At 44.8% G+C, this 143,600-nt stretch overlaps 7 protein-coding genes and 2 non-coding genes across 13 annotated transcripts; 3 read left to right on the top strand and 6 right to left on the bottom strand.

Moving 5' to 3' along the window:
• Positions 1 to 34,788: 34,788 nt before the first annotated feature.
• Positions 34,789 to 40,582, top strand: LOC142564243 (uncharacterized). Its single transcript, XM_075675163.1, has 2 exons — positions 34,789 to 35,009; positions 40,256 to 40,582. The coding sequence occupies exons 1-2, from the start codon at positions 34,835 to 34,837 to the stop codon at positions 40,471 to 40,473; spliced, it is 393 nt and encodes a 130-aa protein (XP_075531278.1). The 5' UTR covers positions 34,789 to 34,834; the 3' UTR covers positions 40,474 to 40,582.
• A 3,430-nt stretch (positions 40,583 to 44,012) lies between these two features.
• Unc-76 (fasciculation and elongation protein Unc-76) lies at positions 44,013 to 95,730 on the bottom strand. Of its 3 annotated transcripts, none has more exons than XM_075674961.1 (10): positions 95,582 to 95,730; positions 88,363 to 88,424; positions 86,046 to 86,459; positions 62,034 to 62,142; positions 60,423 to 60,581; positions 58,041 to 58,146; positions 56,129 to 56,367; positions 55,764 to 55,839; positions 51,960 to 52,025; positions 44,013 to 51,365 (listed from the first exon to the last, which is right to left on the bottom strand). In XM_075674961.1, the coding sequence occupies exons 3-10, from the start codon at positions 86,393 to 86,395 to the stop codon at positions 51,349 to 51,351; spliced, it is 1,122 nt and encodes a 373-aa protein (XP_075531076.1). In that variant the 5' UTR covers positions 86,396 to 86,459; positions 88,363 to 88,424; positions 95,582 to 95,730; the 3' UTR covers positions 44,013 to 51,348. The 3 variants fall into 3 exon arrangements, with proteins under 3 accessions (XP_075531076.1, XP_075531075.1, XP_075531074.1); XM_075674960.1 differs by lacking the exon at positions 95,582 to 95,730 and adding an exon at positions 88,662 to 89,025 and having other exon boundaries at positions 60,453 to 60,581; XM_075674959.1 differs by lacking the exon at positions 95,582 to 95,730 and adding an exon at positions 88,662 to 89,023.
• A 2,733-nt stretch (positions 95,731 to 98,463) lies between these two features.
• TRNAT-AGU (transfer RNA threonine (anticodon AGU)) lies at positions 98,464 to 98,537 on the bottom strand. Its single transcript has one exon. It is a non-coding gene; the product is annotated as a tRNA-Thr (tRNA).
• A 1,666-nt stretch (positions 98,538 to 100,203) lies between these two features.
• TRNAT-AGU (transfer RNA threonine (anticodon AGU)) lies at positions 100,204 to 100,277 on the bottom strand. The gene has a single exon. It is a non-coding gene; the product is annotated as a tRNA-Thr (tRNA).
• A 1,090-nt stretch (positions 100,278 to 101,367) lies between these two features.
• Naa80 (N-alpha-acetyltransferase 80) lies at positions 101,368 to 104,760 on the top strand. 2 transcript variants are annotated; one of them, XM_075674964.1, is made up of 5 exons: positions 101,368 to 101,584; positions 102,408 to 102,553; positions 103,029 to 103,104; positions 103,435 to 103,525; positions 104,462 to 104,760. In XM_075674964.1, the coding sequence occupies exons 1-5, from the start codon at positions 101,493 to 101,495 to the stop codon at positions 104,681 to 104,683; spliced, it is 627 nt and encodes a 208-aa protein (XP_075531079.1). In that variant the 5' UTR covers positions 101,368 to 101,492; the 3' UTR covers positions 104,684 to 104,760. The 2 variants fall into 2 exon arrangements, with proteins under 2 accessions (XP_075531079.1, XP_075531082.1); XM_075674967.1 differs by lacking the exon at positions 103,435 to 103,525.
• A 5,352-nt stretch (positions 104,761 to 110,112) lies between these two features.
• Positions 110,113 to 115,065, bottom strand: LOC142564108 (putative glutathione-specific gamma-glutamylcyclotransferase 2). The gene is made up of 4 exons (XM_075674963.1): positions 114,763 to 115,065; positions 114,471 to 114,512; positions 114,253 to 114,348; positions 110,113 to 111,568 (listed from the first exon to the last, which is right to left on the bottom strand). Exons 1-4 carry the CDS (start codon positions 114,895 to 114,897, stop codon positions 111,200 to 111,202), a joined length of 642 nt encoding a protein of 213 aa, XP_075531078.1. The 5' UTR covers positions 114,898 to 115,065; the 3' UTR covers positions 110,113 to 111,199.
• A 166-nt stretch (positions 115,066 to 115,231) lies between these two features.
• Positions 115,232 to 123,865, top strand: LOC142564107 (transcription elongation factor, mitochondrial-like). The gene is made up of 5 exons (XM_075674962.1): positions 115,232 to 115,395; positions 119,485 to 119,805; positions 120,324 to 120,470; positions 121,513 to 121,671; positions 123,496 to 123,865. Exons 1-5 carry the CDS (start codon positions 115,306 to 115,308, stop codon positions 123,718 to 123,720), a joined length of 942 nt encoding a protein of 313 aa, XP_075531077.1. The 5' UTR covers positions 115,232 to 115,305; the 3' UTR covers positions 123,721 to 123,865.
• On the bottom strand, positions 117,324 to 135,270 carry LOC142564110 (U11/U12 small nuclear ribonucleoprotein 25 kDa protein-like). Of its 2 annotated transcripts, XM_075674969.1 has the most exons (5): positions 135,159 to 135,270; positions 133,455 to 133,670; positions 132,052 to 132,250; positions 127,798 to 127,996; positions 117,324 to 120,830 (listed from the first exon to the last, which is right to left on the bottom strand). In XM_075674969.1, the coding sequence occupies exons 2-4, from the start codon at positions 133,595 to 133,597 to the stop codon at positions 127,832 to 127,834; spliced, it is 507 nt and encodes a 168-aa protein (XP_075531084.1). In that variant the 5' UTR covers positions 133,598 to 133,670; positions 135,159 to 135,270; the 3' UTR covers positions 117,324 to 120,830; positions 127,798 to 127,831. The 2 variants fall into 2 exon arrangements, with proteins under 2 accessions (XP_075531084.1, XP_075531083.1); XM_075674968.1 differs by lacking the exon at positions 117,324 to 120,830 and having other exon boundaries at positions 127,755 to 127,996.
• A 2,198-nt stretch (positions 135,271 to 137,468) lies between these two features.
• Positions 137,469 to 140,292, bottom strand: LOC142564607 (uncharacterized). The gene has a single exon (XM_075675664.1). The coding sequence runs from the start codon at positions 139,837 to 139,839 to the stop codon at positions 137,632 to 137,634; it is 2,208 nt and encodes a 735-aa protein (XP_075531779.1). The 5' UTR covers positions 139,840 to 140,292; the 3' UTR covers positions 137,469 to 137,631.
• Positions 140,293 to 143,600: the final 3,308 nt, after the last annotated feature.

Here is a 143,600-nt window from a genome sequence, read left to right as displayed (position 1 = left end):
TTCGCAGACTTCCATGAACTTAAGTGAAAAGCAGCATATGTAGGAATTCCTTGTCCACCCTCTCCCTTTAAGGCACAGCCCACCCCAGCCACTGACTCTCAAGCCAACGGTCAAACAAAGCCGGAACTCAAGTCCCCGCCAATGCAGCCGCCACCGCAAGAGGCAGCGACAAGTGGCGTTGGCGAAGCCAAGCCTGAAGCCGAAGTCACAGCCGGGGCCGAAGTCAAGCCGGACAAAATTCAAGCGTCATCGACGCAATCCGAAACCGAGATTCCCAGGATACTCAGGGTCATACCGAAGCCAATGCGACCCGAAGGCGACGGCACTCTAGCAGATGAAATTTCAGCCCACATCCATGACCCCACCTACAAATCTCCAGAAGACAAACTCAAGCCTGGTACTTCTAAAGAAGTGGAAAAGACTGCGCCTGACGACACTGCGCGAAGCCCTGCGGGCCAGAAGCCTTCGACAGCCGAAGGTGGAAGCCAAGCCAAGCCCAGTACTCCTAAAGACATCGAGCCGAAATCTGGATCTGGTGGCACGTCGGTCCCTACTACAGCAGCAGACGGCGGACCGCAAGCCATACCGGGCTCCTCAAAGGACGTCCCTGATTCTAAGGTAGCCACACCTAAGGCGGCCACGGAGCCTCGAGGAACACCAGTACAAGGAGCTAGAACGCCACTCCAAAAACCGGTCGTCGAGGAGGTCATCGGTCCAGCGGCGTCACAGGCGCAAGTTCTGTCGGCAGCACCTCTACCAGATGCGCGGGCCAAAGAAGAGTCAGCGGTTGAGCAGCCTAGGTCTCTGACTCCGCCATCGGCGACAGCTCGGACTTTCCTGGACGTGGTCCTGGAACACTTCAAACAGCTCACTCCGGAGACGATACGGAGGCTGGTACCAACCGAAGTCATCGACCTTCTCAACAGAGACGACTTGGAGATTTGTTGGTAGGCGGAAAATTGCGCCTCAAGGCTGACGCCTAATTTAGACATTATATTGGTTTTCGCTAACAAAGCATGCCGGAACGGGTGTAATGCAGTTTTACTATTACCAGCTCCGGTAACACGGCAGTGCTGCTAGTTTTAGTAATACTAATCCTGCTAAACTAGGAATGCTACGAACTGCTGCTGCACTCCTGTATGCTTTACTATACTACAATATGTAATGATTAGTCTTTCATGTAGACTAATATGTATAAAAGGCTAATGAAGTACTACATTCGCGGATGGATATCTCTGGCAGCGAAGTGTAAGCTGAAGAACAGAAAACATAAGCATCTTATTTACCACAGGGCATATATTAAGATTAGACAAAGTAAGTAAATTTGGCTTTGGTTGTCGCTTTTCGATTTGACAAATGAGAAATAGCCGGGCGTAGCCAGCTAGCGGATTGAGTGACTGCTCCTAGAAACCGAAAGCATGGTCAAACTCCGCCGGAATACTTAGCGCGGTAACACGTGTGCGTAAGCTGCAACCATGCGTAGTTTTCATTTCCACAGCAAAATGTCCGCGATTTAACACACACACACACGCACACGCACATCCTGAAGGGGCAGCGCAATATGACGAAGACAGAAGGCATGGAACACACAGGACAGCCCTGCCATCTGTCTTCGTCATATGGCGCTGCCCCTTCAAGATGTTTAACCAGTACCAACTCGCCCAAATGTCGATCCTTACATATACATACACAGTTGTGCTAAAGCGTTAGTAGGGCAACATGACGTTGCATTATCGCCCCTACCACTAGGGGCTTATCCTGCTACTAGGCTTCGCGTGCGCTTGTCACTGAGTGATTCAAACGCGCATGTGCCGTTTCACGCGCGGCCGTACACGCTGGCGGCACAGGGGCAACAGCATCAAAGCGGTGGATTTTCTGTTTCCGAAACGCTGTCGGCGGCTCCCTAAAGCATGCCCGCGCTGCGCGCAGCGAGATCCCCGCGTTCGTCGCCTCCCTGGTGTGGCTGCACGCGGACTACCCCGGCCGGTCGGCGTACGCCCGGGAGCTCATGGGATGCGTCCGCTTCAGCCGGATGTCCGCCGACCAGCTCATCCACTGCTTCTTCCCGCCGCTGAGACCCGAGGTGGTTGAAATACCGGAGGTCAAGCAGCTGCTGCTGGCCGGATGCTGGTACGGAGCGAGACATTCCATTTATTCATGTTTATCGACCTATGTGTTTATGTGTTTATTAATTTATGTATTTATTGACCTATGTGTTTATGTGTTTATTAATTTATGTATTAACAACGAACACCTAAGGCTAAGTACACGAGCGTCTTTTTGCCCCATCGAAATGCGGCCGCTGAAGCCGGGAGTCGCACCCGTGACCTCACGTTCAACAGCACAGCCTCATAGCCACTGCGCCACAGATTGATGACCATGTGATGCTTAAGGCATTCGGTTAACACTTAACAAGTTACAAAATGAATGCCAGAGGAAGGGAAGCGCAGTAGTAGAGGAGGGTAGAGAATCAGGTGGCAGGATTTATTTAGGAAACTTGCAGGCACGGGTTGGGGTCAGCTGGCGTAAGGCAGGGGATGACTGGAGATCGCTGGGACAGACCTTTCATATTGCGTTGAATATAAAATAGGCTGGTGAAGATTATTATTATGATGATGACGACGGTGCTGGGCGGTTTCGTTTACCCACCGTTTCCTTCGCAGTTACCTGTGCGCCAGCTGGCAGCACTGCTGCCACCTGTTCCCGCAGTACGCAGTCCGTCCGCGAAAGTACAGCGGACGCCACATGTGCCACTTGTGGGTGAGTGGCGCTCGCGTTTCAGGTACACTGGACGCACGCACATGATGCCTCCGAATCGCAGTAGCATTGCGAGAAGAATTAGGGGGAAATGGGAAGCTCGGGAAACATATAAAGATCCGAGGCTTCTGAGGGAGCTTCAGTTCGGGAGCTCCAATCTGAATACATGGGAGCGGAGAAATTGTTTTTTTTTTTCGTGCCAACCACTGCAGCAAATTTGAGGAGGTTTCTTGCATTTCAACGAATAAGTTAAAATCTAGTGCCCATTGGAAGCAAAATTTTGGTTTAGGCCAGCCATTTTTTTCTCTGAAAACGAAACTATAAAGCTTGCAACACTGTAGCTGATCAGTGAAGCAGGATGTCCCGATTCTGTGAACTGAACTGAATATGTTTTTTAAAGCTCACAAATTTGATGTATTGTAAATGTCTCTCAATTACAACACTAAACTTTGAGTAGCACTTTTGCAACACTCTTGTAAGCAACAACGAATTCACGTAATATATAAATTGATACACCAAATTTGTCCGCTTTAGATTCTCTAACGGATTCAGTTTGCAGAACTGAGAAATCTATCTTCGGTGAAGAGTCACGGATTTTTGAGCTTCGTGTTTCTATTTTTTATAACCTACAAATTTTTGGAAATTCAATCAGTGCCTAAATCAAACTTCCTACAGTCACTATAATTTAACTTTCTTTCTTAAGTGCAAGCAATTTCATCTAAAACACGTAAAACGCACAAACACTCTCACTAGACAACTGCTTGACCGATTTCAATAAAATTTCTTGTATTTGAGAAATGAAGTTACGTGTTGTGGGAACATTACAAAGCGTAATCTTTATTCAGGAGATCGAATTCGTTGTAAAAATTGTCGAAAATCAGCAAGTTTTAAAAACATGAAGCACGAAGTTCACAAGTCCGCAACTCTGCACCGTAGTAATTAACAACTTACTTGAAATTGTTACAATGCTTACGTCGGTTTCGCAAAGCCTCAGCTCACAAACTTGTGGTGTTGAAACTTGTTCCTTTCAGCACCTATATAGCACATGGCCAATCTTTCTTTTCCAATGTTTCTTCTTTCTGTTTTTATTTATTTCCATTGTGTACACACATCAGTACTACCCGTTGACTACCCAGCATCGCACACAAACAATGTTGCTTATGCGGGCTGGATTTGTAACTACGACATGATTGGATGTAAATAAAGATTATTATTATTATTATCATCATCATCAAAGTCATTCGCTCCTCTTGAGGTACTTTCGCGAGCTTATGCAGTGGGTGCCTCACCGGTCCATCGACCCGCCGTGGTTGCTCAGTGGCTATGGTGTTGGGCTGCTGAGCACGAGGTCGCGGGATCGAATCCCGGCCACGGCGGCCGCATTTCGATGGGGGCGAAATGCGAAAACACCCGTGTGCTTAGATTTATGTGCACGTTAAAGAACCCCAGGTGGTCAAAATTTCCGGAGTCCTCCACTACGGCGTGCCTCATAATCAGAAAGTGGTTTTGGCACGTAAAACCCCAAATATTATTATATTATCACCGGTCCATCAGAAGAACACTTAGGAGAACACACACAATTAGCTTACACTGACGAAGCCTTATTTCCGAACTATATTTTCGCAGAATAAATAGAAAAGGAACGTCAAAATCTGATTTCCTGAATTTGCGCCCAAAGTTCTGTAGGCCCGTGCCTCAGTGCGACTTCAATATTTTCAAATCGCTTCGAATTTCGTATTTGCGCCTCGTTGGCTAGTTCTCGACACTTGCTAAATTCACTCTTTGGCTCCTTTAGAACGAAATGCAATGTAATTTATCTTAAGCGATATGAAAATTAACAAGGTGCGATCAGACTGTCAGTACTCATGACGTCACAGCTGCCTGGCGCGGTAACTTGAAGGTGGTGACACCACACGTCTTCCGTTGTTGCTCAGTTTCTGGATTACCAGGCCTTCTACCGCAGTTAGAGTGAAACTTTTTGTTTTGTAGAAAGCTATTGTACTATTACAGCTTATATTAATTTTCTCTTTAGTGAATTTATTTATAATCACTGCTTTGTGCCATTCCACGATGCGGTGTCTTTTGCCTTCCGGCGCACGCACAAGTCCACCAGTCGTATATTTTCGAGCGATGCATATTACATCAATTTTATCCGTTTTAGACTTATCATTAGGCGCAGTTTACAGAATTATGCTATCGTTTTTTTTTTACTGCCCAGTTACAGTGTTGGAAACTTGACACGTGAGTCCCCCTCCCCCCGTCCTCTTCTTCTTTAAGTTTTGCAATTTTGAAGCAGTCTTATCAAAACACTTGTGGCGGAAATTGAAAATCAACTAATTTGCATTCACTATGTTCAAACGCTTCCCTTTAATACAATGAGCCTCACCGAAATCGGCGCAGCGGACGCCGAACAAATGAATCTCTCTCTTCCCATACATTTAGATAGGAGCTGCTGAGCTTAAGTTCCCGCTCGACGTCACAAAGGAGCACACTATGAGAAGCGCCGTAGTGAGGAGGCTACAGAATAACTTCAACCACCTGTGTTTCTTTAATGTGCAGGTAAATCGAAACACACGAATGTTTTCTTTACTCATCTCACTTACTGAATGCATAGAGGGGGAGATTTATCATTACGAAAAAGTGGCGCAGAGGACGTCAGCCTTTCAGCACAGTGTAGATTGTTGCGTTTAAGCCTAAGGAGCTGGCAGTCAGTGCTGCTGTAGCATTTTCTTTTTGCGTGCTGTTATTTTTTTTTGTTCGCTCTACAAGCTTGCGGCTGCGTTCCCAACGCACTATATTCCACGTGCATGTAAGGAAGGCGTGCGTGCGATAAGTGCCGATCGAGACTATGCGTGTGTGTCCCTTCCCCCCCCCCTACCCAGCAACTGCCCGAGCCGAGGGAGACGGAGGACGAGGTGCGCGTCCAGCTGGACATCCTGCGGGAGACGTACCTGCAGCGCAGGAGGTGCCACTGCGCCGACAGCCACGACGGCCTGTCGCCTGAAGGGCGGCTCTACGGCATCACCCGGACGCTGGTGCAGAGGCGACGCTACATCGACCTGCACTGCTACAAGCCGGTGAGTAGAAGGTGATTTGGCTGAGATCGATTGATTGATCGATTGATTGATCGATTGATCGATTGATTGATCGATTGATCGATTGATTGATTGATTGATTGATTGATCGATTGATTGATTGATCGATTGATCGATCGATTGATCGATCGATTGATTGATCGATCGATCGATTGATCGATCGATTGATTGATCGATTGATCGATTGATTGATTGATTGATTGATTGATTGATTGATTGATTGATTGAGCAGTACTGAAAGCTGGGCTGGCTGGTATGTGTTCATCTCTGGTGTAATGGTGCCAGAGAAATTAAGTCAAGGCGGAAGATGTGTTCACGTTATGCCAATTTCTAAACGGAAACAAAAGAGGTGTCCTCACGTTGCCTGGGTTTTTGATCTTCGTTTCCATTTTGCGGCGCTATTACACCAGAAAGAGCCTGCCTTCTTTTTCCAGATTGGCCCTAGATTTACGCGCTTTCTCAACATTAAATCGCGTGGCTCGATAGCATTAATTGATTTATCGGTCTATCAATTTATTGACTGATCAGCTCAATCATTCATTCATAAATTCATCGATTGTGGATTATTTTACGAAAGTCATGCCTCATCCATGACAAAAACTGAGTGCATCCATAAATTGAAGCCATCCGATTGGAAAGATGAGTTGACATACGTAAACACGCTGGCTGTCGACGTTCTGTCGAGAGGCAATGAGTCAGTGTGTCAATGTGTCAATGTCAGTGCAAGTTCGTCGGTGTGTTAGTGTGTCAGTGACGACCTAATGCCAGCAGCCATGAATCGTATTTCATCTTTTATGCACACTCCGTAACCTTTGGGTGTACGCTGCGGTATCCGGGTACCAACTAATTAATGTGAAAACTTTATTCCCCACAGAGTCTCAATAGTCGTTAAACTATACTGACAGAAGCAACACTAATTGTCACAGACGTACGTTCACGATGTCTCGAAGATGCCGATCCGTAGACATCACTTCTCGGCACCCCATGCATGCAACAGCACCATAGCTCCACCTTTTCCCCTTATCATCATCATGAGCCTGTATCATCGTCAACCTTTTATGTCCACTTCAGGACGATATCCACTTCCAGCGACCTTTATTTACCCCTGTTTTGCGCTAGCTGATCTCAAGTTGCACCTCCGAATTTCCTCATTTCAACACCGCGTCTAATTTTATGCCACCCTTATCCTGCGCTTCCCGTCCCTTAGCACCGATTCTGTATCTCTAGTGGCCGACCAGTTAGCTGCCCTACGCATTACAGGGCCTCCCCAGCTCCATTCTCAGAATATCGGCTACTACCTTTTGCTATCTAATCCACAACGCTCTTTTTAGGTCTCTTAACGTTACGCCTAACAATTAACGCTTAACGTTACGCTTAAATTCCCCTAGGTAATCCCCAAGGATCTCTACTATTGTGGAGTCCGCGTAGGAATTTTAAGCGAATAGCTTCCTAGGCCTCACCATAATCACATCTGAACTGTTCTGAACCCATGTGAGCCCCTCTCAAGAACACCGGGGAAACTATGCACCCCTTTTTTATTTTACAGCCCATAGGTGATGCAGAAGAGTACGCATTTGGTCTGGTTGCTTCATGATTACGAGCAGTAAACAGCGCTAAACAGGACAAAGAGAGGGAATTGGTTGGTTCATTATCACGAGCAGTAAGCAGCGATAAACACCAGGACAAAGAGAGGGACACAGACAACAGCACTGACGCTAAATAACAGGACAAACAGAGGAACACAAACAACAGTGCTGTTGTCTGTGTCGTCCCTCTCTTTGTCCTGTTATCTGTGTTGTCCTGTTGTTCTTTCGCTCTCCCCCATAGAAGTCGAGAGAGGAGGTGCTTTGTTCCCACAATGTAGATGCCTGTATAGACCCCACGTTTGGTGCGCATAATGCGTGCGTGTTTTTCGGTAATAAAACCCGTGCACGTGCGCGCAAACCCTTACGCGAGCACCGCGTTTTGTTGACCGAGTGGTGTGCGAGTGCGCTTGTTCGTCTGGCTGCGCGTTCGCATGGCCAGGACCCCGAGGAAGCGTCGCGGGGCAACGAGGTGGTGCAGCGGTCGTTCGGCAAAAGGCGCTATTCGGTGCAGAAGCGGCTCGAGTGGACAGAGGGCGTCTGGCGACAGGTCGGCTTCAGCGGCCGCCTGCGCGCACCCGACGGGGAGCCCGTCGTCGCGCTGCTCGGGGGCTGCGAGCCGGACAAGCCCGACAGAGTCTCCGCCGGTGAGCCAACAGAGGCACACCCGTGCCTCTCTCTACAGCGAGCGGTCGTGTTTTGTGCAGGCTTGTATTTTTGTTGTTTCTTCTAAAGCGAAGCTTTATTTGCCTCTTCGCGCCATTTCCTGGGTTCTGGCTGCTGTGTTATCGAACATACAACTCGGGGTCAGTGGGTAGACACGCCACTGGGTCCCAATTAGTCAACCTGAGCTGCAGGGTATCTGGAACTGGCTTTTTCTGATTTTGTTTTATGTAAAGGGCTCCTTATCAAATTTGTAAGTGCTCTGTCTGTGCCCATCCCCTCTACAGTGTTGTGAAGCCTTGAGGGTACAATATATAAATAAATAAACTGGGCATGCGCCACTAGATATGTGACCGACTAGTCCAAACGGGCCACAGGACACAGGATAGGTGGAGTTTCGCATATACCACCAGGTATGTGTCCATATTAGGCACCTTGAGACACTGGGTATGTGAAGCTAGGCATGTGCCATTGGATATGCGAGCACTATTCGCCAATACCGCGCCCGCGCCCCTCGGATGGAGATGTGCCACAGGGCAGGTGGATCAGCAGAAGCGGAGGCGATTAGTGAAGAAATCGGCAACAGAAAGCAGCCGAGTGTGGAGAAAGAGACAAATGGAACAAAGAGGAGCAAGCGTTGACCGATCGAAATTTAGCTGCATAGAAGTGAAGTGGGGGCAGTTTAGTAAACGCCGAAGAAAGATTCGCTTGTCATCGATTCGCACATATGCGCGTGATATGCCGATTATATTGTCAGACCTCTAACTTTGCGGCATGTTTTGTTTGATTGTGGTGAAAGTTGAGGAGAGGGGGGGGGGGGTTAGCTTAGTATAGCGGCAACAGGACAACCGAATGCTATTCTTGTTCTTCTTGTTTTCTTTCTTCTTGTTCTTGTTGTTCCTTTTGTTGTCGTTTCACGTGTTCTCTTTGCTTTATTATGAACATCGGCCAACCAGCACAGTTCTCTTCACTGATAGCACTATCATAAACTTCTGGTTGCGACATCCCTGTGTCATAAACCAATATCCTTCTTGTCATTGTCTTGTTCTTACTTCTCTAAGATTTCTTACCAACTGGTCCGAAGAAATCTGTTGCTGCTTCAAAACCTGTCCCTGCAAACACATGTGTGCGTGCGTGCGCAAAGCATAAAAAAATCCGTAAAGCGTGCTTCCTGTCGCAAACCCGCCTTCTGCGGGAAAGCCTTACTTCCACCCTTTCACAAGCAACAGATAACCTACATGTTGTAAGTTCGCGTGCGATCGAGGACGTCACCTTAAGGTAAGGGTGAATGACACTTTCGGTAATAGACAAGTTAAACATTAGCGCTTTATATGAAACATAAATGCATCAGCCACTAACTCACGGCATCATCGCAAAACCTGGTACCACAACGCACATGCGAACGTTCAACTTATAGCACATTACAAAGGGTGCAAAGTTAGATGGAGAGTTCAACGCACCAACACTCTGCGTACATCCCTGCTGAAAAAAAGAACCTTATTCCCCATTACTCCTATATAACACCATATCACGTATGAGGAAACTTCTATGGTGATCCTATATGTATGGTGATCCTATATGTATGGTGATCCTATATGTTGGTGATCCTATATGTATTGGGCATGAGAGTTCTGGGGCATATGTTTGTCAATAGGAAATGTATGCCTTGAGCCAAGATTTCGACAAGGGAACCTGAGGAGAAACGTTTTACTGTTGAAACGCTGTCTCTAGGCTGAGGCTTCCTTTGTTCTAAAACTGTTAATCACTTCTACTGGCACGTTAGTATCCCAGTGTTGTAAAATGGCCATATAATAGGCAGTAAGGCCATATTTCATTGAAGGTAATGTCTCCCAAACCTATGCGGAAAGGTACGCGCCTTTCTTTTTCTTTTTGCTCTTCGCTGACAACTTGAGCGCATCGTGTTGAACGCTATCCCTTTATTCCTTTTCTCTTTCATCGCTTTCAGGGTTATGCATGGCGCGCCTCTATCCGAAGAAGTCGCCCTTCTTCAAGCGTTTCGGCATCCTGCCCCGCCCTCTGTACCACGTGAAGGCCGTGTGCTTCAACAGGACCATCTACGTGGTCGGTGAGTACCCGACTTGGATCACAATAAACACAGACGTGCATTTGCTGACACCCACCGCATTCACTCGATGACTGTGACGTTCTGCTCTATGTGACAAACGGCTCTCTCGGCGATCTGCGTCAACTGAACCGAACTTTCCCAGGAATATTATTTCCCTAATCAGTCCAATAAATAGATTTCAGCCATCGATTCCGTTTTTTCTTACCTCACCGATCAATCAATCGAGGAATCATATTTAATATACACTACATACGCCTTAAAAATTAAATTATGGGATTTTACGTGCCAAAACCATTTTCTGATTATGAGGCACGCCGTAGTGGAGGGCTCCGGAAATTTTGACCACACCTAAATCTAAGTACGCGGATGTTTTCGTATTTCTCCCCCATCGAAATGCGGCCGCCGTGGCCAGGATTCGGTCCCGCGACCTCGTGCTTAGCAGCCCAACACCATAGCCACTGAGCAACCACGGCGGGTTACATACGTCTTCTAGGGCTAAAAGCTGTCGTGAGCAGCTTGACCGTATCAACAGTGTCACCACAGCGTCATCACAAGTTGTCAGCACCAGTGTGATCGGCATCACTATCGGCGGCCTAATTTGAGTCCGCTACGTGCAAAAAAGCCCCACCCATGCAGATATGCTCAATTATCCTTGTCATGCGTCACCCGACTCCGTCCTACGTGCCTGCAAGCTTCATAACTTCACCGCCCTCCTCCCTCCCCCCCCCAGCGCACAACCTTCTGCTGTTCTTGATGGCGCCTTCGCTTCCTTCGCCGCCGGCTATGCCCTCTACGATTTAAAGTCCTATCATTCCTCTTTATCACAACTATGATGTCATCTGCCCGTGTTTATTCTCTAATCCTTCTTGCCGACTTTTTTGCGTCTCTTAACGGTATACTTATCATTTCCCGTTCCATCGCTTGTTGCGCTGTCCTTATCAAGTTTCCACGCATGCACGCACGCATAAATGAACTAATTAATTAAATTTCACAAAGATTACAACGAAACTTATGATGAGATGCTCGTCAGGCAATTAACCTGTCCAAACTCCTATATACGTATACAGGGGCAATGGGCAAGCAAACACACAGAAACGCAAGAACAGAGCTAAAATATAGTAAGTATTGAGTTATAGCACAGTAGATAACTGTTAAAGTAGATGTTACGCAGTTTGGTCATACGTAAACGCCAGCGCAGCAATCACGAAGGGATAAGTGCAAGCGCTGTATAAACGGTTACAAAGTTCGCATATGCAGCTCCAGGGAAACCACACATAGTCAGGGCAACATTTGTTTGCTTCGGTATCTACAACCTCACGAAATCAAGACACTGGGGAAAAAAACCGCGTAAGGATCATCGTCGAAGTGAAGCAAAACAGCGGCCCGGTAAAGACCTGCTGACATATGCTGCGGGGGGCACTTATTGATTAGTTCTGTTGACTAAATTCCACGAGGCTTGCGGTTGCTGGGACGTTGCACTGCCCACAGGATCAGCCTACGCTACAAACTACACTAAAACCATCGCGACTACGCAGTTGTGAAGTGGTATCAGGACCTGCCCACGAAGCCACCGTGTACGATTACGCCGATCGCATCAGTCCAGTTTATGCAGGCCACACAGATGTTCGCGCGCATAGTGGCGGAAGAGCGAAATAAAGCTCATTTTTTGTTGTTAGTGTTGGCATTCATTGTGCACTTCTTCATCATCTGTACATTATCATCATCATGTGTGTGTGCCCCTCTTCTTCATCGTGCGGGTAGTCGCATCATCATAGTGGAATGGGCCGAGGGTCCTTCGCTGCGTCTCTCAGGCGCCATAAAAATTGGCCCTTAACTGTGACGTCACAAGTGGTGGAGGTGTTCGGTAGAGACAACGCTGAACGAATTATACACAAAACGCAGTTGGCAACACAATACAACGCGCGGACAAATCGCACAGTTTACACGGTTCCTAAACACACCGAATCCGGACAACAATGCGCCATCTCGAAAACCGCAGGGGAGTTGGAAGGGAAGCGCCGTCATGCCTGAATGATTGATTGTGCGTCAACGCGTTCATACAACGACGACGAGGACGCCGACGCTGAAAAGAGCCTTTCAACGCGTTAAAAAAAATCGAGCTGCACCATTTCGCAGACTCTCCAATGCCGGAACCCGGCCAGAACCGCGGGCTCGGGAAGCGGAAGTGGTGACGTACACACATACACACGCGTTGAGCGCGCCTTATTATGTGCATAATGCATGATTCCTGGACGTCGGACCTGGCGCGCAATGCGATTTGAGACCACCGAGTCGCCGGTAGAAATCATTTGAATGTTTAACAAAGTGTAGCGAACAACAACACTGTAGCGAACTGTAACAAACGGCCTTAAAAACAAACAAAAAAATGCCTCCGAGAGATTTCCCAACGGGTTTCACCAAGTATCTCGCTTTATTTAGAGGGCAAGAAATGCAATAGGGAAGTGTATCAAGTCCCGTAAACATATCACAGATTCCACAATTCACAGGCGTGTGTTTTTCTCTCACAAAATTTTGTACAAAAATGATATTGCGCCTATCCTTGCTTTGTTGCTCGAATATTTTAGCAAGATCGCGTTTTATGGTCCAGATCGTTCAATGTGGCACTTAGAAATGTTACTTGCCTGGTCTTTAAGAAAAAAAAAATGCCAAGTTGCCTTCGTCTCTGCCTTCCGGATGCAGCCCCGAGGGATTAGTGGAAGCCGATCTCGTATGCCAGGCTTCGTGGTATTTCGTAGAACGAAAGTCACATAGCCGCTATCTTTTAAACATCGCATACTGCGAAGGGGAGGCAAACAAACACAAGCTTGAAAAATACAAGCAGAAGGTTGAAAAATACAAATACCAGATTGACACAAAAGATAAACATAGAACTTGACGAAACGCTATTATGCATTAGCATGCATCCAGTACTTCACTTTATTAACAAAAGCTTCGTGATTGCTCTCGGAAGTGATTTCAGCTGTCACTTTGTTCCAATGGCAGATGGCAAGGAATGGTGGTGACTGATACACAAGTTTAGTATGTTGCCTGGGCCGAAAGGGTCGCTCCTCGTGAGGGGCCATCCTAGGACTCGGGCCTGCCAGATAACTGAGCAGAATCTCAATAAAGTTGTTACCACCACCTAGTATGAGCGAACTTTGGCTCACAATAAAAGGGTGATCTAATCGGGGAAATACGCCAAGGGCCAGTTTGATATGGGCTTCAGTGAATGCCGAAGGATTATGATACAGTCGTTGAAAGTGAGATAGCAACGTGACAAGTACTTTGGTAACAAGTCGTTCCATGTCAAAGCAGAAGATCACTGTCGGCAAATTTTGGGGTGCACTTACAATTCCATTGAGTCCTGACAGCGCGACACAACGCGGACGCAAGGACAGACGAAGACATATTCGCATTTTCTTATTGAAAAACCAGGTACGTAATTGCGCCAAATGGAAAATGATCCGGCCCAGAAAATTCGATTTTACTGCAAAATTCGGGTAAAAAGAAAGCAGTGTTAGGAATTTTTTTCCTTTAGTTTCTTTAAAAAAACGCAGGTCACTGTATGCATCGTTGCACGTAGTGTTAAAAACATGGTTCCCATGACCTACTTCCGACCCGACCAGTACGCAAGAGCAGGACCTCAGTGGTTTTGTTACCGTTAATCTGAGCGAGCCGTCGCTGAGGGTAGCTTCGCAAGGGTGCGACGCGCGCACCATCTGTGTACCTCCTTCGGTGAACACGCAGTTTCTCGGTACGCTTTTTTTTATTATTATGCTTGTTTTGGTTGTCGCTCACTGCTGTGAACTTTGTCGCAAGCAGGACGCGAGATCTGGTTATTACTTATTCAGCACGCTAAATTCAGCGCCTTTTCTAGCCGACGTTTCTTTCTACTGAAGGAAAGTGAAGAGGAGAAGGGGCGGGGGAGGGGGGGTTGATGTGATAGCGCTCAAGCGGTCTATTTCACGGAAACGTCTCAGGAGTGCTCGCGGCCCTTTGTTTAAATCTGTGAGACGGCCAAGGCGTTAATATTTGAAAAAAGGAGCTGACAGCGCAGATTTCAATGTGCGTCGCTGTCCGGGAGACGCGGTGCTATGCAGCGAAAACTACAGTTCCCTCTGAAGGAGCGGGTAAGCCGGCTTCCACCGACACGAGTAAAATGAAGTCCCTGCGTTAGAACAGTGCCCCCCGAAGCACCAAAACCCTAGAAAATGACGACATACGCAATGGAGAGAGAGTAGCGTCAGATGACGACGTTCGTAGAGAATGGCATACTGGACCCAGTAGCTATAATTGTAATTATTTATTTCTCTCAGGGCAGTATGGTAGAGGAGGCGAAAAATAAAAGCGACAATCCGCTTCTCGCAAACTATGACCGGGCAGTGGATGGCGGGGCAACACAGACACCCACGAAATAATATTTCTACAGAAATTTTTGACGAAGATTGTGAATGCAAGTTAATAGCGAAACGCTTTTTTTAGATAGCTATTCGCCTTAGTACAAGGATGATGCGCTTGAAAACGTTTATTTGTTGTACTGAGAATATTTATGCACCGTTTGTCATTACGTAATTCCGCAGAGAACAGAACCGTCAACCGGCACGTGTCTAGTTTAACTGCAGGTGGCCACAAATATAAGCCGATTCTTCACGTGTGGGTTATCTCCAGCGGCTTTGGTTATCTCCAGCGGTTATCTCCAGAGCGCCGCCGGCTTTGGAGGGCGACTGCCATCCTCCTCTCTCACCACCAGAGCCCTCTCCCGCAGCCACCACAGGGAAAAAGGGCGTCATAATAAGAAGAGGGGGTGTCCTTCCCGAGCTCTCCGCCATATCACGCGCACCTTCAGAGAGACAGCTACTGATCTGAATTTTTACCCGACTACTCACTCCCCCACCCCCTGTAACATCATCTCTCAAAGACCCAAGAGCCTTAGTGCGGCAGCACCTGCGTGTCTCGAAGAGCTACTTGTATCGGCGGTCAAATTCCGACCACCACCGACCACGACCAGAAAAAAATAAAGAAAAGAAAAGAAGAGGCGAAAGAGTCAATAAAGAAAGGTATAAAGAAAGGAAAACACATGGGTGAACGCAGGCGTATTCAATGCAAACAAGCAGCGTGGGTGATGCATTCGATGAGGCATATCAGATGCGCACTGAGAAATAAGGAAGAACAGAACAATTCAGATGGCATGATATCATATGCACTGTAGATATGGAGGCGAGCGATGGCGAAAGCACTGCTTTACTTGGAATGCCGTATTTATTTATTTGTTTATTTGTTTATTTATTTGAATACCTTCAGGGCCCATATGGCATTACAGAAGGGAGTGGGAACATTAAATACAAAATATCAGGTCACATGTTCTTCAAGTGCATAGTTAAGATCATTGGGGTCCGTGATGGATACAATAGAGGTGGCGAAGTGGCTTCAATCATTACAAGTTTGAGGAATGAAAGAATGAATGTGGTGGGTTAGTATGACAACGCGGAACAAACACTTTATCAAGATGGTCGATATGAGATTGTACGAATGAAGAATGAGAAAATAACTCTTGCTTAAGACGCGGGTTGTAGTAATAAATTTTATGAAAGAAGGCGCAACGTGCAATGTTTCTACGAGAAGGCGGCGATGGAAGCCGTAACGCTGCTTTCATAGATGAAACGCTTGAAAGATTGCAGTAGTTAGAGAAAATTAAACGTGCGCTACGATTCTGTACAGCTTCAAGGTGACTGGCAAGACTTTCACTAAATGGATTCCACGCACCTGGTACATATTCTAGCTTGGAACGAACGAAAGTTTTATAAAAGACGAGTTCAAGAGAAGAAGGGGGCGATTGAAATGTAGTACCCAAGCATGCGGTTACATTATTAACAACACAGTTAATGTGTGGTTGCCAAAAACAAGTTAGAGTTAACGGGAACTCCTAAGTATCTGTAAGCACTCACTTCCTCTAAAACGGAACAATTAATATTATACTTGCAATGATGGAAAGTTTACGAAATATTCTCGTTACTTTGCACTTCGTGGTACACCAACCATAAATACTGTTAAGGTCAGGCTGTAGCAGTTATGTGCCAGTACCAGAAGAAACGATGTGATATACGACACAGTAGTCTGCAGATAGCCTAATCGAAGAGTTATTATAACCAGGTAAATTGTTTACATAACTTATATAAAGAAGGGGCCCAGGGACAGAACCTTGGGGCACTCCTGAACAGACAGGACAGAGAGAAGAATTGTAACCATTAACAGTTACAAAGTGCTGTCGGTTAAACAAGACGTTTTTATCGTAGAAGTGCGGTAGAGTCAAAATGTGGTTTATTGAGCTTAAGATAAAGTATTTCATGGTAGACAAGGTAGAAAGCTTTAGAAAAATCTAGGAATCCACATTAAATATAAATGCCCAAGTCTAGGGCTAATAATAGTCCATCAGTAAATGACATTAATTGCGTTTCACAGCAGAATGTCTTCCGGAAGCCATGCTGACACAACGTGAAATAAGAAATAGCTTCAAGAAAGTCAACCCGATAAGAATCAATTACATGTTCAAAGATCTTACAAGGGACACTGGTTAGAGATATTGGTCTATAATTTAGCGCAAATTGAGTGTCACCACATTTAAACAAAGCACCTCCTTGCCCACCTTCCAAACAAAAAAACAAAACAACACAATTCAAAGTCTAAGCGAAAAGTTCTTTACAAGAAAATGGACGAGTAAACAACCGTACTTTTCAGCAATTTTGCATTTACACCATTGACTCCACATGATAACGAAACATTTAAATTGTTAATGAGGCTAACGACACCATCGTAGGTGCGGTTCGCGCTTGAAAAGGCGAGTATGAAGAACACAAGAGCGTTTCGTTGGGTCCTCCTCCTTCGTCTATTCGTCTATACCCGTTACAATGTCGCACCAGCAAGGCCGAACGTCAACACGCTGAAATTAAGAACTCGAAAAAATAAAAATTAGGAACGCTTTTACTGCGTAAAAAAGGCGCGCAGCTCGGTATTACTCATCTCTGGAAGGCTGCAATGTCGGCTGCAATGGGCCCCTTTCGTATCCATGGAAGTTGGTATACAATGCTTTGACGGCCATAATTCGTCAGAAGATTGCACACTGCAGCTTCCAAAGTCCCTACAAGCACTATTGTTCATTGACCCCACGTTCTTGGCCTCACCTTAGTCCTATAATTGCTTTCATAACTTTTGAATGAGGTAACATTGTACAGGCCAAACTTGTCTGTTAGTGTCATAGATGGTTCATTGTTGAACTGCGGCGTGCACAAAACACGGAGGACACATGCGGAGTTAAAAAGGAAGCACTGGCACCAACTTACAGCGTAACTTACAGTCGTAAGTTCGTGACGCAGATTGGTTTCGGAGGCAGAGTAAAAAAAGCGCGGGTAGGGTAATCGTCATACACGATGCCGCATAGGCCGTATATAGAGGGCCGTATATAAGTACCGTATATAGGCGGCCGTATACAGAGGGTCGTATATAGGCGGCCGTATACATAGAGGGCCCTATACACGATGCCGTATATAGAGGGCCGCATACAGGCGGCCGCATACATAGAGGACCGTATGTAGGCGGGCGTATACATAGATATACATATATGGCGGCCGTATACATGATGCCCTTATAGAGGGCCGCATATAGGCGGCCCTCTATAAGCGTATACATAGAGGGCCGTAGACGCGGTGCCGTATATAGGCGAACGTATATAGCGGACTGTACCCGCCACCGTCGCTCAGTGGCCGTGATGTCCTGCTGCTAGCCCAGGGTCACGGGTTCGATTCCTGGCCCAGGCTTCCGCAATCCAATGGAGGCGAAATGCAAGAAGGCTCGTGCACTTAGGTTACATGTTAAAGAACTCCAAGTGGTCGAAATTCATCCGAAACCACCCCCACGACGACGTTTCTCATCGCCAGCGTGTTCTGTGACGCTAAACAGTCTAATTTGATTTTATATTCTCCTTCTGGCCCTCCGTCAATGGCTGGCATGACGCCATGCCTTCGTTATCGCCTGTATTGACGAGTCGCTGCGACAGCTGACTAGAAATTAATAGAATCGACAGAAAAGAATAATTGAAAAGAAGCCATGCTATAAAATAAAGCGGGAAATTGTGCGAATAGTAATGCAGTGCTTTCACCTTGGCGATTGTACAACATATGTTTGTTAATTACAACGTTTTGTATATATTCAGTTATCTAAATGCGTATTTACAAGTGTATACTTGTGGATGTGCGTGGGTGCACACGTATGTATATTTCTGTATTTGTATGACTATTTAGGTCAGTGTGCAGATAAGGGCATGTTTCATGAATCAGTACTGTGGACAACACTTTTTGGATTGTCACTATTGCCGGCTACTGGCCCGTTGGCCTCCGTCAAGCTGCATGCTTACAGTTTTCTTGCCAAAGGGAGCCTTCAGCGCTGGTTTTGTATGCATTGTGAATGAAATGGAAATTTGAATTTACGCTATATATATGTCCTCGCTCAGATATATACGTTACCACTGGCGCTTTATTACGCTTCCTATTCCACCGCAGGTGGTCTGGACCTCCGCCAGGCAGCACTCAGGGTGAAGCAGCCGTCCAAGTGCTGCTTCGCCCTGGATCTGTCCACCATGCAGTGGAGGAGGTGAGGAAGACGAAAAGCTGAGCACGTGACTTCAGTGGAATCTTTATCTCGGGCCCAACTCCGACACGGCCTGTTCAAATGCATGTAAAACGCAAGAAAATCTTTTTTCTGGGATAACCCCTGGACAGATTTAAATCAAATTTGTTGCATTTGAGAGAGAATGCTAAATTATAGTGACTGTTGGAAGTGGGATATCGATTTAGGGCATGAATATTGTTGCGATAATTTTCAAAAATGCGGAATCTTGAAAGAAATAGAAGAACGAAGTTTGCAAATTCGTAGCTCTGCATCAAGAACAGATATCGTTGTTCTGTGAACGGCATCCATTATATCATTCAAAGCGGACAAATTCGATATGTCATTTTACATCTTACGCGAATTTGTTATGTTGTTTACAAGGGTTCTGCAAAAGCTGTATTTCCATATTACACAATTTTTTGAGGTGCATGTGTAACATATCAATTTTCTCGGCTTTAGATGTTCTATTAGATGGAATTAACAGAATTGCATTATCATTTTCCGTTGCCGAGTTTCGCTTTTGAAACTTTTCGAGTTTTGCCAATTTTTAATAGGAACTTTGCAACCTGAATCACAATTTCGAAACCCACAGCCACTACATTTTAAGTTTTTTTTTTTTAAATACAACAAACCTCATCAAATTTGGTGCAGTGGTTGTCGAGAAAAACGAATTCTCCTTTTACATGCATTTAGATAGGAGCACCCGAGCTAAAGCTTCCGCTTAAGCGTCAAGATTCAGCTAGAGAAGCGCGCGCTTTTGAAGACGCTGGAGCAGTATTATATGACAACGTTTACTGTTTCATATCTCATCCTTTTTTTTTCCTTCATCAATGGCAGGCAGGAAGCCACGCCTACGTGATCACCGGCATCGGCCACGCGGACGTAATACAGCCCCAGCGCGATATCAGAGGGAGCTCATTTTCGCGGGAATCCACCAGATGGTGGGAGATTCGCGACAGAGAAAATTGGCATGCATCCAAAAGTTGCTCCACCTTGAGGATTTGCACAGAACCTATTTTGTCGATCCATGGCCCGATCTCTGAGGCCACGACTGGTTATTGACGAAGCGCTTCCTTCTGTACATTATCTTGCCCTACCATATGACAGCCAAATTATGGGAGTCACGAATTGGCACGTCGTGAGTCCGTATCAATGCTTACTAACGGTGTAAATGTGCTCCAAATGCCCTTAATTATTGTGTTGTTTAAACTTGATAGAAACCGTTCAAATGTAAGCAAGAAATGCTGCCATAATTCGGGTACATTGATGTTACACATGGAACCTGTACTTGGAGTTGCGGTTTTGCAAACACCAGGTGGGGTGGCAACTTCGCTGTACCTTTTCAAAAAACAACAACGCTGAAATATAATTTTTGCTGCACAATGTTGTGCGATGAATTGAACAATTAAATAAGCAACAAAAAAACAAATCTATAATGGCATATTAAACTTGGCCTCATACTTTACATTGTTCTAAACACTGCAAAGAACAAGCAATCCGGTCTCTCACTGCAAACAAACGAAGAGGCTCCGAAAGCCCCAACTTGCTTTCGAAAGTAGCAGCGTCGCTCCTCACTGATGTCGCTCTTCAACCCAATACAAAAACAACACTCAAATACAATGCTGAAAGCTTTACCCACGGATCCGCGCTGAGGCAGACGGGAAGCGCATGAGATGCCGTGAATATCTGAGAGGGCGTCAAACATCCACATGAGAAGGCACTGTGTAGCAGCCGTTCGTACCTTTTTCGTTTAAACTTCCTGTTGCTTCCTAATCAAGTAATCGCTTTCAAAGACGCATGAAACGCTGTACGGCAGTCCTACAGAAAAAAAAACACGCGTCTCTCTTATTCATTTAAACCACTACTGTACCAGCGAAGCCAAGTCATTCAGGTTTAATTGCCTGCAATAGCTATCGCGAAGCACGGTATTTGTTCGCTTCATCCTGCTCCGCGTGGCGTGACCGGAGTCGGCCTTCTCGTCTTTCAAAATTTGATGCGGCAGAAGTCGTCATGGGGTTCGTTTCCCACTCCCCATCACTACGAGCTGCATTGCTTAAACTTTCATATGGCAGGGTGGACGCTGTTAGCGTATCCCGTTGTGCCGCTCCATGCCGGTCTAACTCGCTCGAGGCTACAGTTATACCAGCTAACTAAACTGTCCACTTTAAGAAGTCAAGAACTTAAGCTGTGTTTTTTTTTTATTTATGCTGTCTTGCTTTACACTCTCAAGGAAAAACTCTCTCACTTTACACTTGTTGCCGCTTTATACCGTGCTAACTCGCTCTAGGCAACAGTTATGCCAGCTAACTAAGCTGTCCACTTCACGAAGTCAAGGAATTAAGCTGCGGCTGTTCTTTCTTCTGTTATCTTGTTTTATACCCTCAAGGAAAAACAGTGCGCTTACATGCTAAGACAAATGAACAAATTCTGCGTAAGTGAACAAGGAAGAGGCAGCTTTCACTCAAGACAGAAGTGCCGCTCCTTCTAACTGTCGCACAATGCTACAAATGCGTCCATTTAGGTTAGAGCGACTGGAGGAAGTCGAGCATGTTGGTAAGGGTTTGTTATATTGTCGCGATATAAGCGCACTTCAACATTTGTAAACGGTATAATTCTATTCAGACATAAGAACGGAGAAGTGCGCCTTGTGGTAGAGGCGTGGAACATCATTAACAGCAGCAAGAACGCACGTGCGTAAATGCCAACCCTCGATGCTTAAATATGTGCAAGTAGATGTGTTTAAATAGGTATCCCTGAACTTTTTCAGCGAGTTCCCGCACGTGTCTACATTTGAGGAGTTGGCTCTGCCTTGTTTTGAGCATACTGAAATAACTGCAGTTTACAGATATTTTGATGCGGAAGCAATGAGCGAAAAAGCCGGCGTCTGTAGCGGCGAAACGGCGCCTAAATTCTCATTGGCTGCGACACGACGTCACGTGGGCTTATCGATGGAGCGTTGCGGCGGAGCAGACTGGGCGAAAGGGTGCACCTGCTGCCTTGGTAATCGCTATAAATGAATCAACGTATAAGAATATCTGAGAACACCTAAGCACTTCTTATTAGTTGTGAATTCGAAAGCATTAATGTCTAATTGAACGCCGCTGAGTGGCCCTTCAAGTTACGAACTGCTCGTGGGCAAACGAGCGCGTTGAGATGTGTGGCCAACGCCTACCAGATAGCACAAGGATACCTGCCGTGGTTGCTTAGTGGCTGTGGTGTTGGGCTGCTAAGCGTGAGGTCGCGGGATCCAATCCCGGCCACGGCGGCCGCATATAAAAGTGGAAGGACTGCGAAAACACTCGTGTACTTAGATTTAGGTGCACATTCATTAAGGAATCCCAGGTGGTCCAGATTATTCCGGAGCCCTCCACTTCCGCGTGTCTCATAATCAGATTGTCGTTCTGGCAAGTGAAACCCCATAATTTCATTTTTAATAACACAAGCCCGGAGCACTTCGATCCGTGACGTCATGTTATCTTGCCTGACTACCACAGAATCTAATGGAGACACTCCCGATTAAGCCGCGGCAATTTTGACGTCACCACTTTCGTCATGCTGGGAATTTCGGCAATGGGAATTTTGGTCCATGTAGCATGATGTCATAAAGCAAAGTGCACAGACCTGCTATCTAAGTTTTGAAAAACCAAGTTGCGCATTCAAAAAAGAGAACCACAGGAAAAGGCGACGGTTTCGCCTTTTCCAGTGGTTGTCTTTTTTGAAACTTGGTTCTTCAAAGCAATGTACCAAATAGCCCAGCAAGAAGTTCTTCTAAACTGCCTGCTATCTATATGGGGCGCTGATTTAAACCACTGGGTAGGATACTCGGCTTCTGAGCGTGGGGCCGTGGGTTCCAAACTCCCTCCCACAACGTTTTTACAGCGAAACTGTTAAGGGCTAGTTCCCCCAGGATCGTGTCCGTGTGTAGACACGAAGCTCCCCATACGTGGGCCGAACCCGAAGATAGTGCAATGCCGGGCCGACCCGCGGCGGAGGTGAAGCAGGCGTTAAGCACTCGCCATACGTGCGCCGATCCCAAAGATAGTGCAATTCCGGGCTGACCCGCGGTGGAGGTGCAGTTCCCCATCAAGGGGCCCATGTACAGAGCTTCGCTGGTCATCTTTCTTCACGGAGTGGAAGGGCACTGAGTTCTTCTCAAATTTATTATTTCTTTTATATATTAGTTACTTTATTGCGATTACCGAGGCGAAGTTAGAACACTGGCGAGAGCTTGCGCGGACAAGGAACGCGCGGAGAAGGCAGGCTTCCGAGAGAGAGGGTAACAGCTGCTCTTGCACAACACCTGCTGCCGCGCCAGGTGCTGCGTGAGGGGAGAGGGCATCGCCGCGACGCCACGTCACCCTTGCTCTCGGAAGCCGGCGTTATCCACGCGTTCCTTGCCCACACGAGCTCTCGCCTGCGTTGTAACTTACCCTCGGTAATCGCTGTAAAGAAATTAATTTACAAAAAAACAATATATCCGAAAGGAAAAGCATTGGCGGTAAGAAGTTTCGAATCTACGACCTCACACTCAGAAGCCGAGTGTCTCACCCACTGGGCTAAACCAGCGCTTGGTCAAGCGTCTCCACACGCTCGCCTGCCCGCGAGGAGTTCATAACTCAAAGGACCGCTCAGTGGCGCTCAATTGGACATTAATGCTTTCCCCTTCACAACTCATAAGGACTACGTACTCAGGTATCCTCGAATTCTTTGTCTTCGTTTTCACCAGTACTCGACTTTTCAGTTGATAGTTGGCTTTTATGTTGCACTTGTCTCATTTGGGCCCTTCGACGCCGATACAAATGTGATGATGCAAGGGGGGGGGCGGGTCTCACGAAACCAAGTGGCAGGCCGCGTTCGACGCCGAACGCCATTATAGCTGCGGAAAGCACGCGCTGTCACGCGAGAGCTTTTTTAACGCATATCTTTTTTAAGGCTAACGGAACTTTCAATTGTCCGTGACATACAGCACAAGTCTATTTACTGAGCTCAGAGCGGGGGGGGGGGGGAGGTTAGTCTGTTTATGTCCAACTAGTGGACATGTCCATTTCGTCTGCAGCTGAAGTGCTGATTGGCTGGCGCCCATCTCATACTCATGCATACCCCAGCACAGTCAATCTGAACTGCAGAAGCAGACGAAGTGGACATGTCTACTTGGTGGACACTTACAGAATACCGCCCCTGGATTACTCGACGAGGTGGGCATTACTTCAAGATGTATAATAGAATGATTAGCAATTCTTTGCCGATAAGCTTTTACAGCGATCGAAGCTGTATATCGCTAGCCGATTAATCCGCCCGTCTGTCGCCTGTACGCTGAAAACTCCTCCGGCGCAACCTCATGCGCATGCGCGACAAAAATGAGATAGGCGCGCGATTGGCTGCGCCAGTAGTGACGTCGTTACTCTCCATCGCAGCCGAACGCGCGCGCAGTAGTTGCTCTCCGGCTCTGAAATGGATAGGCCACGGGTCATACGTGCTCCTGCGGAGCAGGCAGCTTTCAATGAGCAACGCCACGAACAAAACCGGGAACGAGCTCGCATACGCCGTGCCGATGCTGCAGCCCGGGCACACGAACAGGCTCGTGCAGCCGAGCGCAAGTAGCAGCTGCGTACGAGGATCTGGCAGCCTCCCAGGCCGTCGTTTAATTAACCGTCGGGATTAAACAAGTGACAAACACCGGGGCTGCACGTTTCGGCGTCGCTGTTTAACCATCTATACGGAGTGCTTGGGAGGTGATTTTTTTTCTTATCCGTTTTAAGGCTCTGGTGGGGGCTAAATGACCACAAGTATACTTTAAAGCACACGAGCGTGCTTTGTTCTGAATTAAATAATTTACACAATCATCACATAACTGGATCGTAAGACAATTCTCTTGGCTTTCTAAGTGAACATTTAACTTTAACTAAAGGTAATCCAACAGGTTTAGTTATATATAAAGATTGTCCCACATAACTTGAGCCAAAGAATGAAAGGCACTCAGTACGAGAGTTGAACCGAATGCATAATGTTGACACTGGCCTAGAGTTACTCAGGCTATTTTTTTTATTTTTCCCTTAACTAACAGATTAGTTATGCTTAACTAATAAACGTTTAATGTATTGGCTGCAGAACCCAAGTGTGATACGCAAAGTTGTAGAGCACCTTGATAAACCTCTCAATAAATATGCAAGTCATATAATAAATAATAAATACAGATATCCACACGATATATCTCACGTGGCCCTTTCTTACGCGTTCCAAAGAAAGACCGCGAAAAATGATAAAAATAGCACGCGACGGGGCGCTTGCGCCCTGTTATTTGTGCTTCTCTCAAGCGTGCGATGAATGAACAAGGTCAGCAGCGCTCGGCCAGCAGCATGCATTTGCAGCGTCATGCGATAAGAGCCGCATGCCCAGATACGTACACCAGGCATGACGCCCTGTCGCGAGCCAGTCTCGCGGCAGCCGACCTTGTTCATCCATCGCACGCTTGAGAGCAGCAAAATAACAGTGTGCAAGCGCCCTGTCGCGTGCTATTTTTTTTTTCATATTTCGCGGTCTTTCTTTGGAACGCGGAAAAAAGGACCACATGAGATATGTCGTGTTGGAAACAATTTATTGAGAGGTTTCCCAAGGTGCTCTACAACTTTGCGTATCACACTTGGTGTCTACAGCCAATACTTAAAAAGTTGATTAATTAAACCAAACTAATCCGTTAGGTAAAGGGAAAATAAAAAAAATAGCCTGAGTAACTCTAGGCCAGTGCCAACATTATGCATGCCGTTCAACTCGCGTATGGAGTGTCTTTCATTTTTAAAACTTTGGCTCAAGTTATGCGGGACAACGTGTACAGCAGGCAATGGTCTCAGTGCCTGCATTCGCAAATAAAAAGAAATAGTACATCTAGGTATGCGTTATGTAATTGAATGTAATACTAAGCCTCATACTTTTATGGTGCAAAATAATACTTAAATATTACACGGAATGCGTTACAGATATCGGCCTATATATGCAGCGGCGCAGGCAAGAGGTCAATTTTCAGACGAACGAGGAGTTGTGCAATAAAGAGGGAAAAGAATAAGAGACAGCAGAGCGTATGGAGAGAGAAAAAGTAAGGAGGTATTGTTTAACTACATTGTTTAGGGCACATATTTCAATTTACCAAGCGGTCTTAAATAGTAAAACCTCGTGGTTATGCACAGGCTGGCTGACATGTCCCAGGGCCGGCTGTTCCATGTCCTGGTAGAGTACCAGGGTAAAATATACGCCATCGGTGGGTTGGGCGACCGCAACAGGTGAGTTCACGTCACCCCATAAGGCTAATCACGTGACCTATGAGGTAGATAGCCTCACAAGGTCCATGTAAGCCTTAACGACACCCTCACAAAGTGAAGCGTTGGTAGAGGCGGCAGTGGCACACATTATTCTTCACAAGTAGGAATGAAAATTAGTTGCCAGATCAGCATCGCGTTGTTGTGGTTCGTTATACTTCGTGGCACGTCAGTTCGTCGCGCTAAAGGTCAAATATGTGCCATTTGTTCACATCGTCTAACCTTTCTGCATTATTGCAAATAGTTTCTTATTCTGCGTTCTCGTACGCAAGCAGAATGAGCCATAAGTAATAAAATAAATGTGCTTGGTGGTATATTCTTTCCGAAAACACTATCCGTAAATGAATTCAGTTACGTCCTTGTGCTTCAACGGCAGATTCCAATTATCTCTTTTCTTAGAATAGGAAAATAGACAGATGTGTATGTACATACATGTTATCAAAGAGGCTGACGTGTATACACATAGATGTTTCGTTTCTTGCACTTGTGCGCAAGTTCCTGTCTGATCTTTTTCAACACCCACATTTTGGTCAAGTTCTTTTTTTGTGAAGTTACTTTTCAACTGATGTTAGAATTTTTCGTTTCTGTAGCTATCATAAGGCGTTATCTTTCCTGTATATATAGAATAAGCTTGTGCTTTGTTTCTTCTACAATTTACTAACATCGCGCTGTTTGAAAATTAACAGACAGACAGACGGACAGACAGACACAGACAGACAGACAGACAGACAGACAGAGACAGACAGACAGAGACAGACAGATTATATGTCGAGATGTCATGACGCAGAAAGTGTACGCGTGAGGGTGGCACGTCGCGACTCTTTGGCACTCCCTACAGTTCACTAGGTCGTCTGCTACGCCGCTACTTATTGCGCGGCCCGATGGACAGAAATATAGATGACCAAAAATTAACACGACAATAAGCCAGCCATTCTGAAATAAACCGCAGAGCGCTGTCGTCTGCCGAGTGCTACGATCCGTCTGGTGGCCGGTGGAGGATGTTGAGCGGACGGCTGTGCTGCTCTCGCATGGCGTCAGCCTCCGTGATCCTGGGGTCATGTCGCCTGGTGCTTGCGGGTGGCGCCATGCGTCCTGTCAAGGACGACGGAAGCGCGTACCTCGTCGACGACGTGGTCGCGCTGAAGTTGCCGCAGCTCACGTAAGAGCCGCCTAAAGAATATTTTCAGCACGCACAGTCGCCCACATAAGTTTACAGGACACGGGAGTCGCGAAAAACCTGATTTCCCGCGAAACCTCTGCACACCGTCTCGAATTCAAGGTTTCGTTGTGTAGTAATAGGTTGCGTCCAAATTCATGGCCCCAGTGAAGGCTGCCTCAGGGTACAGAAAGCGATCTCGAAGGCCGTGCTTTTGCTAACAGCATGCGCCGGAAGCAATTGCTGCGCCGGAAACACGTCATAGACGATATATTTTGAACATAATCTGTTATTTTTGCAGTCTATATAAAGCATTAAATTCGAAGCGCTATGGTGTGAGAGAATACTGATATAACCTATCTGAATTCATTTGTCTGCGTTTATAGAATGCTCTTATATCTTTATAGAAAGATCTTATATCTTATATCGAAACTCTAAGAAAGACACAAGCCACGGAGTGCCCCTTTAATAATTTGCTTTAATAACTTCTTACGAGCGTGTTTCGGTTTCTGTTCCCATGAGGGTGTATGTGCTGTGATGTCAGAACATAGAAGGTAGTCATGTGGGAACAGACCATCGCGACGTTTTGGCACACGCTCCAGCCAACTCGGTCGTCTGCTATGCTGCTACGTGTTGCGTGGACCGACGTAGCAACATTACAGACTCGTGAGTGAGCAGAAGCAAGTACTGAAACGTCGTAATGTGTTGCTACCACGTGACCACTTTTTGTGTCATGACGTCACGACATTGCACCCTTTGGAAACAAAACCAAAACTGCCTTGCAGGAAGCTATTGTCAATTAGTGAGGGCGTTCTGAGGCTTGGCAGCGTTTCTTCTAGGACTTATAGGTCCAGCACATGTATTTAAAGCAAGAAAATAAGAACCTAGACATGCTGCATCATACTCAAAACATGGCGCTTCTAGTGATACTGAGAGTTGGCCCCTGTGCACGCATTCCCGAGACCACAGCAGGCAACGCTGTGGCGGACCAACGCGATGTGCATCGCAAAGTTTTGTGAAGATGGAGCTGTCCACTATGAGGTTTTGATGGAGAGAAGATAAAACAAGATAGGCAAAATGACTCCAGTATATGTGGTAAAACCTCATTGGCTCAATCCGGGTGAATAACTATTTGTCGCCGTCTCGTTTCAAAGGCGATGCCAATAGATATCATCATCATCGAGTTCACTGCCACCATAGTAAAGTTCAGATTCAGAGAAATCGTTGAGGAATCAAACAGTGTAGTAATTAATTAGAAATTTTTCGTCAGTGACATAATGTGTGCATTCCGCTTACATTTTATAGTGATTACAAGTATATCGACACTCCAGGCGCACCTTTGTCGTCGGCGTCGCCTAGATGTTCCGTATAAAGTCCAAGGGCGATAACATCGTCGCCGCGTGCTGTATGCTCTGTGAGTGAGTGAAAGCGCGCGAAGGGAGCCGATGATCGCAGCTCAATCTGGCGCCCGCAAGGGAGGAAAGCTGAGAGGAAGCGCACCGTCTTCCGTCACGCGAAAGGCCGTGGAGGGATGAGAGGGAGGGGGCGGCGTCGTTCTCCGGCAGCAACTGCGTATTTCGCGACCGCGCGCCCCTTTTGAGCCGAACCGACGATCGCGGCTCAATCTCGCGCCCGCAACGGACAGCAGCGAGGAGGCAGGGCAGGAGGGAGGGGTACTTTCCGTACTTCACATGGCCGCGCGCGTCCTATTTTGAAAGCGATGTGACGACAGCTCATACCTTTGTGCGGGCTGTGTTCTCGACGCTCAGTTTGCCTTGAAGCCATAGACAGCACGAAGGTCACTTCGCTCGCTGCTGCTGCCGCGCTTCCTCAGGCCAGCGTTTTGACAGCGAGTGTTCGCGGTCATCGAGTGCGATAGGTTTTTGTTTGACTATGCGCGTTGACACCGTGCTTGTTAATTTACTAGTTAGTAAGCGAATGTTTCCAAGTTTATATGGCCGATAAAAACTACTATCTCTACTACGTATGGCTGTCTGTAATTTGCTATTGCAATCGGTGCTTCTCCTTTCGGGCGAAACTGCGGCGTTTTGTCCCACAACTTCGTTCATAGATAATTAATTCTATTTCAATGATATTGTGATACTATACACGTTATACCGTACTCAGTGTCTCAATATTTCAGTGTATATACGTGCATGTGAAAAACAGAGAAGGTGACACCACATCAAGCCCAAATGAACAGCAAAACATATGGTGAATTTCGTGCAGCGAGAAACAAACAACAAAATCATAAGAGCAAATATACTGTTCCTTCCATCATATAAACAATAATAATGTTGCATATAAGAGTGAGAAAAACGAAGACCGGTGAAGGTGTTTGCGGCCCCAAGTTTGGAAAAGAGGAAGCGGACGACGTCGAGATCTTCAACCAGCTGGCCGCTCTTGAGCTCACCTTCGCGACCTAAAATAAATGGACCCTTTCAGCCATAATGGTGGTAAACGGTCTCCTTCACCCCGTACCAATAAGAATGCCTACATCTGAGCTGGAAGAAAAATTATTGCATAATAATTAGTGCATCACCTCTCTCAAGATGAAAAAAAAATACGAAAAAAATCCGCGCGACATCATTTTCGAGTTTCACCTACATTTAAATAGGAATTGTAAAAGTTGATTGATTGATTGATTTATTTATTGATTGATTGATTGATTGATTCGGTTTAACGTCCCAAAGCAAGGCTAAGGCTATGAGGGACGCCTGTAGCGGAGGTCTCAGAATTAGGTTAACAACCTGGGACTCTTTAATGTCCACCTGCATTGCTTAATCCGCAAGCGTGCTTGCATTTCCCCCCATTCCAAATGCGGCAGCCGCTGCCGGCAGTCGAACATCTTGCTCGGCAACGGGACGCCACAGCCTGCCCTGAGCCACCGCGGCGGGTGTAAAAGTCGAAATATACTTTTAGCAGGCATTCGGGGAAAACGTTCACTGCAGTAGGGATGCGCAAATATTCGAAGCATTCGAATAACGAATCGAATAGCGTCCCACTCGATTAGGGTATTCGAATAGAATATGTTTTCGAATAATTCAGAACGTCAACTCTGCGCAATTAAACGTAGAATTGGAGCAAGAAAGTACGATAAGTTTAATCCCCGCGGGCATATCATACGCACAAAGCATGAAAACTCACGTCTCATTCGAATATAGGTCGACCATGTTTGTTTTTTTAATTTTAACCAAAATGAGCTTAATCGACCAATATTCGTGAACGAAGCTAGCAAAAGTACCGAGCTAACGGAGCTCCACCGTGGCACCTCCCGTAAAGACACCCCGAAAGGTATATTCAGGCTAGCTTTATAGGCGTGCCGCATATCCAACGCACTCCACGGCACCGAGGATGACGTCGCTTGGGGCGCCGAGGACGCCTGCGAGGCATTCGGCGAGAATGACTTCTCTAGCAGTTCCTACGAGGATGGAGCTTGTGGCATCGACCAGCGAAATTTAGTAGCCGAGCTTACGGTAAATGAAGCCGTGTCATGTTAAAATCTTGCTGTTTTTTTTTTGTCAAAAAAGATATGGGTCGACCTATATTCGATTTTTTTTTAATTTCTCGGCGTGCTCAATATGTAGGGGTCGACCACCTATATTCGTGTTGTACCTCTCTTCGAGTAAAATGAGGTTCGTCGATCAGGGAGCCAGAATTTACAAGCTAAACAGCAATAGTTGGCGCTCATAATAATAATAATATTTGGGGTTTTACGTGCCAAAACCACTTTCTGATTATGAGGCACGCCGTAGTGGAGGACTCCGGAAATTTTGACCACCTGGGGTTCTTTAACGTGCACCTAAATCTAAGCACACAGGTGTTTTTCGCATTTCGCCCCCATCGAAATGCGGCCGCCGTGGCCGGGATTCTTGGCGCTCATCGAAGAGTCCTGTGTAAGCTCAGTAACTGTTCGTTTGTTCCTAATGGCCCATTTGTGCTTCCAAAGAAGAACACTTAATAGCGCGCAATGTAATGACAGAAACCTGCCAACACTGTAAGTACTAGTTCGTGAACATCGTCTTTTATCACTTGTGAAAACAGCTGCTCATTATTCGATAAGGATTCGATATTAGCCCCTTCAGTCACGGCGTCCCCATTTGTGGACGCGACCTATTTTCGCCATTTCGGGCAAGGAATTGAGCACGAACATTAAGCTTAGGATAAACTGAACATTCTGCTAACCTAAATTGATTCCATTTTACTTCTGAATTATATGTATCGTTACAGGGTACCGCTTTGGTGACGGTACTACAGTATTTTACGTGACGTTTGACGTAGAGCACGTCGGTAGCAACCTCGAAATATTTTTTTTTCTTTTTGAAATACTTGCCGCCAATAAACGAGAAGAAAGGGGGTTAATCGAGAGGCCCATTTTCATTAGTCATATCATAAGAAGCCAACAAACACTGACACCAAGGACAACACAGGGGAAATTACTTGTGCTTAATAAATGAAATAAAGAAACGATAAATCAATGGAAATTAAAGTGGATGAAGAAAACAACTTGCCGCAGGTGGGAAGCGAACCCACAACCTTCGCATGGCCAATAAGCCAATAAGTCATTTATGCATGTAATTCGAGCAGGTGATTGATTTTTTTTTTTTGTGGAGAAACGTAGCACAACTGACTTTCTAATATCCAAACATTTAAATACTCTGCAATTACGATGACTCATCATAATGTGCCCAAAGAGTCGTTCTACCGCCTTGACTTGCTTTCAGTGGAGACTCAAGCACCCTGGAATAAGATTACGCACGTTTCACACATGTATCATAAATTAATCATACTTCGTACCTGAAGGGGTTAAATTCAATTCGATTTTGGAAATATTCTATTCGTATTCGATTCGGTCTCTAAAATTACTATTTGCACACCCTTACATTGCAGTTTGACACTGGGTGAGCTGGTGAGGATCCGCGGTAAAATGAGGGTATTTCGAAAAGAATAGTAAACGACGAGAAAGGAAAGACACCATGAGCGCTTCCCCCAACTAAAATTTATTTGAACAAAGCAAGTATTTATGAACGAGCAGTACTAACTTCGCCGTGAGCAAAATTACGTGAAAATCACACGCACGGGTGAAAGGCAGTAAAACAACCAAAACAGAGCGAATTCATAAATCAAGATTCATCGCATCTGATTCCGGTGAAATCGAAAACGATGCCCTGGTAGCTGTACTTGGAACTGTATTGCATTGGCCCTTAGTGTATAGTCTTGCGAAAGGGAAAAATAAACTAACGCCCACCACTTATAGCACCAGTCAGAGGGAAACCTTTTTTAAGCCTTGTGTCCTGCGAGAGCTCAGTGCTAATAATTGAGCGACTTCCGGGGTCGCCAAGGGATTCCGGATGGACGCACCGGATTAGCGAGGTTGCAGCTGAGGCTTCACACGGAGGCACGAGTGAAGTTTCAGTCGAGTCCCCGAACACTTCCTATCCACAGCCTTAGGAGTCAGCCTTTTCATAAGCCAGTGACAGCCACTCGCCTGCAACCAGCAGGGTGGAAATGGTAATTAATTTATACGCACTTGCGCGATACAATGGGAACGGCAGTATGCACCGTCTTGAATAAACTTGATATGTCGTGTGTCGTTGTTTCGTCAGGCGAACGCGTTGCTGTTCATACCGAGAGCATTCTATATAATTGCAAAACGTCCCGCAAAAGTAATTCTTTCAAGCTTCATAATTATAGTCAATCCATTTCGATTTATAGTATACCAGTAATGTCATGCCTCTTCGTGCAAGACAGTTCAAGGAATAAAATTGTGCTATTTGTCACAGGCAATTTGAAAAATACGAAAAACAGAAAGAAATAAAACGCCCCATAAAGCACTATGCATCACCAAAGCGTCGGGGTGGTAGAGGAAGAAACTACAATTCGGAGACGCTCTTCTTTTGGCGTGACACAAGAAATGAAGTCGAAAAAATATCTACAGTTCTGCTCTTTACTGTACAATCTGTGGAAGTTCGCTACTTGGTGTGTGTCTCGCGTCCTATGGCAACCCATAACACAGTCCTATGGCAGCGATGGCGACTGCAATTTCTTCATCTGAATGCGCAGAGCCATGCGAGCTTCTTCGCGTGCTCACACTCGTTGATACCTTTGCGCACCGACCATTCTTTTCTTAGTCAGAAATATTGGCACATCGATGCGTTTTCGTCGACTGACTACGCATGACTAGAGCGCGCTACATAGCACGACGTCAAAATCAGGGCTATATATATATATCAATCGAGAGTGTCGTCCGGATTAAGGAGCTCAGGTTCAGCATGTCGCGAAATCGCAACGACGAACTAGAAGAGATAAGGCCAGAAGGCAACAGAAAACAAGCTAGAAGGACCACACAGGACATGTACAGAGCTAATATCGCATTAACCATTGCAATTATATTGCACTTAGCTGCTGACGCAGTATTTCCTTCGGCGACGTATACGTTAACACGCAGCCTTGTTTTTTTTGTTTGTTTGTTGTTTTTTCATATACAAGAATTATCATGCATGTAACATGAGAACATCCCTGACGTCAGACAAAGCGTCACAAGACGTCGCTACGAGCGCTGTTGCTGACGTATCCGGAAAATCGGTATACCAATTACTGGTATAGTTCTGCGGTAAACCCGCATGGTGGAGAGAAGTAATAAAGGGAAAATTAGGCACCCACCCAATCCTAGCAACTGCTACAAAGGAAAGCCATGTGGGTTCTCTGTAAGAAAAGCCTCGGAGTTGAAGAAAAATGCGTTAATACTTCTACGGCAGAGCTAAACTTGTCTGCTTACAAAACCCGGTATATCAGATCTAGCCACATTACGCACGCTGCACATACAATGCTTGCTACAGTTAACTCTGGCGCAAGGTTCTGCGGGAGCCACAGGCTTGATAGTACAGCCAGCATGAAAAATGGTGGGTGAATAAGTGAGTTTGACTATAGATTTCGACCTTCTGACTTCAGTAGTTACAGCGGCAATGCAGATCAATCATTTTCAACAACATATTTTGTAACAAATGCAACAATTCGCAATGTTTATGTATGTGAGAAGAGACTTCTTGCCTTGCCACGAGAGAGAATTCAAGGGGCTTAACTTTTTATTAGTTACAACCACATGAAAAAAAAGAGACAGTGAAGTCGGAGGAAGAAGGAAAAATTTATGTTTGGCGATGCTCTGTCATAGTGACAAAGCATAGATGAAATCAACTGTTGTATTTAATTAAAATGCTTAAATCCTGAGGAAAAGGAAATGGAGTTGCTGTTCAAGAAAATGGCGATTGGTAGGAAATTTAGAAAGATAAAGCGTGCAATAAGCAACGGCCACGATATATGTATCGAGCAACAATAACGAAAATTAGACAAACCCGTCTACTGCTCCACATCTCCCGTAGTAGCTTAACGTTCGCAGTGCCGTAGTTCCCCCCAGTTATTCTTGTATGAAACAATGCGCTGCGTGGTCTGCATCACGCAGGCCCGAACACCTCGTCAGTGACCAACGCTTACCGAGGCTCCCATCGGCTCGGCTATCCTCCTCCATGACGGTGCTGGCCAACGGCAGTCTGCTAGTCGTAGGGGGCGCCACGTACGGCTCCACGGGCTTTCGCAGCCTCGACGACGTGCTCCTGCTCAAGCATCCTGGCGCTGACGTCACGTGGACCAAGCTGTGCCCGATGCCATTCCGGGTTCACTCGGCACTGTTAGTTGCCATCGGTGAGTGCAGGACGCAAATAAGTGCACAAATGGTGCTTCAGTCTTTACGTACGTTCACGACACCATTATAGCACTTCCTTTTTTCTCGTTTATAAGACGTTCGACAAAATGGCTTTTCTTTAATTATTACCCATCATAGAGTGTGAATGAGTAAACAGGGTGTGCATATATAACAGCTCGTTTAGGCTCAGCAAACGTGAAATACGACATTTCAGGCAATTAGCAGAATGTGCTACGCGTTTATGCTCGGCAAATGTGAAATACGACATTTCAGCCGATTAGCAGAATGTGCTACACTGTGAAATACCCAAGTTTGTAACCTTGTAACACACACACGCACTGTACATGCGTATTTACGCAGAGTTCAGAAACAGATGCATACACATCATTTTGCTGTGCTGAAACGCACGAAGAGAACGCAGCAGCTTGCCGAATCGAACGTGACTAATTTGTCGACGCGACAGTGCGGTGAGCAAAGAAGTTCGCTACTTGGTGTATGTCTCGCATTTCGCATTTATCGAAGGAGGTCTATTCTGAAATGCATCCCAACTTCACACATTCAACGATATATGCGCGTGCCCACAGAAAACGGAATAATTTTGAAGGTAATAACAGCGACACAAAAAAGAGAACATAAAACAATGAAGCACAGACTGAAAATTTAGAGGTTTTGTTGCCGAAATAGCAATAATAAAGAGGGAAAACCACAGTAAACGTTACGCGACTACAAGAACGATTGTCGCACTATAAAACATACATTTGCGAGCACCCATCTTCCGCTTTAACCAAAAAAAGAAATTGGTCGACCTGCGCATAATATAATCGGCGCGCAGAACTCTGCACATGTTTTATCTTTGTTTTTGCAACTTAATATTGCTCTCTTCCCAATAAACTCTCCGATTTTTTAGTCAGCCCCTTTGTAGTGTGTTATCTTTTCTTCTCTAGTCGTTTTTTTTAAAGCAAATCTTCCAAAGAAGTGTAGTCGCGACAACAGGGTTATTTCAGCGATAGCTGCAGTGTATATGAAATTTTACTAAAACGTCAAAGAGCAAATGTCTGCAAGGAGCGGAAAGAAAATTTCCAGTCGCGACCTTTACCACCATTAACCTACTCTTTCCATGATTTCTAGTAAGGTACGTGTTACGCAAGAGAGGACAACAAGCATTATCAGAAAAATAACAACGATCACGGGTAGTTGTGCGATTCTTGAGAAACGCCGGCAGTGCACAAAGGTAACAAAATAGCAATAACATGGTCTAGAAAGCACGGAAATAACCTGCAGGCAACGCTTGTGATTTTCTGCACCACGGATAACTCGAGTACAGCGCTGTTGTCTGCCGTCTGCATTGTAGAGAGCTTTATATGGGTTCTTTGTCGGCGTAGTAACACAGCACCCTTTCTCACTCACCTGCACATGCATGCACTATCTCTCTATGTCATGTGCCCTAAAGCGCACAAATATGACGTCTTACTTTGCGGCTTTACGCGACATCGTTTTCTACTTGAATTTACGACGAAGCCGAAACGAGGGTACGCTGGTGTGACGTCACGGTCTTTATCCGCCCATGAACGGCCAAGACGCGCGAACATATTTTGAAATTAGTGACGCAGCTCTGATGACGTACCGGCGCTTTGCTGTGCGCGCGACATTCAACAACTTTGGCTCTCATTTTCTCCGGTGGCAGCGAAGTTTTCCGCGACATAACTGAAAACAGCATTTTGAAAGAATACTGGGCCGTCCAAAAGCGACTCGCAGCGCGTGAATCGACGATTGGCTGACGAGGACAAGAGGGACAGACGGGACAGCCCGATAAGTTGCGTCTCGAGCGGCGACTGCACAACGCAGGCGTCCAGAAGGACGCGTCGTTCGGGAACGTGCAGGAGCGGCCAAGTGGCGACGACTCGCGGCGACCGAGGAAATCGCAGCAGCGGCGGCGGCGCTGCCGTCGCCTTCACCAGAAGCGGCGGAGGCACGGCGTGCGCGCCGTTCGACGTTCTTGGCCTACTCTTGTGAGGCGTGCGAACGATTGTCGCCGAATTTTTTAACCGTGACACTAAAGTGAGAAAGAAAGGTGGCTGAACTTCCGCTAACTTTTGCTGCAACGTCGCTAAAGTTGTCGTTAGAACTTTGGAGTAAATTTTAGGTGCCGTAGGCGCTTTGGAACACTGCAATATAATTTAACGTTGGCGTATGTCTAGGGTCCGTGCCGGGTGAGGAATAAACAACAAATTTGGCAGCAGTGTGCAGGTGGCTCTTACCTCGCTGGTATACTTGCATAACAACGGACGATGACAACGGAAATTCGGCGTTTGCACTCAGAGTTTCAGGTTACAAGTTCAGTACGAATCAAAGGAACACAGGTAATCTGGTCATTCTACCAAGCGAAGGGTACACTTAAGCGAAGGCACAATTAAGATCCACATAACAACTGCATATTGCGCAACATTTATTCCCTGAACGAACGCACGCATTCGCAGAGTAACCGCTAAGCCTCGATAAAGGAAGATCCGTGCACAAACGTGAACTGCCACCCCACGTGGCACACGCTTTTGTTAGGCGTGGAGAGCGCCGAGATTACCCACAACACCTGTTCTCGTTTCAAGATTGCACCCAACGTCAATGCAAAAAAGGGTCGCACAGCTATCATGCCATTTAGATGCTTAATGACACCTGTGTCAACGTTTATAAGAAAATCGATCTGTGTTTATGACTATATGCAAATGAGTGGTTCTTTCATTTTTGGCAACAGATTGTTGGTGTATCGGGCGTCTAGAATTTTGCGATAATCGAAAATACACGGTTAACATTAAATGCAAAGAAAATATTGACATTCTCAGTTTTTACGTGCCAGCACCCCCTATTGGCGCACGCCTTATTGGGAACATTGGATTAATTTCACCCACCTGACGTTCAACAATATGCATATACCTGAATATAACTGCGCGTGAGTTTTTTCTTTTCATCCCCACAGAGCGTTGAATGACTTACCTGGATTTGCCGAATCGAAGCCGCATTGACGATTGCTCAGGGCTGCATTCTAAATCAGTTGCAATTAATGGTAGACGACATATAGGACCGGTTCCGAAACATGCACACCAAAAATACGGCGGCGTTTATAAATGTTCCACGTATCATTTTCTTAAGTCACTTTGGTTCAGCAGAGCTGCGCTGTCCGTAAAGTACTTCTGGAACAGCCAGCGTAGCTCCCGAAAACATACCGTACACATACACTGCACCAACTTCCAACGATCTGAATTTATTTCTAGGATCGAAATATATAAGTACTGCTGAAAGAAAAAAAAAACACATACGAGAGACAAGGAGCACGAGTGCCAGGAAAGTGCAAAAAAGGGGGTTCTCGTTTTCGCTGCTACACACAGATACGGACAAAGCCTCATAGATATGGCGTAAAGTGACGTCATCGCTGGTGCCTCCTGACGACACCGGACAAAGCAGCCGAAGGCAATAGGCCCACACAAGGAATTTCGTGACGCCGGAGTATGCATATAGCCGGAGAGCATAGCGCGCATATGGAAAAGGCAACCAACCAGAACTTTTCCGCGGCGGGAATGATAAAAGACAATCGCGACAAATCGCGCAACGGCCACGCTTGTGGACGTCTTTATCGCCGCAGCAAGCACGTGAGAGATATGCTCGTAGCAGATGTCAGTGCTGGGATCACTGCTGCACGATGCCGAAAAAAAATGCGATGTCGTTCTTCGCGGTGCTTGCCCACGTCAATGAAACGGCCGCTGCTCATTGATTCCCCTGACCGGTGGCGAGCGGCATGCCGCAAAAGTACCCCCGAGAAGCATTGTGCCGGGCTTTAAAGGGCCCCTCACCAGGTTTGGCCATTTTGAGCTGACAAGCGCAGAGCATACATTGCGCGATAACGATCGTGTCTACAAACTATTACAACGCTATAAGCGCCGCGGAAAGATCTGAAATTTCAAACCGAACGCCGCTTTTCCTTCTCGCGGCAGCCGCACTCCAAGCCGGAGGATGACGTACTCGCGGCCTTGCGCCTACGTACTCGAGTCAGCAGTGTGACGTCGCTCGTGCTGACACGTGACTTCGAGAATTATTCAACGCACCATCTGTTATTTGTGTGATCTGTTGCTTGAATTGACAAATTGAAGTTTAGAGAAATAATAAAACACACAAACGGAATATCCGCGGCTTCTTTCTTCTTTTTTTTATTTACTTCGTACCGAAGCAAGCGAGATGTACTTCCGCTTCGTCTACTTGTTCCCACGTGCGTGCAGTCGCGTGCGCAGGCACCGAAACTATGCCATTTTCCACCGTGATCCAGCGCGTGATCATGCTCTGCGATCCGCTTGTGCTGCCTCAGTATTCGTGTAGCACTGACTTATGCTGCTAGTCAGGTGTCCGTGCACAGCGTGCAAAATCGTGCGCTGCGCGAAACGATAACAGCTCGCACGCACCGCCGCCAGCGGAAGTTCGCATCGCCGAAAAAAAAGCGAGTAGAAGAAAGAAGTGAAGGCGGGGTCCATCACGAATGTGTCACGCGATCCTCGAAGTCCGGCATGGGAGAACGCAGGGAAGGAATTTCGCTTGCGAAGACTAGACGGGGCGAGTGGAGAGGCAGTCTCGTTATGCAGGGGAGGTCGCCTGCTGAAATCATGGGTTCGGAGCGCTGAAATATATATATCTCGGCTATTAATGAGCCGACTTGAAAACTTTTTGCGGCAGGACGCTCCCTAGAAGAAACGTAACAACTTCCAGCGTATAACCAAAATTTGCCATGGGGCCTGGTGAGGGGCCCCTTAATTGTACCCACATCGCTCCACGGCATATAAAAGCGTTGCCGCATGCCAGTTCTCGTGGCGCTTTTTGCCGCCTGCGTTCTCCCGACAATACCACTTGCAACATCAGGAGCATACTGTCGAATGCCTTTATAACGAAGTGCTTATGCCTCCGCAATAATTCATTGCACAGATCACTTCGTTGTAGAAGTCGCGCAGCTCGCAGTATAACCGTAACAGAACTATTCCTTCGTTATACCGGTCATTTCGTTGTAGAGGCGCTCGACGGTACATATAGCGATGACGATAATTGTACGCACTCGCCAGCGAAATGCAACAATCACAGCTGCATCGTCGGCCCTCGTTCGCATAAACGAAACCTCGGCAGAACAGAAAGAAAGACAATCGAGTTGCACCACGTTGCTGGTTTGCGGCTTCCACGCGAGGCTGGAACATCGTGCACGTGCCCTCCCTTGCAGGCACGGACGCGTACGCCATAGGCGGCTGCACGGACCACCAGGACGGTGCCGGCACCCACGCGGACATGCTGGTCATGCGAGCAGGTTGCGCAGGGCACCACCACGAAGACCACGAGCTGTGCTGGGAGCCCTGGGGCACGCTGCCCGGCCGGTTGGTCGGCTTGGAAGCCGTGCTCTTCCGCGCCGAGGACGCCCGGCCCAGCGACCCGAGCGCCTGACGGCGGCCGGGAAGCGCATTACGGGGGCGGTGGCGTAATATTGCGCGCGCACGGCGCGAGATTCGTTCTTCGTATAGAAAAGGAAATATACGCATACATTTCAAGTTTCAGAAAAGTCGGAGCGTTGTCTTACGTTTCCCAACGAAGCACTGGGGGCTCCTCTGTACGCGAAAAGCACGAGTGTGCCGACGTTGGCCTTTGTAGACGAAAACAGCATTAAGGTATACTACAAAATTTGAGCAGACGTTCACATTACCAATGATGTATGCAAAATTGCGTTCAGCAATGGGCAATGTTATCGCTAATTTGTACACGTCGTTGAATTTAAAAAATAGATTTGTACAAGCTAGATGACGTTTTTTTATGACTTGCATATTCCAGGAAAACTAATTTCGAACGAAGTGCACTTTAGCATTAAAAATAAGAGTTGGGTTATAAGTACCTAATGTATTGACATGTGAAATATCTTGAAGGTATATGTCTTAAAGGGACATTAAGGGCAAATATGAAGTAAAGCTAAAGTAATAGTGGTCTAGGACATCTAAGGCGTCAATATTCTCGCGAACAGGGCTGTAATTGCAGGACACGATTAGCGACTCACCCGGCACATCCAATTACTAGCGCGATAACGAAGGCAATCCTCTTTATGATTGTCACTAGTGCTCATATACGTTTCGCTGTAAGTTTTCGAGGTTGGACAGGGCCACTGAAGAACCGCTGTCGGCTTGCTGGCGTTCTTTCAGAACTGGCCGCTACCGTTGCCTGTGTCCTTTTGAAGTAGCGCATGCAGTTGTCAAGCGTTATACAAAGGGACACAATTTTGAGCTCGGTTTCATGATTACTGGGCGCTGTGCAACGGTGAACGCTGTCATTGTGGGCTGACTCGACTGATGAGCCCGAGGATGGGTTCAATCCCAGCCGCGTCGGTCGCGTTTCGATGGTGGCGAAACGCAAGGCGCCTGTATACTGTGCGACGTCAGTGCACGTTAAAGAGGCCCGTGGTAGAAATTATTCCAGAGCCCTCCACTGACCCGTCCCTCATTACCAATGTGTTGCATTCGCCACTTATCCCACGTCACCAAGAAGTCGCGAGCTGTGTTTGACGATTTGAGGGGGCTGTGCAATTATTTTATGCCTAAATAATCTGTCTTAGTACTTGAGCAGAATCACCCTTTAAACGCAACTGGCGTTATCTCCGGCCGCAGCTACCATGCTGCACGCCTCCAGAAGCAGCTACTACCTATTATAGTGCTTTCAAATGCTGTCAAGTAGATAACCAAGGTGCGAAAAACCTCCCTACTTAATCAGAGCCGCAGCGCAGGTGGGACTTTAAACTTTAATTTTCAGTTCGCTTCAGTGCTTCCGAAGCAGCCGACAGGGCCGCTGTGTCCACGTGATCCCTCATGCGACGTCACGCCGACAGTGGCGCGAGCTTTTCCAGTGGTGGAGCTCGCCCCCAAAACATGCGCGCTGTACCGCCACACACTTCATAAATGTGAAACAGGGTGATTTAGTTGATGTCACTGAATGAAGTGGAGAACTTCTCTGTAATCTCATGCATCTGAAGTCAGACCAAAGGCTTAGGCAGGACTCATGCAGGTATTGTACTGGCAGGACAGAATCTTTATGGCACTCGTAATGAAAAGAGCATTGTATTGCATTACAACAGAAAAGAAGATGCTGCTTGTCCAGCTCTGATTTTTTAGAAAAAAAAATTCATTGACGTTACCCTTGGCAATGATGCGGGTGGTCGAAAGGTTTCGTTTTTTTTTTTTTCACTCTGCGCCGCCCGCGATTTCGCGTTTCAGTAATTTTGTGATCACTTAGTGTTGCGTTGTTTCTGCTGGCTCGTGAAACGCACACAAACTGCAAGTAGCAGAAAAGGCCACGTCCATGTGGTGTTACGGGATTCCCGATAGGATCATGTACACCTCTTGACCAATAGCAGCCGCAGCGGCAAATCCAACGCTCGTCTTGCGTTGGATTGCGCAGAAAACCACAGCGCCATCTGTAGGATGCCGTTTTACTAAAGAGGCGGCAATGGCGTATGCAACGTCACCACACTCTGCTTGAGGCGGGCTATTTGTATTGTGCTAGAAGTATGCAGACTCTTCAGATGCAATTTCCTCATAAACCGAGTCTTTTCTTGGCACGAAACAAGAGCTGCAAGGTTTTGGAAATGGTAATTTAACAGTCCACGTAGGCTTAGTATTTGCCTTTATAGTGTCCTTTAAGCATTTTGAGGTATTCTGTAACAATCGCTAAAATGAAAATAACAGATCCAGCGGTACAGTCGAACTTCGTTGTAATGAACAGGCTTATGCTTATGCGATAAAGACAGTTCAATGGATCAGGCATTCCGATACATGGCCAAACTCGCCAATATAGAACCCAATTAAGCTTTTGTGATGTATTTGATGCATATGCATTTGTTATCTACAGTGGAGAAAAAAAAACCAATCAAGAAACCCATTTAATTCATAACGAAACTATGGCTAATAATTTTTTACTGTGCCTTGCACTGTCTCTTAAAGAGTCACTTAGCATATGGCGCACAAGCGTAAATGGACGGCCGGAGTGCTACATATCCAATGTCCCATTTGTTATGGAGTTCTCTTGCACGAGTACTGGACAGTATGTTTTGAGTGTTCAATATGAAGAACAATTCTCTTTATCCAGGTTTGTTATATTCAGGCTAGACTGGTCAGTTTTGCTCTGTAGCCATAAGCAAAAAATTAAATTATCAGAAGACATGCTTACAGCTGCCAAGCCTTTGGTGCTACTTGGGCAACTTTCGAACAGGTGTCGCCAGACTAAAGTAGTTGAGACTTCAGGTCACATCAGAGCATGTCTCACACATTCAGTGATATTACAATGGTTCACTGTGTGATGAAAGCCTCTCATAAGGATCTCCAATTGATTGCGTCTTCCACCTGCAGACTCCATGCCTGCAAATATCATTCCACCATGCTCCCTTGTTCTCTGTACTCCTGCACTTCCCATTCTGTGAACTCTTAATAGGCCAGCAGTTTTCTGCCCACTGCATTACATGGCTTGTCCAACTCTATTTCTTTCCCATAACCTCAACTAAAATATGGGTTACTGCTACATAATGTCTAGTATACACCATTCCCTGTCCGTCTCTTAACCTTCAGCTTGTATAATTTCTAATCTATCACACATTTCATGGCCCCTAACAACTTCTCGAGCTTGTTCATTAACCTCCAAGTTTCTGCTTCGTATGCTAGTAATGGTAGAATGTAGTAATTGTACACTAGGATAGCTAAGCCGCTGGCAATGACTAGGTAATGCACAACTTATGCGCTACAACCCATCTTTAGTATTCTGCAAGTTTTCTTCTCATAATCAGGAGCTTGTGCAACTAATTGGTCTCAGTAAACATACCCTTGCAGATTGTAGAAGCTTACTGCATCTCACAAATTCCGATTAGCTTACCAGGCTATTACCTTAGTACTCCGCATCTTTATACGCATCTATACAGCAAATGAAAGGATAAAAAGTGAGACAATGCACATAGCTCAAGATAGAGTTGATCTTTTATTTATCTCTCAACACAAGAAACCACCTGCTCATACAAATACCTCCAAGGGCATCCAGGTCTTTTCCTAGTTCTCTAACCGTATGCGTAAGGTGGAAAACATTTCTCAGCATGACTCAATCACTTACTGCACTCGCTCTCAATGAACCACAGCCACCGCAGTTCGTGCAGCAGTGTAGGGCAATATATCGAGCAAGAGAACACGGCACCATAAACACAATGTAAGTTGCCAAAGTCCACAACTCCATGTTTAGCAACAGTGTGCAATCAATGATGGCACAACACAGAGCTACTCTGCAGTGCTAGAGCAGTGCAATTGGAACGAGCTGCAGGAACAAACCATGCATGGTTCATGTACTTGATACACTGTTACAAGTTTGTGACCCTCAAATGAGCTTTCAGTATACCGCTGACACGACCCAGCAGACGTGATATTCACAAGGAACAAAAGAAAGAAGATTCACTACTACTTCGCAAAGTCGAGTACTCTTCACAGTGGGTGCTGTACACACAGTTTCACGTGGTGCTAAGAAGGAAGAGGATTTGCAGAGCAATAAATAATGTACAAGTCATCTGTGCACACAGAGGTGTGCCGTCCAAGTTTCCCCTTCGCTTCTACACACAGTGCTGCCTAACTGTACAGCTTCCAGACCGTACCAAGTCTCGCAAAACATTCTATTACATTGATCTCAAAGTGTTTGACACACAAGAACCCAAACAATATTTTGGACACACACAAGGGCAGTCCTCTCTCCCAATCAAGGTAGGGCGAATTGCAACACCTGTACATTAAAAAATAAGAGCAAATGTTTGATAAACTAGCACTAGTGCAAACAGCTAATTCCTACAGTGTTGCCCCTTCATACCCAAATGGACTAGCTGGCTTGAGTCAACCACATGACACAGTTTCATGGTAATCAATGAGGGGCTTCAAAGCATCAGCAAAGAGGGAACACATACACCTACGACTACGTTTGGTTTCATTGCTGCCTATGAAGGTTTCTGTGGTGATCTGCACACCACATCATTTAAACGTCACCCTCTTGCTTTGTCTGCTGCAAACGGTGCTTGAGGATTGCACAAGCTAGCGCACGTCCAACGACTAACGGTTTGGGAGCTGAAATAATCCTGTCGCAGAACAGGAGTGCACTCAGAGCCGTTCACTCACTCACTCACGCAACGAATATTCATGACAAAGACTATTTTGGCAGCTGCACCAGAAGCATACGAAAATAACTTTAAAATAAAACCTGAGTCGGGCACACCCTTAAGTGCATCAAAAGACTGCGAAAAAGGGCACGACATTCGGGCAGCTGCAAGAGGTTAGAGAATACTTGCGACCTGCCAGTCATAAACGATGTGGAGAGCGATATTTGGCAACAAAATGATGAAGCAAACAATTTAGCCATTGAGCCTATTATGAAGCAGTTTTTTACACTGAAAAGCAAATATCACGCAACATCAACAATGAGCCCACTCATTGTGTTGCTCTGTTGCCTCTGTATGCAAATGCATCTCAGCACTGTATTCTATGCATTCAGCGTAGGAGTGAAACGCTTAGTTTTTTATGAACCCAACACCGCAGATCACCAAATACGAATGAGAATTGAATTCCCACACACGTCTAGACTTACAAGTTCTATTAGTTAGAGAAGTTGGGCTGGATGTAAAGACATGGGAAGTACAACATATAACACTGTATGCCATATAGCATTTGCATCTCATACAAACTTTTGTTATACTGTGTCAATATAAAAAAAAAAAACTTTCCCTATTGCAAGCTTTTATCAAGTGTGTAGCAAGAGCTCAACTAGACCGATGCATGTTTTATCATTTGATACAATTTCCCAATAAAGATAAAAAAGCCAGATCTAATAAAAGAGGTTCAGCCAATTTTGCTTTCACGTTGCCAGAGCAAATTTCCCTTACCATGATTCGTCAAACACTAAGCTGTACTCAGAAACAAAATAAGCACAGCAAATGTACCATACACATTTCCTTTCACAGATCATGGAACTGCAATGCCAGAAGACAAATAAGCACACACATTTATCTCAACATGCACATTACTAGATGCTTGTAACTGGTGAGAGTAGCGTTATGTACAAAAAACAGATATGCAAAACCATGTCACAAAACAACATACTTTTATGACATGCATGCGCAGTGTTGAGAACACCACTCACCTTGTGGACTTGGAGGAAGATCATGCCAACATCAACACACACTTCAAAAGGTTTCAAATAGGTACATTGCTAAGCAGACACTCTACAAGCGGTGAAAAAAAATGAACACTGATGGTACAACGAATCTATGGTTGCTAACAAAAAAAAACTTTCAGTCAAGGTGAACTGCTGAATAATGGCAGAATGTGCTCAAGAAATTCCCTAAGTGATTGCACATGGTACACGCTGTACAAGCTCATGTGCCGCGCGTTATAATCGCGTCGCCAGCTGAGCCAAAGCTTCACAAAAGGCGCCTTCGCCAACATGATCGCAAAGCTGCAACAGCAGGAGCGACTTGCTTGAATCGTGCGAAAGTAGTTCAGCGACATGTGTCTCTGCAGCCGACTCGGACTCGCAAAACAATCGTTTCCATCACTCTAGCAGGCAAAGCACACAGGAACCTTCAGTCAGTATGAATACAAAGGGTGCCAAGATCTTGGGTTCACTAAGAAACTATGGTTAATTATTAAGGGTGTGCTGACAGTCCTGGGCTGCAAGGTTTAGCTGCAGCAAGAACTAATTGTGGTGGTTGTTTTAAACATTCTTTTAAAAAATTAGGCCATCTTAGAGAGAGAGAATCCACTCAATCTTCAGTGACATAAGTAAAAAATAAAGAGCCTGTACAAACACTAATCTGTGAACATGACGTTTAATTGTACATCTGAAGTGCATTTGAATTTATGGAATTTTCAGCGCATACGTCATGCATGAAAATAAAGCAATATGCACAATTAATAGCATGTTGTATCGTGACCCAATTGCTACAATGTGCTCAAAAGGCACATCACACCAGTAGTCTATCAACTTGAGCTTGGCGCCTTCCATATTCAACCTGTAGTTGTATATTTCTTTTCTCTTTCTTTCATTCGCATGAACTTTGGCATGCCTTGTTTATCTGGTAAGCACAGTTCTGGGAGCGAACACTTGACAATGAATAGCAGAACACAAGAACATCGCAACATCCCCTCCCTGCTCCAATTCGCTCGCGTCATGAGACATGTTTGAATATACGGCCTTTACAAGAAAGACGCTAGGGGGGGGGGGGGAGTCATCATGCACAGCAGGCGAGATTAGAAAGATCAAGATATCTGGCATTGAAGTGGAGATGGTTGCTATCCACTTTGCCTAAGTTGGCTTCCTGAAGAAGCCTTTCTATGCAGAACATCGCCAGTAAAGCCAAAAAGTACAACTCTGTTTGTACCACTTCTACACGACATCCACAGGCTGTGTTATCACAAGCAAATTATAGTAAACGCTTAAAGAGTCCCGTATGACTTAAGCTTTTTATCAAGAAACTTCATCTTCTGTGTTTTTTTCCCTCAAGTCAGTGTCATTTCTTTTACAGTTTGGGCCCTTCTGCATAAAAAAATTTCACACATTAATTCGAGTGGTAAACTTTATTGAAGCTCTAAGATTTTTAAGTAAATGAAGCATCTGTTTGTCTCTTGAAAATAAGTTTGGCCTTGGATTTACTGGAAAAGAAAAAGACTTCAAGTTTACATACACAAAACAATTTTGTTCTTGCAATTCTTACAATGTAAATTTGTTCTAAGTGCCTCGTAACAAGCAGACATTTCCGGCAAACAAGTTTCAAACAGATGCAGTGAGTACATAACTGACAAAAACTTGCTCAAGAAACAAGAACAGCCGACGATTTAAACACTCCCCATTGAAATTTTCCCATGAAGCATGCGAAGATCTGTATGACGAGAAAGTGCAAATACAGATTTGTGCAAAAGCTTGCTTCTTTAAAGGGCTACATTATGGGTGAGAGGCTCAAAATGCAAGACTTGAATGTTGCTATCACACATCGGCCAAAATCTAGTCAAGCATTTCTAATGAGAACGCACTCCAAAAGTCTTCCAAGCAGAAATTTTGCTTTTACAAAGCATGGTCCGTTTAGTAGACGCATACAGGTGGAGAGAGCTTGAAGTTATCTATGAGGTCATTAATGGCGCCTATTTTGCACATACCACGCGGCTATCACCTTATGTACAAGGTTTCAAGCCTACATTGCAATTGAAGGACACTAATTGCTGAAAAGTGCAACGATGTCTAGACAATCTCAGATACACAAGCCACCTTTCTGGCATAGAAGTGAGGCTGGCTGCCTTCCCATAATTTTAACTGCACCCCAACTGAAGGTTACAACTGTCCTCGGCCTAAAAAGTAAATCTAAAATTCATGAGATTTTGTACCCTGTGAAGAATTTTGAAACCACTGCACTGCGCTAGCTTTAAATTCAGGTGGCTACAGCTGCACGATTCCACTGAGTTTGTACCCTGAAAGTACAATAGATGAAAATCAAACATCTAAGCTGTGCACAAGGTATCACCGACTTTGAATCAAACTCGACACAAAATATTTCATCCGACATGGGGGTTGTTAATCTTAGCTCAATGTAGCTAACAAAAGACCATGCTGTTGTAGGCTGTGCTCTTCCCAATGCACGAAACCCATGCAAGAACTGCAGCCATTGGCTGTAATCAGCATGGACGTATACATTGCCAAGCTCTACAAGTGGGTTCATTTGCTTCCTCAAGCAGTTTGATTGCTCAGTGCCCCATGCCAAAAGAAAGGCAAAAACATTCATGTAGAAGATGAAGATTCATAACAAGTTTGTATAACGAGAAGTTGTTTCACTGCCCTCACAAAAATCAGGTGTGAATCTTTCGTAGCCTATTATGACGTCAAAACAAACGTGACACGGGGTAAAGCCGAGAAAACAGGTCACAAAAAGAATAAAGTTGTGCACGTGCACAAAACATCAGTAGAAAAAAAAGACCCTGGTTAAAAACATACAACGCCAACTGAATAAAACAGCTGAGTTCACGCTGTGCAACGACCACTTCTGGCAGTGCTTTGGTGTACTGCAACATTCAACTTACATATTTGGTGCACTGGTAAACACTCCAAAGACGTCACCACGTTTACATTTCCACGTGTCCTCCCGTCATATGCAACGAAGACATAAAGCACAAAACGCCTAAAATTCAGATCTCGGCCTCAATAGAGTGCCAGAGTGATTGTGTAGGGGCACACTAGCGAGTGGTGAAACATTACGTCATCGTGGCCCAATGCTGTAGCACATGTAGGGCAAGACTCAATGGAGAACATGTAATGGAGACAACAAAAGCACAAGAAAAGAATGTGCAGTCATTTGCGTATGCACTCTTAATTGAAGTCTCGTGTTACGTTGCACTGATCAGCTCAAAATCACACCTATCGCAGGGTTGAGAGAAAAGTTGTTTGGCAACAGAAAAAGATTCCTCAGTTCTCGGACCCCTGTTAATGCAGTGAACTCCTTCACAAGGAAGTGGCACGAGCTGACAATGCTCCCAGGAATGATCGTTCCACAACGTGGCTCCGGTATTTGTACACTTTAAATAAACTATATAATAAACATCGTATAGCTGTCTCTACACAACATCCACAACATAAAAAAAGGGCAAGCTCTAAAACAAGCTCAAGCATGAAAGACACTTGCAAATAAGTGCAAACCTAAGTCCAGCGGCTCGAGTGACTATGGCATGGGTCAGAGCTGCTGCGCCACGGTACCAAACATGTAACTGGCACTCACAAAAATGCAACCACGATTAAGAGCCACATAGGTCAGCGATGCAGAAGATTGTTGCTGCCTTGCTCAAGTCTGAAACAACTCTCCAATAAGTAAAAGTGGCAGCAGTGATGTTCTTCAATGACTGTCTGGAGACCCTGTGCCATGGAGCATTAGAAAAACGCAGCTTTGAGCGTGACAGATGAGGAGGCATTTCTGTCAAGCCTAGGTACGGCACCTAAAATGTAATAAGGAACACATCTACATGTGCAAGTCTTGGGATTTCTGTTTAGCAGATGTGACTTCACCTGAATCCAAGTGAAAGGGTGCACAACTTCATTTGCTACAGGCAATTTTCTAAAATGAATTTTCAAACAAAGGAAATTAACATTGAAGTCCGGGCTGCCAACTTATCTTGAGAATAACCACTGGCTATGTTCAACACAAGGTTATGTATAAGGGCAAATCAGAAGGCTTTGCCGCTATTTTTATACCTAAATTATGGCTGTGAATGCGAAGTTCACATATCAATTCTTAGCGGTGGTCTTTTTTTGGACCAGCCCGGCCTTATCTGCCGGTAGCTCTGCGACACAGCGCTGCTGTCAGTTGTTGAAGATGGCAATTGTGCTACACGCATCCATGGCGTAAGAGCAATGATGTGTGGTCTATGGAGCAAGGGACAAATGCCCATCAAAATCCACAAGGAAATGCAGCCCACGTATAGGAAAAGGTGTCTCGCTTTGAGAAGTGGAAGGTGGTGGTGTTGCGAGTTTGCAAAATGCCCTGAAGACTTGCATAACAATGAGGGTTCAGGGAGGCTGCGTGCATCCCTGACTGACGAAAACATGGCACAGGGGCAACTCAAATTAAGTGCTTGAATGAGACAAATGTCTCAACCGGTGTGGGGACTATGCAGAAGATAGTGCAGGGTACGTAGAATAGCAGGTAGTATATTTGTAATTACCTGTATGTACCTTATTTTGGCTAATAAAATATAGGGGCAAAGACTTTCTGATTTGCCCTTGTACCTTCTCCCCTTTTAATATCACAGTCACTGTCATAAGTGCAGCACTGCCAATTAAAAAAATTAAGCCTTTAATGAATTGGCGGTTCCTATTACTTTCATATGCAAAAACTCAGAGACTACGAGATACTGATTTTAACATTTCAATGATGTGTCATCCCTATAAGTTTGACAGTTATGGAAAGCAAAGGGTCTCCAAAAAGTCTCACATTCAAGTTTTCATGAAGCAGTAATAAAAAAAAAGATATTTCTCACGAGCGAGCCCAGCACACGTCTCATAATAAATAAGTGTCACACGAGACAAAGCAAGAACAAAGAGAACAACGGCGTAACCCTAGCAACCAGTTTTCCCAAGGTTCTGTGGCGCAAGCAATTTGCAGACTTCAGCCTCCGGCCAGTCTTGGACGCCAGCCTCGCGATGTATGGGTCGAGAGCCAAGGGCCGAGGTCGGCACCAGAGTAGGCCGCAAAAATGATCCGGGGCAAGAGTTGCTTCTCGGCAACTCCTCGCTTTACGTTGGACATAAAACTGCAAAATGTAACGTAAAACATGCAGTAAATCATGCCACTGTACTCAGCTTCCAAATAAGCTCACTCAGCAATCGCAACTGGTGACACCCTTTAATTGGCGACAATGACCGACACAAACCGTTTCTTACGTAGCAGGCAAGGTTACGAAGGCTAGAGACAAAGCATACCATATGCTGGATAAATGCAACTAGATAATGAAATGATAAACGCATCACGTCATGGCAGCACAAGTCCAAGCAAAGATAATTGTAATAGTGCAAATGATAAGATGCTGTGCCACTAACCTTTCCACACAGCATGCCATGTTTTGTACACCCCGTGCGCACGCTTTGGATATGAAGAAATGACTGATGCACTCATGCTGTAATTGTGAGCGCATATTGCTCACAATTTGCCAGCTTATGAGCATTTTGACTCCTCCCCTATCTTTCAGAAAGAATTCACAGCTTGGGCCCAATAGCTGAAGGGTTATGATGTATGGACAACTTAATTTAAACACACTGCTGGACATGACAACTACTCATAGCTGTGATAAAGCAAACTTGGCTGGTCAGCTTTAGTAATGCTCTTATCAATATGGTTGGCCACCTACCTTTCAGGATGTAATCTGTCAAGAGTGTCGGCACTGTGGGGCTGTCATCATTGATGGCGTGGAGAACTGCGATTGAAAATGTAAAAAAAAAAGCTGGTAACTATTCCGAGAAAGTTACTCACAGCCAAAAACTCTGTTCAACGAGTTTGATCAAAGAAGAGATGCCAATGAAAAATACTGCAATATCATTAAATAATAGCGGTGCGCAAATAGTAGATTTGGAATTTAATATCCAATGAAATGAAGGAAACAAAGCCGAATATTGAATAAAATGTTGAACACAAAAAAAAATTTACAAATAAATGCTTACAAATTTTGAGCAAAATATATGATGCTGCACACGTTCGGGTGTCTCCTAGCATTGCAAACAAGAATGCATAGAGCTGTCAATAACAAAGGTGCACAGAAACCAAGAAACCAAAATGTACAGTATGGTCTACTCTTACTAAAGGGAACACCAAATTAGTATGCCAGTATTGAATACAGCTCAGTTTTAGTGCATTATATGAAGGTCTGGAAAATACTTATAAATAAAGTTTCTGCTGAACGGAATCAAGTGCTTTTTTCTCTCTGAAACTAATGAATTAGTGACACTCTGTTGCACTGAATACCAATGAAGTTCTCAATTTAACAGTGGACCTGTGTTTACTAGTGAACCAATCATTTATTTACTGTGGAGAAAGTTTTGCTTTCCAGTTTTTCTCCAAAATACAGAAAGGTTATCCCAACTTTACAGCAGGTGGGTTACCGTGAGACCAATTTGCATGACGGATGAAAAGACTGTGCATCACGTGACTTGATCACTGCTCCGCATGTAGTCTTTGCCAACAGTTAAGAGCACACGACACCCGCACCGTTTCACTGTTAGGCTCGGAGTGATTTACCACATGTCAAAGATTCTGATATCTGCAGGTAAGCTCGTGCGACGCTCGCTCACCCCACCTCCTCGTATGGACAACTTTGTTGCCATACCGTGCACTCGCTTTCATTTGTGAGGTGGTTTGTTGGCTTTCCGAATCTGACACGGCTGCTGCAAATAGATCCACATCAATTTGGCACCAAACCGTAACTTCAGTCGGCGATGCCCGTTGATGCTGATTAGGCCTAATGGCGTAGGCAGTGTGGCCATGACGAAAATTCACCGCAAACCGCTGTGAGACCTCTACATCTGGGCCTGCACATGCGCAATACCGTGGCACCTAATTCTTGCCTACACAAGCCACTTGCATGTGCTAATCTAAACTCTCTAATGCTTGCTGCCATTATGTTTATACAGGTGGCTCATAATGCAATCGGTCACGTGGTCATGCATGCAGGTTAGATTGACGGCTGTTGAAGCAGCATGAAGACTGCCACCGCGTATCGAACACAATATATGTGGCTATCGGCATCTAATCGACTTGATCGGCTTAACGAAATATGCGCCACTTTTGTTGCTATTCGCATTTTTGTTTCAACGTGTAAGCATTCTCTGGCAAGCTCCTCAGCCCTGTCACGCGAAAAGTGTTATGCCTTGTACCTGCACAAAAATGTGTAATTTCCAAAGACATTTAAGTGTTATGACAGTGTAAATGTAGATGATAGGTAACTTTTAAGTGAGAAGAAACCATTAAAAGTAAGAAAAATTAAATTGAGAATACCGATAGAGATACATAGGGCTCTTTAGAAAATGCATGGGGAAGCTTATAGTAGGGGTGGACCAACTGCAATTTGGGTGTGAGCCAACCTGAAATTTGGGGATGGGCCAAATTGAAATTTGTGGGTGGGCCAACTTGAAATTTGGACATAGGCCAAATTAAATGTGGGGGTGGGCCAACTTGAAATTTGAACATGGGTCGATTGAAATTTGGGGAGTAGGCCAAGTTGAAATCTGGGGTTGGGAGTGGGTCAACTGGGCTTGAAATGTGGGGGTGGGCCAAATGAAATTTGTGGGTGGCCCAACAGAAGTTTGGAAGTGGGCCAACTTAAATTTAGGGGTGGGCCAACATGCAATTTGGACATCGACCGTGAAATTTGGACATGAGTGAACTTGAAGTTTTGGGGTGGGCCAACTTAAATTTAACGGGGGGTCATGAGAGCAGTATTCAGCAGTATTCATGACCCCACAGTATTCTGTGGGGTCATGAGAGCAGTATTCAGGAACGTCTGGATGCATGTGTGTGAGCCAGGGAAGCTTAATGACGGTGATACCACATTGGTGAGACATGATATCAGCGAGAGGATTGTCCGACAATTTCAAAACCAGAAAAAGAAAGGCATAATGGAGACAATGCATGAACGCTGGTTCAACAAGGGCTAGTTCGTGTTTCACCATTACTGTTGTTGTGCTGCTTTAGTTTTGAACTTGGACAACAGAAAAACAAGATGCAAACACTTATGCATGTACACACAGGTACATGCCGTAATGCTTCACTGTTAAAGGGAATGCCCAATTAGTATTTAAATGAACTCAGATTTAACATATATCAACTTTGCAGGAAAAAGGCGCTTGATGTCATACTTTATGCAGACCTCAAAAGCAAAAAAAAATACTGCTGAGGCCCTTAAGCCAAAATTGAGCTGTAATCGATCCCAAAATACGAACTTCATGTTCCCTTTAAACACAAGCCTCCGCTCGAGGCTAAACCTAATTTCTTTACATAAACATACACATAAAATGCACAAATGTTTTCATTAGACCACCGCTGGACTGTTTTTAAGGAAATTTGTCGCATTTGTGCGAGAAAGCCAAGCCCTAGCAACTGTAGGAAACAGAATTTTGATTTACGACATCACACTTCTTATATATACTGCCGAAAATCTGCATGTTTCAGGAAAAAATTGAAGGTCATGTTTACAAAACCCATAACTCAGCACCAAAAACGAACATTGCAGTTCTGTAAACTATACCTGTTAAAGCATCTCAAGCAGACACATTTGATATACGAGTTTACACCTTATGTGAAACTGTTACAATGTTTATGAAGGCACAAAAAGAGTGCCACTCACTAATTACTGGTATACATTTCAGAGTGGTATAGGGTATGTAAGTCTTGCCCAGTTTATACGTCTCAATAGCTGCACAGCTCACAGAATTTGTGATATCATTTATTGCCAAGTAACACAGTTGCAAACTTGACGCTTCAGTTTTTTTTATACTATACTGTGATTTCCACCAATTCTTATAAAGAGTTTCACATCCCTAGTGAAAAGTCTGCTCTGTACAGTCAGTAGATATTCATTCTTTTTTTTTGCATGCAACAAACCTCATCACATTTGGCGCACAGTGGATGCCAAGGAAAATGATTTCTCCATTCCCATGTACAGCGAACTCTCTTTAAGTGGAACCTCAAGGGACCAAGGAAATTGGTTCCGTTTATCAGGACTTCCATTTAGTGAGAGACAATGCTGAGTACAATTGCATGAATACAAAACCAACCAACCATGAGGATGGTGTTCCATTTAAGAGACAGTTTCGTTTAAGCTATGTCTGTTTATCGAGATTCCACTGTATTTAGATAGGCGCTCTGGAGGTAAGGGTTCCTCTTAACGTTACACCGTGCAGTACATATATGTTTCTGCATGCATGTTTCTAGATGCTTGAGTCCTGCCCAATGAACTTTGAAAGCTTCGCATTTGAAATGAATATACGAAGAAAGAAACAAAATTATGTGACACGAAGCATGTGAAGAAGTGAGATAAGCGAAGCAAGGCAGCTTCATTAAAATTACACATTTTGTGAACATAACCTTAGGTTGTAATATTGAAATAACTTATTTATGCAGTCGCTTGTGTGACAGATATGAACATTGGTGTGATACTCACTTTTGATGAGGATCTGTAGGGAGGCATTGTTTGGAGGGCCCTTGTCAACATTGTAAGGGATCACCGTGGTGAGATACTGCGCAGTGAAGAAGGAAAGGGTCAGAAATTCAATTCCGTAAGCCTGAGGGTGCACAACAGGACTGTTAATCATAAAAGCAATGCAGATATGAAAAATAAATCGTAATCTGAACATGAGTGGATTTAACCGTTTGACTGCCAATGTTTTCTTTTCAACTGCTCCTTAGGCCCTGCTGTTCCCCCCCCCCCCCATGTTGGTTCAGTGGACATTTATTTCATACAAATGGATTCTTCACCGTTCTACTCATCACTTTATCCCAATGCAAGGAGACCGGCACAGCACGCACCTTGGGTTCGGGCACACCATGGCTGGCCGGGCGCCCCTTGCGCCGGTCGATCTGAAAGTGCCGACGCTTGGTCTGCACGCTGAGCAGCAGAGAGATGAAGGTGTTCTTGAGTTCCTTCTCGAACTCGAGCTCGTCCCGCAGCGCCAGCTCCTGGATGAGCGTCTCCGAGTGCTCGCGGATCAGCCGCTCCAGCTCCACCAGCACCTCGTTCAGCTCAGCCGTCGAGAGCGTCTTGAGCCCTGCACAGCACCAACAAAAATGACATCCAACGTGTCGGCACTGCTCCCATGGCAAGCTTTGCTTCACAAATCAGCTCTGTGAAAATCTGAAATATGGAAGAAGTTTCAAAAAAGGTGAAAGCTGTCATCGACTAACTATTAGCACAGACATACAAACAAAACCCATATGGCCTTCAGATAAAGAAGGCTTCGCAGCCTAACATTTTGTCCAGTTATGGGGATCAAACGTACAACCAACACTTTTCTGGGGTGGTTTCTCTACCATCTGAACTGACCTGAAGGCTAGCAAATTGTAGAGGGAAACTAAACCGACAACTCAGAGCGAAAATTTATGCGAAAGTGATTTGCTGAATTCAGTGTCTCTGTGCTTGCATTTGTAAATTGATTCGGCTTCACTCTGCAATTTGCTAGCATCCTGGTTAGCTCAAATGGTAGAATGAACTCCTTAAGAAAGGCATCGGTGTCAGGTCCAGATCCTGGAGCAGGGCAAATTTCTTTTTGAAATGGAAAGCTTTCTTTCTCAGGAAACACACAATTTCCTTTGAAGCTTCATGCTAGCACTGAGTGGATCACAACTGGTACTTTGGGCACACTTTACTGTTTAGGCTGAACATTGTTGCGTGTCCTGTCAGTCACTCAGCTTCATGCATGCCTGTCTTGTGCTAGGACAATGTTGTCGGGATCATCAGCATCACGTCTGCTGCAGAAAGAATTATTTAATTGTGGGGTTTTACGTGCCAAAACTGCAATATGATCATGAGGCATGCCGCAGTGGGGCACTCCAGCTTAACTTCGACCATGTGGGGCTCTTTAATGTGCACCCAATGCACAATACATGGCTGTTTTTCATTTCGCCCCCACTGAAATATGGCCACCATGGAAGGGATTTGATCCCACAACCTCGGGATTAGCAGGGAAACACCATAGCTACTATGCCACCACGGCGGGTGCAGAAAGAAACAAGAAAGTGACAGTGATCACGTGAGGAAACTATGTGTAGGAGCATGTGCAATTCAGCGGCTACAAAGTCAGCAAAAGGCTCCTAGTGTGATGCCACCATTACTCCAAAGAAAGCATGGAATAAGCTACATGATATATGTAGACTTTATTAAAAGAAAACAAGGTACAAAGGCTGTACTATAAGCAAGCAGCAGAAATTCACCAGGAACAGAATGCTCTGCATCACCGTAGGAAGTGCGTACGAGTGCAGCATTGGTCGTACCATGGCCCAGGATCATGTTTGAGTGCGAGTCATTGACATACTAGTTGATTAAGAAGTACTTTGGCTAATTTTGCGCATTAGTTGTGAATTTTGAGGTATCGGTGTCAAGCTTATAGTTCGTGTGCTGCCTTTTCCAGCTTGCAAAGCACTGCTCGAAAACTACTCCAAAAAGCCGCGTTATTTCAACGTTCAAGGCTTAGCCAATATTGACTATGCCGGTTTTTGGAAGCTTTGTCAGCAATCATCTCTTTTAAACTTCCTAAAAAAATGTCTTTTCAGACCGTCACTATTAAGTAATTATATCTACACAATGAACATAAAGATCTGACAACATTCAGAATGGAGTCATCTTTGGGTTTCCTTCGTGCTTATTTCAAGAGCAAAAGTGTGATAAATGGATGCTTTGTTTTTAGGGTTCCATTTATCTACACAAAACAGACTGCCAACTCACTTTCCCCATAGACGAGTGATGAGATAGCATGTTTCGTCAGGGCATCGTTGGCTGTCTTCTCCGGGGAGCCGTCAGGCGACGGAACCCCTTCTGAAGGGCCATTTTCCTGCAGGAGGAAAGCAAAAAACAAACACAGGGAGCTTCAGTAGGAGAAAATATTTACCTTGGCTACTGATGACTGAGCTTGCAGACTTTGTTTCTGATGATTATTTTTGGATCGTTTCTTGGCATAGACAGTGCAAACATAGCGGGGTATACAAAGTCAGCAACTATTTCTCAACATTCTTTAGCTTTTTCTTTTTATCTTTCTTTTTTTGAAGTGCCAGCGTAAAGTTCAGCTTCAGGCCAAACTCCAGTTGTGTGTACAAAACCCACGCACAAGGAGAAAGTTCGCTCATCAGGCCGCCAATGAAAGAATTTGAATAAAGCTAGTGTCATTTAAAAGATTTGTGCCACATTCCAGTGACAGACTTAAGTGAAATGTAACAGCAAGCACGCATGATTAATATGAAGCTGGGGACCGAAACTACCTCATCTCATGGGACAGGTTCAGCATCAAATGAACAAAAATGGGAAATCATATCTTTTGCTCGGTTTGTATTTTGTGAAACCCTCTTCACATTGTGCCCCAGCTCATTCCAGTGTAACACTCTGCTATACAGCCTCAAAATATAGCCAGGCAAGAAGCACTGAATGTTCTATGCAACAAGCCACCACATTGAAGCAGGCATTTAAAATATAATTCAACATCAAGCCATATAATCACTGCAAAGTCTAAACAGAGACACACTACCAATACTCTTTACATTCGATGGCACTTGATTAACAATAAATGGCAGTGACAGCTTCACGACTTTTCTGTACTCTCAATAATGTCTTCCGAGTAATAGTGATAGTAATATCAAATATTACCTTGGACCAGAACACTTTCATAATCATCGCCGCCGTCGTCGTCGTCGTCGTCGTCATCATCATCATCATCATCATCATCATCATCATCATCAGCCTGGCTACACCCACTGCAGGGCAAAGGCCCCTCCCATACTTCTCCAACTACCCCGGTCATGTGCTAATTGTGGCCATGCTGTCCCTGCAGACTTCTTAATCTCATCCGCCCACCTAACTTGCTGCCGCCCCCTGCTATGCTTCCCTTCTCTTGCAATCCAATCCGTAACCCTTAATGACCATCAGCTATCTTCCCTCCTCATTACATGCCCTGCCCATGCCCCCCTCCCATTTATTTTTCTTGATTTCAACTAAGATGTCATTAACTCGCGTTTGTTCCCTCACCCCCCAATCTGCTCTCTTCTTAGTCTTAATGTTACACCCATCATTCTTCTTTCCATGGCTCGTTGCATCGTTCTTAATTTTAATTGACCACTTAGGGCAAGCACATAGATGGTGCTTTCAAAACAAGTGCAACATAGAGGCACATCCAGTCTAAAAATAGCTGAAAACAAATGGAATGTCCTTCTCCAAAGCATCTAAAAAAAATTATGGGGTTCTACGTGCCAAAACCACTTTCTGATTATTTGCATATTTGCATATTCTGAAATTTGCATATTTGAATGAATGCTACAGCGAAAATTATCTGAAAGCTTCCTATGAAAGACTCAATTTCATACATTACAGAGGTATAAGTATGCAGAGAGATGTCTGAATTCAGCTGATTTTAATTCAGTTTTATTTCCTTTTCTAGAAAAGAGGAGCCAGAGCCAAAAGCTGAGGAATCAACTTGAAAACATGTTCTGACTTCCTACAACATCTTAAACGTATTAAAAATCAGTCATTGTAGTCATCAATGCCATTACTTTGAAGCAAAGAATAATGGTGACAGCTTTTGGGTTGCTATTATGTCACTTCTGACAAAAGTTTAATGATTGATAGACTTTAACCCTGTAATGTCCAATATTAAGGTATCATGTATGGTGTGCTGTTTTGATGCCTCGAAAATTCAAATATGCTGGAGCGAGTTTTCACTTGCACATAGTTCAGCAAATTACTAATGAATTAATTACTACACTAATTAATCTTTGACTCACATACAATTTCACTTCTCTTTTTCACAAGTGTACTCTTGATAGTCAGTAATGAAGGCATACAAGTAAATCTAATTTTTCTTGATTGGAACAGTGTTTGGTCATTACAGGGTTTAACGTCTCAAAGTACGAAAGGATTTGTGAATGCAAATCCTTTCATTGGCAGTGAGGGAAATAAGGATGCCAGGATTGACAGATGAGAGAGAGAGAGTGACAACCGAGTGTACTGAGAAATTAGTGCGGTGGTCATCAGTTTAACGAGTTTTGTTCATCTATAGCTTTTTGCTCTTTTTGTAAAAAGAGATGTTCTGTCAAGTGTTCACACCATTGATTCCCTCCCTACCTGCATGATCTCGTCAATCTCCTCAAGCACCTGCTCGGCTGTGAAGATAGGCTCCTGCTGTAGACTGGAGAGGATGAGCGCGTGAAGGTCCAGGTCCTTGGCCAGTTCTTCTTCGTCGTCCGAGCCATTGTCAAGTCCCCCATCCAGACGCTCTGATTTCTACAACACACAACCAGGTCGCGATTTTTCACATAGAACCATTTGCCACTCGGTCACGAGTCACCATTAATATGGGAGCCATTTTAGCGGTAATATTTCTTCACTAAGCCAAAGTTTTGCCAAGCCTAAGCCTAAACCAGGTCATGTTCGTTTACACAGAACCATTCACATCTAGGTTACAACAAAAATTTAAGGGCTGTTTTAACAAGTTTTCTTTGCCAAGCCTAAGTGTTAGCACCTAAAGAGCCAGCTGCACAACCCATATGCTTCCTGAACATATAGAATGCACAACACCATTTTTGTGTTGTCAGCAATAATGCCCCCTGTTCATGCAATTTTAAATTAATTAATTATATATTCACTCATTGCCTAAGTGTTTGTATCTAAAGAAACACATGCACAACCCAGATACTCTGTGAACGTCTTGTCAATACAAAACTATTTGCCTTGTCATCAAGAGTACTTCTTGTTAATACGACTTGGGTCATTTAGTAGTACATATTTTGGCAAAGAAACAGTGCGTTGGAATGGGAAAAGAGGCAACTGACCAGCACTCGTGTTTGTCGCCTCCTTTTGTCTCATTCAAAAGAGCTGTTTCTTTTCCCTAAAATATTTTTATTACAGTGCAGTTAATTTTACATTGCTGTTAATACTTGTTACTACACAAGATGTCTTTCTTGTTGTTCCTGCCATGTTTCATTTCAATTCAGCATGCTGATTTGGAAGTTTCAAAGAATTTCGGCTTTCAGATACTAGATTTTTAACAAATGTTCGTTAGCTGCCCTGATCATGTCCAAGTGATAAATAGTGTAGATCCCATAGCTCCACTAAGAAATATAAACTGAATAGGTTGTGCACAAACTGTAACAGAAGTAGCATGCCTATAGCACAAAGGGCGGGCTCAGTGGGACTAAAAGCAAGTGTCAAGTCACGCACATAAAAAAAATGGTGGCAGGGAACTGATCACAAATAAGTTGATAGTGAAGACTGTTTTCACTAAAAAGCCATTCACCTGTAAACCTCGAAGGCTCCATGAACGTGTAGTCTACATAAAGCCATTTGCTTCGTCATCAAGAGTATCATATTTTCCTGACCATAGCCGGCAGAAAAAAATATAACAGAAAAAAAGTTTGTTGATCGTCTGCAGCCAGTATTCAGAAAGTTCCATCATATAAGTTCCACCAGTATAAAGTCATTTTTGCCATGTGGTTTAGTGCTGTAAAATGTTGCAGGCACAGTCAAGCCTTTTCTTTTTCTTAGGGGTGCTTTAGAAAACTGAATGATGCACAGTCCATATCCAGATTAGTACACTTGAACTTGAACTTTATTTCCATCATTGATGAAGGAGGAGAGACACCACTTGAAATAAATTTTTAGACATGCACATGGACAGCAGTCCAGGAAATATGGCATTTGCTTTGCTGCTGCAATGAATGATGTTAAGTGTCTCACCGCTCGTTCATTGAGGTTGAGCGCTGGCAGCTGCAGTTTCCTGGCGTAAGACTTGGACCAGTCGATGGGCAGGATGTTGCCAAAGTTGCCAGTGATCGTCCACCAAGTCCTGGTAAGGAAGGAAAGAGGCAATGAAAATGACTGACCCAAACAGTGACAATTTTATATCCGTTACGTGCAAACGTGTGCACAAGTGTTAATGGCTACATTGCCCACGAAGCAGTCACAAATAACTGCAGGCTACAGGTACCAAACAAGACAGCTACCTGCCCGGCATCAATTTTATTTAAAGGGCTCTGCAACACCTTAGGGCCACCGCATTCGCTCTCGATCTATTCAAAGTAAGCATGTCAAAGAAGTAAGAGCAAAAGGAATTATGATAATGATCGTAAAGCAAAGTCATCAGTCAAGGAAAGTCAAAATATAAGAGAAATGTGACTCAAATTTTCGGGGGTTCTAAATGTCACACTTCACTCTTCCATGATATAGAACTGCAGTAGCCGATAGCAGCAGGGCATTGGCGTTACGTATCAAAAGTTGGTACACTGTAGTTGGCAAGCCTGCTCAGCATGTTGATGGCATCATTTCTATGGTCACAAGAGCGTCTGCAGAACACAAGTTGGCATGCTATGTGCTTGGCGTCTTGATGGCATCGTTTCTGTGGTTACATCACCTTTGACATGTCTACCATTATAATTAACACTTAGGTGATAATTAATATGGATGTAGAACATAATGTCATAGTTTTTTCACAGTGCTTGCAATATCATGCGTACATAAATCACACATTATATTTTTAATATCAATGTCGCATCCAATGCACAAGTGCGGCAAATTTTGACAATGCCATCAGCAATCCCAACAAGATTTCTCAGATGTGTTCTAGGGCAATGTGCGGAAACATTTGGCCTGCTTGTGTTAAATACATATACTCAAGGCTTGTTTGCTGCAAGATTTGGCAGTGCTGATTGAAGCTTACAATCCATTTTGTTTAGCAATATGTTGGATGTTTAATATTATATTAGTTACGGCCATGCAATGCATAAAGCAAATAACCAGTGGCCTATTACAGTAATAAAATGGGTGCCAAGGGATGAGAAATGCAGTTGAGGTCAACAAAAAACTAGCTACGCAGTGCGATGAGATAAGGAAATCTGAAGGCATAGGGTTATTTGAGATCACTGGCAAAGGACATTCGTCCGGCAATGGACATAAATTAGGATGATAATGATGATTATGATATAGTTACCAGGCTATTTTATCCAAATTAGAAGCAACAAGGTTGCGTCATGCTAGAATGAAAGATATAAATCCAGCCTAACAATAAACCAGCCTTTAGACCACAGGGTAAAATTGGGAAGGCAATCCCGTCTCTACTTCTGCAAAGTCGACACTTGATTTCGCAAAGATTGTTTGCATGAGACTCGACTTCTAAGCAACACTGCCTTTGTAATTTTTCTACATGAAGTAGAGAGCTAACATATACTGAAGTCATACGAGATAATGAAGAAAGGAGGTAGACATGTTTGACTGACTGCAGCATGGAAAAGCCAGCTGCATAGGTAAGAAAGCTTCTGAAGACAACGAAAAGAACTCACTGCACGGGGGAGATAAAGTGCAAAATGGACAGCAAAAGTAATCATGGCTACACTGAAAGCAACCTCAAATCAGCATCTTGTTTGTATAAGAGCAATGCCACAAAAGCTTTATTGACTGGACATTGTGGGGCCTCATAAAGCCACAAATATCGCTGCTATAGACCTGATCAATGAGGAAGTACGTTTTTCTTTCCGACTATTATTCTGTGGACAACGGCTGGAATTGATTGAAAAAAAAATAAATAAATAAACAGGGCTAATGGATGAATGGCACGTATTAATACAATCGCTTCCGCAAGGGGGCGGAACGATCGTTAGGGGGTGCCGCGGCAGTGATCGACTCGCACTCCCGCCGCCGTACCGCAAAACATGAGTATATCAGCGGACAGAGCACAAAGCAGAAAGGAAAAGCGGAGAGCGCGCCGCGAACACACACACACACACACACACACACACACACACACACACACACACAAGCTTCGAAACCGCGCGCGCGCGGAGCGCGTCTTATTGATTGACCCGACGAACGCGGTCCATAAACAGGGCCGACACCCGACCCGACGCCAATGTATCAGGCCAGACGGCGCCACTGTCCGATGTCGTTACTGTCGCCTACCTTCTCTCCATCTGCCGTCTGGACAGCGCTTCGTGGATTGGGAAGCGGAAAAGTGCACCCCGTCACGCTAATTGCGTGCAGTAGCATACGCAAGCTACAAATGATGCCACCAGTCACTTGGAACAGTACGTGTACGATCACCATCATACACTTAGCCGGACCCCGAGTTTAGGGGCCTCTCTGCTGGAGATATTGCTGCATTTGACGTTTGCGCTTTACGTTCCGTGTTCGTTAAAGGGGCCCTTTACCGCTTTTTATCGAAGTGAAGAAAAGCATTTGAAGTGAAAATAGGCTATTTCAGAAATACTTTGCCGCAAGATGTATTTCAATGCGTTCAGCAGTAGCGGAGTCACTGGCAAACACGGCATCCGCGGTGCATCCATTCATTCTTCAATGCCTTGCACTGCGAAGGCTATCGCGGAGTGGGGCGTGCCCCCACGCTAACTCCTGAATGTCACCGTGGTGCGCAGTTCAAATTTCATTTTAGATATTAACGTAGACAACACACGACGTCCGAATTTGGTGCCTACGACGCGCTAAACGCAAGCCGAACGCGGTTGTCCTCAGCGAGTCGCAGTGCGTTTATAGCCAGTGGACTCGTGGCGGCACCCCGCGGCGTCCGCGGTGGTATCTACGCTACGTAGCAGACCGCAGTTACCAATAGCAGCCGCGTATGGAAATCCGTTTTACTACGAAATGAAGTGTCCAGAAGAGTCTGAGGAGCAGGCTTCAGTTGAAAAGAGAGCGTTTGCGAGAACGGTGGCTTTGCGCTCCGCTTGCAAGCTCCACGCACCGCGTACGACAGCAAAGCTTGGCTGCGATGGTCGCAGCAGCGCATGCTACCCACAGACTATGTTATATCACCAAGCCCGAGGGGTGGTTCAAGGCCCCTTTAGAGCATGGCCGGACTATAGAGAGTACACGCGCGCACTTCAGAAGAGCGTATGGGCATAAATTTGACGGTGGCTGCACACCTTCGCTCAAATTAAGTAAACGGAGCACGTACGCCACTGGCCCGGAAAACTGAACTTTGTAGCCGTTTTCCATCCACGTCGCCTTTTCGCGAATACATAGCTAAGTGCACAGTACACAAAAACATGCGCTTCATTATAGCACAGGGAGGCTTGCTTGACGCTTTCTGGCCAGACCTGATCACTGCAGCATTAAACCTACACGTGCATCAACACAGGAGGCATTGCACCATAGTGACTCGCAAAAAGAAAAAACCACCCGGCTGCGAAGGGAAAGGGATAATAGTCACAACGAATACGGTTAACTCTGTTATTAACCAAGTTCTTCATAATTGGGTTAATTGTGCCCACATTATCCGCGCGCAATCCACTGCGGTGGCTTGCCGGCTATGGTATTGCGCTGCTAAGCACGAGGTCGCTGGATCAAATCCAGGCCGCGGCGGCCTCATTTCGATGAGGGCGATATGCAATAAGGCCCGGGTCCCTGTATTGGGGCACGTTAAGTTCCCTGGTGGTCAAAAATGAATCCGGAGTCCCCCACTACAGCGGCGTGCCTCATAATCAAACCGTGTTTTTGGCTCGTAAAACCCTAGAATTCAATTATCCGCGCGCATCGATCAGTGGGGCGGCCACCTATTTTCGCCTACGCTCCGAAACTGCAACATCGAAAATAAAAAGAAAGTTCAATAACCCCAAATGAACATAGTGATCATATTCATCTTTTATAAAAGCCCGCATGTTCCCGTAATATCATGTGGGAATCTCGATGTGTTTACAAGTCCGATATGATACATACATACATACATACATACATACATACATACATACATACATACATACATACATACATACATACATACATACATACATACATACATACATACATACATACATACATACATAAGGAGTTTTTATGAGACCCCCACATGTTCACGTAGGATTAGTAGATATGAGGCATATAGGTTTTTCTCACATCCTCGTGACGTCACACGCAGCCGTTAAATGTCCCGTGATAAACTAACAGGAATACGAAACATGAAAAAGCTTCGCCAACAAGTTTCTGGAAGGATCACTGAAGGAAGGATAACTTCGTTGACGTCTTTTTTCCTCTTTCTTTTTTCATTTATTTTATTATTGTTGTTAGCTTATATATATATATATATATATATATATATATATATATATATATATATATATATATATATATATATATATATATATTCCAGTAACTTAAGGTCTAGGCCTTCTAAAACCTACAAAAATAGTGGCAACCAACTGAGCCGCCGCATCAGTGGCTGCAGTAGCAGCGCAGCGTATCAGAAAAGGCATGGGTATTCTTAGAACACCGACTTTTTTTAAGTTGTACGATAAGAGCCACACCGCTAATAGCATAGAGTTTCTCACTATAACACCTAGAGGGTAATCTGGCGCCACCGTCTATGGGAGTTTCTTAAGGGGGCACCGTGCCGCCATGGGAATGACGGTATATGTGTCTGCGAGGCTCGTGTTGGCTGGTGTTGTAAGAGGCTTCGTCTAAAACGTGGATATGGCTGTGCAAATAACGCGTTCTTAAAGTAAAATCTTCATGAAATGTTTCCATTCACGCATATTACATCTTTACTCACCCACAATGCATGACCAAGCGAAGAAAAGCAAGAACAGACGACAAACTGTTTCAAAGCGAGCGGGAACCTTGTCGTCTGTCCTCCAACTTTAGCGGCCCGCTGATACTTATTACGTAACATATAAGCGTACACACAATAACAAGTTCTCATAGTTAAACAAAACATGTTTTCGCGTAATAATAAAGCTAAAACAGCTTTTCACGTGCTGTTCTAGTAGAAAATGAATCATTGTGACAGACGAAACGGTACTTGCCAAGCGCGTCTTCAAGGTGTCATGTCTATCCGAGAACGATGCCAATCCGAAGTCACAATATACCGGCATTCCCATGCATACCACAGCGCAGCAGCGCCAGATTTCCCTCTAGGTAATGTAGTGAGAAACTCTATGGCTAATAGCCTGCAACGTCAAGTAGCACAGCACTGTTATCAGTTCGTCACAGCCATCCTGAAAGATAGTTATCTCGTATGCGAAATAAACCAAGAACGTGCAGCTTTTGCTTTGCCTTCTCCCCCTTGGACGGGATATGCAGCTACATGCAACTACGACTACATGCAGAAGTGACGCAAGAAAGGGAAACGCGACAAGCCATTTATGGCCCTCTACGACATGCTAATAACCATCTAATAAAGGAAGAAAAAAGAACAGGGAAAAAAATAAACACTGCGGCACCACACGAATTGCCAATTAACACAGCGGAAGTTCACGGCGCCGTCGTCGGACCCCGTCCGCCTAAGCGGAGAGTGACGTCACATTGCGTTGAATTAGGAAACGCGAATTAACCGTTCGTTAGAGCAATTACGCACTGTCATTCGGTTAAATGGGTACAAGCCTAAACACGACTATAAACGCACGATTCAGTGCAAGATATTCTTGAGTTGACGATATTGGGCTGGCTCTGTGCAGAAACGTCATGTATGCCGTTCTCTTTACAGTGTTCATGTTCAATGTGGCTTGTCGCACTCATCGTAAAGTCCTTTCTCTCTCTCTCTTTTTTTTTTGAAAGCGCGTCTCTTTGACTATGGAACGTGGCCCTCGGCGGCTGTCTAGATCAGTGCAGACGATGCTCCCATTCTTGAACGGCGCTTTTAAATGTAAGTGTGCATAACCCAGATTTCCCTATTAAAATAGACATAAAATGTAGAAATGTCTTTCGCTAGACAAGCTGCTAAACCGATTCGAATAAAAGTCACATTTAAGACATAAAACCGAACTTTCGATTCAAGGCTTCCAGCTATTTAAAAAAAATTGACGAAAATCGCTCGGAAGAAATCGAAGCATATATAGCGATTAAAAGTCCTCCCAAATCTGTACGAAAAAAAAGATATAGCAAGTACACATTTGCAATAAGCATATGTGTACCATAGCATGGCTTTGGTTGCCTGCCAGACGCTGTTGTACAAACCGTATGAGGCTTCGTCATGTCCGAACCAGGTTGTACCATGTACAAAAGATGCTAAATAAATTATATTATCATACGCGGTGTGTGTACCGTCATTCTGAAACCCTTTTTTTTCCTGTTTCTCCCCTTTTGCTATGTATTCACTTCGTGTACACATTTTATGCTCTGTTAAAATCTGCATTCGCGAAATTATTATTCATTTTTTTTTTTTTTTTTTTGTGAGCGCGTGTGTATGTGTGTGAGCTTACATTGTTTTTCCTGTGCATTGTTTTGCCAAGTGCGCCAGCACCAAGACTCTCGAGGTTGTTCCTGGGCGCTTTAATAAACAACTCTGATTCATTGATGGATTGATTATCATCATCATCATCATCATCGCAGAAGCTGTGAATCTGTCCTCTGGCGACTTTCTATTTGTTAAGCCAGATAAATATCATCCCCCGCTTCACATTTCATTGCAATTCGCGATACCTGGTAGCAGGAGATTAGATACAGCAACACCTCAGTCTTTTAACTTCTTAAGCGGAGATTACGCGGGTCTTGATCTTAATAATGCGAACTGGTATTCAGTAGTAGAACTGAGATATGTTAACCCTTTAACTGGCAGCTGAACAATATTGTTGACCTTACAAAAATATCTGCAAACACTATACAAAACCAAATATTAGTATGTGCCTGTCAATTCGCCTTAGTTTATGTGCCTGCTCAACAGTGGTAGTCACAAAAATGTCGACCGTGAGCAGCAGCAGTTTTGGTGACAAAACTCGAAGACCTCGTTGTTATCGTTTCAGCGGACATGGTGGTCATATTATCGCTAATGTGAATTTTTTTTTGTTGTTTAAGAAAGCTATTTTTTTTTCTACATTGAGGTGCATCTCAAGAACACACATTTACCTTGTCAAAGCAAGTACCAAACACAAGTTTTGGACTGCACATTTGCCTCTAACCAGCTAGTCAACAACATTTTCGACCCGCTGCATCTCATTTTTCGGAGAAACCCTTTCATATTTCATTTTGTATGTACTTGAACAATGTCAAGAAGAAATAAAGCAATAAAATCGTTCTAGGTCAGGTCTTTCTTATCTTGCCAGCTAAAGGGTTAATGACCAAGTCATAGCATTCCCGAATATTATTCACGATGGAATGAACACTAAAAGGTACTAAACGCTCTAAATCTTCCCACTGGTTTTCTGTTGAACTGAAAACAACTTTGCAGCTAAAAGACCGTGCTCACAGGAAGGCACAGCATACGAATCGGGAACAGTGGCATATAGATTTTAAAATGCACAGGGCGCTCTCTAAACCGTCTTTACAAGCGTGATCATTCCATCCATATAACAGCACATGTGGAAGCTTTTTGCTTTTTGGACACACGTTCGTGAATAGTCATCCAACAATACGAAACGAGATATCTCTCTACTTAGTGGCGACATCCAAACGTCCCAGATGTCGCGGGCGCCTTCGCCCTACACTTCGTGTCTGTGTACGGTGAAGGGCAACACTGACGGGGTTAAGTGAGCTTTCCAATCACCCTTCCCTGGATTCAAGTCCATCGGTCTTAGAGGAACTTGTCTTTAAGAGCATCAAACGCTTAAAACCATCTTTTTCGTGTGGTCCTGATGACATCCCACCTGCTTTTATTTGTATTTCTAATTCTTCTTTAACGACGAACACATTCCCAACGGCTGGGAAAACAGCGCAGGTCGTTCCCGTCTTTAAGTCAGGGGTAAAAACTGCTGCGAGTAACTACAGGCCTACTTCTCTACTATGTGCAGCACCTGAATTATTGGAGTCAACTCTGCACTCAATAATTCCATCCTCTATTGAAAACACTTTCATATTCAGATTAATATCGCGACGCTCCACAACTACCAACCTTATTAGCTTCATGATGCATGCCTCTCAAGCAGTGTATAAGAAAGGACAGCTGGATGTCATTTTTGACCTCAGTAAGGCGTTTTATGTCGTATGTCACAAAATACTCTTGCAAAAGGTGACACAACTTGATCTGCACCACTCTGTTACAGTGCTGATAAGCTACCTACGCGACCAGTACTGCTACGTTAGCGTAAATGGTCAGTCGTGAGAACTTTATGCGGTTACAAGTGGAATTCCTCAAGGGTCTGTCCTGAGCCCTCTTCTTTTCTCGCTGTTTATTAACGACGTTTCGGCCGTAATTCAAAACTCAATTTTGGTACATGGTGATGACGCGAAACTTTTCAAAGCGGTAAAAAAAATTTAATGATTGCGCCGCTCTTCAGAAGGACATTGCAAATTTTGCGTCATGGTGCACTGAAAACAAGCTAGTCGTAAATGCATCAAAAAACGAAAGCTTTAAGCTTCACATAACAGGACTTTATTTCCCTATAGCAGTAAAGACGTTCTCCTGCCAAGACCTCAGGGAACAAAGGATCTTAGAGTGTACTTCGATAGCTCATTTGAATTTCTCGCCCCACGCTCAACAGACGAAGCAGCAGGCACTTCGAACGCTCGGCACAGTACGTCGGGCGACGACATACCTCAAGCAACCTGGGTCATTTGTAACTTTACATAAGATCGTATGCTTTCCAGTTCTTGAGTACGCCTCCGTGGTTTGGGGCGGCACTCGTAGGTCAAATTGTGAACTTCTCGAAAATGTGCAAGAAAGTCATATCTATATTTAAACATTGATTCTGTCAAAAGCCTTCTATCTCCATAGAGCTAACGCAGACGCTCATGTTACCTACCCTCACCTGTAGGCGCAACAAATCGGATGTTCTTTTTCTTCACAAATTAAAAAAAAATTACAGGGTCTCTTAAGAGGTGAACGGCGAAAGCCGTCGTTAGACATGTTGGTCATATCGTAGTTATTACAAGTCATTTCAATCATTATTAGTCATTACTAAGCATTTTAGTAATTACTAATGAATTGTAGTCATTACAAATTGTCGTTAGACATATTGGTCATTACAAGTCATTTCAGTCCCGATTAGTCATTACTAAGCATCTTTATTCATTTGTAATGAATTGTAGTCATTACAAGCCGTCGTTAGACATGTTCGTCATATCATAGTCATTAGTCATTACAAGTCATTACTGGTCATTACTGGTCATTACTAAGCATTTTTAGTCATTTCTAATGAATTGTAGTTGTTACAAGTTGGCATTAGACATATTGGTCTCTTCGTGGTCATTAGAAGCCATTTCAGACATTATTAGTCATTACTGCTCCCTACAAGTATTTTTAGTCATATGTAATCAATTGTGGTCATTACAAGCCGTCGTTAGACATGTTGGTCATATCAGTCATCAGATGTCATTCAAGTCATTTCTAATCAATTGTCATTACAATTCGTTGTAACACATCTTGGTAATTACAAGTCATTATTAGTCTTTACTGGTCATTTTAGTTATTTCTAATCAATTATAGTTGTTACAAGTTGTCGTTAAACATATTGGTCATTTCACAGTCGTTATTAGTCATTACTGCTCACTAGTAAGCATTCTTAGTCGTTTGTAATCAACTGCGGTCATTACAAGCCGTCGTTAGACATATTGGTCATTTTCTAGTCATTAGTAGTCATTACAAGTCATTTTAGTCATTACTACTCATTACTAGACATTCCTAATCAATTGTGGCCATTACAAGCCGTCGTTACACGTATTGTTCATTAGTAGTCATTACAAGTTATTAGTAGTCATAATTAGTCATTATTAGTCATTATTAGCCTCTACCAATATCTATTATAACGTTATCATTCACTGTCACTATCAATCATTTTTCACTATTTAATATATCTTTAATCCGTCTTTATATGGCGTGAAGACGCTTCGGCGGACACTCCGGCGGTCAGGTCTGCTGACACAAACTTCACCATGAGCCTAGAAAGGCTTTCGCCTTAATACATGGCAAAATGTTATGCTGGCACTTGTTTTCTAATCTGCGCTTTTACATTCCACAGAAAGGCACAAGGAAACAGCTTGCAGATTTCTGTGACCCTCTATCTAGAGTGCAGGCGACAAATAACGCCCATTCGGAGTGCCTGGATATCTTCATGCCTCATTTTAATATTTTCCTGAAGGGTGTTGCAGAGGAATTTCAATAACTGAACAAAACCTCATGTCTGTTGCGTGTTCCGTCATTCTGTAATCCTTTTTCTGTTTCTCCACTTTTGCTTTGTATTCTCTCCATGTACATATCTTAATTTGCGAAATTATTCCTTCTTTTTTATATTTGTGCGCGTGCGTATGTGGGCTTGCATTGTTCTTCCTCTGCATTGTTCTGCCGAGTGTGCCAGCACCAAGACACTCGAGGTTGTTTCTGGGCACTTTAATAAACGCCTTTGATTAATTCACTCTTTGTTCGAATACATATGACAGCAACTCAAGCAGACAAATGTATTATATTTGCATGTGCATGGGTTAAATAGGTGGGTGTTCCTGAAAATCAAGTTGAAGATCAAGTTGAAATCAAGAGAAAATCACAATGCGCTAACTTCAGTTAGGGCATTGTGATGTCGTCTCCCTTCTGTCCTTGTTCGCTGGCGCTAAATATGTTTTCCAAGTATTATATTTATTTCGCACATGAAATTTTTGGCGCTATGTTTACGAAGGTTTTGCAGAAGTCTTACTCACAAATTAGTAGAATTTCAAAGCCGTGTATAACATCAACTTTGTCTGCTTTAGATGTCTCAATATGTGCACTTTAGAGAATTACGATATCGTTTTTCGTTGCCGAGTTACCGAGTTGTAAACTCGATGGCTTCGTTTTTGCTTACATCTTTATGCGATTTTCAACAACCTTTATACCAAAAAGCGAAATTCACAGGCTTAAGGAAGAAGTGTGCTTCAAACAGTCGGTAGAGTTTAACTTATTCTTTTAAACGGAACAAGCCGCGTGGAATTCGGTGTCGTGGGCGTCCAGGAAAACCGGTTTATCCATTCCCCTGTATTCGGATAGGAGCTCCTCAGCTAAACCTCCAAAAAAATAAATGTGCTAATCTGTCGCTGTCCACGCCCGAAATTAAACGCCCGTAGACTAGAGCAACGGTGAACATCCCAAGCATCTCCAGTTCCGATACGACGGAGCAACTGGACACGCAAAACGAAAATACACTCGACGCACCGGTCTTTCCTCATAGAGACAATGTCCTCAAGGCAAGTTCAGAATGTGAACAGCAATATAACATTTTTACTAATCATCGGACGGACCAGTGCGGCGGGCTTCGGACGTGCAGTGCAACCGATATCGCAAATAACAAAACACGACGCGACCACATCGCCCTGAGGGGGATTCGAACTCGGGATCTCGCAGTCCGCGACAAGACGCGTTAAACGACTGCGCCACCGTCACACAACCGTGCAAAGCCCGCAAAGGCAGGTTTTCTAAGTTACATTCTCGCTTGTGTGGTCCAATACAGCCAAAATTGACTTTCACGTGTGGCGGATCCCGGTAACTGCGGCGTGCAAGCACGTATTATAAAACCCACGTTGGTGATAAGCACTTTAGTCAGTTCCCGCCAAAATCTCGTTTGGCGCGAGATTCAAATCCAAACTTGGCAGCCGCGTTTTCGGTGTACGCTCAAGCCTTCGCCCTGTACGGCTACATGCACTTACACAAAACGAATTATACGCGCCATCTGGTTGACGTTTTTGAGGCGCTATTTATTTAATCAATTAGCTACTCAATTAGTGAATTCAATGAGCACACATAAGCTGGATAGTCAGCGGTGCTAAAAGCAGCGACTGCAGCTTGGCTGGGCCTAGACGACTGTTCGGGTATTTAAGGCATCAGCGGCGCACAGAACAGCAGCGGAACACGGTTTCACGTGACTGCGTTTAACTCACAGCAATTAACAAACAATCAATACTGCAATAGTAATATTTACATATTATTTCGATGACTACACAAGTGTCCCTCAAGCTAGAAACAAACAGCTTTCGAATCATGATTACACTAATTACAGAGAGCGTTATTGTCCCCTCGTCCCCCTAAATGCGTACAACTCCCGCCGAAATTCCTTTTTGGCGCGAAATTTGAATTCGAACTCGGCCACAGCCTTGTTGACGCTGTTTTCGAGACATGCGGACTCAAAACGTGCCGTGAAATACATTGCTTTTCCAGCGTGCGTGCGTGCGTGCGTGCGTGCGTGCGCGCGCGTGCGTGTGTGTGTGTGTGTGTCGCGCGACTAATTGCACGGCATTTTTTCGTATTTTGCAGGCTTTCTTTCAGGCTTTCCTTTCAAGTAGCAGGTATTGAGCAACAGAAAGCTCGCTCATGAATTTTTCAGCGTGGTCAACAATTTTCCGATTGACACTCTTGCCCTGAATATATGAGCAGTTGTATTATTACCAACAACTAATTATGTAATGAGGTGAGATACAAGAAATAGCCCGACATGCTCCAGGCGACGGCAAACATTACCTAGGTTTTCCAGTTAAGTGGTATTTGCGCATATCCTTTTTTTTCATTCGGCCCAAGTTACGTGGCACACATGGCATACCAAACTATAACATCACCTATCCGGAGAACTACTATTGTTGGTAGTTAAGCGCTGACCGTGTACAACAGCGATGCTTAGCTTCGATGATCTGGCGAGAATTGGTGCATTCAGCATTACATTAGTGTTGGCCTGAACGCCAGGAAAAAAGAAAGCGAATACCGACTGACCAACGGCACTGCAGATGACGTGCCCCCATCACAAGGGCGCCTTGAAGAAGCCCCACTACACTACTACAAATATAGTTGTATTTTATTTATGTTCTCTCTCTCTCTCTCTCTCTCTCTCTACTTCGAATGACCTCCATGGACGCATCAGCGTAGCGGGCATGCCTTTCAGCACTGAAGGCCAACGCTGCCATCTATCACAGCCAAGGGATCCGCGAAGCAAGCTAGCGAGCCGCTATTGCGCCGTCTGCTTCCATGCAGACGCTTGCTTGCTTATTCATCGTTTCGTGCTCTCGTTTCCCGCTCCTGCTTCTGGAGACTCGTGACGTAAGCGACCCAGACCTCCGCGTTCCAAAATAGTTCCCTCTTGCCTCCACTCGGCCAACGCCTCAAATCGCATAGTGGTAAAATGCGCGCAGCGCTGTGAAAGGCCAGAGCCTGTGTGTCAACCATCCAGGGAAGCGAGCACTTGCATTCATCCGAACTAATGTCGTCTGCTATCAGAGCGACAGGCAGCACTGTAACATTCCAGTCACCTGATTCGCGGCGATTGCTGTATACGTTGCTGTGCTTTTCCACAGCAATGTCGTCTTCTAGCAGAGTGGCGGACTAAACTGCAAGTTGCACGACAGCTGCTTTGCCGCAACGTACATGTGTATTACAGTGATGGGCAGCGAGCTTTGATACAGTACTACTCGCATACCCAGACTTTAAAAATATGATTAAATTATGGGGTGTTACGTGCCAAAACTATCGGGCACGCCGTAGTGGGGGTTAAACACCGGATTGAAAACCTGGGGTTCCGTAACGTGCACCCAATGCAGAGTACACGGGCGTTTTCGCATGTTGCCGCCATCAAAATGCGGTCGCCGCAGCAGGGATTTGATCCCGCGCCCTTAGGCTTAGCGCAACGCCAAAGCCACTACGCCACCGCGGCGGTAATGCCCCTACTCTGCGACAGCTACAGCACGTATAGAATTTTCTGGAACGTCGAGGAGTTTCAAGGGGGACGAGAAACTTGGAGTGTCCGCGTCCTCGGTCTGGAGTTTGCGCGCCGTGCAGGCGCGCGCTGCTGCGCCGCCTTTTTTTTTTTCCTCCACGGATCGATGCAACAGCCGTGACGTCATTGCCAGCAGATGGGATGCTGCTCCGCTACGCTTCTGCAATACAGCTACTGCTTTTCCTTCATCCGCCGTCGTCTGTTTCCTCGATCCATCCCGCGCCTATTCGGAGTAGACCGACTCATCCCTCGGTCGCCTCATTCTGTTCTCTGCCGGTTCGCAGAACGAAAAGCTCTTTCTGCAGTTCGCGGAATAAATGCGCAGTGGCTCTTCCGCGGCGGTAACACGACACCTCGCTGTCGCCGTCTGCGTGGTCGTGGCCGGGGGCACGTTTTTCTCAGCAAGCAGGTTTCGTGCGCACTTCGCGGTCCTGCGTGTCGTCTGCGCCGCTATTGTGCAGCAGACGAACGGTAATGTGACAGGGATCCTTTGTCTGCGTTCCATACGTATAGTCATAGGAGAATGATGTTCCTGACGTCATCCAAACCGCTAAAAATATCGTCTGCCAGAACCGTAGCTACAAGGATATATTGGGGGGCCCCTCTCAGCACAGCCCTTTCAAAGCGACACCACCTATAGGCAGTCTGTTTACTGTGTGCGCATGTTTCTCTGCCGACAGGTCTCGTCTGCTCCGCAGACACGGGACGATCCAGATGACCTGTGTCGTCTGCACTATTGTGTCGCAGACAAACGAGCGGGGATCGTGAAGAGCGTTCCATACGACTGCTCTCCTACGTGACACCCAACGCATCGTATACGCAGTTAACAATTCATACCGCTAAACCACTACAGGGGTCTTACGTGCCTCATAACTGCTGCCATTTCATAGTATCAGCACAACACCAACTTCCTCCGCTAGTTCTCTCCGAGTTGTGATCCTTCCAGACGGCAATTTACTGCATCGAGGCTACGCAGCGGCAAGTAGAGTGCCTTCTGCGTATCGTCTGCAGGACGTCTGCGTCAACAAAAGCGAGTTACCAACGTAAGTTCCGATAAACTGGTGTATCGAATCAGGCGATCAACGCCTGATTCGGTTTAACCATTGGTTTAACTGCTTTGAAGGCCTTTTCGCGAAGCTAACAGGGACAGTATCAAATCGCTCATTTAAAAGCTATACAACGCAATCTACACAGCTACCCGACACTTTTCTGGTCGCGCACAAGAAAGCGATATTTCGAAATGGACGACGGGGTTATCACGGCTTGCGATAACATTTTTAACAGTATGTCTATTGACAACACAAGCAGAATTAATTAGTTAATCTTGCATTGATGATGAACATTAGCGCAACAAATTGACAATGAACACAGGAAGGAGCGCTTGTTTTTGCCTTCCCTTCGTGTGTGCGTTGTCTATTTGTTGCACCAATTTTTCTCATCAGCAACTGTGACAACTCCTCAAGGAAAACAACCTGAAGAATCGAATTAACTACCAGAAGCACTTCCATGTATGTTTGAAACAGTTCGAAAGAAACAGGTGCTATATAAAGGCAGAAATAGCAGACGACTACTACGCTATTTTCCCCTTTAAACAAACATCGTCGCAATGCAAGTTTTGTAAACTTGGCTACGTTTATTATTAATGATTCACGCTGTAAGCATTCATTCTTATGCCCATACGGAATGTGGTGGCAGCGCTACCACACGTTCATGACGTCACACTGTTCTGTTGCACACAAAAATGTGCAGCCACCTACAGGAGACCTTCGTCTTGCCATTAAGTACATGGTATACTGCGAAGCGACTCGTGAACTTTCCCAGCCAACGACGTCTGGAAAGCGTACCCGCTAACAGAAGGCATTGTGCAAACAGACGGAAGGATGACTATTACAGCACGCTTCGTTGGCCACCGAGGCTAACGGGCCGCCCTTTGTCGCGGCAAGCGCTTTGCATTCTCAAGTGCGGCGGACAATTTTCAAGGTTTCCCTTCCGTCCTTTGTCTCAGAAGAGCGCACTTATAATTTGCTCTGAACGTTCGCGTTCGTGCAGAAGCCGAAGTAGCAAGGTCAACCAAGCTTAGCTAAAACACGTTATGATATTAGGATTAAAGAGCTGATACGAGCTTAAACACGCGGAACGAAACCATGTAGACGAACATTTCATTTACAAGAATCTGTATTAACCGCTATGTCGGTCTTTTTTTTTCTATGACGCCGATATGTCAATTTCTATTGCCGTGTTTCTCTCACACCCGATGATTACAGTTATATTCCGCAGTAGTTGCATTAAATGTGTCATTTTTGCATGCCGTGCCTGTGTGAAATCAACTTGGCGGCTTCTTTGGGCGGTCGGTCTTTCCGCTGGACTGGGGAGGCCTCCTTCCTAATCTTTTATTACCCTCCCACCTCCCCTGTGCAGTGCTGTTGCGATGTCCTCACAGCGAGATTACGTCGCTGTACTCTTCAATTTCCGTCCTTTAAAGGTCACATAATGAATAGACTTGTATTTTGTGTGAATGCTAACCCCTAAAATGCCATGAACAGGTGCGGTAGGTAACACTTACAAATAGGCAAATATAAGAAATGTCGAAATCATACGGACTGAATAATGCAACTACGCACAGACCACCCCCCTCCACCCCCACTCTCTCTCCGTAAAAAAAATAATAATCGGACGACCCTGTAAATCGGTGTGGGAAGCGATTCATTCCCATGACTGCCATATTCTAAAATCCTCTCGAATTATCTCATCTGAAGGAAAAAAGAAACGCAAAGGAAATTCCAGAAGAGGAACGACGGAAACTTAACAAAGCGGAAAATTCAGATGGACAGTCACCATATTGCGGAAGTAAATTTGCACAGCCGAGAGGCACAGGCTTCTTTGTTGGCATGCCTCAAAGCCCGCCCTACTTCCAAGCACAAGATTATTATGCTTAAAAGAACAATGCAGGAGCTTCCGCGAACAGAAGAAACAAGACAAAAACAGAAGTTCCGTCTGCGGCTCAGCCTCGTTAGCAGGCACAAGAGCCGAAGCGAACCGGAGCATTCCGGCCGCGCTGGCTTCCCATACGAGGATATTTCGAAGTATTTCTTCCCCAAGGCAAGCTCTACATGTCGACGCTAAGAAAAATTGCGGCAAGTGCTTCTCCTGACAACATAAAGTAGAGAAAAGTCGTCTGCTCTATAGCTGGTCCTGTAAGCAGACGACACGAATGGCGGCCGTCGGCGCTGGCAGCCTGCCCGGAGTCTGCGGATCCCCGGAAGGAAGCAGGCGACAAGCTACTATCCCACCCGGGAAAAACGGTGCAGCAAGCAGAGCTTTTACAAGCCAGGGCTGGGACCAGCTAATCTGGCACCCGTATTTACACAACTATAGCCGTATCTAAAAACTTCCGTCTCTAGCGCTTAGTCATTATTTGACACACGAGCGCACGGATACAGGTCATTAGAGAATCGTTTTCAATTTCCAAAGAACTCCGCGAATTCGGCCCTGGCTGCTGGCTTTTTGGAAGCGCTGCACCGTTTCCACAAGACGGACGACCCCCTACGCCTTGTCTGCTCGCTCCAATGCGCGCGCCTACGACAGCCAAGGTCGTTTGCACAAAGGCGCAACGAACGATCTAACAAGCCGAGGCGAAACAAGAATTCAAGAGCGAAACACGCACGCACGCACACACACACACGGAGAGAGAGAGAGAGAGAGAGAGAGAGAGAGACGCCAAGGGATCCGCCGGAGCAGACGCTAAGGGGAAAGTACGTGCACAGGCATCAAAATGCCTGCAGCGTCTGCTGGCTCTGATTAAAGCTTCTTCAGCGGCTTTGGCCTCGATATACAAAACGGCCGGCAGATTCGATAAGGTGCCCGCTCGCTCCCAACTGCCGCGCGCCAGATGCCGATCAGAAAGGCCTCTCATGCGGTTCTGGAGGTGGCTTTGATACCATGGCAGTGCTTTAATCAACATGCGCATTCAGCCAAAACTAAAGCGTGACCTCAGAGCATTCAATAGCTGAAACGTCGATCAGTCATTCATATGCTGTAGCAGTTTGCAGACCGACCGGCCAACTTTTATATTTAATGATGCCCCAGAATATCAGTGGTGACATACAGTGTTAATCACCTTTTTGTATTTTGTTTTGGTGACTGTACCACTAATGCAGTTCTGTCTGAAAAGATTAACGATGACATCCTTAATGCATAGAGTGACAGTCACATGCTCAGTAAAGGTATCATGAGGTCTGACAAGACAATCTCATCGACAGAGCTGATGCTATAACTTCACATGGGGCACCACAATACAGCACAAAAATATGTGCCCACTTATGGCATATCCTGCTGGTGAATTCACAGTGGCAGCCTCTATACACTCTGATATGAAGCACATAAAGAGCATGCTTAAGTGATTTATTCATCATGTGAAATGGCATTAATAAAAAAAATTGAAGCATTTCAGCTTATCCAAATACACAGCTTTTATGCAATACCAAAGATGACTTGAGCAGCTGCACTAGCGGCATCATCTTATGACACTGAGCTCAACAAGAGTGTACAAAACTATTATTTTAACGGCAAGTAATGCGCTAGTGATTTATTGGTGTAAAGGTACTTGCAACAAAACAATGATAAACGTTTGGTAGCTTTTTTTATTGTTATTTGACAAGAACAACCTGAAACAAAAATGTTTCCGATGCTTTTGGTTGAACAAACAGCCACTAGGTGATGCTATCAGTACAGTTGCTGCCGTCCACATCTCCGCTATTATCGTATGCTGTAAACTGTAAGTGAACATCTTGCAGTTCCTCCAATTCGTCTCACACCAAACTGACCAAAGAAATTAAGCAAAAAACAAATTCTCGTGCACAGAACAAGACTTATAGGAGCAGGCTTCTAACAAACCAGTAAAATTCAATACAAAACGTGCAACCTAGTCCAATGAACTTTCGTTATAACAAAGTAATTAGGACAAGACATGGTTTTCTCTGTAACTGGCACTTTCTTAAAAGCAGACATGCTTTAATGGAGCAGTAGTAATACGGCATGTGCATTCCAACAGCACCGGAGCTTTTAGAATTTTTGTCAAAACAAAGCAGCACTCAAAGGAAACTCTCCCATGTGGCAGTGCCTCTTTTGGACTAAGTGCATCACATGATGATAGTAAACAGGCAAGGCAGCTGTACCCAGGCACCAATATAATTTTGCTATTAACATGTCGCCACATTTCATGGCAGAGTTTCCTTTGTGGTGCTCTTTGCTTCTCCAGCTTAATACAAAGAAAAGCAAAGGTTTATCATATATGCTGAATGAATCAGTCCCTACATTTCCTGTTTCATATTAAGTGGAGTTCGACACACCACTACATTTGGAATAATCTGGGACAAAATGCATGAACTGCAGTTTGAACCACAAGAAAATTGGAATTAAGCAATATTTTCATATTAAGTAATTTCATCATGACGAGGGTTGACTGCACTTTGCTCAGCCAAGCCATACAAAAGTCTTTTGGTTAGTAGCAAACTTATTCAAGGTGAAAGTGGCATGCTAGAGAGATGCAACAGGGGCAAACTGCGAGGAAATGGCCACATTTTATTACTAGCGCCAGCTCTTCAAAGCAGACAAAACGTCAAAAGCTGCAACAAGCAACAAAGCCAACATGAAACAAAATAATGTAAACTATTACTTGCCAGACAGAACAGGGAAAACATTGCAAGCAAGAATTCATGCACATTTCTAAATCAATTACACCAGTGCCACACGAGTACAAACAAAATGACAGTAAATGCACAATGCATTAAAGTTTGACGCTATTCATGTCGTGGTCGCACAGAGATGCTTAATGGTGTTAAAACACTGTAACTTGCAATGTAGTGTGTTCTCATAGCTAATTAGGCAGTATAATGCATAAGCTCAATCCAATGTTAGCCGCTATGCCTGCATGCAAAAAACATGTTCCTGAAGTAAACTGAAATATTTCTACATAAAATATACTTAATAAACTTGCACCATTTCTTTTTTTATGGCTAAATTCATTTTTTTCCTAATAATATGACCATTGGAAAACAAGCTTACTGCATCACTGCTGCTATCAATGTGACATTTCAAGTCATTAAGAATGTGCCCTTGCAGCAGCAACTTTAGGTGCAATGGCATTAAGAAACCTTAAGTCTTGGACAATTGACTTCAACCATGTGGCATGGGTATTAGCTTCGAACATAAATGTAAAATTATAATAGTACGTGCAATCGACGATGTGAACCCGAGAACAAAAATTGTAATTGCATGCAAGTCACAGACAGAACAAGCTAGACTGGACACAGTGAAACAGAAAACAATATTAATATATGGGGGGACAAACGTGAAAAAGAAGCTCACAGGGTACATTGCTGCAAGGCAGAAACAAACAAGTTAAAGTTTCGGATAAATAGCATCGACATCAAGGCATCAAAGCAGGCTTAAAGTAAGAGGCGAAGAAATTTCAAATAAAAATCTAAAATTCCAAATGGCTTGTCAATACATCTGAAAACACTAAAGGGCAACTTTGAATAAAACAAAGATATATGTAATAATACACCAACACAATAATAATCAAGGAAGAATGCATCAGGTAAGAGATATGTTTGCGCGCTTCAGAATGGCAATTACACGTCCAACATTCTGTCTCAAAGCTTCAATTTCACACTTACACAACGTCACTACAGTGCAAACTAAATGTCATAAATCATTGTGACCAATGAAATTTCTTGCTTGATGCTCCTACTTGAAATCGATACAATCTATATGGTTAATCACTAAAACAAAGTCATAAAATAGCCATTTTACAGAGGCGAAAACTAAGCATGACAAAAAGTGCAATTCCCACAACCTAAAATTCACTGAGCTCACAAATTTAATTTTTATGAACAACCCCTGTGCAAATATATGACAATTGCTGCTTTCCCTAAGGTAATGATGGTTTTCCTGAGGTTTTGACAGAAGCATAGTGATGAAAACCATAACACTTACTTTCTGCATGTTGAAAGTGCTATGTATGGCATAGAACCAGCAATGATACACCGATTCTAAAGGTAGCATCGACATTGACTATATTTATGACACCTCATAGTTTCACAAAGCTTCCATAACAAAATGATACAAGTGAAACATATTTATGCTCCGAGTCTTGATATGTTTGGCGCAAATATGAATCACACTGCACGAGATGTAGCAGTAAATCAAGTATCTTCAAAAGTTTAATTTGCTAAGAGGTGGCCCCAAATAGCTGCCAACTACATGCACGACTAAGACAAAAAGAAAAACTCAAAGCCATTACAGCCTCCATAATTCCAAAACACTACAGTGGCCATTACAATTGCTGATCTTTTATTCTTTCTTCCAGTCACGACACCCCCTCATCAAACAGTGTCAGGAGTTACTGCATTAAAAAGCATGTTGACAACCTTAAATTCCACCCTTATATCGGCTTCGAAAAGCAATTTTTCAAGGCACATGTCACTTTCCGTATAATGTGCTATTCTACACAGAAATTACGCAAAATAGACTTTTCTTCATTGCAATATTTTTTGCATTACACATACCTGTTTTGCAAATGTTACTGTGGTGAACCAATGGTTTGACATCGAAAGTTGTAAATGGTGCAACTGACACATCACAAACGTCTGGCTTGACAAACCAGAACTGAAGTTATACACATTAAGTGAGTAACCTATATACTCTGATTTGCTTAGGAATTAAAGTGAGCATGTCATTATTAGAGCATATCCCACTGTGCACATCTACTTGTCGGGTTTTCAGAGTAGCATACATACATTCTATGTGCTTCCAGTACACCATTCAAACCGAAGCCACCAAAGTTATCAAGACACAAAAGCTGCCGCCCATTGTTGAAAACAGTGTTAAAAAGAATCGAGACACTTTCCCGACCAGATAATGATAGTTTCAGTTTTGCTTATGTTACTTCTTTCAAAGATAGCATTATGTTCACCAATACCGCAGTACTTGACAAGTAGACGTGATGAAGTATCCTTGCATAAGCTTCATCTCTCAGTAAAATTCTGTAACAATGCACAGATTGTGTAACATCTCTGGGTGTACTTGGTAACTCATTTACTGATTAAGGCAAGTATGAGATAACTCTCATTAGCTATTATCTTCTCTTTCCCAGAATGACAGCATCACCTTGAGTCAACTTTGATGTTCGAAACAATCCTGACATGCTAGTATGGTTTGAAGCAGAGAATAAACTACAAGTTTGCAAATCAAACATTTGCTGAGAACAACACCGGCTTGTCATAAATGTTCCTTCTTTATTATCCTTCTGGGGCATAAGTAGTGCCAAATCGTGGACAATTACGTTGTTGAAACATATACTAGTGCTCAATTTGTCAAAGTGATATGTCTGATGGCTCTAATATAACCACACTATACTATTTCAGAGATCAAAGCCAGCCGTAAGCACTCTCTAGTGCAAGGTCAGATTGATATTTCGGATCTGCAGGATTTTGCTCGACTCAAATGTTCTAGATGTCCCAAAACACAATTCTATATTCCTTTAATGACACAACGGCTAAGGGACAGAATTTACGAAAAGAAATGCAGAGGGAACAGAACTGTTTTTTTTTTTTTTCGCTCGGTTCTAATACATTCCAATTATCTCCGATAACACCGGCAACACGATTCAATGAGGAAATGCCCGCTTATACGAAGCGTGAGAGACCCGACACGACCGAAGCAGCGGGAGGTACTATATTAAGCGGGGCCCTCCCGTCGGTGCTCTCGCCTATACAAACGCGACCCCATCGTGGCCTAGATTTACAAAACGGTAGTACCACCCCGACACTCTACACCCGACGTGCACACCCCCTCCCCCTTTCACACACATACCATCCCCGCTCTCGCCTATCAGAGAGCGAGAAAAAGAAAACTGTTACAGATAGAGACAACTAAAATTAAGCAAGTAGTTTCGATACAAGTCGAGCACGACGCGAGTACGTGAGGCACGAAATCGCCTCTGCGCGACCTGTGCTTCGCCTATCCTCCTCACCAAATCCACGAACACCACACATCTATAGATTACAACCTTCGATGAAGCATACGGGACCAGGAAAAAAATACGCGGGGGGCAGGTGAAGAAACTTAAAAGCTAGCAGACGAAAAAAAGTGTTGCAGACGTCGTGGGTCATGTGAAGAGCTGGCTAGCATACGAAACGTTTTGCAGACGTCGTGGCTTATGGATGAAGCGGATAGCATACGAAACGTTTTGCAGACGTCGTGGCTTATGTGATGAAGCGGATAGCAGCAGCTAAAGCAGGTGATACGAAAACGTTGGCATGCGATAAGCAAGCAGCACAACCTGAAAGACCCATTAGCACGACAAAAGAATCCTCGAGCAGAGAGCATACGAAGCGGATAAAACAAACAAACAAAAAATCCGCGGAAAGGAGAAGATAAGATACAATGCTTTCGGATAACAAGTACACAGGTATCTCGCGTTTCACCGGTGAAGAAACGGGTCTTAATCTCGCCAAGAAATACGGGTATAATTACGTAAACATGCCGTTAAAGAATTTGTCTTTTAGATCCGGAGTGTATCACGATGACAGAACGTCGATACGCCTTCGTTCCACCGTCCTCTGACATTTTCTTATTTTTTAAAGGTGTTTGTTTTCCAGAATAGCTATATTTACGCGACACCAAAGAGTAAGAAACGAGCCTGTTTGTGACAAAGAAAGAAACTTACGTATACTGCAACTGCATAAAAGACCCACGTGTTCTGCTCTTGACGTAAATCACGGCGGCAAAACGGTAGTTCACATTATGGTGCTGCACCACACGCGTACGGGAAGCATGCGTTTTCCCTTAGAGTGAACTCGGTTAAAGGAAATAAACGAAAATAATTGCATACGGAGAATTTTTTTTAGGCCAAGAGCGACACAAGAACATGCGAATCGCGTTTTCCTTTAAAGCGCAAAGCAGCTAGGACATGCGTACGACTGAACCGCGTAGGGCGCTTGCGCTCGCTTGGGAAATACAGCTGATTTCGGAGAGCATCCAACGGAGTGGGAGTTGCTCCCACGGCAACATCCTCCGTACGTCACGCTCAACCCCGCTCCGTCAATTCAAGCAAGCCACCAAAGAAACGAATGAGAATGCCGCCGCTCCTACTTACTGACACTCGTTCAAAATCTCCTCCTGCGTTCGGATTTGCACGGGCGCTAGCTTCTCCACGTTCTCGTCGTAGTCGCAGAAGCACTTTGTGATCTTGTCGTCGAAGGTGTTCACCAGATCCTCAAGCGAGTTGGAGAACGTCTCGCTGAAGTTGCAGTCCGCGAAGGAGTTGTCGTTGGCTGCGACACCGTTGTTGCCGCCGCTGCTGCAGTCGGTGGTCGGCGTCGACTTCGTGGACGCGTTCGAGTTCTCCACATCCTCGGAGCTCTGGAAGTCGCTGAAGTCGGACCATTCTTCGGTCCGCGCCAGCGGAGCCTCCACCTTCAGTTCCGCCATCTTGACATCTCTCATGGCGCCGCTCTCGTCTCGTCTCGCCGGCGACGGCGCCTCGCGAGATGCTGCAGCAGACGACGCTCTGAAAAGGAGAGGGGCAGGGGGAGGAGGCGGCAGAAAGCGCAGCAGCGCTACTTCAGTTTCAGTTTCGGTTACGAACGGAGTTCTGGGCGCATTTTCCCGATAGCAATGCGCTTAGAAGCGTTTCCATGTTCTCACTGATTGGGCGGTTGTTGCCAGAAGAGATAGAGAGAAAAATTAGGCATCGAGCTACCATCCAAAAGGCATCAGTACTGATGTAGTTCTGCGTTTTAATTAAAATTATTCTGCTTATCTAACTTTCCAAGGTCGAAAAGAAACCTGGGAAAGCTTTATCTCGGTGCCTCCTATGCTGAGTGCATGGGAAAGGAAAATTTCTTTTTCTCAGCAACCACTTCACCGAATTTGATTAGACTTTTGCAGTAAAAAGAAAAAGTCAAAATCTAGTGACTGCAAGAAGTGGATTTCTTTTATTTTGACTGTCAATGTGTTTATTTAAAAGAAATGTTGGAAATCGCTAATTTTAATAAACGAAACTGTCACGTTTACATCTCCTAACTCAACAATGAAAAACGATATTCAAATTCTGTGAATTGCACCTAATTGTACATTTAAAGCGGGCAAAATTTATGTATTATGCGTGGCTCTCAAGTACAGCACTATTATGTGAATAGGACCTTTTCAAAACCGTCGTAATCATACCAACAGAACCACTTAATATAAAATTTAATTTATCAAATGTGTCTGTTTTGATTGTTGTAAGGGATGCAATTTACAAAGCTGCGATATCCGTTTTTAGTGCAGAGTTACGGAATGGTAAACTTCATGCTTCGGTTGTTTTAAACATATTAATATTCTGCTGTCCTTGTAAAAAAGATTCAGGCCCTATATCAAAATTTTTCTTCCAGCAGTTACTATAATTTAGCTTTCTATCTCAAATGCTATAAACTTAATTAATATCGGCCCAAGGGTTATCCCAGAAAAAGCAGTTCTACATTTTTCATGTATCTGAATGTACAATCAGTGCAAATGCTCCTACCCTCAGTTTAGCATCGAATATTCTAGGACTTTCTTTGGGTAAAAAGGAAAAAAAACATAGTTTGATGTTTTCAGGAATGGGCAAACAAAAAGGACAAACAAGGAAGGAAGCTTTTGTACAATACTTGTTTACAACGCCCAATGTTCGTTTGGCTGAAAACATGAGCTAGCCGATCCTTGGCTCAGAAGATCGTAATACAAGGCCACCTTTTTCGTAACCGCAGAACCAATGACTGCTCAAAGTTGCGGTGGTCGCGGTATTTCTGCGAATTTGGGTACTTCCTTTTTCCTTTTCATAAAGGCTACAACAGTTAAATCAAAGTTCATATATTATCATCAGCCAATACTAAGTGGTAATTAATTTCAGTGAATTGCGACGTCACATGACGTCATAGGAAACTGATTCGCAAATAGATGGCGGCGTCAGAACCCGCATTTTGCTTTGGCTCCGTTTTATGCTAGTTGAACTCAGTTGAGTATATCTGCGATTGCCAGGGGTACAGACTAATCGCGCTACTTCTGTTGTGGGTGTAATTCTTTCTTGCCAATCTATCCTTTTTCCTAGCGTCGCTTTAAAGAAACAGGAACCAGGCGATTAAAAAAAATAAAATATGGGGTTTTACGTGCCAAAACCACTTTCTGATTATGAGGCACGCCCCCTGGGGTTCTTTAACGTGCACCTAAATCTAAGCACACGGGTGTTTTCGCATTTCGCCTCCATCGAAATGCGGCCGCCGTGGCCGGGATTTGATCCCGCGACCGCGTGCTCAGCAGCCTAACACCATAGCCACTGAGCAACCGTGGCGGGTAAGGACCAGACGAGTAACAATTCCAGTTTTCTTCGTTATATCGTAATCTTCGTTATAGCGAATTCGGAGAGGAAGCCAGGGAAACCAGATGTATCTCACCTCTTAGCGGTTCCTTTCCTTGACAGCGCCGTGGCCTCGCACCAGCGCCTGGACTTGTCTACCTGAAGAATTAGAATAAGAAAGAAGAGCAAGGAGTGGTCATGCATCGTTGAATAAGATCAGATTAATCAAATGTGACCACAGCCCGGGAACGACGAGAGCTGATAACGTCACATCTCTGCCAAGAAATAGTTCAGATGTCGCCCTACATCCCAACCTCAAAGCAAGCGCTGCCTTTGAGGATCAACGATCAAACGATGCACACTACGATCGACTTCCGGACCAGAGAAATTGCTCACCCTTCCAGGCATCTTCGCAGGCACATTTACAGATGATAGTTCGAAGCAGGAGTGTCTCCTTCCTCAACTCGCAGTGATAGTCGGCTCAGTCACAGACGATCCAGATTTACGACGAAACGCAAGCCGTTTGAAACGAACAGACTTTTGAGACAACAGCAACCTTCGCCGGACCCACGCTTGAGCGGCGAATCAGTCTGGTCCAGCAGACGGATTTGACTGGACCGATGGAAGGCCAACCGAAGTCAAAGTCAAGAACGGTCTCTCGAACCCTGTCCAAGGACGGCCTGCGCTGGGCTATGCAGTCTCGAGCAGCGGTCTATGTGCCCGTCCCCTGTGTGGTCAGCGGTGTTCTGCGCCTCTTTCAGTCCCAGGTGTGACCCTTTAAGAAGACGGGTGCGGCGCCGGCAAGAGGTCAGCCGCCAAGGTCAAGCGCGACAAATCGGATATCGTGCCGCGATGTGATGTGGTCGTGACAATGAGTGAATCCGGGACCTTTTTCCGTTCTTTTCTCTCTCTTTTTTCTTTTCTTGTACTTCTGCTTTTGGTGGGCCATACAAGATGCGCGAAGTTGTCGACTTTTATTGTTGCGGAGTATTGTTTGTTCGAAGGGATTGCGTTGTGCAGTGTATAACAATGGTCTCCCCTTTATCGGCCGTATCAAAAGCGTACGCGCATGCGTGCATCTTGATGGACAGGTCAAAGAAAGAAAGGAAGCCTTCAGTTCTGCGTCCGTGTAGAGTACGCAAACTCGCTCATTCTCGCATTAGCGACGTGTTGGATGCAGGAACTGACCCGGTTATTTCACATTATATATATATAACGCACGGAAGCGATACGATCGAAAGAGGGCCCGCCGAACAACGTCAAGGTGGGGTTTGCTAGGTCACGTGGCTCTATTGTGATGAGCGGAGCTCATGACGTTTTCGGTGCACTTCGACTATATCCCCAGCTGACAGAGGTAGTGTTTTGCAAATGCTATATCGTGCTGCGTTTAGATATACCGTATTAATAAAGCGAAAGAGAAAACAATTGAGAAACAGATTTATTCGAAATGGCTCCTTTTTTTTTCAGGCATGAAAGAACACTGCCACTGTTATGTCCAGAGGCCTATTTGCTGTGCTTTTGATGCTGAGTTTTCTATACATACTTGTTACACTACTCCGTAATTATGTACTTGTTTCGTTACTTGTGGTCGATAACTTCAATTAATTAATAAAAAAGGAAAAATGAGACATCCACCCAGTCGAAGTCGGGTTTCCGCAGAACTATTACGTCAAACTCTTGCCTTTGCTTCGAGTTGTTGACAAATTCGACTTCACCCTGCCATCTGCTAGCCGCCTGGTTAGCTCAGACGGTAGAGCGGCTACCCCGGAAAGGCAGTGGTCCCGGGTTCGAGTCCTGGAACAGGACGAATTTTTCTTCAACTGCGAGGCTTTTCTTTCGAGGAAACCGTACGCGTTTCCTTTGTAGCAATTGCTACGATTGAGTGGATACCTCATTTTCCGTTTATTAATTACTTCCCTCCACCTTGCGGCTTACCGCAGAACTATTACGTCGAACTTCAATTGCACATTTTATCAACCTTACCCCCTCACGAAAACACACATTGCGATGCGATCATTCAGAGCTGATGTACACATGATAAATAGATAACCTTTTGGCACACGTTTGGAGCTAGTTTGTTTTCGGATACGGCGATCCAGGTCACGTTGAAGCGTCCCTTGTGCGTTTTTATGCGCATCCATCTACAGAGACAGCGTGGTGGTCCAACTTGGCTTCTTTGCGGCTTGCGTTGCATACAGGGCTCATATTTTAAGTTAGGCCACGTGAAACGTAACAGGTGGGTTCAAGTTAATCACGGCGCCGGCTGCACAGTGGATTGTCTCACATTTTAGTGTGTAGTTCTAAAACAAAACAAGAATCCGAGCAGCTCGCACATCAAAGACAGCAAAGCTGTAAAAGGACTGCTCTTCGGAGGTCCTGTAGGGTCTAAAAATCCTAAATCTACTTCAGCCTTTGCAAACGGATCCTTTTTTAAGTTTTCCAGAATTTTTAAAAAATCGCCTGTTGCAGATGATATAATTCTAGTTCCATGGCTAGAATATTCAGATAAGAGGACATTAGTTGCACGAGAAATCGGAACACATGTTCAACGAATTAAACATGTATTGATTAACTTAATGACGTTACGGTACATATTGAACTTTACGAATTGTAGCTGGTAAGATTGCGAGGCATATCAACTTGGAATGAATTTCCAGACTAATACCAGTTTGGAGATATGAGCCATTGAACCCACCGTAATAATCCACTTTTCCACTTATTTTTTTTCTTTGTAAGGAAACGATCTTTTATGCGTTGAAGTAGAAAAACAACTGGAACGCCCATGTCCTTCGTCTGCTAAGGTCGAGGTCGTGGGATAGAATCCCGGCCACGGCGGCCGCATTTCGATGGGGGCGAATTGCGAAAAACACCTGTGTATTTAGATTTAGGTGCACGTTAAAGAAACCCAGATGGTCCAAATCATTCCGGAGTCCCCTACAACGGCGTGCCTCATAATCAGATCTTGGTTTTGCAACGCAATACCCCATACTTTTTTTGTATTTCGTCCCACAGTTTGGGAAAGAATACCTTGAAACTGGTACCATCCTGGACATTTATTTCAAGTGGATATGTCTTGCAAACTCACCGGCTACAATTCGTAAATTGCAATATGTGCCGTGAAGTAACTATTTAGACGTTTATCCTTCTTATCTGTTAATTAGTTGAATATATGTGTTTCGATTTCTCGTGTTAGCAATGTCCGCCTCTTCTAATAATCCTACGCAAGGACAAAAATAACGCTATATGCCACAGGCGATTTTTTTTTTTAATTCCGGAAAAGCTAAAGATGGTGGCGCCGTATATCCGGGATCCGCCGTCTTCGCAACCTGCTCCGCTCTACACCCAATGATCCCGTGCACCTCTTAGCGCCATACGCCTCCTCCGCACGAAAAGCATGGTGGAACTAGCATATATACATAGAGTTTCCTACAAAAATTACTGGGGTAATCTTGCCGCTCAGCGCCAGGGGAGCGACCCTCCCCCATGCCTCTCCCCCGATATTTCTGTGTACCAGGGATGCCATGGCATAAAACGACGTGCGAAAACACCCACCCCCCGCCCCCCAGTTGAGTGCGTAGGGTTTGTAGGATGCTCTAGTATAGTGTTTGAACACTCATGAAACCGTTGCACCCGTTGGGGCGTATATCTTTCCCGCAACGATTATCATCATCTGCCTTCCTTGCGATTCCTTACTTGAAAACGCTGCGCTCGCTACTTTCCTGTCAAGAATGCTATGTCACGCTGATAAAGCGAGTGCTGCTCGATCGTGACTTGGAAGTACCGGGCTTGCAGCGTTAAAAAAAAGGAAAATCACACAACAGATGGCTATTATTGTTGTGGCAGAAGATACGCCTCAAATGGTGCAAACGTTTTTAAGAGTGCACTCTACACTCTAAAAAAAGCTTACACCTTTTGGGGTTTATATCTTGCACACAACAATAATCGTCATCTGCCTTTCTTGCGTTTCTTTTATAGAAAACGCCGCGCCCGCTACTTTCCGGTCGGGAATGCTACGTCATGGTGATAACGCGCATGCCGTTCGTTACTGGCAAGTACCGGGCTCGCAGCGTTAAAAAAAGGAAATGCGGACAAGGCAGATGACGATTATCTTTGTGTGGCAAATATACACACCAAAGGATGCAACTGTTTTAGAGTGTGAAACAAAATTACACCCTTTGGGTTGTATCTTGCCACACAACAATAAACGTTATCTGTCTTGTCCGCATCTCCTTTCTTTAACGCTGCGAGCCCGGTACTTCCCAGTAACGAACGGCATGCGCGTTATCAGCATGACATAGCATTCCCGACAGGAAAGTAGCGGGCGCGGCATTTTCAAGAAAGGAAACGCAGGCAAGGCAGACGTACACTCCAAAAGGTGTATCTTTGTCTAAGAGTGTAATGGGAGATACGAAACAGAGTCAAATAAGAGCATTAGAACATTAAGAACACAAGCATTACTCCAGCAAAAGCAGCTTCGAGCCCCACCTGCCCTTTGGATGTGCCAGCGATTTGGTGCCGCTTATTCATTGTTCCTTGAACCGCCAGTCCTTTCCACCAGGCTTGTAACTCGGCCGGGGCGGGCCTTGTTTATTCGCCCGTAAGCACTCACGTTTCCGCTCTTTGTCGCGGTGGCAGAACGTAATCACGCGCGCGTGCCTGGATTCAAAGGCTGCACACCACACCTTCGTGAGCACCTTCGTGCGCAGATGATATACGCTGCTGGCTTTATGCGCGGACGCAGTTCTTTCTTCCAGCAGCACAAAAGAAGCCTTTGTTCGCGAGTGCTTGTGTAAGCCGTGATCGTCGCGACCTCCACGGAATCGCTCGCGCTTCTCGCGCGCGCAGCGCGTGGTTTTACGTGTACTCGTGTTTTTGTCAGCACGTGTCTGCCGCAGAGTCTTCTTCGTCAGGCAGCTGATGCTGATGGAGAAGCTGAAGGTATACGACGATGTGCGACACTATTACCATATATGAGGGTTATATATACATTATATAAGGGCTTCCTACACTACCTATACGAGTGTAGGTATAGTGTAGGAAGTCGCCATTTTTTTTACTTGGAGTAGAAAAGTGTAGCTCCGCTCACCTACACCAGGCCATTTTTACATATCTGTAGTGTTGCATGAAAACTGCACTTTCTACACTGTGGTTTCGGTGAGTATAGACAGCAGACGACAAACAAGCATGGCTGGCGTAGCAAACGAGTGGCACCATTTTGTCTGCGGATGTCAGCGCTGATATAGCGGCGATAGTGAATATTCGCTGCAAGGACGGTAGGGAAGTGCTGGCGTGTCACAGAGGAAGGTGAGCTAATCTTCCAAGATAAAATTATCTTACTCACGGACGGTGCGGGCTGTTTCAGACTCCGCGATATCATATTATATACGCCTTGGGGAGTTGTCCTCGTGCCATGCGCATTCGCAATGTGTTTAGCTGCGGTTTGCCTATAGATTTGTTCATCAAAAGAAACTCGTACATCGTTTAGTTTCAGGCAAGAGCATATACACAGCCTATAATAGCGAAGTCAGGCGAACTGCGGAGACAGCGCGCTGTCTGCTCTGATTGGCTACAGCCCAGCGAGCCAAGTGCAGCACATGACGTCATAGCCTCTGCAAGGCAGTATACGCTCGTCTGTACGAAGTTAGCGTATTAAAAATAGCCCTATAGGCTATTACCAAATGACTTCACCAGGTTCGTTATCTCTATAAAGGCCGCAATGTATCAAGTGGCCGAGGATTCAGTGCCTGCTATGCAGTAGAGAGTCTGGTCCAATTTCTTGGCTGTTACGCAGTAGCTCGACTGAGTGGATTAGTGAGTGCGCCCATCTTCAATTATTGCGTGAGTGACTGCATGTCTTTACTGAGCACACACACACTGAGCTTATACGCATGTGCGCGTGTGTGGCTGTTTGTGCATTGCAATCACTAAATTGGTGTCCGTGAATGTATCAAGCTTACTGGTGATTAAGTTTCTTACAGTGGATATAAAAGCAGTTTGCTGTGGCTTGCGTTCTGGAACTCTGTCTTCGTTTGTGCTGTTCCAACAAAAGGAGCTCATACAGCCTAATAATTACAATGACAAATAAAGGAGTGGCATGCCGCCTAGCGACTGCATTCTGAAGAGATGGCACGATAGCATTGAGGACATGAACTGCAAACACTGCGGGGCAAAGGCGGACATGATCCACATACTATGGACATGTCCTAGATACAATAAACCAGATAGGGATAGACAATCCTGGGAGACTTTAATGACCAGTTCGAAGGAAGATGACCAAAGAGAAGTCATCCGCATGGCCCTGGACACTGCTGAGCTCCAAGGAGCATCAGCCAGCTGAAAGGGGAGGAGTAAGCCGAAGAGACAGGAAGACTCTTGACTCCTCGGGGCTCTTTTTGCGGGTGCAAATAAACGTTATTTCTCTCTCTCTCTCTCTATGAGGTACAACATTGGATGGCTAGGACTAAATTGCCGATGAGCACTTAAAACGCCTAAGAGGGCCAGTCGCATTACAGTTACAAAGTTACAGTGTAGCCGTTTTAAGCAATAATTCAAAGCTGCATACAAACAAAAAGATGTTTAAGTGACGAAGACAGAAATCGCGGCGAGCATTAGTTTCAGTGGCCAAATGAAATATTGGTTTCCGACAAAACACTTTCACAACGGCATAAGGCCGGTTCAAGGCTGATGGCTCATTAGCGTTGCGCGGCTATGCATTCGCAAACATGCGTCGATCCATTCCGACATCCGCTACGCACTTAGGCAAATGCACGTTCAATGCATCTCTCGCCCATTAATTAAGATATAGAGCCGTGTCGAGCTATAAGTACTTGTAGCGGTTACAAACAAAACTGTCCTTACGAACAGCAGCAGCCAGCTGCGAGGACGACGATGACCGCACCCATGATATCATTACTCTTTCAGAAGCGGCACTAGAAACGTCGCATGAATACTAAACTGCGCCGCTGTACGTCAGGTTTGCATAGCTAACTGCGACGTTGTTTATCGACGAAAGTGCGTGAATACAGTACGCGCTCCGTCTGCGACGTGCTTCATGTAGCAGACGGACCATCGCAGCGAGCGTTTACTTTCAAGGTCATTTGCCTCCGGCGCCGTTCAGAAGCTGTCGTCTGCTATGAGAGGCAAACAAGACAACCGTTAGGCCTAACTCGGTGGCTCAACCCGGAGTCCTCGCATCGACACCGAAGCGTAGCGCAGCGCCTAGCGGTATCTGCGAGTGCTGTTCCGAGGCCCGCTGAGTGCTCTAATGCGAGAGGAAGGTTCTCCGGATGTTCTTTCGCCGAGTTCGCGCACCTTACCTCGAATGTTTCCGGCGAGGTCCGGGTGGGGCGGAGGCGCACTCAGGCCTCCCGGTCTGAACCCCGGCTCCTCCTCGTCGACGCTTGCACCGCCGACAAACGGTCGGAGCAGGTGCCCGCGGGCGCCGCACTGTCGGGTCCGCGGCCTCTCGTTCTCCGGGTTACCGAGTCAGCGCCATTATCGAACCGTGAAGCGATCGATATGCGCGCGGCGTCCGAGACTGCCGACGACGTCTGGCGCATTCGTTCGGCACTCACGGAGGCTATACACTGTCCCACAAGTATAATCATAATCTGCCGTGGGTTTCCTTTCTTGATAACTCTGCGCTCGCTACTTTCCTCTCGAGAATGCTATGTCGCGCGCGCCTGTCGTTCGTGACCTGTGAATGTACCGGGCAAGCACCGGTAACGGAAGGAATGCGGGCAAGACATGTGACGATTATTCACTCTTAAAAATGTTTACACCCTTTTGGGATTATCTTGTCCCGCAACAATAGCCTTCACCTGCCTTGCTTGCGTGTCCTTTCTTGAAAACACAGCGCTCGCTAGTTTCCTGTCGAGAATGGTGTGCCACGCTGATGTGGTGATGTGGTCGAGAATGGGGTGCCACGCGCAAGCCGTTCGTGCCTTTGAAGTACCGAGATCGAAGCGTTAAAGAAAGGAAATGCGGGCAAGACAGATGATTATCGTTGTGGGGCAAGATAAGCTCCAAAGGGTGCAAACTTTTTTTAAGAATGAAGAGGGCTCATCGGCTCCCCCATAGATAGTTGTCATCAATCTTGCGTACACTTCCACCATTTAACACCCTGCGTTCGTTATACATTTCTGCCAGTCATGGGAACGCTATGTAAATTTGATACACGCATGCTGTCAATGTCGAATTATCAGGAGCGCAGTGTTAAAAAATAAATATGCACGCAAGATAGATTAAGGTTGTTGTTAGGGGCTAAGATAAGCACTCAAAGCTTATATGTAGGCGCTGTATATATAAAAAAGCGGGGAAAAAATAGCATTGCTCAGTGCGCACCGCTCTGTGCGTGGTCCAGGGTGACAGTGTCTGGAGTTCCAGTGTCTCGAGGTCATTGACATCAATCCTTGCTGCGTAGTGGGCCTCTTTTCTCACCACCTCGCATAAGACACCGGTCGCCAGGGGAAAACACTTTCACGCTCGTTGGGGCACATGGCCCGTTCGCGGAATGCTTCGGCAGGCGTGCGGACAATAGGCTTCAAAGCAACTTCAAACTTGACTTCAAAGCAACGGCACTGCTTCAGCGAACCGAATGGCGAAAGTCCCGCCTCTGTTAGCCTCCCGCGCCTTAAACGCAGTCGCCGTAAACCATGGCTCCTCAGCGGGCTGTAACTCCCCGCCGCCGGGATTGGTGACGGGCCCCGGGTCTCCTTTGAAAAGCGCCGCTCCTCTGTGTAGCCGCCCGCACAAACAACGCTGAAACTCCACTAGCCCCGACAGAGTTTGTTTGCTTGTCACATATACCTTAAAGCTAGCTAGTATGTGTAAATGAAAACACTGTATAGTTTCTGCGTGTATAAACACTGCTTTCACCGGAGTGCATACATATATATATATATATATATATATATATATATATATATATATATATATATATATATATATATATATATATATATATATATATATATATATATATATATATAATTGCCTCAGACTACACTGGGAACTGTGCATCGTAGTAGTTGCCTCATTATTTCTCATTTATTGTTTTTGAAGAGCATTATCTTAAAACTGACCATTGTATATATACATATATGTATATATAGCATAGGGTTTCACGCCAGACCCGAAGGTATAACATTCAAATTAAAAAGAAAAAAAAAGGAGGAACGTTATGGCATGTTTTTGCTGACGTTTCGGCCGGAGGACCGGTCGATACCCCCTAGGGAACCCCCTATGTGTGTGTGCGAGTGTATGTGTGTAATTAATCGTCGGCTTTCCTAACTAAGTGTGGACAGAGCAGCTCTCACGAAACACTTTCTTACAAAAATGAGAAGAGAGGGGTTAACCTAGGGCCCCGATTTTAATTAGTCATATCATCAGAAGCCAACAAACAAGGACGCCAAGGAAAACATAGGGGAAGTTACTTCTACTTACTAATTGAATTAAAGAAATGAAAAATTAATGGCAATGAAAGTGGATTAAAAATTAACTCGCCGCAGGTGGGGAATGATCCGACGTCTTCGCATTTAGCATCGCACGCGTAATGCGAAGACGTGGGATCGTTCCGAACTTGCGGCATTCCATGAAAAAAATATATTTTAGCGCAGAAAATGATTAATAACACATTCTTTTTTCAAAACGACAACAGAGGCGCGAACTAACAACTGAGTTTATTTTCTGGTACCGTCATATATATACACGTGCAAAATGTTATAACAGAATTATGGAACGCGGACTCTTCCTAAGATAAGTCCCCGGTAAGGTATTCCTCCGAAACTCTCTTTTCGTTAATTTCGCAGAAGGCGGTTGATTGACAGGAGAGAAAATACGACTGCTTGATTTGAGCGCCGAAACCACAGCTTCGTTATTCGTCACCGTGACGTCACGGATGTGAAAGTATGCTCTCGTACTGGAGCTATTGTGACTAAAAAAGAACCATCGAAACCTGCTGGGCCGGGCCCAGTCGAGTTTATGGTTTCTTTAGAATGCGACGTAGCCATCCCTAGCTTCTTTACTACAGTTCCGAGCAGACACTTCAAAATCCTTGACGTCACACGCCTGCTAGCTGGTGCGCCATAGCCACGCGTCGTTCGTTATCGCAGCCCTTTCTTATCTTGCCTTTTCTTTTTTTTGTGCATGTTTGTCTCAGCTTCAGTCGTTTTCAGTGTCGCTTTAAAAAGAAAGCAAAAGGCACCGGTGGGATTCGAACCCACGATCTCCTGTTTACTAGACAGGCGCTTTAACCAACTAAGCCACGGCGCCACCTGTGTCGCCGTTTTATCATTGCCCCGGAAACAACGCGTGAAGAAGGGACCGGTTCTTGAACATTCGAGCTGCTTGCACACGCACGCACAAACACACAAAAAGGGCCAAAACGAAACGAAAAATCAGCGGTGATTTAGCGGTAAGTGAGAGAAACATGCGTTTGCATTAGGTCGCCCCTCTGTGAGGTCCCAGATCCGTGATTTAGACCGCGTTCAACACATTGCAAAGTGTTCAGCAGATCTCGAGCTCACTCGACCTGTGTCCTGCCTCTTCGAGGAGTGAAATGCAGACCACGTAGATTGACAGAACCGATGTAATACGTTGTTTAGCGTCGCTTAGAGAAAATCAGAGTACTATGTTTTGTATTTCGCCTAATTATACATATCTGCACAAACACCGTTATCAGATCAAAACTGTCAATCGTAAATTTGTAGACCCATTTAAATTAAAGAAATTGCCAAGCCATCTCAACACGAGCGCTATATAATTTTTCCCCAAGCACTAAAGAAAGCCCACAGAGCACGAAAAAGTGCCCCTAATGGCGTTGCATTTTTCGAGTGATTCTAATTCGAGTGATTTTAATTCAGGCTTGGAAAACACTTATATGTAGCACGTGTTGAGAAACAGAAAGGTGGGTCAGGAATCTTTACTTTTATCGAGTTGTGCATACACATGCTTGCATGCGGAATGCCTTGATCAACGGTTCAACGAGTAGAAGGGGGACCAAGCGACATTTTCTTCTTACTCACAATCATACGAAGTCTACAGATGATTGGTCGATTATCAACGTACAGTTGCCAATTAAGATAATTATTCCTCAGCCTGGAGCCAGTCTTTCCACGAGAGGACTTTTAAAAGAAACACTAAATGCGTCTAAAGTGACGACGCATTTTTTTTTTCAAAACTCTTATCGTTAATTTCGCGGCAACAGGTTGATTACTAAAAAAAATTAAGGTCAAACTTTTTATTAAAAGAAAAATCGCGCTGAAACCTCAGCACCAGTACATCAGCATGACGTCACGTGTTTCAAATGACTTTTTTTTTACAAAAGTTCTCGGAACTTGCTAACTTGCATCTGTGGCTCTTTGAGAACGCAACGTAGCACATACCCTTACTACAGTGCCCTTACCAATTAAAAAAAATGACCAGGCGCTAGCAGAAGCCGTGAAAATGCATGACGTCACGCCGAGCTAGCACGTGAACTTCTAGGCGTCGTTTGTTAATACAGCTGATATAACTTTTCTATTTAGTGTAACTCCAGGCGGAGACTTCTGTCAACCATTTATGTTACTGTTAACCTGCAGTGGGGCCAAACGTTTCGCCGAAGCTTCGGGACGCGTGATCAGCGAATGCTTTCGGAACATCCCCCCTCCCCTCGGCTTTGTTTCTAGAAAGAATGTGCAACACAGAAACAACGCGAGGACGTGAATTTGAGCATTTACGCACTGCCATTTCGGATGCACCAGCTACAAGCAGGTTTGAGGCGTAAGCGGGCAACGTGACTTGCACATGCCAACAGAAGAATGTTCGACTTTTCTCATCGCAAATGCATCCAGAGAATGGCTGTAATTTTTGAAAATGCAAATGAAGTTCGAATGCGACAAAAAAAAAAATAACACCAGGAGCGTAAGGGATTAAAGTGAGCAATAAAGGAGGTCACAAAAGGCACCGGTGGGATTCGAACCCACGATCTCCTGTTTACTAGACAGGCGCTTTAACCAACTAAGCCACGGCGCCGACGATTGCGGCTGTGCGAGAGTGGCAAGAGCATCGTGGAGAGGGCGAGTAATGTCCGAAGCAACGATTCCATTCGTTCGATTCCATTCCATTTTGATCAGCTACCCTTCACGGCCGGTCAATCCCGTAAGTAATGAGGGCGGAGCGCCGCTAGGACCACTGAGGAAGCGCGAAGAGGCGTATGCCATATTGAAAGAGAATCGTCACATTACCCTAGCCCAGTTCTTGGCGGGATATCGGCGGTAGCGAAAACGAAAACAGCAAACGCAGAGTGCGCGGCAAAGCATCCGTATCGTGTGTCCTAGAAACGGCGATTACCAGACACGCGCGGCCGCTGTACGCTTGCAGCGCGCAATTACATCATTACTTTCTTGTCTGAGTGGCGCCGCACTTTCAGCTTCTGGCCGCCGGTGTGAAAGCTGTAGAATACACGAAGGAGATCGAGCTGTCGAGCCTTGGGGGTTAGTTATTACATAGAGCGATTAACGTGTACGATATATGGTACTTTAGCATCACATTACACTCACATCAATGAAGGAAGGGTACTCCGTCCTACATGCTCACATCATGTGAGAATTTGTGAAGTTTTGGAGCTTCACTGAGTGAATTTAGAATGTTGAAGCGGCTTCGACATTTCGCAGATATCACCGCGCACAGAAAATAAAGGAGGAGCAAAATTGCTTCGCACTTCGTGAGACGCAGAAGTGTGGTAGCAAAAGGCGAAATAGGCGTCCAAGCGACTTCTGGTGGTGCTCATCGCATTGCGTTCCTTCGTGTTACGTTGTTGCGAGCGTGATGCAGGAACATGTAGGAATATTATTATTACGATATTCCTACAGCGTGGTTTAGGGAGCCTCGAGCGCTGGTATCGAGGGCGAGGCACCCTAGCGTGGTTGCGACAGCAATGCCATCTTTCGAACCATGTAGATTCAGAGCAGCTCAAACACTCACCAGTAATAATTAGCGCTAAAAATATCTTCTGAGCTGTAACTTAACATTACGTTAAACTATCTATTGAAAATAAGTAGGGTTTTTGTAATTTTTGATGAAAACTGTTTTCACGATTGAAGCCAGTGTGAATCAAGCCAAGTCCAGAACGAACGTAACCCGCGTCGTCTGTTTATGTCGCTGTTTCAGAAATCGTATTGGTTTACCGGCCGATCCGAGTTTGTCGACGCGATGTAAATTAGCTTGTGAGTTCGTTATGAAGGCACAATGGAACTTGTCGAGCTTCACAATCATCCTGAATACATAAACGCCTGTTGCAACATCTTGAACAACGAATGGAAACGCAGTCACGCAGCTCGGTACGTAGATCCCAACCTACGGTAAAAAAATCATCGGTCCTCATTGAAGTCAGTAAACTGATTGGGAGTTTCTTGCCTTGTCGGTACTGTGACAAAACACTTCATTTTTATGTTTTGTGAAAGTAAACGTTTTCTGTTAATGCAACACTGTAATGAGCGGCAGAAGTCTCGTGGCGTTGCATACCGATACCGCTACCTCCCAGCTACGCACGCACAGCCAACCGCACACATGCATATTGGGCGGCTAGCGGTCGGCATACTATGCTCATAGTATGCCGAAGGGCGGTAATACTATGCTAAAAGCTATGCTATTTAATTTCCATTAGATGCAGCTAGTTATGCCCGACAAAGCTGAATTCCGGCAACGTTGGCTGCATATAATATGGTCACAAAAGCACTAGTTTATATTTTGTGCAATTGACGCAATAGCCGATTATATATGTGCACATATATTAACATAGACGCTTGTTTGAAATCGTCGCTTACTTATTTGGCAACATTTCTAATAAGCTCCGTTGCTGTTCGTCAAAGCCACATTAATATATAGCGTTCTGAAATGTCGAAGAAACTGAGCCAGCAGCAACGAGCAATTAAGCTTGAAATGTTTATCGCCAAACCGTACAGTTTCGTTTTGCAAGAATGGCTTTATGTTCACTTAGCACCAAATTATTCGAAAAATAGTCCATCAGGAGTTCTCGGGTAGTGTCGCCAAGCAATGTTCAAATTCAGGCCCACTTAAACAATGTAAATAAGTCGCATCTCTAGTAGGTTAAACTGTAAAGAAAACTAAGGGCCATAAAATGCTGTGATTGTCTTTATGCAGGTACCACAGCCTCAGCAAGTCCAGCAGCAATTTACCCGTCTCGCTGGCGTTGGTCAGATGCCAGCAAGGCTTGGATGGCGAAGTGGTTGGCCATGCCAAGCTCTGCCGTGTGCTTCACGATGATAAAGCGTGCTTTGTCGAGTCTGGTGAGTGTTTTGTTGCTCAACGCACTGATGATAGCAAATCGGGTGCCACAGAATACATATACAAGCCTCATGCTGCACAGAAATGTCACATGCGTGTAACTCACAGTAAACACTCATTATAGCTCTATTCATCTATTTCCATTATTATTGCTTCTTTCGAGTTTTGCCATTTCAAGTGTCAGGTGATGTCTCACAGAAGAAACAGAAGAAAAAAGCCTCTTGCTACTCGGCAATGTCATATATACCTTATACATTGCTCAAATTACACTGAACACTATAAAAAATCACTTTATTCAAATTATCACGGTGTTAAAATTTTTTCATTGCAAGTGGCATGTGTCTTAGACCTTTATTTATTCTCCTAGAAGAAACAAAGAGTGCATGATCTGCTGGCTAAAACATATCAACCCAAGCTGCAGCTTTAGAACATCTTATGTTATAGTAATGACATTTAGTAATGAATCTTTCTCTTCAGTTATAGTTATCCCTGAGGAGAGAGGAAAAGGTTTCGGAAAGCTAGTCATGAAGCTGACTGAAGAGTATGCTCGCAAGTAAGTACTTCAGCTTTCACATGTGCTGGTTACTGATTACCCATCATGGTTACTAATTACCCGTCATGGCTATGGTGTTCTGCTGCTGGGCACAAGGTCAAGGTTTCGATTCCTGGCCACAGCGACTGCATTTGAATGGAGATAAAATGCAAAACACTCGCATTATTTTATTAAAGTGGAAGTAAAATAATTCAAGTGATCAAAATTGATCTGTAGTACTTCACTACAGCGTCTCTCATCGCCGCAGAGTTGCTTTGGGATATTAAAGCCCGTAAAACAATCAATCAGTCACTCAATCTGGGTACTGATTGTCTTGCACTTCTCTTTAAGGAAAGGCTTTACAAGGTGCTACCTGTCCACACACGACAAGGAACAGTTCTACGCGGCCATTGGATACACAATCTGCGCTCCTGTTTGTGGGGTGAGGCTTTTTAGACATCTAGCCTGTTACGTTTTGCAGCTGTTGTGTGACAGTGGATTTGTTCTGTTGATTTTAAGAATGCCAGTTTAACAAAACTAGTTGGTGAGCTAGTTGGTTATATCTGATGGTTAATGTATTCCTATTCCTAAACAAAGTGGTGTTTCTTATTTACGTGACCATGCTTGACCCATTCTTATCTGAAGCACCGAGTCTATGTAAATTATGTAGCTAGAAGTGCTGGCTCCATTAAGTCTCTACTTAGTTTTGGCTTTTGTCTTTGCTTTCTTGCGTCAGATGTCCCTTGTAAAGCATCACTATTCTTACGGGCATCATATGACCAGAAAGAGTTGATGCAATTCCAGTGTTGTCGCAACCTGAGCTTGTAAGGACTTCTTCAGTAAAATCTAGCTGCTAATTAACAGCAATATCTAACTGCAGGTAAACAGTGAAAGAAATTAAGAGAAAATGATTACAGGAGTTGACCACTGTTTTAACTATGACGGTGCTCATGACACAGGATGACTGCTATCAATACTGTGACAGTCGCACAGCCGCTACAGTTGTGCCATATGACATGACCTAACTATGAGTATGGCACTATGTGACGGCGCTCATTATCTGCAATATATTGATCTTAGTCTGTTACTTATTACACAGATAAGCCACAATAAACGGACTACAACTTCCCCCACTCAGTTTCTCAGTTCTACCACGATAGGTTAATTGGAACCAACATATCTTCAGTTTATCGATCCTTTGTGGCCTAAACCTTGAAAGTTATCGAACCGAAGCCTTCTTCAATTCTCCTATGTGCCTTTGTTGGTTGACAGTGGGATGGAGCTGTGTGCATTGAAAATTTGTGAGTTTCATTGAAGTCTGCCAGTATGTTGAAAATAAATATGTATAAACCTTTTTCTTTTCTTTTTCACTTCTCAGATTTCAGGCACAATGGACCACATGGACAGATTTCTCAGGCTCTTCGACAGCAAACCAAGTGAATCACTTAGTGAAGACAAACTGTGCAATGATGGGCATTCACAAAAAGTTGTCTGCTCAGTGCAGGAAAACCAGCCACCACCTCCTCCGCCTCCCCCTTTCCCACCCTCATTGCCGCTGCAAATTACAACTAAGCAGGTGTGGATGACAAAACAACTCTGAAGTGCTTTAGTGGAGCAGTTGAAATTTGTTATATTAAAGGTGTCCTCAGTCAATTTTGTTACAATAAATTATTAAATTAACACAAAAATCAAGTGTGGTGTCTTTTACAAGAACGAATGTACAAGCAGATTTAAATAACACTTTGTTTGGCAAGAGTATCTGTTGTATGCTTGATGTTTGTGATCTTGGGGTTTACATAGATTCGTGGTTGGATTTTCAGCTTCACATGTCTTCTATTGTCAGCCACGCCATGAGGCACTTAGGCTTAATATCATGACGTAAAAAAGTTTTGCTACCCAAAATGTTAAAAAGCACTCTTTTGAACACTGATTAGACCACGGCTAGAATTTACATCTACTGTACTGTGATCAATTCTATTAGCACCAACCAGAGTACCTTAATCGAAGTCGTCCAATGTCAATTCCTTCGCATTTACTTGGACAAACATATTCGTCTATGCCGATGCTATGACAACGCAAGCTTGTTAAGTAAGCATTTTTTGCATGACAAAACACTTGTGGATTGTTAAAGTTCTTATGATATGTCGCACCTAGGCCGATTGATTGCTACGAGTGGCAAGCATCGCTACAGTTTTGGGTTCCATCACTGTAAATCCGAAGCTGTTCCGACGTCTTTCAACCTATGCCTACCTTGCCCCGTGACATGGCTGCAAGTGTGCAATGCCAGTTCATCTGACATCAATACTTTCAATTGAGCATCTCTGTGAAGTCGGCAGACAAAGTACTGTTAAATTAGTTTAATTTCTTACTCGAAATGATGCTCTGTGTGTTTAGTATGCTTATACCCCTTATGCACACTAGTGCATCACTGCCAGGGCCCTTCAGCTGTTGGCAGGTGCTGATATAAGCAGTAATACTTACCAACCTGAAAACTTTATAAAGTTAGCAAAAATTCCTGACACGATGAGGTGGGGGATAGCATGCATTATCCCAAAGCTTGCCTTGAGTGCACATCTTTTCTTTGTGGGATACATATACACTTTTTAACCATGTATAATGCCCAATGTAACGGGTGTTTCACTTAACTAGAACCAAACTCTATACATAAAGTGGTACATCATAGAAGGACGAGACCCACCATGGTGGTGTAGTGGCTTTGGCCTTGCGCTGCTAAACCCGAGGGTGCAGGAACAAATCCTGGCTGCGGCTGCCACACTTCAATGGGGATGAAATAGAAAAACACCCATGTACCGTGCATTCAGTGCACGTTAAAGAACCCTGGTGGTCAAAATTAATCCGTAATCCCCCGCTACGGTGTGCCTCATAATCACAGTGGTTTTGGCATGTAAAAATCCAGAATTCTAATTTGATAAAAGAATGAGACCAGGGCACACTTTCCGTAGTTGTCTTGAGTTACAATATTTTTTAGAAGTGCAGTCAGCTATTTGATTACATTTAATGATGCAAAATTTTAAATATTTGTTTTAGGAGATAAGTTTGAGCATAAAAGTTGTAGAGCATGCTTAAAAACACAGTGAAGTTATTTCCGTGACGTTATCTCTAACATAGCTTATTTTTTTCGGGCTCCGAAGAAAGCCCGTGAAATGTGAGAAAAAAATTCAAAATAAAGAAAATATGTCGCTGTGCGCTTACACATCTGTATTGTAGTGCCCTTAATTGTGTATTGAAGAACAGGGCCCGTATGCCCATCATAAAAATAAAAGGCCATCGAGAGCATTTGCATCCATGTTAAACACTGGCTTATTTTTATTTAGGGACAAGGCAGATTTAGATCCTCATAATGAAGGTGCTAACACACACTGGACTCTGTGCTAGATTGCTCTTTCATGTTTTGTGATGGGCCCGTGGTCCTTGCTTCTTCACAACACGGCTGCGAACATTGCCATCCAGACATGCAAGAGTGTAACAATGTGAATGTTTTCATATCTCACGGGCCATTTTCAGCGTCTGGAAAATAGCTATGTAAAAGGTAACGTCATGGAAACAACTTCATAGGGCCTTTTTAACCATTTGAAGCCCAAGCCTGAGCTATGCTTGTCCTACCAATTTGTATGAATATTGCCAAGAACTAGTTATACTTGACCACACCATGGTTTCCACTGCTTTAATCGCTGTGAACGACTGACGTGCATCTGCTCATTCGAACCGCCTGCTGCTGAATTTGAGTACCTGCGCATATTTCATATTAAATTTGCTTTGCTGTCATGTGTTTGGAGAATATTATTAAGGAAGTTTATGTACTGCAAGAAAAACTGGCTTTGTTAAAACACAGTTTGCTTTTCAATGTCTTCATTGAGTACAAGGAATGGAGCATATATTTAATATTTTTTTTCAATGAGCATGCTACGTGCAAACCCTCTGGGAAGTAGAGGGTTAAACACTTTTACCATCAAACTTGCGTCCTAAAATGAATGCAGTCGACTCTCGTTACAAGGGCCCCTGATAATCCGAGAAAAAACATCCATATTATCCGAAGTCCATAATATCCAATGCGCCTCACTTCCGAAACTTTCGTCGCGATGCTGAACAACTTTATTGCAAAGAGTGAGTGAACGTGCAAAGTAAAAAAAAAAAAAAAAAGAAAAGAAGTTGCACTTTCGCCCGAAAGCCGGAGCACCGATTGTGATAGCAAATTAAGCAAGTACGGCAGCAGCAGCCATCGAATTGACCTTCGTGCTTTATCTCGCTTTAATGCGAACTAAACGTTGAAAGCACAGCGCATACGAAGCTACCGGCAATGGACGCACTTTGTCCGCACCGTAGATTTCTTTCAAGACGGCGCCCGCGCCATAAGCAGCAGCGGCCAGAATAGAATCCCTCTCTTTAGCCTCCTCCCCCCCCCCCTCCTGTGCCTTGCACATAAAAGAGACCGCGCGTATCTGCCCCACCTTCCTCCCTTGCAAGTCAGTTGTCAGCCCGTGTCGAAATGGTATAAGTATGTTTTATATGCCCGATCTTTGGAAAAAAAAGTTGTCACCAATTTCGTCCACTGTAGCCGAAAGTCTGTTGTAGCTTGGTCCAGCCGTTATGAGCAAACTTTGTCGCATTAATAGGTATAACAAATTAAGGATGCAATATGGTCCGTTATATCCGAAAGCCTGACGTGGGTCCATTTTAACGAGCGCAAATTGTACACAAAATTTTGCTTAATTAAACATAACTATCAGAATTAGCTGATTGCAACCAAGAATAGTGTGAAAATCTTACGACTACAAATCATATGCTGTTGGTCTCGTTCGTCTAAGGTGCATTACTATTTAAAAAATTTAATTCCAATTAAATGAGAATGTTGTGCTACAGTTTCATGCCACAACATGCCGATCAAAGAATGGGAAACCTAACACAAAGTCCGTGGTTGCTTTCTTGATATTCTAGACAGATGTTTCAGCTCTGGATAATTCAAAAACTAATTACAAAGTAATATACTAATTAAGCTTTATCTCAAATAACATTTAATAGTTGTTTTGTACAAATGTACCCTCCACGGCCAGGAATAAAGGCTGACAAGTTCCAATTTTCATTGATGTGGTTCTGTGTTAAGGCATTACAGGGCTAACAATAAATTTCCTTTAGATGCCACACACAGACAAACTTTAGAACAGCAGTGACTGACAAGCAACAATGTTTTACAGTGAAGCTGTATATGGCTAGGGTTCCATGCATTTTTGTTTTTTGTGAACAAAAACTATCATAAACAATGGCTCATACCACCGCAACCATTCTTGCTCCCGTAAGCAAGCAAAAAATGCAATGGCTGATAGCCTCGTAAGACCGAGGCTACAAGCACTTGGCAAAGTGAAGCGAAGAGTGCTTAAATTCTTCTTAATCACGCATAGAACATACAGAACAGCATGTCAAAACTGTCATCATCAATGGCTCCTACCCCTGTAAGCAAGCAAAAAAAAGCAATAAGTCGTAGTCCCGTAAGGCTGGTGGCTACTCACTTTGCGTGCATTAGCTGCGATGACAATACTCCTGTTGTCGTTGGCGTTTTAAATGTGGATGTTTCGGTACAGAAGAGAGCAGTTTACACTGCTCTCTTCTGTGTTGCAGTTCTGAGAGCAGTTCTGTGTTGCAGACATATCCTTTGCGATGCCACACCGATCTGGCCCAACCGACCACCCAGCAACATATGTGCACCAATATGACATTATCAAAGAATGGGATTGCAGTTGCGAGCTAAATAACAACCACCAATCAAGACAATAAACGAGTTTCTACCTTTGTTCAAAATTATGCGTCACCTCCGCGTCATGTGCTAAACAGCTTTGCCGGTCAACCACCTTCACAGAGTGGAATGGCTCATGATTAGTTATGTCACATTGAGTTTTTCGGTGGTTGTGCTGATGCCAACTTGACATGCTTCAAGAACTTGCCCGAATGAACAAGCTCGAAACGCATACTACCCTACCCCGCTGTTATATGGTGCCTTGTGCCTTCACAAGAGGGCAGTGCAGATACCATTGTAATTTCCTTTTGCAAGCATATTTTGTGACCTTGAGCCGCCCAAGCTTTCAGCACCTTTAAAATTTCTGGTGAACAGTACAAAATACTTTTTTGTAAAAATTGATGACATCTGAAAAATTGTTCAGCGAACTCTAACTTAAACCTAAAAAAATATTCAGGTGAGTGTGCACATATATACATTTGAATTGGTGGCACCAATGAAATGAAGTCTTGTGATAAAAGGAATCACAAGCGCCTGCTTCGGATAACATGTGCAAGATCAAGCACGGTGAGAGAAGGTCAAGAAGGAATCGGCACAAATAAAAGCGGGAGCTTTGTCTGCATACTGCATGCAATCCTAAAAAGATTGAACAGCTTTTTCTTATGCACTGGGGATACTGGAAGCGCTAGGAATCTAATTCATGGCCCCATGCTCTGCAGAGTGCCAATGGAAATATCAGGCCAGAACAGAGAAGTGATCAAGCTGCTAGGCATTCATGTTGTAGTTCGTGCAGCGCTCGAATAATTACGTGCAGTACACAAGACATATGTTCCGATTTACAATAAAGGAATACACAGTACAGCACAAAGCCTTTTTTTTTTTACTGACTTTACCTTGGCCTTCTGCCACTACTGCACAGACAACTAGATATCTTGCAGAACACACTTTGCCAATGCCAAAGCGTGCAGACGACAGTGGTTTTTCATATTCAACAAGCAAGTCGCGCAAGTGCTGATGCAGCAGTTTTTTGCCTAGTGATATGGACTACAGTTAGCAATCTTGGTGTAAAATATCAGCATCAATAGTCCAGCAATAAACAGGGCACGTTAGAAATAAAGCTGTGATAAATACATAAGGATAAGTATACATGCTCCTGCTGTGTGCATCATAGCAGCCACTTCTGCACACACTGGAAGTTTGTGCATCCACTCAGCGACATTACAATGTCGCCAGTTTTGCTTAGTACTAAACTCCGGAAAAAGAATACTGCGCCGCAAAGAAAAGCTTGTTACTTTTCTTTTATTGCACATTTGTGGATTCCACACAGCAACTCGTGTAACAGGCACATGCATGCATGGCATCTTAAAGAACAAGGTGCAATGAAAAATTTGGTGATTCACTCTCCATTTTCATGTTTGCTGTGAAAACTTGCCACTCAATTTTTTTTTCTTTGGTTAAGAACCCAAAACTACACACAAAGCAGGCATACTGTCATCACAACAAAAACAATGCCCAACTAGGATCTTGACTACGAAAGTGGATTCCATCACATTACACTGACAGATGTGTGCACAAAAGTATATTGAACTTGAGTCCAAAACATATGGGCTGAAGCTACACTAATAAATTCAGTAGTGGTAACCAAGCCCCTGTCAGTTTTAAGTAGTTGCACAGATTTTTACCAAATTCTATTGCATACACTGAAAGGATGGATGCGGAACTATAAACCTGAAAGATGAATGCCGTTGCTATGCTCATCGCATTCCTAGCGAAATCCGAGCTTGAGCCAGTATTATGTACAGATGCATAGAGGTTCACCAATACAATGAGCAGTCTAATTCCTGTGGCACTCCTGCTGCAATTTTCTCTAAACTAATCAGTGTGCCCTTCCTGAATACCCAAATATGTAGAAAGCTTTGTAAGCAAATTCTATCACATGCACCGACGGATGCGTGTACAAAAGGATATTGAATTTTAAAGCAACCAATGTGGGCTCACACTATGCTAATTGCTTCATGAGTGGAAACCGACTCAGTGGAAGCATTAACATTTAAAGGAAAATTATTTTTAATGGCCGTTGTTATAGCAATACAAGCCACAGAGTGCACAGATCAAAGTAGTAGCACAGATTTTCATCAAAACAATTTGCTGAGCGATTTTGCGCCAGTCTTGCAGAAATTTTCTTGGAACTTTGTGGCACACTTTACTCTTCTTGAATGTGAGTACTACAGCCTTTTAGAGACAAGCACTTGTCCAACAGACCATCACAAGAGAGCTGCAAGAGTTTAGCACCAACTCAAGTCAATACTTTTGATAACAGAGTTCGCATTCTTCATGGGTGACCCCCCCCCTCAATCAACAAGGGCGTCAGGCAACCTCAGCGCGCCGGCTGTCTTCATGCTGCGCTCTTCGGCTCTCTTCGTGGCTCGTTGGCTGGTGATGGTGCGATGGCGTTTTTTTCTTTTCCGCCACTACCGTTTCGAGGTTGAGCAGGTTTTGCTCGATGTCCAACAGGTGCTGGTCCCGAACGTGTGGTGCGATGTTGCGCATGCACTCGATGAGCGAGAGGAGGTACTCGCGGTTGGAGCCGCTTGGCCCCTCGGCGTCGTGGATCTGCCGGGCAATGTCCAGTGCATTGGCAGGTCCCAGGTAGAAGGGGTTCTCCTTCTGCGCTACGTAAATGGTGAGCGAGAAGGGCTTCTCCTCGGATTTGCCGGGGTAGAACAACACCTGCACCTAAGTTGTTTCCACATGGAGTTAGCCAACGCCCGAGAGATTAACTTGCAATACTATGGCTCTAAATGACCACGCCTGTGTACGAAACCATTCTGTCGAGTCTGGCACTGAATATGCAGATAACAGGTAGTAGTAGTAGAAGGTGTACACTAATTCAATATAAAACATGTAGTGAAGCTTTGGCAAATGTATGGGCGCCTTAATCGCAAAACTAAATGCATGGCAACAGCCTGTTGTTATGACCTTCCCTCGCTAGGAAATCTTTTGCTAGATCCTTGACTGCAGGTGACATGTGACAAAGCTTTCACTACAGGCTACTCTGGGCAAACCAGCGGTGCTTTGAAACTTTGATTTTGGTGCAATTTGCTGTAAGCATCGATTGAAAAGGTTTCACATCCGAAAGTTACACCTGGGCTGTGACAAACATTGTATCGGAGAGGTCCAAAATAATGTATGGTTATCAGGGGTTTTAAATCTAATTGCACGGGAGAAAACATGGACTGCTTCTCAGACACCTTAGCAGCATTTTGGTTTGTGACAGGCAAAAGTGTGGCGTATTGCGTAGGAAGAAATTGACCAAAGACGTGTCTATGTTGCGGAAGCACGAGTACTTTTCTTCTATAGTAAATATAAGAAGACAAAGGTGCAAACAGTGTACTTGTTGTATCTGCCAAGTGAAGACAGCACAAGCTAAAACTTATTACAAGCTTTTACTCAGTTATTACGGCAAATGTACTTATTGTTTCATACAAATAAACCAGGTAACATTACAATATAGCGAAAAGAGAAAACCATGCTCTCTGATATTATTGCAGTCGTTGCAAGAAAATTAACTGCAAATTCAATGCACAGAGATAAGGCACTGCTATTCATGTACTTGTGTATTCTACGCAAGCTCATGTATGGTCAGCCGTACTGACATGTTCAAAACAAAATCCATAGTTCTTTGCAGCTGTGTTCAATAACTCCTTAATGATTCTTCTATGGAAAGATATTTAACAAAATGTTGCTTTTATTCGATTAGGGGAAGAGCTCCAACTTTATAACTTTTCTTTATATGCGAAAGCATTATATGCCCCATTACGTGAAAATGCGGCAGCGTAGTGGCGTGACCGAAAGATGGTACGAAATATGGCCAACGGCACAAAGAGTAAAAACACGTAAAAAATGCTCGGACTGACTGAATTTGGTCAATTTTGGACTGGGTGGGAATGGAACCAGGGCCTTCGGGGTGTGAGACGAGCATGCTTCCCTGACGCTACCACAGTTCTCGATGACTAAATGTGTGCCTAGTACTTGCGTCATTGCATACATGACGGCGCAGCCAAATAAAAAGCATTAATGTCTGGTTGAACAGCGCTGAGCAGTCTTCCGAGTTATGAACTCCTTGCAGGCAAGCGAGCATATTAAGACACTGGGTGCGCTTTGTTTTGGCCTTACTGTGTTGCAGTGAAAACGCAGGTGAGACCTTGCACGAACAAGGAACACGCGAAAAAAAAATATTGTTTCGCTAACCGGACTATATAATGCTTTCGCATTCCCCCACGTAAGCAGTCTTTTAAGTGTCTCTGCTGAATTTTTTTTTCGCCTTCAACGATTACTTTAAATATGTACGTGGGGGCAACGAATACCTTTATAACGAAGTGCTTCGGGTCTCTGAAATCACTCGTTGGACAGGCCATTTCGTTGTAGAGGAGAATGAGTGTGACACAGATAAATGCTGCGACCAGTCTCCAAGCCACTGCCTACGTAATCACTTAAGTGATTTAGGTATAGCAAATAAATTTTTAAACAAACTTTTTGAGTGCTAAACAAACAGGGACAAAGGAGCAATACAAGGATGAGAGCTTTCTAACAACTGGTTTTATTTTCGATGAACCACCTGCTTAAATACCCACAGATCATCTGCGCGATCCAGTCAGCACAGCACGCCAATGGCGCATATAACAACACTTGTGATAAAATGCCTCGGATCAGCGCTACTCGGTCAACATCGGAGGGCACATTTACTTACACCTTCAAAGGTGCACACAACCTGTAAAGGTCCAAGGGTTCTGAACAAGTTTACACAATTGAAATGCTGCACCGGGCATCGCAATCTCATGAAACCACAATAGCAACTTCATTAAAGAAAGCTAAAAATAAATGAAAAGGTCTGCTAGCAAAAGTACTAGAGAAACTATCAAAGCATAGTAGCAGACGAGGGTGGGGGGCATAGCACTGATCTGAGGCATTTTATCACAAGTGTTGTTATATGCGCTATTGGCGTGTTCTGTTGACTGGGTTGTGCAGATCCGTGAGTATTTAAGCAAGTGGTTCTTCGAAAATAAAACCAGTTGTTAGAAAGCGTTCGTCCCTGTGTTGCTCCTTTTCTTTGTCTCTGTTTGTTTCGCGCTCAAAAAGTTTGTTTAAAAATGAATCTGTTCCAACTAGGCTGACTCGTAGTTATGCTTTAGCAAATATATAAATATCCATGTATGCATGTATGTATGTATGTATGTATGTATGTATGTATGTATGTATGCATGCATGCATGTGTGTATGTGTGTATGTATGTATAAATGTATGTATGTATGTATGTATGTATGTATGTATGTATGTATGTATGTATGTATGTATGTATGTATGTATGTATGTATGGATGGATGGATGGATGGATGGATGGATGGACGGATGTACCTTACCCTGTCGTAGCCGTCTTTCTCGCGGAAGTCGAGGCGGCCGATGACTTCATCTCTTTCAGCCTCGGGTATTTCGTAAGCGACGCCCCAAACGCAATCCTGTAAACAAGGTCGAAAAGAGGAGACGCGGCATTTATAACTCGCGCGGTCTCGCAAACGCTCCAACGGGAGGTAACCTCCCAAGAATAGGCGTGAAAAGAAAGAAAAAGCGCGTTGCTTACGTTTGGGTCCGACGACGGTACCAAGGTCACCACACGTCCCGGCTGCAATCGGACGCACGATAATTGAAATGACCAGAAGTTAATTAAACGGCGACGTCGCATAGTGCAAAGGCGCACGTACATACCACGCTCGAAAGCCATGCATGCCAAAGCGAAACCACGCAGACTGGTTTCAAGCGTGAGCTATGTTACGCAACACTGCGTCGAACTGTCAGTTTAAACCAAAATTTCAAGCTTTACGTTTAGTCGGCGGAGGCGCATTAGGCTCACGGGGAACCGTAACTCAGCTTACTTTGCCGGGGACTCCACGGTGGTCTTCGCTGGCCTGCCAAAACCGACGCACGTATCCCTTGACATAACCGACAAGCTTGCGGTTGTATAGGAAATCCGCTTTCCACATAAGCGAGCCATACCCGAAGACCCACATACTTAACAGGTTCGAAAAGATTTAAACTACCTGGCTACCGTTTAACTAGCTCACTCGACGACAATCATCGGTGGTTTTCGCCACCTGCGAAGGTCACGAAAACAGCTGTGCACTCGCGAAAACCACCGGAAAAGCAGCAAAAGACGTCGGTCGCTGGCGCGCACCACGCGCCCGATGACGACACAAGGCACGTGCCTTACGCAGGCCAATGGCGATCCATGAAGCAGGTATATATAGATTATAGAGCTGCAATGTAACATGCCTCGAAGGCACCTGCATAAACGGCAGCACAATACACCTTCTTCTGCTACTATGCTTTGATAGTTTCTCTAGCACTTTCACTAAACAGGCCTTTTTTTTTTTACTTTTTTTCGTAGCTTTTGTTAATGAAATTGTTATGGTGGTACCATGAGGTTGCGATGCCCGGTGCGGTATTTTAATCGTGTGAACTTGTTCAGAGCCCTCGGACCTTTTCAGGATGCGTGTACCCTTGAAGTTGTAAGTGAATGTGCCCTCCGATCTTCGTGTCTGCTTAATTATCAAACATTTTGCCTGTCTGTGCACCCACTTTCGTTTGTCGACCGGGCTCACGATCGCGACCTTGGGCCTCCCTACCGGTGAAGGCTAGTTCAGCGTTGGAAGTCACTAAACGTTCTTCACGACCAGCACCGAACTGGCGTTGGTAATAGATTATTGCACGTGCAGTTACCGACTTGCTCTCCGATCACTACTCGATTCTTACCAGCAGCACCGCTGTAGCTGCAGCTGTATCCGCCAGTAATCATCGCTTGCCAGAGGGTTCAGAATTGTGCTAAGTGGGAGGCTCAAAACGTTTGCGGAGGCTGTAACTGTGGAGGGGGAGACCACATGTTTCTGAAGCCCCTGTCATTGCTGTATTAAATAATAAAAAAAAATGCACGCAGCTGCGCTTTAGATATCCTCATGCCTTTTGAATGCTAGGTCGCGTAACAAGCGGCTGGCTGGAGTACTGCTGTAAGAGGCGCGACATACGGAACGATATTTTTTTCCTCCTAACGTATTATGCACATTTTGACTGACGTGTGGAAAAGATTAGTTTCATTGATATGACTGTGATTCTCTCTTCCTTCTCTTATACGACACACAAGGTTGACTAGCAGACCTGTGACAATAATGTGTTTGGGAGTATCGCTATGCTAGCTGTTGGGTGACTAAATACCAGGCCGTTATGCGGGCCCATTTGACCGTGATCTAGCATGTGAAAGACATGAGAGGATCGAGTGCTTGGTTTGCTTCTTGCTTATTGCTGAAACTGCTATTTGAATGTTCATATTTGGATATGATTCGAAGTGCTGCTTAATTCAAACGAGACTCAAATGGTTTATGGCCAACCGGTTTGTAGCACATTTGGTTAACCTAAACTTACAGTTCCCATACTGGCAAACACCACAAAAACATGGTAGCGGCTTAGAAGCATCGATGTGCTCTGGATTATAAATACATATTGAAATACACAGTACATGTAGAAAACCGAGTCTAAATGTCGCATCGTGACAATTTATGCAAACTGGCTTTGTGTTCGCGTCTACACCTGTGTGCAAAATTATACGGACCACAGGCTCGCCAGAAAAAACTGAATTCTTTCTTAATTCGGGTACACAAACCAAAGTTGACAAGTGCAGAGGAAACCTTGCAATCCCATGTTTGTACTGCAGTCCTCAATTTATAGGTACACATATAGGTAGCGAAGAAAATTGCTTTTATCGTGCAATCCCTGGTACGTATACTTCTGCTCATGGGTGTACTACATAAACATGGCTTGAATGTTTGAGGCCATATGGTGTTTTGTGTGTGTGCGTTTTTCTGCTTACTTTGTTATGTACTATTTGTGTTTCTTTTCGAGGTGTGCTGGTTTCTTTTCCTTGTTGCCTTGCATTTAATGTGAGTTCCTGGGATAAAGTCAGTTGATAGAATCACTTTAATCTGTTCCCATCACCTTAGTCTGCATGGTCCACAAGCATTTTATCTATAAAGTGCTGCACAGCCGCAGATATTAGTGCATTTGTGAATCGTGTATCTCTGTGCATTGTGTGATTACCACTTTGTATGCTAAGTCACAATCTTTCTTGCGAACCACATATAGTCCACCTTTCTGATGACTCAAGTGCATGATCATCACCAGAAACAGCAGGAATCCTGTTTTAAGGTCATTGCAAGACAATGACACCTCCCAGAAAGCCCAGTTGCCCTTTTCCTGTAACACCTCAGCCTTAGAATTTCTTTGTATCATCTCATCATCTTTGCCTTTGCGGTTCTCAGCTACATTTTCTTTCCCTTGGCGCTCATTTTGTCACTCAGGTAGACCATTGTCATACCTACCAACAAACACGATTTCATCTGAAATGCCCACTTTTCAGTGCTTGATTACAATTGTCATAACGCCACCAGTAATTTAAAATCTTTATTTGTGTCCACATTGGTGAAACATTGATTTCAAGAGAATACAGAACAGTTCCCGATTGTTTATTATTTTCTTTAGAGCCTGATTTTTTTGGGGGGACAGGCATAATTATTCTGATGTACCTCCAGCACCATCACTGTGTTCACAGAGCCAATGTACAGTCTTAAGCAAAAGTTTCGAGATCACAGAACGAGTAAAAAATATAAATTCCGTTTACCATAGCTATGCAATGTGGAATTCCATCACTACATTGCATTGGTCTAACACACGCATGTAGGCTGTGCCACTTGATTTCAGCTGGCACACCCAGGCTTTGAATATAAAATATTTTGCACTCACATTGGTCTTCAAACTTTTGCTTACGACTGTGCAGTGGGGAGCAAAAATTTGGAGACCAATGGTGCCACGAAATTTTTTTCTTTTCTTTGCAGCCTGGGTACGCCGGCTGAAATTAAGTGGCACACTCGTTTGACCAGTGCGATGCACTGAGAGAATTCCACATTGCGCGGCTCTGTTCGAAGAAATCTGACACTTTTTTGCTGATGTCGTGGTCTCTATAGTCGGGTACAACTTTAGAAAAAAGGGGAGGCCATGCAGCGGAAATTTCAGTTAACATTACGTTAAGATTTTGGGAATAAATTTAATCACAATTTCTTCCTGTCTGGCACAGGTCATTTTAGCTGCAGCTGTAAAGCCGAGTGCCTGTTTTTACAGCGTCGCTACAGTAAGACGCCTGTGGATTTTCGATAAACATTCAGCATTCAATGAAGAGTATGCAACAAAACTATCATGAATGTTGTTCAAATGTTTCTATTTACAGCCTTTGGCTGCAGTATTTTTCAAATGTTGTAAGGACACTGAAGAGATAAACAAGTTCAGCTATATTAGTGAATTACCTGTCTGGTACAGTACCAAAAAAAGACACTCTTATTGTGATAGCATGCTTGGTAAGCCAGAAAAGCCTCAATTTTACCAGTCTTGAAGTTATCACACTGGCTTGCTGTGATATTGTGGATTTTGATGGCTTCTGCTAGAGCCTGGTTAATTTTTTGACAGTAAGTACGAGCTGCATTGTATTATAAAAGATAAAAATTCTGAACTTAGCATGTTTCCGGAACTTTTACCATGCCACAACATCCTACAATATGAGAAGGTACATCGGAATGTGTAATGTCGTAGTGGTAAACAGGCGCTGTGGTTCTTGCACACAATAAAAAAAGAATAAAACTGTAACCTTTACTTGCTTTTCTAATAATTGACCTATTGCCGTAGTACTAACTATTCTTGAAAGAATGTTTTATCAGTCTGAACGGAGCTGTTGTTTTACTTTTGTATCTGCTATAAAGGGGCCCTTGAAACACTTTTTGAACGCAAGAAAACATTCTCGATCTGTTGTAGAGGCTCCTGTGAACCATGTGAGCTTAATATTACTGGACTGCATGCAGCAAGGAATTTACAATCTCGCGTCAAGAATGGCAAAAAATTGCTTCCTCACAATTCCACAATGTCGGAATGCAGCGTCATCGCAAGCAGCTGGACCCAGCAACGCTACTGGCCGATGCCATGATCAAGAGAACATTCTCAGTAATACATTAACTGCTAATTTTGAGTTAAATAAACATATATATGTCCGAGATTTCAGAAAGACAGAAAAATAATTTCATCTTTGCATTGCCAGTCTGCACACGACAAATGTGTGCAGCTGTGTCTGCTGCGTGTGGCCTCTGAGGTAGTGGTGGCATGCTGCATGGTGTAGTCTACCGCAGCCACCATGGGGTCCTGTGATGAGTTCTTTTGTTGCCGAGACACTCAACTTTTGGCCGGGGCTTGCCATCTTGGCTTCTCTCTTCTGTAGCTTCCAGCACGCCAGCAGGGATGAAACGAGAAAGCCATGTATTGGTGCTTGAAAGATTAATAAATACATTAATACTTGAAAAATTTGAAAAATTTTTGTGGCAATAGATTTGGAAACGACGTCCGTTAATATTGAGGCCATTTTATGATTAGTCAGAAAAGTGTTTCAGGGCCCCTTTCTGGTTGGCAGCTCTGCACCAGTTACCCACAGAAATTTCTTGCAGTTCAAATGGAAACGCCCAAGGGTGTCGAATTAATGCGAAGCCTGCCATATTCCTCCATTCTGCGTACAGGGCGGTGTCCGGTCGATATCCTTTGGCCAGCAGTACACCCGTGAGCAGCAGGACCAGATCCTGAGGGTCCTGAACAACTCGTCGGAAAAGGAGCTGCGCAAGCTGTCCATCAGCCCGCTGAACATCATGCGCATCCTGCACCACCGCGAGGAGAACAGCGGCTTTGCCAGCATGGAGCACGTGGGTGCCATCGACGGCATGCAGACGCGCGGCCTGGCCAGGATCTGCGAGACCATCCTGTATGGAAAGAAGCCGCAGGAGAAGAGGCTGCCCGACAGGGGGAATAGCATCATCCCTCAACTAACACTGGAGAGGATTGAGGTGAGCAGCTACTCATCGTGGTGGTAGCATTGCACGCTTCTAAGGCTTGTAAGCTATATTCTATTCCTGCCAGTAGGAAATAAATTAATCATTCTGCATATATTGTTACCTGGTTTGGGGCAAAACAACTGCTTCAAAAAGATGGGTCAGTACTAACCGAAGAAAACTGAACTTCAGTCATACGAAGCCAATAGACAATGAAGCAAGGGTCTCAAGTCCAGTAACCCAAGAAAATGTATGGGAAAATGATGCTGCGGTATCTCAATTTTAGGTAAGAGCATTGCACATGTAATACGAGAGTTGTGGGTTCGATTCCCTTTGTTGCTTTTTTTGTCCAATTTCATTTCTCTTTATCGTTTAAACTCATCGGTTAAAGCAAGTAATTTCCCATATGCTTTCCTTGACTTCGTTTGTCTATTGGCCTCGTATGGACTAACAAAAACCGGGCAGCTCATTACCCCTTCTGTTTGAACTCCAGTCATGCATTTCACCGTTATTTTTTTCCTGCATTCTTTCAGAGCGTCACCGACATAGTGGCCATAGATGTGAGTCCTCCGTTCATGACGTGGGCCCACGTGACATGGGACCACTTTGTGCTCGCCCTCGAACGAGTGCAGTTCCTCGAAGACAAGGTGCAGCCTCACCTGTATAACTACTACAATGCAGTGAGTGTTGCCAGATGTTGTTATACCAGGTGATTTTAAAAATGCAAACATACTCATTAAGGATCTCCCGAGCGATTGGCATAATTCTGTCATGTTAGCTGGGTTACTCGATGAGGCAGATAACAGTTGCATGACAAATGCAGCTAAACTACAATATTTAACAAAGTTGACGGGACCTGTGAATTATATTGTTAAATCGAAAACACTTAAAACATTCGTGCGAATAAATATCATTTATTAACCCTGTAATGTCCAAACAGAGTTCCATATCTGTAGCAGGGCTGCTGGCCTGGCTATAGCATCAAAGAAAATTAGAACAGCTTGTTCACCTTTAGCTCTGGCCATGTAGAGTACATTTTTCTACAAAAGAAGCAATGAAATGTTGAGTTAGGACTCGATTTGTATAGCAGTTATTAGTCATTGGTTTGCTATACTATTTACGAGAACTTGCTTCAGCATATGAAGAATGCCATATAGGCTATGTGTTAGTTTTACTGTGCATAAAACAAAATATTGAGGCATCTAGCATAGAGTGTGGCAAAACTTAATAAGTCAATGGCATTCACCTCCTCAACTGAAACCTGGCATATAGGCATATTATTTCAATGATTTACTGATAATAGTAATAAAAAAGAAAATGAAAGAAAGAAAACTTCCTTAAAATGAGAGATGTTGAGCGCACTTCATTGTTTGAAGGTTTTCACTATGTGATGCTCATGAAAGTGTTGCGGAATCAAAAGCAGTTCTTTAAATCAAGAAGATTGTAAGATATGGTTTTCTTAAATCAAGGTTTGACTGTATTAGTGTGATGCGAGCTAATTAACAGCTACACTAATTAACTTTGTAATAATCCACCTTTGAGACTGATGTCCCTATTGTGAAATTTGCTGGAATTTGCATGAATGTTGCTAAGCAAGCTTTGCCTGTTCGATGTAGAGCGTAATTTGCTGCACTCCGGTTCATATAATCAGGTTTGACTGGGTCTTGATTGCCTGCTTGTCTGTGTGCTCTTGCATGTTTTAAAGTGATCTGCCCGCTTCAGGTGCAGCAGGTGTTGAGGCAGCTGCCGCCCGCGAGCCTCTACGTGGTCGAGCAGAAGGCACAGCGGCACAAGGGCGAACTTGCCCAGAGCCAAAGCCAACTGACCGTGCAGGCCATGCTGGTGGCGCTGCTGAGCCATGGCAAGCAGCTGCAGCCGCAGGTCAGTTTCATGGAGACAGACATAAAGTGCACACCAAAATGTGGCGCCACAAGGGGAGAGGCAAGATACAAATTCGCCATCTCTCTTCTGTTGCGTCTCCTCACAGTGCTTAAAGGGGCCTTGAAACACTTTCATAACTAATAATGTAATGGCCTCACTATTAAAATGCATCATCTCACTAATCTCGTATTGCAAAAGTTTTTCTAATCTGTGAAGTATAAGTAGAGTTATCGCGCTGATACGTGGCCTTCCCTCACTTTCCATCTCTGCCAGCCCACTGAAATCTACACAGGCATGAAGTCAAGGGGGCAATGCTCCGCCCAAAAGTTTAGTGTTGGGTCGCTGCAGCATCCTGTGGTGGCTGCGGTAGACTACGGTGCGGAGCATCCTGCTGCTATGTCAGAGGCCTCGCGCAGTAGGCATAGTCTCGTGCAATTGTGGTGCATAGACTGGCAGTGCAAAGATGAAACGATTTTCATGTATTTTTGAAGTTGCCGGCATATTTGTTTTATTTGTTTACCTCGAAATTAGCAGTTATTGCTGAGAATGTTCTCGCGATTACGAAATCGGCCAATAGCTATTTCTGGGTCCAGCTGTTTGCGATAATGCTGCATGACATTGCAGAAGAAATGGCAAGCAATATTTTTGTGATATTCAAAAATGGATTGTGATTTCCTTGCTGCATGCAGTGGAGTCTCACACATTCACCTGTCTCACACATTCACAGGAGCCTCTAGTCTTGTGTTTTCTTACTGTGCTCAAGAAGTGTTCTAGGGCCCCTTTAATGGCTGTACTGACACTATCTCTCTTCTTTTCAGTCTTCCTACAATTTAACCCTTTCCATACCCCAGGAAATAAGAAAAATTGCACCAAGTTTCCCAGAGGTGTGGTGCACAGGCAAGCATTCGTGCAGTCAAATATAGAGGGGAACACTACACACAGGCCATCTAGTGTCAGAAACTGCAACTATGGAAGCAAATTGACGATGATGTACGCACCATCTGTTCACACTGCAAGGCACTTTTCCTCATGATGACTATGTGCTCATCAGTGGTACAGAAACAGTTAAAGGGAGTACTATTACTGACATGCTGTTATTTTGCATTAAATGCACCACTACTGCACCTACCCATTGAAGCACTGACCCACATAATTTTGGTGAAGCCCTTGGTTATGAGTGATGTACATGGCATCGGGTGGTATTACCGTAGCAATAATGCTTTTGCCTTTTTGAGATCTCGTAACGTCAGCCCCAGCATGATGTTCATGTATATAATGCATTTAGTATCGTCACCTTTATGAATGAGAACATGTAAGCATGTCAAAAAAGCCGCATTTGCCGCTCGTCGTGCGACACTGCTGCAGTATGCGAAAACAGTAAGAGAGTATGTTGCAGTTCCTTCTACTGCCAAACTGCTGCATGTTTCCTTCTTTCGTTGCGATACTGCTTGCGAGCTCAGAACACAAGAATCTGATAAGGCGATTATGCTACCTGCCATACTGTTTACTTTGATTGCCAAGCCTCAGTAGATTATGTGCATTCATATCAAATTCATATGAAAAAGTTCTTGTTCACGGGAGTGCCAAAGATAAAAAAAAAAAAGAAAACGTTCATGATTGAGCTGCAGGCAGAAGAAGGAACAGTGATTGGGATGCAGGGGAAGAAGGAACAGTGTCCTTCTCTTCCTTTGGCATCTCGCCACACAACATGTGACCAATTTGCCAAGCGCTCATGTGTTTCTTTTTATAACGATGACGATAATGCAGGACAGAATAAAAAGCGAAAATATACTCTTATGCTTTCCATATTGGGTTTCATCGCAGGTGATTTCCATAAAGTCGTCCGCTATCACAAACCTCTTCGACCTGAACGTCGGCAACGAGCGAGTGTCTGGCCAGGGCACGCTCAAGAAACTGGTGGATGCTGGCATGATCAGCTTCCAAGGAAACTTGAAGAGCATCTACTTTAAAGAAACATCCGTCAACAGAGAACACTTTTGTGGAGTCCTTCTACTAGCCAGGGCGTTCTACATGCTCGCCAAGACTTGAAACTACGTTGAAGTTACAGATGTGGGAGGACATTGCCTATCCCCATGTACATAACTCTAGGAGCTGTACAGTGCGAGGATCATTGCGCTTACCGAGCATGTGTAGGAATGTATATTGTTACAATAAATTGTGTTTTAAAGGAGTACTGACACGCTGTTCGCAATAGGTCATTTTTTGCTTCAAATAAATGTTCGAACTTTCTAAACCCTAGAAAAAGTACTGACAAATGTCAGTGTGCTAATGAACCAGTTCTAATTTCGGTGCCCAAGAAATGGAATAATCGTGATGTCATGACATACTGCTGCGGCTGCCACATGCAAGCACAGTCAGGAGGAATAAGCACAGCACTCCTTTTTTTTCTAAGAGCTATGTCGCCTTACATAGTCTTACTGCTACACAACATCACCAAATGCAGTAAAACCTTGTTAATACAAGGACATAGTTGGCAAGGACCGTGGATCAGGTATGGACTAAGCGATGTACTAATTAACCGACAATGTCAGATGGAGCGGCTATAGACTTATTGGCCAAAAAAATTTCTTAATTCTTGGTCCAACAGACATGCAGACAATTTTCATTTGCAAGTAAGCAGCAGAAGAACCTGCGATTTTCATGTGCCACCATGACGGCCTTCCAGTGAGGATGGCATCCTCATATTCAGCAAGGCCACGAGCCAGTTTCTCCATAAGGCCCCACTTTTCTGCGAACACCTTCGTGACCAGCATTACTAGAATCGACTTAGTTTCACAGCTCCACTGAAAACACGGGCCCCGTGGTGGTCATGAGAATTAATGGCGCTACGGTCGAGTCACACTACTGGCGGTGCTTCAGGTTACACGCCCCTTTCGCTGTGGCTACATCCCGTATGGTTGTTTTGTTGCGTCGTGCAGACGTTCGTTTGGAGCTCGCGCTGGTCTGTGGAGGTGTGAAGCCTGGCTTGTGTCGAGCATGCAACATGCCGACGTGTTTTGCTGCTGGTTGTAAAAGCTGCTACAAGTCATCAGCTAAGTGCCACTTTTAATGTGTAACCAGTTTTTGGCGAGTACCACAGGTCCATCATGCTAAAAGTGAAATGCCTTGTATCTGCAGAAAAATGCATAATTTGCAAATTTAAGACGTCTAATCATAATACTATAAATGTAGATAGATGATTGGTAGCTTCATATGCAATGAGGAACAATTTAAACAAACATACAATTTATCAGAGAGAGTAGCCATAGGGATACATAGGGCTCCATAGAAAATGCATGGGAAACCTTATTGGTGGTCCTAAAGTCCCTTCATCCACGCGCCACCGGCGCTCTTTTAAGTAGCGACAACCTTTGATGCGCACTGCCTTTTCCCCTCACACCAAACCCGATTTCAAAATTTCCAGTTCCGGTGTTTCCGCTTCCTGGAGTTGCGCTGCGGGAATTTACGCTTTGACTGCTGTTAGACGATGTTCAGATGCCCACGCGTGCTTAGCATGCAATGCTGTGCTTGCAGTTTCTAGAGCTGTGGCGGTCACCATAAGAAGAATGCAAAGGGGACAGGCTGTTGTATTCCGCAGAAGTAGTAGTTTGCGGTGGCTGTTTTCCAAATGCACGAAAAACGGCAGTGGTCTCCAAGCACCCAGGCACTACATTTTACTGTACGTTGTCTCTCATGGCACAACCTGTCGCAGGTTGACGAGAAGCAGCAAACACGACCAGATCGTTGATTACAATAGGCGGTGGTTCTTGGATGGAATCGCATTAACAGTTTAAACCGCAGTTGGTGCAATTAAAGCCTCTCCATCGACGCAAAAGTACACAACGCTAAAAACATAGCATCACTTCTACTCAGAACAGGAAGCTGAAGCTATGCAAGTTTCGCTTGACGCCGAAAGCTAAGGGGGTGAGTGGGAGAGGAGCATGGAGGAGAAGGGTAGGTTGGCGGTACTTAACCTGGTCGGTGGCGGTGCGTGGATGGAGGGGCTTTAGGTGGGCCAACTTGAAATTTGGATGTGGGTCAACTTGGAAGTTTAGGGGTGGGCTAACTTGAAATTCAGGGGTGGACCATGGACCAACCTAACTTTGAAGGTTGGCCAACTTGAAATTTGGCGGTGAGGATGAAGTTTGGAGGTGGGCCAACCTAAAATTTAGAGGCACGTAACTTGAAATTTAGGGTTGGGCTAGCACGCACACTTCTAGGAGCTGTAATAGATACAGCTACCTACTTTTTTGGTGTTACAACGTATACAGTGTAATGTTGCTGCAATAAAAAAATTGCTGCAGTCATTGAATGCCTATACATAGATGTGTATGTGTGCTTAGATTACTGTGATCTTTAGGAGAAGGCAGGGTGCTCTCAGAAATTTCTGAGGGTTGGCCACCTTGTGACCGGCCGACTCGGGGGAGGTTACACATGCATTAAGTCATTTTATTTCTGATACAGCTATTTCACCATTTTGAATTGTAAATTCACGAATTTTGCATTTTGGATGCATTAACGAAACTAATGCGAGCCAGTGACACATCCTACTACATGACAAAGAAATGCAATGCTTGCCGTGATCGAAATGCGTGTGCAATATGCGCCGGTGATTTAAACTTGTGTCAGACAACAGGAGTGCTTCACTCCGCATGGCAGTAGTAAATCGGGACGCAAGTTTTTCGTTTACTTTTTTGTCAATTTCTATTGCTTTTATTTCTGCATGGCTAATATGGCACTGTGGCTATCTCGCATTCTTGCTTTCTTGGGGTGCGAGGAGTTTGCGGTGTGCCACTCCGAACTTTGGAGTGGTTTGTTTTCGTGGTTACACTGGAACACCCATGATTAATTTCCTGTTATTATGTTATTATGCCATTTAAAAAGTCCCGTTCACTTTACAATGCACCAACATCTCACGGGAAACGTCAACTCGTCACTGTTTTTGTGAATCGCTCAACACTTCTGGCACCAATTTCGAACAAACTTTCCGCATGTTCAAATTTTCAGAAATAATCTTGTGAACCATTGCTTTGTACACGTTATGGTCTTCGGCAATTAATCTGACACTCAAATGACGGTTGGAGTCCAGGAGATTTATTACTTTGGCCACGTTTTTGTCCAAACCATTCATTAGGATGTACAGATCGCTCCATGCCTTCAACGGTCTGCCATCCGTTCTTTAACTCGCTGACCCACCGGAAAACCTGGGCACTTGACAGGGCGTCGTCTTTATAAGTCGCCTTAACCACGGCAAGCATCTCGGAAGCGGTTTTGTCCAGGTGAAAGCAAAATTTAATCACGTGCTGCTGCGCCAGCGAACGCTCCATTTTGACATTTTGATTCTGCCATGACAACTTGAAAACAGCTTTTGCACCCGAGTAGAACTTGTTGCTAGGGGAGTTAGTTGAGATCTGCTCTTTTGCACCACTTCAGATCCTGAATGCATCATAGCTCAGATGCGACTTTTGTACGGTGCATTACTTGGAACCCCCACCACAAATCCCACCTCCAATTAGCATGCTAGTGGCAGCTGCAGGCAGTCTCATTACTTTATGGACAAATCCTGTATGTTGTCTAAATAAATGTGGCGATGCCATGCCCTGCACTCGGATCTCTCCAAGGAGCCGTAAGATCTATAGTCGCAGACAACTTTCTGTGGCTACGAAGGGAAAGCTACCAGCGTGTGGTTGCTGCGACCGTCTTACTATGACAAGTAGTCCAGCAGTGTTTGACAGTGCTTTTGGTTGCTCGGAACAGACGCTGAATTGATGCAGCTTCCACGTGCGGTGGTTTCGGGAAAAGCCGTAAAATAAGTAAACCTTTACACTCGGTGGTGTGTTCTGCCTTAAACTGTTGCTAATAAGGTGGTTATGTTTTCTCTTCCCCAGCCTAAACTAACGTGGAGTAAAACGCGGAACTCTTTTCAGGAGCGCTCTCACTTGTGCGCGCTTTGCCTTCTTAGCTTTCCCTTCATAGCCACAGAAAGTTGTCCGCGAGTATAGCACTCGTGGTCATAGCGACATCAGTACCCGTTGTTCAACAAGGCTCATTCACTATTACCTTGGGGATTAAACACGCCAACGTCAAAATGAGAAACAATAAATGTTTACGCTTGTGCACACATACATGCTTCCTAAAGTGACTACAGTTCTTTCGGCGCCTATTTCTCCCGCAGTCTCTTGACAAACGACAGCTGCGAGTTGTTGCGAATTCCGAAGTCTCGCAGGAGTGCCTTGTCCTCCTTTAAGAGCTCGCCATCGAACGAGAGCCAGTAAGTCTTCCAAACGTACCTCCAGCTTAGGATGCGCTTCACTCCCTTACGTGCCTGCAGAAAAGAATAATGCAAATGTGAAGTATAGCCTTTTAACCCTTTACGCCAAAATTATAGGAAGCACAGCAGGAAAAATTGTTAATTGTTGCAGGGAATTTTAACTTCATTTAGCCTAACTGAATGCCACCAATATTTTGTGTGAAGACAGAATTTTTTATTAACTTTCAGGTACATCTTGAATTCGTGACATTCAACACTTAGGCCAAAAAATGTTGCACACACATCACAAGAAAAAAAAATTAGTCTGAGGCAGTCCCCGGCTTACCTTGGGGAAAACTGTTTATATTGCACTTAAGATGACCACATAATTAATGTATGGGTGATACAACTCTTTCTGGTAATATATGATGGTTGAAAATACTGAAAACAGTTGACACTTTTGTTCAGACAGAGGTGCGCATTGAACTTTGTGCATATAAGATACTGTTCCTCTTGCACCCTGGTCGCTAGCACCGTTGGCATGTGCTGTTGATGGCTGGCCAGTGTTCAGTACTGTCAGTGCTAGTGCAGGCTACAGGAAGGTGGTGTAGCTGGGAGGGAAGAGTCGCATCAGGCACATGCCCTCCCCCTCCCTCCATACCTCCTACCCCTGAAATTTATTCGTACTAGGGATGCCTGGCACAAAATGAAGTGTGAGAACACCTGCCTGCCCTGCTACCCTACCCCAGTCAAGTGCATACCCCGAGAAGAAAGTCCTCACTACAGGCATCGACTTCACACATCTCTTTCTCTTACGACAGCTGTCGTCGCTTATATCCTGTGACAGAAGGTGTGCATGAGGCCCCTCCCTAAACCTAAAAGGACCTAGCATCCTTTCCCTGCCGAAAAACAAGACATTTTCACGTTTCTTGGAGAAGATGTTGCTACAACCAGGGTGTAGGAACTAGATGTTTCTCGTTCTAGTTTTAGTTTCGATCCACTGAAAAAAGTTCTTTTCCGGTTCTGCTCCAGAACTAAAAAAAAAAAAAGTTATCTGCTACGGTTCATAGCGGTTTTGGTCTGCATGCAAACCTTTTAGAACCAAGGTAACAATAAAAGCATAGTATTTATTTTTCTCAATAAGTGAATTCTGAGATCATGCTCAGTGCCTTGAAAAAATAACGAACTTTATTTTTTATAAAGCTTGACATAACAATAGCAAAATCATAAAACAAGACCAAGCTCATAAATTAAAAAAAAAATTCGGGAGTGTTGGCACATACGATCTTTCCTTGAACTTAAGTACAGTGTGGAAGCACCTAAGACTGTGTTGTCATAGTGCCAGCAATGCGTTTGTTCATAGGTCAATCTAATGATGGCTTGCACCGATGTCATCCTAGGCCGAGGTAATGTACCAACTCTATGCCAATCCCATTTTTTTTTTCACTTCTTCAGTGGTTAAAGCGGTGATCCACCTGTGTTATGATAAAACTGGTAAGAATTGCTACAACACAGCAGCCCTACACAGTGAAAAGCCGCATCTATCTGCTGGCACTTTGCACAGTGGTTCCGGCACAGATGGCAGCAGCATTTTGACCGCGTCTTTATGACTATAAAGCTGGTTACTCGTGGCTATGGGTATGATAGAGTGATGTCATCCCAGTTTCTATTGGTCTAGTCGGGAGCACTTCTCGCTGAAGCTAAAGTGCTCTTACAAGGTGGTCTAGTCGGTTAGAATCCATGATAGAGTGTATAAGCATGACTGAACGAGGATGTAGAAAGAAATAGATACACTGTCTAATACGCTGTCTCTGTGTATCTGTTTCTTTCTATGTCCTCGTTCAGTCACGCTTATACACTCTATCATAGCTCTTACAAGCACTTATACATTTTTTTTCAATGGTTGAGCAGAAGCAGGAACACCATGATTCGGTGGCTTAACAGGCACACTTGCAGCACCACAAGCACTCAAGAGTAGCTTCCACTGCTCTCATATCAACAGCAAGGTGCAAATGAATTTGCATAACTTGTGATGTAACTGCTCTACCCCCCTTCCCCATTCGTCATGGAAGAGCCAAGCAAAGGGAGCAGAAGATGGTGTGTGCCAGGGCTGTATAAGGTAATGGCACCTTTAACTTGATTCTATTCCTTCTATATCGTACACCCCTCATGACCAGCCAACCCTGGTGATAACACAGGCGAAGCACCGCCTTGTCGACTGACCACCTTGCCCACCATATGGGCGCAAACGTTGGAGGAAAGATGACAAGAACTGTGTTTGTCATGTGTCAGTTGTAATTATAAGTTCTTGTTTATTTCACTTGCTTGTAGTACGTACATGCGAGTGAACTTTATTAAAATATGAAACACAGGTAAACTAAAACTGTTGCGAAGATTTAAGAAAGCTTTACTTGTGCCACCATGAGCATGTTTTAGGCCACGCCACATTCAAAACAACCGAATCACCCACATTTTAGTATTTTAATATTTTTATTGTGACACAGCGCCTGTTAGAAAACTCACAAGGCCACGGTGCTTAATTTCCCTCAAGGTAACAGTCTAATAGGTGATAAGTCAAAGTTCGGTATAACAAGCACAGATATAATGAATCATCAGATATAAAGGAGGAAATCTCAAATTTTACTCAGTGATATCAGCATGTACAAGATATGTGCTTATGATGAATATCAGTTATAACAATGGTATTTTCGTGTCAGATCATTATAGAAATGTTGAGCTGTATTGTAAGAAACTCTGTCATGCATAAGATGCAACACACATCACTGCTAGTAAAGCTAGAGGAATAAATCGATTCAAGGCATGCAACTTTATTTTGTTGGTCCCAATCATACAAAGAAATTGGTCATGAAGCTGGAGAAGGAAGTTGTTGCATTTAATTGAAATGTAATAATTTCTGGATTTCAATGATTATTGCTATATTCCAATTAAACATAATTAATTTCCCCTATGCTCACTCCGTCTTCATTGCTAGGGAAGTTGCAAATGGGGCCAGACAGCTACACGTACATTGTTTCGTGCAAAACAGAGCGTTTATCTGAAAGCAAGGAGGTTATAGATAAACTTCTAGAGTTGGAATTATGTTCCGAATGTGAAGCCACACTAGCCATCTTAGGAGGCATACATTAAAACATTAGTTTCTAATGAAGAAAAGGAAGTGCTTTCGTCACACTCCCTACAAGTTTAATTAAGATAGCCAATTTTGCCTAATAGACCCTGCTCTACATGAATCTTCGTGTCACTGGTTTTAGGATAAGGCCTGAATGTTTTGAGAAATTTTACTGCATTATATGAGCACTCAGCCAACAGCAATACATACTTTCGCTGGGAACAAGTAGCTTTACTTTTCTAATTAGCCTGATATTTACCTAATTTCAGGACCAAATGCAATAAAATTTCAGACCGTGCAGAAAGCCTAGCTTCAGACAGTGTGGATACAGAGTATTCTTTGTGAAAGATTTTACACTTGAAATATGTGTGGATGCATAAAAAAATGCTACAAAAATATTCTTCTGATATTGAAACTGAATACAAAATGCTGCCATTACTGCTAGCAGGAAGTATCAAGTATGACTTAGAACAACGAACATCAATGCGGCACCTCGGCATTTCCTCCGAAATTAGGTGGTGCCCATCGTTGCCCGTGGCAAAGTGAAAACTTGGAGGCAACGTGCTGGGACCGGCGTTATATCTGCTAACCACCAGCTGCATGCGTCGTCTGCTTAGGTGCGATTTGGAGGCCACTATTAAGAAAACTAGACAATTACCAGCCCTGTAGCTCTGTCAAAAGATTTTTTAATAGCGCATTTACTTATTCCTACTTATTTATTACTACTTATCAATTTACTACTTATTACTAATTATTTCCAACCAACTTAGCCAATGTGAAATTTCGCTGCAATAGCTTTATCATAGAGAAAGCACTTGTGCTGTGAGAAGACTCCAGTTGAAAAGGCTCTTTTTCAGAGGCGAATTAGAGGCAAATGCTGGTTTCACCTTTGTTAGTTAAGAAGCTGCGGGAGCGTGCACTCCAGAAAATGTTATTTTAAATCTCCCTGTCCAAAACACGTCACGTCACATGACCGCCATTACGCCCGGTCTTGAGATATTACCATGCGCAGGGTGACATGTCGTCGTATGGCATTCTTCAGGTCCAGCACCGTGGCCTTTTGCTCGACGACGACAGTGTAGTAGTCGCCGTCGGCTTTGTGCACCACCAGGGACATGGCCTGGCCATGTTCCAGCGCCAGGTACGACTTGAGCTCATCGGTGGTCACCTCGGGGTGCAGGTTGTTGAGCAGCGGGTCATTGCTACGAGCAACGCAGAGTTACAGCGGCAAATAGAGTCAGCACAGTGCCTGCGTGCCATTTCACTTTTTGCTAGCATTTGTTTTCATGAAATTATCGCTGTAATTAAGAGGAAGCTTTAGCTCGAGAGCACCATTCTAAGTACATGGGAAAGGAGAAATAATTTTTCTCAGCAACCCCTGCACTAACTTTGGAGAGATTCGTTGCATTTAGGAGACGTTACACTCTTAAAGAAATGTACACCCTTTGGGTCGTATCTTGCCACACAACAATAATCGTCACCTGCCTTGCTTGTATTTCCTTTCCTGAAAACGCTGCGCTCGCTACTTGCCTGTCGAGAATGCTCTTTCATGCTGATAACGTGCATGCCATTCGTGACTCGGAAGTACCAGGCTTGCAGCGTTAAAGAAAGAGAATGCGGACAAGATAGATGGCGTTTATTGATGTGAGGCAAGATAAAACCCGAAGGGTGCAATTTTGTTTATGAGTGTAGAATGTAGTAATTGTAGAAAGCAGATTTCTTTACATAAGCCATGAGCTTTCTCGAAATTTTTTGTTAAAAAAGAACATAGCAAAATTTCATAAAAGCTCAAGTGCCAACTTTACAACTCTGCAACCCAGCAATAAGAAAAGCTGTACCACTATTTTATAAACTGAATCTAATAAATCTAAGGCGGACAGAATTGCTGTATTACGTGAAACTCCAGAATATACCACTAATTTGTGTGTAGGAATTTTGCTAAGTACTGTAAGCATTGTGACAATTTCATATAAACTGTAAATTCATAAGTATCAGATTTGTCCATTTCAGATGTGATGCGGTTTACAGAACTGCTACATCTGCTTTTGGTGCAGAGTTACAATTTCTTAACTTTGTGCTTCTATTTCTTTCAACTTACTAATTTTCAGTAATTGTTCTGCATTCCAAAATCTGTTCCTTTAGTTATGTAAGAGCTATTGATACCCTGTTTAGTGAAATCTGAAAAACTCATATTTTGCTAATTTTAGCAGGAAACTAATGAAAGGGAACTTGTGTAAAATTAGAACCAAATGAGAGACAAAAATGTAGCTCATATTCAAATAAGCGCCATTGCTCAAAGAATAGAGATTTACAAAAACTATTGGTATAAGACCCAACTCCCCACTTATAGAATGCAGTGCCAAAAACTACGCAGTACTGCACAGTATTCAAAACTACGGCGCTTACCTAATCAGGGCATGGATCTTTTTGTCAGCAATGGCCATTGCTTCCTGAAATGACAGGACTTTCTCGGCTTCTTCATTGCTGGGAAGCGGGATGCTGCTGTCCTCCGTCTTGATAGCTGCCGCTGCTGCCTCTGCATCGCCCATGGTTTATTTTGATGTAACTTTTGGCGTCTCTTTGAAGCCCAGCTTCGACCATTCCTCTTTGGCCATCAAGTTTCTGTTGAGAAGAGACGATGGAAATTTCTTAGACAAAAGCAGGCTTGTAAAATGCATGCAGGAAGCTATCAGTGGTATGCAATAGGTCTGGTTTGTGAAGGATACCTCCAAATAATCTTCGATATTATTCGTTTGCAGAATATTAAAATTATTTCATCACATACATGATAATGAGACCAGCATTAATGACACTGTGTCTTGAGCCAATCTGTCCACATAATGTCAGATCATTGCACTTTGCAAATTCATTCCTTATAACGGCAATGAATGACTGGAATAAGCTTCCAGAGGAACTGGTAAATTTATTTACAACTGTGATATGTTTTTTTGCAACAAACAATGCACTGTTTTCTGAGGAACCGGTAAGTGCAAATTCCATTCCTCTTTGGCCATCAAGTTTCTGTTGAGAAGAGACGATGGAAATTTCTTAGACCAAAGCAGGCTCGTAAAATGCAAGCAGGAAGCTATCAGTGGTATGCAATAGGTCTGGTTTGATATTTTTTTATAACAAATAATGCACTGCTTTATGTTTGCCAGCTTTGATTTTGCATTCTTTCTGAATTCTGATACAAGTTACCTAGATATGCAAATTCTTTGCTCAAATAAATAAATTACTGGATTCTGCAAATGTCTCTCTCAGTGGAATAGATGCTTTAATAGATGTACCTTGGCACAAGCTATGGCCACTTCAATATCTGCTGCAGAAAGCAAAAGGTAAAAGCCATTAAAAGGAAAGAAAGAGGCCCTTTAAATGTGTAACACAACATACCTTTCCTTAGAAGCTTGTTTTTTCTTTAGTTTCTGCACATTAGTTTGTTTCAATTCTTACATTTGTCTCATTTCTTTTCTAAACACCCCCTGCCTCTTCCTATAACTTTCGTTTACATGGCAACGTGCCAGCTTCCATCAATGCTGATGTCCTCATTATGCCATCTTTCTGTATTCTGCGATTCAGAGAAGTCGAAGCAGAATTGCTTAGCCGATGTTTTCATGTATGAGACCACCAAAGGAAAGCATTTTTGGAAATAACTGGGCCCTAAAGCTGTGAACTAAGTGCGCAATTAAAGCACTCATCTATGAAAATTATTGCCAAAGAGGATTTTGTTGCGTACCTAAGAGCAAAAAAAAAAGAAACAGCAAAGGGTGTGGTGAATGCTAATTTGGTCTCATACTCGCCTCATATGGTCACTTTTGAGCATTTGAGGTCATTTTTTGCTGCATTTCAAGCACACTTTGCCTCACTTGCATCAAAGTCTACGAAGTTCAATGCAGATCAAGTTCAATTTGGACCCACACTGCTTTTGTGACAGGGTTATCAAACATGAGCCACCCCAACAATAAACAAAGCACAAAATAGTTGTACAAGTAAACCTAACTCAAGATTATAGGCCTCAGGCCAAAAGATGGGCATGAATATTGTGACTGTACTATACACAGCTGCCATGAAAGCAACATTTTTATTTTGTTAACCAACTCTGCTGACTCGCACCTGTTCATTCGACACTCCAGGTAATCCTTGGCAAGGTGTCTGCAGGGCTCCGCACTGCCGTTGTTGTCTTTAAGGCACAGCAGGTACTTCAGGACTCCTTGCTTGCATTCACCTTGAATGTAAATGCACAAGTAACAGAATCAAAAATAGTATTTGCGTATGCATACAGATTTGATCAACATACTCATACATCAAAGATGGTGAAACTGCATAAGGTGAGTACTTTCACCCGTCGGAAATGCTTCATTATTACCTGGCGAGAGTCTTTCCAAACTTTTCCCATGGTCAGAGCCGAGTAGTCATTAGATTAACTTCAATATAGCCGATAATTCGTTATATCAGTGTTCGAGATTAAACTGTATACTATCCAGTACATTAGACAACTTTTCCTGTTTGTTACTCTGGCGTTACCGACGCCGGTAGAGCCAGCGTTTGACATCCCAACTTTGGACAACCTTGCATGTCTAGTCTGGGCTTTTGAGCCTAGTATGGCCTGGTCATAGCCTCCTATATTTTTCAATGCCTGCCCAGACGCTCCGCAATACATGGGAGTCACTGGTACACTGCGGCGGCACCACATATTCAGTCATTTAATCTATGTTGTTGTTTGAGCATGGATAACCTTAGCTGGGCGTTGCTGCCGCTCTGTACCCGGTCACGGTGAATTTTTCCACCGTGGTCCGATCCTTTGCGTCTGTATGACGTGCAATCATGTGCCAGTTAAGATAGTTGACGTGACTCTCACCAAGCCCCTATAAACAGCGACCAACTACTGGGAAGTGGCGCCCTTTCAGTGACTCCCGGTATAGGCTGTCACTGGGCTGGCATATTAACGCACAGTGGCCCGGTAGAACTGCGTTAGGCGTTTGTCACCGACGCCGGGGTCCACCTACGCGTTCTCACCGACATCCCTAGTAATACAGCCGCTTCGAGGCTCCGACGCAAGCTCCGCTGCTGGCTTTCTCCGACCGACGTTCGACCCTGACTACGCCAACAAATGAAAAACATCGCGGAACTCTCCTTATTCGCTGTAAAAAAAAACATCTCGTTAACTGAGCGATAATCCGAGCTTGTCATTTTAAGACGCAATGCATGTGTTGCTCAGAAAGCATGCAGGCACAGATGAAGTCGTGAAAGTCTTACCTTCGTGGTCGAGGGGGAAACTGCCCTTGTCTGGAGGCTTTGGGGTGAATACTTTCTGGCCAAATGTTACCGATGACATTTCGCAATCATTACGAGGTGTTGTTACGATGCACTAAGAGCTAAAACGCCAGCAATGCAATCAATCCTTGTCGAGCACCGCACCACGGCCACAACCACATGCAACCACCAACAAGTCGTGTTGATGATACTCATGCCCTTCTAGTGACTGTCCTGCGCTTTCGGTTTCGGTTCTCGTTTTTGAGGATTCTGAACGCCCGCTGGGCCAACACAGAGCAATTGCGATTGATTACATTTATTTTAAAGTCTCACTTTCGTGTTTATTTTCGTAGAGGAGCGAAAAGACACTCTTTATTGCAAAAGTGCATGTAAGTAAAAGACAGTAATCCGCCTGTAGCAGTTATCCAACATTCTAGCTTAATGAGGAGGTAATGAGAAACCACCTTTATGTTTTCAAAAGTACTCAATATCAACTCGATTATTGCGCATTAATATCCGTTGTGTCACATCCTCATGAAGCCAACAGAAAATGCTTCCCGTGAGAACTAAAATATTGTGCGCCCCGTGTGATTGATCAAATTGTATGCCGAGATCGGGTTGGTCACTCGCTACAGTCGCTACCAACTTGCAAAATTGTGCGCGTCCTCTTCCGTGCAGCGCCAGTACTACAAAATTTGGTTGGAAAACGAGGCTCGAAGTTCGAATTAAGTTCGAGTACTTGCATAGATTAAGTGATTTTGCTTTGTTTATGTAAACACTAGACTTCCTACAAAATAAAAGCAGCATGTTCCCTACGAAAGTGTTACGTTTTGGTTTGAGTATTGATGACGTAATCTAAATAAATTTTGCTAAAACGTTAAGGCTTCAAGCTAAAACCAGTAACGCAAAGGCGCACGTCGACCATGTATATGCGAGGCTAAATCAGCCGTCTTAAGCCACTCTGGTTGGCTGTCTTCCTCATGCGCAGTGTATTCTGCAAAGGGTTGGTTCATTGTCATCTTGCCCTCTGAGAAAGTTCCGCGTGTTAAGTTTTATACATACAGCACAATACATTCTAAGCTTTGTACTGCTCCAAAGTTCAATTATCGTAACGCGAAATTTCATCGGCATCAGCCCGGTATAGCTGTGTTTTCCAGAACTGGATGATAAGAACACTTGTCAATGCTTTTATTGTTCTTTGACAGCCACTTGCGCACCTAAGCGAATGAAACAGTTGTCCATTTGTAAAAACAAAGAACAAGAAAGGTTTAATTTAACAGAAACACACACTTGCAAAAAAAAAAAAGGCCACCCAGGTGTGCGTGCCACCACATCAACGCTGCACATCGGAGACACGAAGGTAGGACAACAATTCCCGTAAGCAGTAGTCGTTCAGGCAGTCGAACATCGTCATCCGTTTTTTGTTCCTCGTCCTTCTGACGCAGACGAGTGATTCCTTGACGATTCCCGTGATTCGGAAGTAGTTGTCCTCTATGAAGCGCTCCGCTTCCTTTATGAGCAACGTCGCCGCTTGTCGGCCCTGGTTCCTGTTGGCCTTGGCGAGCTCCTGGTTGAAGAACGTGCTGTCCTTGTACAGCTCGAAGGCCTCCGCCAGCGCCTTGCTGGCATTCTTGGTGAGCGCGAATTCAATGGCCTGCATCATCATGCCCATGTTGCGCCGGAGTCGCTCCCTGATCTTCAACGCGGGTGCGCTGCTCGTCGTGTAGCTCATGCACATCATCTGGAGCGTGCAGTTGCGTTCCAGTGCCGAGCTCACTATCCTCAAGTTGGAGTCTTCCGCCGTGGCCCGGCCCAGTGTCATGCAGGCGAGCGTCCTGTTACTCTCCAAAGCGGTCGCAATGGCCGAGCACGCAGTCGACGTCAGGCTGCCGCCCTGGACACTGAACCACCAGATGCTGTTGTTCTTGGCCAGACCGTGAAAGAGCCGGATGAGACAGGTGTTCTTCACCCTCTTGGTGATAGTCACCGCCTGGATGGTAGTGGTCGTCTCGAACAGGCGTCCCAGCGCCGAGCCGTCCTCGAGGTTCAGAAAGCAGTTGATCTCGACCTCCTGGATGGACCGGTTGTGCGCCAAGGCAGCGCACAGCTGCTCAATTTCGGGCCCGCACGTGCAAACGCAGAGGTACTGGAGCGTCTGCGTGAGCGGCAGCATGTGCGACAGTTGCTTCATGGCGGGCGTGCCCCACACGAACAGCTGGACGCCTCGCATGGCAGTGTTGGCGGCGAGCGCTTCGGCGAACGCGTCCAGGTGTCTCCGCGGAGCGCCGTAGCTGGACTCTAGGGTGGCGTTCAACCGCACAAGCGTTCTGTTGCTGGCCACGAGCTTGCCCAGCGCGGCCACGCCTTCCTCGCCGAAGCCATTGGCGAAGAGCGAGAGCACCTTGAGCGACGTGTTGTGCGCCACGGCCTCGGCGATCGCCACGATGCCGTCCTCGGATATCACGTTCCCGCACACGTGAAGTTCTTCGAGCTTCGCGTTCACCTTCAGCGTAGCCGCGAAGGCCATCGCTCCGCTTGTGCCGATGGCGTTGTCCCGCAGGTCGAGCACCGTGAGCGTCGTGTTCGTCCTGAGAGTTTCCGCGAGCGCTCGCGCGCCGGTGGGACCGATGGAGTTGCTCGCGATTCGCAGGCAGCTCAGCGTGTTGTTGTCGGCCAGCGCGGCCGCTATGGCAACGGCGCCTTTGGCCTGCAACTTTACCCGCTGCAGCGTGACCGACCGCAGCGTCGTGTTTCGCCGCAGCAGCGTGGCGAACTGCTTGGCGCCTCGGATGCCGACGGTGTTCATCTCGAGCCGGACGTACTCGACCGTCCTGCTCACCTCGAGCGCCTTGAAGAGCGCGATGGCATCGGCCACCTTCAAGCCGGTCTCGACCAGCGCCAGCTCCTTGAGCGCAGAGGTCGCCTCCACGTAGATGGACATGGAGAGCACGTCCGACCTGCGGAGTGGTATGTTGCACACTTGCACGCTGAGCGGCTTCGCGCGCCACACGGCCCTGAGGAACGTGAACGCCTCGTCGCGGTCCATCGTCTGGCCGTCGACGTGGAACTGCTCGATCGACGAGTTCGGCAACAGGCGCTGGATCACGCTGGCTTTCATCCCGAACAGCCTGCCGGAGTAGCCGAAGTGCACGAAGTAGATGCACCGGTGCGTGGCCAGCAGCTCGGCGAGCAACGTCACGCACACGGAACCGTAGTCGTTCAGGCTCGGGTCGCAGCGAGCGAAGGTGTAGAGGGAGAGGCGTCCCGGGCGGTTCTCGCGCAGCTCCATGCCAATGTTCTCGAGGAAGCTGTTCCAGACGCCGATATTCCTGACCAGCCAGCACAGCTCGCGCATGGCAATCGGCGAACACGCGTCGGGAGCGGCGTCGGTGCAGGGTGCTCGCATGTCCAGGGAGTATCGTCTGAAGTAGGCCTTCAGGCCGCGAGTGTAGGTGGGTTTCTTCATGTCTTGCGGCTGCTTCTGGGGCCTTTTCCGTTTCATGGTTGCTGACATGGTAACTCCGTCGCGAGCCGTCCTCATCAGGCGCCGCTGGGCGACGCAGTCATCAGATTTGTCGAGCACCGTTGCGAGTTCGACGAAGATGGGCGTCCTGTTCCTATCGTACTGGCCACTGCGTCCGCAAAAGAAGAGGGACGCCAGAAGGAACGCGTGCCCGTGCGAGCCACTGGATCGGCGCGACCCCAGTCGACTGGGCCAACGTTGTCTTCTTTCAGAGCTCGATTCGACGGGCACCGCCTCGAAGGGGCATCACATGCCTCCTCTTTTCACCGACGCCGGCGAAACAAAGAAAGAGCAAACTTCTACAGCCGCTGAACGCTGCCAGCAGCGCGCGTGAAGCGCGTCTTGACGCGCCAATCTTCGTTCTTGTCGTCGTCTTCGAACTACCTGACCGACTCGCAGTGTGCTGCGGCGATCACACGCTTCGAAATCGGGCGCGAGTCGTGTAGTCGCCACTGCGCTCTCGGAACGAGTGCGAAAGACCGCAGCTAGAACGGTAGCGCCACTCCTTTCTTTTTTTGTTTCTTTTTCCTGTATTTTCATCGAAGTGCCTCACTGCGCATGTACCGCCGCTATCTGATTGTGCTGCGATCGAGCTGCTTTGCCGTGCGATAAGGCCGTGCTCGTTTCAAATCCTGACCGTAGACACGGCGGTGCGAGGACGTCCGCGCACTTTCTTGGGCTCACTGTGTAGCCGGGAAGGATCTGTACAGCGAGGTCCCTTCGCTCGCGCTGTAGCTGCAAGGGCTGGCCGAAGCCATACGTCAATGCTCTGCGCATGCGTGCACGTAGGTGTCAGCGCCACAAGCAACACGCACAACCATGTACATACAGGGTGCCCACGCGAACGTCAGCCGGAGTTCAAAAATATGCGAATGCCACGTACAGCTGGACAGAACCAATGTGATGTTTGCCGTCGCTTGGAGATACATTGTTTTTTTCATTCCACCTAATTAGATAATTAGTCTTAATTAAGTATTCAACTTCTCAAGTATTATTAGATGAAAAGTGTCAATGAGAAAATTGTAGAGCGTTTCTGAACTCTTGTTATAAAGTTAGCTGGGACACCCCATACATAAGCACGATTCCGATTTGCATATTTTTCGAACTCTGCCTAAAAAGTCAGCTGGGGCACACTGTATATAAGCACGATTTCGGTCACGGCGCGGCCGCATTTAGATGAGGTCGAAATGCAAAAGCACTCGTCTACCACGCCTTAGCCGCGCTCTAAAAAAAAAAAAGAAAAAGAAGCACAAGCCAATTGGTCCGAAGTCCACCCGCTACGGCGTGCCTCGTTATCAGATTGTGGTTTTGGCATCCTAACACACTAGAATTTAAGACATTTGCTGCAAGGTCGCGCGGTTTTACCCGTACACTTGCCAGACATCGCTTACGCTCACGTGCCCCTTTCAGCGGTGGACCTCGTGTGTATCACTGGTGCGCGCACCCAACAGCGGCTGCTGTTTGGACCCGCCGAGCCACAGAGGCTTCTGCCGCTCTTCGTCCATTGAAAACCGATACAGCTAAAAATAGTTCAAAACGCGTACACATCTGTAGTTTTACGGCGAAGATGCCGTAAGATGCCGGCGAAGATGCCTCTAGTTGGTCGGGATTTTTCGTGGCCTGCTCATCCAAAAAACGGTAGCTGGAAAAGGGATGTGTGTTTCAGTTTCCGCGTAACAGAATTATGTTTTCTCGTATATTTCAATAACAAATCGTAGCTTTGATGTCTGCAGTCTGTGTGTAAGTCGTAAGTTACGCATATTATGGCGCAATTTACTCCGAAACATTAATTTAGTTCAGTGAGTCACTTGCGCTTGGCGGACGGCCTAGAAGGATGAGGACACATGCTGTACCAAGTCTGGGCTTTTGGTGGTGGCGCCTGTATAAACACGAACGATGTCTTCACCCTGACCCCTTTGCATTGCCAAATGTACCATCTGTTCATCCACAGGCCAAACTGGAAGCTAGGCGAGCTACGTTCATGTACCGCCTGGCGCGAGGGTGCCTGCCGTTGAGTTACAGGCCCTTCACAGCCGTCCCGGCTCGTGGAGTCTGCCCCTTTTGTGGCGGTCGTGAGGAATCGGTTCATATCTTTACGCAGTGTTTGCTCCCTGCAGCTCTTCTCCAAAGGATTGCTAGTCTCTTTAAGCTCCAAGGTGTTCATATCAGATGGTTCGATTTTTGCACCCTTTGCCTAATCAGGCGATCAACCAGTTGGTGCTTCTTCTCGCCGAGTGCTCATACCAAGTTTGGTTGGCACGCTGTGGTGCAATTTTCGGGGCGCGGGCGCCGGGCATTCATGAAGTGCTTGTGAAAGCACGGAAGGAGGTCTGGTTCCATCTCACCCGGGAGCGGCATCGCTTGGGCGACAAGAAGTTTCTCGAAGTGTGGGCTCGTCCTGCCGTTATTTTTGACGAGTCGGGTGGAAAGTTCTCCATTAAGTTATGATGCATGCTCCTAAGGTCGCTCGACTCGGCCGTGTGCGCCAGTCGATCTACGGGGTTTTGTTTGGCTCTGTGGAACCCAGAGCCGGAACAGGTCGTGGCGCACCCTCGTGTGGTCGCCCTGCTCCGCGGATGGCTTTGGTGGTCTCCACGGTTGTATTCCTTGACCTCTTTTGCGTCAAGGCAGTCCGAGGGTCAGTCAGGCTTGTGTCCTGTAAGACTGACATGACTGCTTGTGTGTTGAGTGCAGTAACTCAGTTGTGCTGCACCCAGCCCCCCCCCCCCCCCCTTATCCGGCAAGGACGCCGTTGGCCCGAACCACAGCCCCCCGTCCAGTATGCCCGGGTAGAAAGGGAGTACCGGAGTCAACGTATCGGATGATGTTGGGTTGATGAGTACATGTAAGCTCTGGGCCGCGGCACCTCCGGGTGCCAAGTCCTCTTCTCATCTGACAACAGCACTATCATCATCGGTGTCGTCACGCTCGCACCATGGCTCCCGCCCCGTTCGTAGTCGTCATTAAATAATTAATAAATTAGTTAGTGCGTCCGTGACGTACGTCGCTTGTGGTGGTGGTGCCTTTGTAAACACAAAACTATCATCGTCATCAGGAATGACTCCAGCGTCGTCGTCTTCTTCCGCACCTGGCTCGTCGGCGCTACCACACGCTCGCGCCACTGCTCCCGCGTTCGTGGTCGTCATTAATTAATTAATTGAGAAACACAAAGACGTAACCAATTTTACAGTGAAGTTGTTAAGGGCTGGTTCCCCTAGGATCGTGTCCGTGAGTAGACACAAAACTCCCCATACGCGGGCCGATCCGGAAGATAGTGCAATACCGGGCCGACCCGCGGCAGAGTCGTGTTTCGCCATTTAAGGGGCCCTCACCAGTTCTGGCCATTTTGAGTTGACATGCGCAGAGCGTACAATGCGAGCCAACCATCGCGTTCGCAAAGGATTACATCACTACGCGCTGCCAAAAAGGCCTCATATTTCAATCCGAACGCCGTTTCCCTTTTCACTCGCGGCGAATCCGTCCGGAGAGGGAGACGTAGTCGGGCTCCTGCGCCTACGTAATCGTGTCCGCAGTGTGACGTCGGTCGTGGTGACCCGTGACTTCGAGAATGATTCAAGACAACATCTGTTATCTGTGCGACCTGTTGCTTCAATTGACGAATTGAAGTTTAGAGAAATAATAAAACACACAAACGGAGTGTCTGCGTATATTTTGTTTTACTTCGCACCGAAGCAAGAGAGATGTACTTCCGCTTCGTCGGCTTGTTCCCACGGTCGTGCGGTCAAGTGCACAGGTACCGAAACTATGCCATTTTCTAC

This window comes from Dermacentor variabilis, chromosome 11 (assembly GCF_050947875.1).
Source record: "Dermacentor variabilis isolate Ectoservices chromosome 11, ASM5094787v1, whole genome shotgun sequence".
NCBI classification, from domain to species: domain Eukaryota; kingdom Metazoa; phylum Arthropoda; class Arachnida; order Ixodida; family Ixodidae; genus Dermacentor; species Dermacentor variabilis.
Note: the sequence above shows the minus strand (reverse complement) of the source record. Positions and strands in the feature narration are given on the sequence as shown.

Bases quoted from the DNA above. Each gene is read 5' to 3' on its own strand.
- LOC142564243 (XM_075675163.1), top strand. From the start codon at position 34,835: ATGACGGTGCTGGCCAACGGCAGTCTGCTAGTCGTAGGGGGCGCCACG. The intron at 35,010-40,255 runs GTGAGTGCAGGA...CCTCCCTTGCAG, and splicing joins GGCACTGTTAGTTGCCATCG to GCACGGACGCGTACGCCATA.
- LOC142564107 (XM_075674962.1), top strand. From the start codon at position 115,306: ATGAGGTTGCGATGCCCGGTGCGGTATTTTAATCGTGTGAACTTGTTC. The intron at 120,471-121,512 runs GTGAGTGTTGCC...TGCCCGCTTCAG, and splicing joins TGTATAACTACTACAATGCA to GTGCAGCAGGTGTTGAGGCA. The intron at 121,672-123,495 runs GTCAGTTTCATG...GTTTCATCGCAG, and splicing joins GCAAGCAGCTGCAGCCGCAG to GTGATTTCCATAAAGTCGTC.
- Unc-76 (XM_075674959.1), bottom strand. The intron at 60,582-62,033 runs GTGAGACACTTA...TGTGTGTTGTAG, and splicing joins TCAACCTCAATGAACGAGCG to AAATCAGAGCGTCTGGATGG. The intron at 58,147-60,422 runs GTAGGGAGGGAA...TTCCTCCTGCAG, and splicing joins AGATTGACGAGATCATGCAG to GAAAATGGCCCTTCAGAAGG.
- LOC142564110 (XM_075674969.1), bottom strand. From the start codon at position 133,597: ATGGGCGATGCAGAGGCAGCAGCGGCAGCTATCAAGACGGAGGACAGC. The intron at 132,251-133,454 runs GTAAGCGCCGTA...CGTTGCTCGTAG, and splicing joins AAGATCCATGCCCTGATTAG to CAATGACCCGCTGCTCAACA. The intron at 127,997-132,051 runs GTAATATCTCAA...TCTTTTCTGCAG, and splicing joins GACATGTCACCCTGCGCATG to GCACGTAAGGGAGTGAAGCG.
- LOC142564607 (XM_075675664.1), bottom strand. From the start codon at position 139,839: ATGAGGACGGCTCGCGACGGAGTTACCATGTCAGCAACCATGAAACGG.
- LOC142564108 (XM_075674963.1), bottom strand. From the start codon at position 114,897: ATGTGGGTCTTCGGGTATGGCTCGCTTATGTGGAAAGCGGATTTCCTA. The intron at 114,513-114,762 runs GTAAGCTGAGTT...GTCCGATTGCAG, and splicing joins ACCGTGGAGTCCCCGGCAAA to CCGGGACGTGTGGTGACCTT. The intron at 111,569-114,252 runs GTAAGGTACATC...GAAACAACTTAG, and splicing joins AGAAAGACGGCTACGACAGG to GTGCAGGTGTTGTTCTACCC.
- Naa80 (XM_075674964.1), top strand. From the start codon at position 101,493: ATGGAACTTGTCGAGCTTCACAATCATCCTGAATACATAAACGCCTGT. The intron at 101,585-102,407 runs GTACGTAGATCC...GTCTTTATGCAG, and splicing joins AAACGCAGTCACGCAGCTCG to GTACCACAGCCTCAGCAAGT. The intron at 102,554-103,028 runs GTGAGTGTTTTG...CTTTCTCTTCAG, and splicing joins AGCGTGCTTTGTCGAGTCTG to TTATAGTTATCCCTGAGGAG.